Genomic DNA, 144,179 nt, shown 5'->3' on the forward strand with positions numbered 1-144,179 from the left:
ATGACTTTTAAAACCCGTGAAACAAAGACCGTGAAAGAGAGAGAAATTCTTACATAATTCGTTCAGGGGCTGTGATGCCACCTGGATTGACCATATCTAGACCCACAGATGATTGAGACATAAGCGTTGACACTCTTGCGGCTGAGAAGTTTGGTGAGGTTGGGTGAGCTAACGCATACCCTTTAAAGTAATACGCCGTGGTACCCATCCCATGGGTCCCAAATCTCCAGGTTCAAGGGCATCTTCCTACATCGAAAACATGCATGAGAAACCCAGAAGATGGTACACCGTGTGATCGGGAAAGGTTTCTAAAACGCACCTCATTTCTCATCTCCTTGTGCTCCGGTTCGCCATTCCAGCCCCTTTACTAGCAATCTCCCTCCTTGGAGAATCAGCACCTTTAACCTCCTGTTCCGTACACGTTGCAATTTGTCCTGAGGATGAACGGGAAGAGGGGGAACCAATGAGAGACTAGCTCTAGGTGTTGGGACAGGCACAGGTCACTCTATTTTCCCATCAGGAAGAAGAATTAACCACAGGCTCAGCCTGCCGCCCAGAGCCAGAATAGGGCCTGAAGCAATCCTGCGCTTTTGCGGCCAGCTCCCAAGAAAGCGAGTTGAAAAATGGAGCTCAGGGGCACTGCAATTCACAAACCTGCAGAGGTAGAAATGATAACTCTCGTCCACAAATATATTGAGGGAAGGCAACGAAGAGGATTTGAAAGCAAGGCAGAATTGCAGGAAACAGATATCAGGAGGTAGATTCGAATCGCCTTTAAAGCACAGGAAAAGCGGCAAAACCTCGACAATGATGCCCTTGGCCAAAAGGGCGTATGCGTTTTTTCCTGAATATATTCAGGAAAAAACGCATACGCCCTTTTGAGTCAACCAAGCAACCTGGAAAGGCAAATCAGCGCTACAAAGAAGTCTCGCTTCCCATCGGTCAAAAGGGCCCTGCTGAATAAAGTGTCAAAACCAGAAATGCAGGACAGGCCATGGAGAAATGGGAGCCTTGCTACGCTGATGGGCGGGATGTAAATTGCCAACAGCCACTCTGGAGAAGTGTACGGTGTGTCCTGAAACATCTAAAAAACTCAGCTGGGCTTCCCTGGTGGCGCAGTGGTTGAGAGTCTGCCTGCCAATGCAGGGGACACGGGTTCGAGCCCTGGTCTGGGAAGATCCCACATGCCGCGGAGCAACTGGGCCCGTGAGCCACAACTACTGAGCCTGCGCGTCTGGAGCCCGTGCTCCGCAACGGGAGAGGCCGCGATAGTGAGAGGCCCGCGCACCGCGATGAAGAATGGCACCCGCTTGCCGCAACTGGAGAAAGCCCTCGCACAGAAACGAAGACCCAACACAGCTAAAAATAAATAAATAAATAAAAAACTCAGCTTAGAGAGCATAGGGCACTTCTACTCATGGGCGTATAAATTGGGAAAACTAAAAATCAGCAAGGCACAGGCACCCCAAAGTTTAGGGCTGCTCTGTTGACAAGAACCTCCACTTCGTTACACCTTAAATATTCCAGGAAAGAGAAGAATGGATAAAGAAGTTGTGGTCCTTATATACAATGGAATATCACTCAGCCATGAAATCAACGTCATAAGGCTAGTAGCAGCATGATGAGTGGATTTAGGTACGTCGATTCTAAGTGAAATAAGTCACACAGAAATAGACACTTATCATAAGATATCACTTATAGAGGGAACGTAAAAACCGCTACCCTTGAACTGAATTACAAAATAGAACAGAGTCACACGTTTAGAAAACACACTATGGCTGCTTAACGGGAAATGTGAGGTGGGGTGATGCATAAAACAAGGGTTTCAAATTAGCTCAGATACCGTTCCATAAACCCAATATGTAATAGACAAGACCTACTCCTTGCTCAGTGAACTGGACTCAACACCCCCTATTCACCGCCCAAGAATATATCTGACTAGTAAGAATCTTAAAACCTATGTATTGATATCTCTCTGTAAGTGAGTCAAGTGAGTGTAAAGTGGCATAAACACAGTAGTGAAAAGCAGCTAAACCCCATTATACAAATCTATTACTTTTAAAAACCCGTGAAACAAAGACAGTGAAAGAGAGAGAAATTCTTACAATATTCATTCACGGGCTGTGATGCCACCTGGATTAACCATATCTAGACCCACAGATGATTGAGACATAAGGGTGGACACTCTTTAGGCTAAGAGGTTTGGGGAGGTTGGGTGAGCTAAGGCAGACCCTTTAAAGTAATACGGCGTGGTACCCATCCCATGGGTCCCAAATCTCCAGGTTCAAGGGCATCTTCCTACATCGAAAACATGCATGAGAAACCCAGAAGATGGTACACCGTGTGATCGGGAAAGGTTTCTAAAACGCACCTCATTTCTCATCTCCTTGTACTCCGGTTCGCCATTCCAGCCGCTTTACTAGCAATCTCCCTCCTTGGAGAATCAGCACCTTTAACCTCCTGTTCCGTACAGGTTGCAATTTGTCCTGAGGATGAACGGGAAGAGGGGGAACCAATGAGAGACTAGCTCTAGGTGTTGGGACAGGCACAGGTCACTCTATTTTCCCATCAGGAAGAAGAATTAACCACAGGCTCAGCCTGCCGCCCAGAGCCAGAATAGGGCCTGAAGCAATCCTGCGCTTTTGCGGCCAGCTCCCAAGAAAGCGAGTTGAAAAATGGAGCTCAGGGGCACTGCAATTCATAAACCTGCAGAGTAAGAAATGATAACTCTCGTCCACAAATATATTGAGGGAAGGCAACGAAGAGGATTTGAAAGCAAGGCAGAATTGCAGGAAACAGATTTCAGGAGGTAGATTCGAATCGCCTTTAAAGCACAGGAGAAGCGGCAAAACCTCGACAATCATGCCCTTGGCCAAAAAGGGCGTATGCGTTTTTTCCTGAATATATTCAAGAAAAAACGCATACGCTCTTTTTGGCCAACCAAGCAACCTGGAAAGGCAAATCAGCGCTACAAAGAAGCCTCGCTTCCCATGGGACAAAAGGGCCATGCTGAATAAAGTGTCAAAACCAGAACTGCAGGACAGGCCATGGAGAAATGGGAGACTTGCTACGCTGATGGGCGGGCTGTAAATTGCCAACAGCCACTCTGGAGAAGTGTACGGTGTGTCCTGAAACATCTAAAAAACTCAGCTTAGAGAGCATAGGGCACTTCCACTCATGGGCGTATATATTGGGAAAACTAAAACTCAGCAAGACACAGGCACCCCAAAGTTTAGGGCTGCTCTGTTGACAAGAACCTCCACTTCGTTACACCTGAAATATCCCAGGAAAGAGAAGAATGGATAAAGAATTTGTGGTTCTTATGTACAATGGAATATCACTCAGCCATGAAATCAACGTCATAAGGCTAGTAGCAGCATGATGAGTGGATTTAGGTACGACGATTCTAAGTGAAATAAGTCACACAGAAAAAGACACTTATCATAAGATATCACTTATAGAGGGAATGTAAAAACCGCTACCCTTGAACTGAATTACAAAACAGAACAGAGTCGCACGTTTAGAAAACACACTATGGCTGCTTAACGGGAAAGGTGAGGTGGGGTGATGCATAAAGCAAGGGTTTCAAATTAGCTCAGATACCGTTCCATAAACCCAATATGTAATAGACAAGACCTAATCCTTGCTCAATGAACTGGACTCAACACCCCCTATTCACCGCCCAAGAATATATCTGACTAGTAAGAATCTTAAAACCTATGTATTGATATCTCTCTGTAGTGAGTCTAGTGGGTGTAAAGCGGCATAAACACAGCAGTGAAAAGCAGCTAAACCCCATTATAAAAATCAATTACTTTTAAAAATCCGTGAAACAAAGACAGTGAAAGAGAGAGAAATGCTTACAAAATTCGTTCAGGGGCTGTGATGCCACCTGGATTGACCATATCTAGACCCACAGCTGATTGAGACATAAGGGTGGACACTCTTGGGGCTAAGAGGTTTGGGGAGGTTGGGTGAGCTAACGCAGACCCTTTAAAGTAATACGGCGTGGTACCCATCCCATGGGTCCCAAATCTCCAGGTTCAAGGGCATCTTCCTACATCGAAAACATGCATGAGAAACCCAGAAGATGGTACACCGTGTGATCGGGAAAGGTTTCTAAAACGCACCTCATTTCTCATCTCCTTGTACTCCGGTTCGCCATTCCAGCCGCTTTACTAGCAATCTCCCTCCTTGGAGAATCAGCACCTTTAACCTCCTGTTCCGTACACGTTGCAATTTGTCCTTAGGATGAACGGGAAGAGGGGGAGCCAATGAGAGACTAGCTCTAGGTGTTGGGACAGGCACAGGTCACTCTATTTTCCCATCAGGAAGAAGAATTAACCACAGGCTCAGCCTGCCGCCCAGAGCCAGAATAGGGCCTGAAGCAATCCTGCGCTTTTGCGGCCAGCTCCCAAGAAAGCGAGTTGAAAAATGGAGCTCAGGGGCACTGCAATTCATAAACCTGCAGAGTAAGAAATGATAACTCTCGTCCACAAATATATTGAGGGAAGGCAACGAAGAGGATTTGAAAGAAAGGCAGAATTGCAGGAAAAAGATTTCAGGAGGTAGATTCGAATCGCCTTTAAAGCACAGGAGAAGCGGCAAAACCTCGACAATCATGCCCTTGGCCAAAAAGGGCGTATGCGTTTTTTCCTGAATATATTCAGGAAAAAACGCATACGCTCTTTTTGGCCAACCAAGCAACCTGGAAAGGCAAATCAGCGCTACAAAGAAGCCTCGCTTCCCATGGGACAAAAGGGCCATGCTGAATAAAGTGTCAAAACCAGAACTGCAGGACAGGCCATGGAGAAATGGGAGACTTGCTACGCTGATGGGCGGGCTGTAAATTGCCAACAGCCACTCTGGAGAAGTGTACGGTGTGTCCTGAAACATCTAAAAAACTCAGCTTAGAGAGCATAGGGCACTTCCACTCATGGGCGTATACATTGGGAAAACTAAAACTCAGCAAGAAACAGGCACCCCAAAGTTTAGGGCTGCTCTGTTGACAAGAACCTCCACTTCGTTACACCTGAAATATCCCAGGAAAGAGAAGAATGGATAAAGAATTTGTGGTTCTTATGTACAATGGAATATCACTCAGCCATGAAATCAACGTCATAAGGCTAGTAGCAGCATGATGAGTGGATTTAGGTACGACGATTCTAAGTGAAATAAGTCACACAGAAAAAGACACTTATCATAAGATATCACTTATAGAAGGAATGTAAAAACCGCTACCCTTGAACTGAATTACAAAACAGAACAGAGTCGCACGTTTAGAAAACACACTATGGCTGCTTAACGGGAAAGGTGAGGTGGGGTGATGCATAAAGCAAGGGTTTCAAATTAGCTCAGATACCGTTCCATAAACCCAATATGTAATAGACAAGACCTACTCCTTGCTCAATGAACTGGACTCAACACCCCCTATTCACCGCCCAAGAATATATCTGACTAGTAAGAATCTTAAAACCTATGTATTGATATCTCTCTGTAGTGAGTCTAGTGGGTGTAAAGCGGCATAAACACAGCAGTGAAAAGCAGCTAAACCCCATTATAAAAATCAATTACTTTTAAAAATCCGTGAAACAAAGACAGTGAAAGAGAGAGAAATGCTTACAAAATTCGTTCAGGGGCTGTGATGCCACCTGGATTGACCATATCTAGACCCACAGCTGATTGAGACATAAGGGTGGACACTCTTGGGGCTAAGAGGTTTGGGGAGGTTGGGTGAGCTAACGCAGACCCTTTAAAGTAATACGGCGTGGTACCCATCCCATGGGTCCCAAATCTCCAGGTTCAAGGGCATCTTCCTACATCGAAAACATGCATGAGAAACCCAGAAGATGGTACACCGTGTGATCGGGAAAGGTTTCTAAAACGCACCTCATTCCTCATCTCCTTGTACTCCGGTTCGCCATTCCAGCCGCTTTACTAGCAATCTCCCTCCTTGGAGAATCAGCACCTTTAACCTCCTGTTCCGTACACGTTGCAATTTGTCCTGAGGATGAACGGGAAGAGGGGGAGCCAATGAGAGACTAGCTCTAGGTGTTGGGACAGGCACAGGTCACTCTATTTTCCCATCAGGAAGAAGAATTAACCACAGGCTCAGCCTGCCGCCCAGAGCCAGAATAGGGCCTGAAGCAATCCTGCGCTTTTGCGGCCAGCTCCCAAGAAAGCGAGTTGAAAAATGGAGCTCAGGGGCACTGCAATTCATAAACCTGCAGAGTAAGAAATGATAACTCTCGTCCACAAATATATTGAGGGAAGGCAACGAAGAGGATTTGAAAGCAAGGCAGAATTGCAGGAAACAGATTTCAGGAGGTAGATTCGAATCGCCTTTAAAGCACAGGAGAAGCGGCAAAACCTCGACAATCATGCCCTTGGCCAAAAAGGGCGTATGCGTTTTTTCCTGAATATATTCAGGAAAAAACGCATACGCCCTTTTTGGCCAACCAAGCAACCTGGAAAGGCAAATCAGCGCTACAAAGAGGCCTCGCTTCCCATCGGTCAAAAGGGCCATGCTGAATAAAGTGTCAAAACCAGAAATGCAGGACAGGCCATGGAGAAATGGGAGACTTGCTACACTGATGGGCGGGATGTAAATTGCCAACAGCCACTCTGGAGAAGTGTACGGTGTGTCCTGAAACATCTAAAAAACTCAGCTTAGAGAGCATAGGGCACTTCCACTCATGGGCGTATAAATTGGGAAAATTAAAAATCAGCAAGACACAGGCACCCCAAAGTTTAGGGCTGCTCTGTTGACAAGAACCTCCACTTCGTTACACCTTAAATATCCCAGGAAAGAGAAGAATGGATAAAGAAGTCATGGTCCTTATGTACAATGGAATATCACTCAGCCATGAAATCAAAGTCATAAGGCTAGTAGCAGCATGATGAGTGGATTTAGGTACGACGATTCTAAGTGAAATAAGTCACACAGAAAAAGACACTTATCATAAGATATCACTTATAGAGGGAATGTAAAAACCGCTACCCTTGAACTGAATTACAAAACAGAACAGAGTCACACGTTTAGAAAACACACTATGGCTGCTTAACGGGAAAGGTGAGGTGGGGTGATGCATAAAACAAGGGTTTCAAATTAGCTCAGATACCGTTCCATAAACCCAATATGTAATAGACAAGACCTACTCCTTGCTCAGTGAACTGGACACAACACCCCCTATTCACCGCCCAAGAGTATATCTGACTAGTAAGAATCTTAAAACCTATGTATTGATATCTCTCTGTAAGTGAGTCAAGTGGGTGTAAAGCGGCATAAACACAGGAGTGAAAAGCAGCTAAATCCCATTATAAAAATCAATTACTTTTAAAACCCGTGAAACAAAGACAGTGAAAGAGACAGAAATTCTTACATAATTCGTTCAGGGGCTGTGATGCCACCTGGATTGACCATATCTAGACGCACAGATGATTGAGACATAAGCGTTGACACTCTTGCGGCTGAGAAGTTTGGTGAGGTTGGGTGAGCTAACGCAGACCCTTTAAAGTAATACGCCTTGGTACCCATCCCATGGGTCCCAAATCTCCAGGTTCAAGGGCATCTTCCTCCATCGAAAACATGCATGAGAAACCCAGAAGATGGTACACCATGTGATCGGGAAAGGTTTCTAAAACGCACCTCATTTCTCATCTCCTTGTGCTCCGGTTCGCCATTCCAGCCGCTTTACTAGCAATCTCCCTCCTTGGAGAATCAGCACCTTTAACCTCCTGTTCCGTACACGTTGCAATTTGTCCTGAGGATGAACGGGAAGAGGGGGAACCAATGAGAGACTAGCTCTAGGTGTTGGGACAGGCACAGGTCACTCTATTTTCCCATCAGGAAGAAGAATTAACCACAGGCTCAGCCTGCCGCCCGGAGCCAGAATAGGGCCTGAAGCAATCCTGCGCTTTTGCGGCCAGCTCCCAAGAAAGCGAGTTGAAAAATGGAGCTCAGGGGCACTGCAATTCACAAACCTGCAGAGGTAGAAATGATAACTCTCGTCCACAAATATATTGAGGGAAGGCAACGAAGAGGATTTGAAAGCAAGGCAGAATTGCAGGAAACAGATATCAGGAGGTAGATTCGAATCGCCTTTAAAGCACAGGAAAAGCGGCAAAACCTCGACAATGATGCCCTTGGCCAAAAGGGCGTATGCGTTTTTTCCTGAATATATTCAGGAAAAAACGCATACGCCCTTTTGAGTCAACCAAGCAACCTGGAAAGGCAAATCAGCGCTACAAAGAAGTCTCGCTTCCCATCGGTCAAAAGGGCCCTGCTGAATAAAGTGTCAAAACCAGAAATGCAGGACAGGCCATGGAGAAATGGGAGCCTTGCTACGCTGATGGGCGGGATGTAAATTGCCAACAGCCACTCTGGAGAAGTGTACGGTGTGTCCTGAAACATCTAAAAAACTCAGCTTAGAGAGCATAGGGCACTTCTACTCATGGGCGTATAAATTGGGAAAACTAAAAATCAGCAAGACACAGGCACCCCAAAGTTTAGGGCTGCTCTGTTGACAAGAACCTCCACTTCGTTACACCTTAAATATTCCAGGAAAGAGAAGAATGGATAAAGAAGTTGTGGTCCTTATATACAATGGAATATCACTCAGCCATGAAATCAACGTCATAAGGCTAGTAGCAGCATGATGAGTGGATTTAGGTACGACGATTCTAAGTGAAATAAGTCACACAGAAATAGACACTTATCATAAGATATCACTTATAGAGGGAACGTAAAAACCGCTACCCTTGAACTGAATTACAAAATAGAACAGAGTCACACGTTTAGAAAACACACTATGGCTGCTTAACGGGAAAGGTGAGGTGGGGTGATGCATAAAACAAGGGTTTCAAATTAGCTCAGATACTGTTCCATAAAACCAATATGTAATAGACAAGACCTACTCCTTGCTCAGTGAACTGGACTCAACACCCCCTATTCACCGCCCAAGAATATATCTGACTAGTAAGAATCTTAAAACCTATGTATTGATATCTCTCTGTAAGTGAGTCAAGTGGGTGTAAAGCGGCATAAACACAGTAGTGAAAAGCAGCTAAAGCCCATTATACAAAACTATTACTTTTAAAAACCCGTGAAACAAAGACAGTGAAAGAGACAGAAATTCTTACAATATTCATTCACGGGCTGTGATGCCACCTGGATTGACCATATCTAGACCCACAGCTGATTGAGACATAAGGGTGGACACTCTTGGGGCTAAGAGGTTTGGGGAGGTTGGGTGAGCTAACGCAGACCCTTTAAAGTACTACGGCGTGGTACCCATCCCATGGGTCCCAAATCTCCAGGTTCAAGGGCATCTTCCTCCATCGAAAACATGCATGAGAAACCCAGAAGATGGTACACCGTGTGATCGGGAAAGGTTTCTAAAACGCACCTCATTTCTCATCTCCTTGTACTCCGGTTCGCCATTCCAGCCGCTTTACTAGCAATCTCCCTCCTTGGAGAATCAGCACCTTTAGCCTCCTGTTCCGTACACGTTGCAATTTGTCCTGAGGATGAACGGGAAGAGGGGGAGCCAATGAGAGACTAGCTCTAGGTGTTGGGACAGGCACAGGTCACTCTATTTTCCCATCAGGAAGAAGAATTAACCACAGGCTCAGCCTGCCGCCCAGAGCCAGAATAGGGCCTGAAGCAATCCTGCGCTTTTGCGGCCAGCTCCCAAGAAAGCGAGTTGAAAAATGGAGCTCAGGGGCACTGCAATTCATAAACCTGCAGAGTAAGAAATGATAACTCTCGTCCACAAATATATTGAGGGAAGGCAACGAAGAGGATTTGAAAGCAAGGCAGAATTGCAGGAAACAGATTTCAGGAGGTAGATTCGAATCGCCTTTAAAGCACAGGAGAAGCGGCAAAACCTCGACAATCATGCCCTTGGCCAAAAAGGGCGTATGCGTTTTTTCCTGAATATATTCAGGAAAAAACGCATACGCCCTTTTTGGCCAACCAAGCAACCTGGAAAGGCAAATCAGCGCTACAAAGAAGCCTCGCTTCCCATGGGACAAAAGGGCCATGCTGAATAAAGTGTCAAAACCAGAACTGCAGGACAGGCCATGGAGAAATGGGAGACTTGCTACGCTGATGGGCGGGCTGTAAATTGCCAACAGCCACTCTGGAGAAGTGTACGGTGTGTCCTGAAACATCTAAAAAACTCAGCTTAGAGAGCATAGGGCACTTCCACTCATGGGCGTATACATTGGGAAAACTAAAACTCAGCAAGACACAGGCACCCCAAAGTTTAGGGCTGCTCTGTTGACAAGAACCTCCACTTCGTTACACCTGAAATATCCCAGGAAAGAGAAGAATGGATAAAGAATTTGTGGTTCTTATGTACAATGGAATATCACTCAGCCATGAAATCAACGTCATAAGGCTAGTAGCAGCATGATGAGTGGATTTAGGTACGACGATTCTAAGTGAAATAAGTCACACAGAAAAAGACACTTATCATAAGATATCACTTATAGAGGGAATGTAAAAACCGCTACCCTTGAACTGAATTACAAAACAGAACAGAGTCGCACGTTTAGAAAACACACTATGGCTGCTTAACGGGAAAGGTGAGGTGGGGTGATGCATAAAGCAAGGGTTTCAAATTAGCTCAGATACCGTTCCATAAACCCAATATGTAATAGACAAGACCTACTCCTTGCTCAATGAACTGGACTCAACACCCCCTATTCACCGCCCAAGAATATATCTGACTAGTAAGAATCTTAAAACCTATGTATTGATATCTCTCTGTAGTGAGTCTAGTGGGTGTAAAGCGGCATAAACACAGCAGTGAAAAGCAGCTAAACCCCATTATAAAAATCAATTACTTTTAAAAATCCGTGAAACAAAGACAGTGAAAGAGAGAGAAATGCTTACAAAATTCGTTCAGGGGCTGCGATGCCACCTGGATTGACCATATCTAGACCCACAGCTGATTGAGACATAAGGGTGGACACTCTTGGGGCTAAGAGGTTTGGGGAGGTTGGGTGAGCTAACGCAGACCCTTTAAAGTAATACGGCGTGGTACCCATCCCATGGGTCCCAAATCTCCAGGTTCAAGGGCATCTTCCTACATCGAAAACATGCATGAGAAACCCAGAAGATGGTACACCGTGTGATCGGGAAAGGTTTCTAAAACGCACCTCATTTCTCATCTCCTTGTACTCCGGTTCGCCATTCCAGCCGCTTTACTAGCAATCTCCCTCCTTGGAGAATCAGCACCTTTAACCTCCTGTTCCGTACACGTTGCAATTTGTCCTGAGGATGAACGGGAAGAGGGGGAGCCAATGAGAGACTAGCTCTAGGTGTTGGGACAGGCACAGGTCACTCTATTTTCCCATCAGGAAGAAGAATTAACCACAGGCTCAGCCTGCCGCCCAGAGCCAGAATAGGGCCTGAAGCAATCCTGCGCTTTTGCGGCCAGCTCCCAAGAAAGCGAGTTGAAAAATGGAGCTCAGGGGCACTGCAATTCATAAACCTGCAGAGTAAGAAATGATAACTCTCGTCCACAAATATATTGAGGGAAGGCAACGAAGAGGATTTGAAAGCAAGGCAGAATTGCAGGAAACAGATTTCAGGAGGTAGATTCGAATCGCCTTTAAAGCACAGGAGAAGCAGCAAAACCTCGACAATCATGCCCTTGGCCAAAAAGGGCGTATGCGTTTTTTCCTGAATATATTCAGGAAAAAACGCATACGCCCTTTTTGGCCAACCAAGCAACCTGGAAAGGCAAATCAGCGCTACAAAGAAGCCTCGCTTCCCATGGGACAAAAGGGCCTTGCTGAATAAAGTGTCAAAACCAGAACTGCAGGACAGGCCATGGAGAAATGGGAGCCTTGCTACGCTGATGGGCGGGCTGTAAATTGCCAACAGCCACTCTGGAGAAGTGTACGGTGTGTCCTGAAACATCTAAAAAACTCAGCTTAGAGAGCATAAGGCACTTCCACTCATGGGCGTATACATTGGGAAAACTAAAACTCAGCAAGACACAGGCACCCCAAAGTTTAGGGCTGCTCTGTTGACAAGAACCTCCACTTCGTTACACCTGAAATATCCCAGGAAAGAGAAGAATGGATAAAGAAGTTGTGGTTCTTATGTACAATGGAATATCACTCAGCCATGAAATCAACGTCATAAGGCTAGTAGCAGCATGATGAGTGGATTTAGGTACGCCGATTCTAAGTGAAATAAGTCACAAAGAAAAAGACACTTATCATAAGATATCACTTATAGAGGGAATGTAAAAACCGCTACCCTTGAACTGAATTACAAAACAGAACAGAGTCGCACGTTTAGAAAACACACTATGGCTGCTTAACGGGAAAGGTGAGGTGGGGTGATGCATAAAGCAAGGGTTTCAAATTAGCTCAGATACCGTTCCATAAACCCAATATGTAATAGACAAGACCTACTCCTTGCTCAATGAACTGGACTCAACACCCCCTATTCACCGCCCAAGAATATATCTGACTAGTAAGAATCTTAAAACCTATGTATTGATATCTCTCTGTAGTGAGTCTAGTGGGTGTAAAGCGGCATAAACACAGCAGTGAAAAGCAGCTAAACCCCATTATAAAAATCAATTACTTTTAAAAATCCGTGAAACAAAGACAGTGAAAGAGAGAGAAATGCTTACAAAATTCGTTCAGGGGCTGTGATGCCACCTGGATTGACCATATCTAGACCCACAGCTGATTGAGACATAAGGGTGGACACTCTTGGGGCTAAGAGGTTTGGGGAGGTTGGGTGAGCTAACGCAGACCCTTTAAAGTAATACGGCGTGGTACCCATCCCATGGGTCCCAAATGTCCAGGTTCAAGGGCGTCTTCCTACATAGAAAACATGCCTGAGATACCGAAAAGATGGTACACCGTGTGATCGGGAAAGGTTTCTAAAACGCACCTCATTTCTCATCTCCTTGTGCTCCTGTTCGCCATTCCAGCCGCTTTACTAGCAATCTCCCTCCTTGGCGAATCAGCACCTTTAACCTCCTGTTCCGTACAGGTTGCAGTTTGTCCTGAAGATGAACGGGAAGAGGGGCAACCAATGAGAGACTATCTCTAGGTGTTGGGACAGGCACAGGTCACTCTATCTTCCCATCAGGAAGAAGAATTAACCACAGGCCCAGCCTGCCGCCCGGAGCCAGAATAGGGCCTGAAGCAATCCTGCGCTTTTGCGGCCAGCTCCCAAGAAAGCGAGTTGAAAAATGGAGCTCAGGGGCACTGCAATTAACAAAACTGCAGAGGTAGAAATGATAACTCTCTTCCACAAATATATTGAGGGAAGGCAACGAAGAGGATTTGAAAGCAAGGCAGAATTGCAGAAAACAGGTTTCAGGAGGTAGATTCGAATCGAGTTTAAAGAACAGGAAAAGCGGCAAAAGCTCGACAATGATGCCCTTGGCCAAAAAGGGCGTATGCGTTTTTTCCTGAATATATTCAGAAAAAAACGCATACGCCCTTTTTGGCCAACCAAGCAACCTGGAAAGGCAAATCAGCGCTACAAAGAAGCCTCGCTTCCCATCGGTCAAAAGGGCCATGCTGAATAAAGTGTCAAAACCAGAAATGCAGGACAGGCCATGGAGAAATGGGAGACTTGCTACGCTGATGGGCGGGATGTAAATTGCCAACAGCCACTCTGGAGAAGTGTACGGTGTGTCCTGAAACATCTAAAAAACTCAGCTTAGAGAGCATAGGGCACTTCCACTCATGGGCGTATAAATTGGGAAAATTAAAAATCAGCAAGACACAGGCACCCCAAAGTTTAGGGCTGCTCTGTTGACAAGAACCTCCACTTCGTTACACCTGAAATATCCCAGGAAAGAGAAGAATGGATAAAGAAGTCGTGGTCCTTATGTACAATGGAATATCACTCAGCCATGAAATCAAAGTGATAAGGCTAGTAGCAGCATGATGAGTGGATTTAGGTACGACGATTCTAAGTGAAATAAGTCACACAGAAAAAGACACTTATCATAAGATATCACTTATAGAGGGAATGTAAAAACCGCTACCCTTGAACTGAATTACAAAACAGAACAGAGTCACACGTTTAGAAAACACACTATGGCTGCTTAACGGGAAAGGTGAGGTGGGGTGATGCATAAAACAAGGGTTTCAAATTAGCTCAGATACCGTTCCATAAACCCAATATGTAATAGACAAGACCTACTCCTTGCTCAGTGAACTGGACACAACACCCCCTATTCACTGCCCAAGAGTATATCTGACTAGTAAGAATCTTAAAACCTATGTATTGATATCTCTCTGTAAGTGAGTCAAGTGGGTGTAAAGCGGCATAAACACAGGAGTGAAAAGCAGCTAAATCCCATTATAAAAATCAATTACTTTTAAAACCCGTGAAACAAAGACAGTGAAAGAGACAGAAATTCTTACATAATTCGTTCAGGGGCTGTGATGCCACCTGGATTGACCATATCTAGACCCACAGATGATTGAGACATAAGGGTGGACACTCTTGTGGCTGAGAAGTTTGGTGAGGTTGGGTGAGCTAACGCAGACCCTTTAAAGTAATACGCCGTGGTACCCATCCCATGGGTCCCAAATCTCCAGGTTCAAGGGCATCTTCCTCCATCGAAAACATGCATGAGAAACCCAGAAGATGGTACACCGTGTGATCGGGAAAGGTTTCTAAAACGCACCTCATTTCTCATCTCCTTGTACTCCGGTTCGCCATTCCAGCCGCTTTACTAGCAATCTCCCTCCTTGGAGAATCAGCACCTTTAACCTCCTGTTCCGTACACGTTGCAATTTGTCCTGAGGATGAACGGGAAGAGGGGGAGCCAATGAGAGACTAGCTCTAGGTGTTGGGACAGGCACAGGTCACTCTATTTTCCCATCAGGAAGAAGAATTAACCACAGGCTCAGCCTGCCGCCCAGAGCCAGAATAGGGCCTGAAGCAATCCTGCGCTTTTGCGGCCAGCTCCCAAGAAAGCGAGTTGAAAAATGGAGCTCAGGGGCACTGCAATTCATAAACCTGCAGAGTAAGAAATGATAACTCTCGTCCACAAATATATTGAGGGAAGGCAACGAAGAGGATTTGAAAGCAAGGCAGAATTGCAGGAAACAGATTTCAGGAGGTAGATTCGAATCGCCTTTAAAGCACAGGAGAAGCGGCAAAACCTCGACAATCATGCCCTTGGCCAAAAAGGGCGTATGCGTTTTTTCCTGAATATATTCAGGAAAAAACGCATACGCCCTTTTTGGCCAACCAAGCAACCTGGAAAGGCAAATCAGCGCTACAAAGAAGCCTCGCTTCCCATGGGACAAAAGGGCCATGCTGAATAAAGTGTCAAAACCAGAACTGCAGGACAGGCCATGGAGAAATGGGAGACTTGCTACGCTGATGGGCGGGCTGTAAATTGCCAACAGCCACTCTGGAGAAGTGTACGGTGTGTCCTGAAACATCTAAAAAACTCAGCTTAGAGAGCATAGGGCACTTCCACTCATGGGCGTATACATTGGGAAAACTAAAACTCAGCAAGACACAGGCACCCCAAAGTTTAGGGCTGCTCTGTTGACAAGAACCTCCACTTCGTTACACCTGAAATATCCCAGGAAAGAGAAGAATGGATAAAGAATTTGTGGTTCTTATGTACAATGGAATATCACTCAGCCATGAAATCAACGTCATAAGGCTAGTAGCAGCATGATGAGTGGATTTAGGTACGACGATTCTAAGTGAAATAAGTCACACAGAAAAAGACACTTATCATAAGATATCACTTATAGAGGGAATGTAAAAACCGCTACCCTTGAACTGAATTACAAAACAGAACAGAGTCGCACGTTTAGAAAACACACTATGGCTGCTTAACGGGAAAGGTGAGGTGGGGTGATGCATAAAGCAAGGGTTTCAAATTAGCTCAGATACCGTTCCATAAACCCAATATGTAATAGACAAGACCTACTCCTTGCTCAATGAACTGGACTCAACACCCCCTATTCACCGCCCAAGAATATATCTGACTAGTAAGAATCTTAAAACCTATGTATTGATATCTCTCTGTAGTGAGTCTAGTGGGTGTAAAGCGGCATAAACACAGCAGTGAAAAGCAGCTAAACCCCATTATAAAAATCAATTACTTTTAAAAATCCGTGAAACAAAGACAGTGAAAGAGAGAGAAATGCTTACAAAATTCGTTCAGGGGCTGCGATGCCACCTGGATTGACCATATCTAGACCCACAGCTGATTGAGACATAAGGGTGGACACTCTTGGGGCTAAGAGGTTTGGGGAGGTTGGGTGAGCTAACGCAGACCCTTTAAAGTAATACGGCGTGGTACCCATCCCATGGGTCCCAAATCTCCAGGTTCAAGGGCATCTTCCTACATCGAAAACATGCATGAGAAACCCAGAAGATGGTACACCGTGTGATCGGGAAAGGTTTCTAAAACGCACCTCATTTCTCATCTCCTTGTACTCCGGTTCGCCATTCCAGCCGCTTTACTAGCAATCTCCCTCCTTGGAGAATCAGCACCTTTAACCTCCTGTTCCGTACACGTTGCAATTTGTCCTGAGGATGAACGGGAAGAGGGGGAGCCAATGAGAGACTAGCTCTAGGTGTTGGGACAGGCACAGGTCACTCTATTTTCCCATCAGGAAGAAGAATTAACCACAGGCTCAGCCTGCCGCCCAGAGCCAGAATAGGGCCTGAAGCAATCCTGCGCTTTTGCGGCCAGCTCCCAAGAAAGCGAGTTGAAAAATGGAGCTCAGGGGCACTGCAATTCATAAACCTGCAGAGTAAGAAATGATAACTCTCGTCCACAAATATATTGAGGGAAGGCAACGAAGAGGATTTGAAAGCAAGGCAGAATTGCAGGAAACAGATTTCAGGAGGTAGATTCGAATCGCCTTTAAAGCACAGGAGAAGCGGCAAAACCTCGACAATCATGCCCTTGGCCAAAAAGGGCGTATGCGTTTTTTCCTGAATATATTCAGGAAAAAACGCATACGCCCTTTTTGGCCAACCAAGCAACCTGGAAAGGCAAATCAGCGCTACAAAGAAGCCTCGCTTACCATGGGACAAAAGGGCCTTGCTGAATAAAGTGTCAAAACCAGAACTGCAGGACAGGCCATGGAGAAATGGGAGCCTTGCTACGCTGATGGGCGGGCTGTAAATTGCCAACAGCCACTCTGGAGAAGTGTACGGTGTGTCCTGAAACATCTAAAAAACTCAGCTTAGAGAGCATAGGGCACTTCCACTCATGGGCGTATACATTGGGAAAACTAAAACTCAGCAAGACACAGGCACCCCAAAGTTTAGGGCTGCTCTGTTGACAAGAACCTCCACTTCGTTACACCTGAAATATCCCAGGAAAGAGAAGAATGGATAAAGAAGTTGTGGTTCTTATGTACAATGGAATATCACTCAGCCATGAAATCAACGTCATAAGGCTAGTAGCAGCATGATGAGTGGATTTAGGTACGCCGATTCTAAGTGAAATAAGTCACACAGAAAAAGACAGTTATCATAAGATATCACTTATAGAGGGAATGTAAAAACCGCTACCCTTGAACTGAATTACAAAACAGAACAGAGTCGCACGTTTAGAAAACACACTATGGCTGCTTAACGGGAAAGGTGAGGTGGGGTGATGCATAAAGCAAGGGTTTCAAATTAGCTCAGATACCGTTCCATAAACCCAATATGTAATAGACAAGACCTACTCCTTGCTCAATGAACTGGACTCAACACCCCCTATTCACCGCCCAAGAATATATCTGACTAGTAAGAATCTTAAAACCTATGTATTGATATCTCTCTGTAGTGAGTCTAGTGGGTGTAAAGCGGCATAAACACAGCAGTGAAAAGCAGCTAAACCCCATTATAAAAATCAATTACTTTTAAAAATCCGTGAAACAAAGACAGTGAAAGAGAGAGAAATGCTTACAAAATTCGTTCAGGGGCTGTGATGCCACCTGGATTGACCATATCTAGACCCACAGCTGATTGAGACATAAGGGTGGACACTCTTGGGGCTAAGAGGTTTGGGGAGGTTGGGTGAGCTAACGCAGACCCTTTAAAGTAATACGGCGTGGTACCCATCCCATGGGTCCCAAATCTCCAGGTTCAAGGGCATCTTCCTACATCGAAAACATGCATGAGAAACCCAGAAGATGGTACACCGTGTGATCGGGAAAGGTTTCTAAAACGCACCTCATTTCTCATCTCCTTGTGCTCCTGTTCGCCATTCCAGCCGCTTTACTAGCAATCTCCCTCCTTGGCGAATCAGCACCTTTAACCTCCTGTTCCGTACAGGTTGCAGTTTGTCCTGAAGATGAACGGGAAGAGGGGCAACCAATGAGAGACTATCTCTAGGTGTTGGGACAGGCACAGGTCACTCTATCTTCCCATCAGGAAGAAGAATTAACCACAGGCCCAGCCTGCCGCCCGGAGCCAGAATAGGGCCTGAAGCAATCCTGCGCTTTTGCGGCCAGCTCCCAAGAAAGCGAGTTGAAAAATGGAGCTCAGGGGCACTGCAATTAACAAAACTGCAGAGGTAGAAATGATAACTCTCTTCCACAAATATATTGAGGGAAGGCAACGAAGAGGATTTGAAAGCAAGGCAGAATTGCAGAAAACAGGTTTCAGGAGGTAGATTCGAATCGAGTTTAAAGAACAGGAAAAGCGGCAAAAGCTCGACAATGATGCCCTTGGCCAAAAAGGGCGTATGCGTTTTTTCCTGAATATATTCAGAAAAAAACGCATACGCCCTTTTTGGCCAACCAAGCAACCTGGAAAGGCAAATCAGCGCTACAAAGAAGCCTCGCTTCCCATCGGTCAAAAGGGCCATGCTGAATAAAGTGTCAAAACCAGAAATGCAGGACAGGCCATGGAGAAATGGGAGACTTGCTACGCTGATGGGCGGGATGTAAATTGCCAACAGCCACTCTGGAGAAGTGTACGGTGTGTCCTGAAACATCTAAAAAACTCAGCTTAGAGAGCATAGGGCACTTCCACTCATGGGCGTATAAATTGGGAAAATTAAAAATCAGCAAGACACAGGCACCCCAAAGTTTAGGGCTGCTCTGTTGACAAGAACCTCCACTTCGTTACACCTGAAATATCCCAGGAAAGAGAAGAATGGATAAAGAAGTCGTGGTCCTTATGTACAATGGAATATCACTCAGCCATGAAATCAAAGTGATAAGGCTAGTAGCAGCATGATGAGTGGATTTAGGTACGACGATTCTAAGTGAAATAAGTCACACAGAAAAAGACACTTATCATAAGATATCACTTATAGAGGGAATGTAAAAACCGCTACCCTTGAACTGAATTACAAAACAGAACAGAGTCACACGTTTAGAAAACACACTATGGCTGCTTAACGGGAAAGGTGAGGTGGGGTGATGCATAAAACAAGGGTTTCAAATTAGCTCAGATACCGTTCCATAAACCCAATATGTAATAGACAAGACCTACTCCTTGCTCAGTGAACTGGACACAACACCCCCTATTCACTGCCCAAGAGTATATCTGACTAGTAAGAATCTTAAAACCTATGTATTGATATCTCTCTGTAAGTGAGTCAAGTGGGTGTAAAGCGGCATAAACACAGGAGTGAAAAGCAGCTAAATCCCATTATAAAAATCAATTACTTTTAAAACCCGTGAAACAAAGACAGTGAAAGAGACAGAAATTCTTACATAATTCGTTCAGGGGCTGTGATGCCACCTGGATTGACCATATCTAGACCCACAGATGATTGAGACATAAGGGTGGACACTCTTGTGGCTGAGAAGTTTGGTGAGGTTGGGTGAGCTAACGCAGACCCTTTAAAGTAATACGCCGTGGTACCCATCCCATGGGTCCCAAATCTCCAGGTTCAAGGGCATCTTCCTACATCGAAAACATGCATGAGAAACCCAGAAGATGGTACACCGTGTGATCGGGAAAGGTTTCTAAAACGCACCTCATTTCTCATCTCCTTGTACTCCGGTTCGCCATTCCAGCCGCTTTACTAGCAATCTCCCTCCTTGGAGAATCAGCACCTTTAACCTCCTGTTCCGTACACGTTGCAATTTGTCCTGAGGATGAACGGGAAGAGGGGGAGCCAATGAGAGACTAGCTCTAGGTGTTGGGACAGGCACAGGTCACTCTATTTTCCCATCAGGAAGAAGAATTAACCACAGGCTCAGCCTGCCGCCCAGAGCCAGAATAGGGCCTGAAGCAATCCTGCGCTTTTGCGGCCAGCTCCCAAGAAAGCGAGTTGAAAAATGGAGCTCAGGGGCACTGCAATTCATAAACCTGCAGAGTAAGAAATGATAACTCTCGTCCACAAATATATTGAGGGAAGGCAACGAAGAGGATTTGAAAGCAAGGCAGAATTGCAGGAAACAGATTTCAGGAGGTAGATTCGAATCGCCTTTAAAGCACAGGAGAAGCGGCAAAACCTCGACAATCATGCCCTTGGCCAAAAAGGGCGTATGCGTTTTTTCCTGAATATATTCAGGAAAAAACGCATACGCCCTTTTTGGCCAACCAAGCAACCTGGAAAGGCAAATCAGCGCTACAAAGAAGCCTCGCTTCCCATGGGACAAAAGGGCCATGCTGAATAAAGTGTCAAAACCAGAACTGCAGGACAGGCCATGGAGAAATGGGAGACTTGCTACGCTGATGGGCGGGCTGTAAATTGCCAACAGCCACTCTGGAGAAGTGTACGGTGTGTCCTGAAACATCTAAAAAACTCAGCTTAGAGAGCATAGGGCACTTCCACTCATGGGCGTATACATTGGGAAAACTAAAACTCAGCAAGACACAGGCACCCCAAAGTTTAGGGCTGCTCTGTTGACAAGAACCTCCACTTCGTTACACCTGAAATATCCCAGGAAAGAGAAGAATGGATAAAGAATTTGTGGTTCTTATGTACAATGGAATATCACTCAGCCATGAAATCAACGTCATAAGGCTAGTAGCAGCATGATGAGTGGATTTAGGTACGACGATTCTAAGTGAAATAAGTCACACAGAAAAAGACACTTATCATAAGATATCACTTATAGAGGGAATGTAAAAACCGCTACCCTTGAACTGAATTACAAAACAGAACAGAGTCGCACGTTTAGAAAACACACTATGGCTGCTTAACGGGAAAGGTGAGGTGGGGTGATGCATAAAGCAAGGGTTTCAAATTAGCTCAGATACCGTTCCATAAACCCAATATGTAATAGACAAGACCTACTCCTTGCTCAATGAACTGGACTCAACACCCCCTATTCACCGCCCAAGAATATATCTGACTAGTAAGAATCTTAAAACCTATGTATTGATATCTCTCTGTAGTGAGTCTAGTGGGTGTAAAGCGGCATAAACACAGCAGTGAAAAGCAGCTAAACCCCATTATAAAAATCAATTACTTTTAAAAATCCGTGAAACAAAGACAGTGAAAGAGAGAGAAATGCTTACAAAATTCGTTCAGGGGCTGCGATGCCACCTGGATTGACCATATCTAGACCCACAGCTGATTGAGACATAAGGGTGGACACTCTTGGGGCTAAGAGGTTTGGGGAGGTTGGGTGAGCTAACGCAGACCCTTTAAAGTAATACGGCGTGGTACCCATCCCATGGGTCCCAAATCTCCAGGTTCAAGGGCATCTTCCTACATCGAAAACATGCATGAGAAACCCAGAAGATGGTACACCGTGTGATCGGGAAAGGTTTCTAAAACGCACCTCATTTCTCATCTCCTTGTACTCCGGTTCGCCATTCCAGCCGCTTTACTAGCAATCTCCCTCCTTGGAGAATCAGCACCTTTAACCTCCTGTTCCGTACACGTTGCAATTTGTCCTGAGGATGAACGGGAAGAGGGGGAGCCAATGAGAGACTAGCTCTAGGTGTTGGGACAGGCACAGGTCACTCTATTTTCCCATCAGGAAGAAGAATTAACCACAGGCTCAGCCTGCCGCCCAGAGCCAGAATAGGGCCTGAAGCAATCCTGCGCTTTTGCGGCCAGCTCCCAAGAAAGCGAGTTGAAAAATGGAGCTCAGGGGCACTGCAATTCATAAACCTGCAGAGTAAGAAATGATAACTCTCGTCCACAAATATATTGAGGGAAGGCAACGAAGAGGATTTGAAAGCAAGGCAGAATTGCAGGAAACAGATTTCAGGAGGTAGATTCGAATCGCCTTTAAAGCACAGGAGAAGCGGCAAAACCTCGACAATCATGCCCTTGGCCAAAAAGGGCGTATGCGTTTTTTCCTGAATATATTCAGGAAAAAACGCATACGCCCTTTTTGGCCAACCAAGCAACCTGGAAAGGCAAATCAGCGCTACAAAGAAGCCTCGCTTACCATGGGACAAAAGGGCCTTGCTGAATAAAGTGTCAAAACCAGAACTGCAGGACAGGCCATGGAGAAATGGGAGCCTTGCTACGCTGATGGGCGGGCTGTAAATTGCCAACAGCCACTCTGGAGAAGTGTACGGTGTGTCCTGAAACATCTAAAAAACTCAGCTTAGAGAGCATAGGGCACTTCCACTCATGGGCGTATACATTGGGAAAACTAAAACTCAGCAAGACACAGGCACCCCAAAGTTTAGGGCTGCTCTGTTGACAAGAACCTCCACTTCGTTACACCTGAAATATCCCAGGAAAGAGAAGAATGGATAAAGAAGTTGTGGTTCTTATGTACAATGGAATATCACTCAGCCATGAAATCAACGTCATAAGGCTAGTAGCAGCATGATGAGTGGATTTAGGTACGCCGATTCTAAGTGAAATAAGTCACACAGAAAAAGACAGTTATCATAAGATATCACTTATAGAGGGAATGTAAAAACCGCTACCCTTGAACTGAATTACAAAACAGAACAGAGTCGCACGTTTAGAAAACACACTATGGCTGCTTAACGGGAAAGGTGAGGTGGGGTGATGCATAAAGCAAGGGTTTCAAATTAGCTCAGATACCGTTCCATAAACCCAATATGTAATAGACAAGACCTACTCCTTGCTCAATGAACTGGACTCAACACCCCCTATTCACCGCCCAAGAATATATCTGACTAGTAAGAATCTTAAAACCTATGTATTGATATCTCTCTGTAGTGAGTCTAGTGGGTGTAAAGCGGCATAAACACAGCAGTGAAAAGCAGCTAAACCCCATTATAAAAATCAATTACTTTTAAAAATCCGTGAAACAAAGACAGTGAAAGAGAGAGAAATGCTTACAAAATTCGTTCAGGGGCTGTGATGCCACCTGGATTGACCATATCTAGACCCACAGCTGATTGAGACATAAGGGTGGACACTCTTGGGGCTAAGAGGTTTGGGGAGGTTGGGTGAGCTAACGCAGACCCTTTAAAGTAATACGGCGTGGTACCCATCCCATGGGTCCCAAATCTCCAGGTTCAAGGGCATCTTCCTACATCGAAAACATGCATGAGAAACCCAGAAGATGGTACACCGTGTGATCGGGAAAGGTTTCTAAAACGCACCTCATTTCTCATCTCCTTGTACTCCGGTTCGCCATTCCAGCCGCTTTACTAGCAATCTCCCTCCTTGGAGAATCAGCACCTTTAACCTCCTGTTCCGTACACGTTGCAATTTGTCCTGAGGATGAACGGGAAGAGGGGGAGCCAATGAGAGACTAGCTCTAGGTGTTGGGACAGGCACAGGTCACTCTATTTTCCCATCAGGAAGAAGAATTAACCACAGGCTCAGCCTGCCGCCCAGAGCCAGAATAGGGCCTGAAGCAATCCTGCGCTTTTGCGGCCAGCTCCCAAGAAAGCGAGTTGAAAAATGGAGCTCAGGGGCACTGCAATTCATAAACCTGCAGAGTAAGAAATGATAACTCTCGTCCACAAATATATTGAGGGAAGGCAACGAAGAGGATTTGAAAGCAAGGCAGAATTGCAGGAAACAGATTTCAGGAGGTAGATTCGAATCGCCTTTAAAGCACAGGAGAAGCGGCAAAACCTCGACAATCATGCCCTTGGCCAAAAAGGGCGTATGCGTTTTTTCCTGAATATATTCAGGAAAAAACGCATACGCCCTTTTTGGCCAACCAAGCAACCTGGAAAGGCAAATCAGCGCTACAAAGAAGCCTCGCTTCCCATGGGACAAAAGGGCCTTGCTGAATAAAGTGTCAAAACCAGAACTGCAGGACAGGCCATGGAGAAATGGGAGCCTTGCTACGCTGATGGGCGGGCTGTAAATTGCCAACAGCCACTCTGGAGAAGTGTACGGTGTGTCCTGAAACATCTAAAAAACTCAGCTTAGAGAGCATAGGGCACTTCCACTCATGGGCGTATACATTGGGAAAACTAAAACTCAGCAAGACACAGGCACCCCAAAGTTTAGGGCTGCTCTGTTGACAAGAACCTCCACTTAGTTACACCTGAAATATCCCAGGAAAGAGAAGAATGGATAAAGAAGTTGTGGTTCTTATGTACAATGGAATATCACTCAGCCATGAAATCAACGTCATAAGGCTAGTAGCAGCATGATGAGTGGATTTAGGTACGCCGATTCTAAGTGAAATAAGTCACACAGAAAAAGACAGTTATCATAAGATATCACTTATAGAGGGAATGTAAAAACCGCTACCCTTGAACTGAATTACAAAACAGAACAGAGTCGCACGTTTAGAAAACACACTATGGCTGCTTAACGGGAAAGGTGAGGTGGGGTGATGCATAAAGCAAGGGTTTCAAATTAGCTCAGATACCGTTCCATAAACCCAATATGTAATAGACAAGACCTACTCCTTGCTCAATGAACTGGACTCAACACCCCCTATTCACCGCCCAAGAATATATCTGACTAGTAAGAATCTTAAAACCTATGTATTGATATCTCTCTGTAGTGAGTCTAGTGGGTGTAAAGCGGCATAAACACAGCAGGGAAAGCAGCTAAACCCCATTATAAAAATCAATTACTTTTAAAAATCCGTGAAACAAAGACAGTGAAAGAGAGAGAAATGCTTACAAAATTCGTTCAGGGGCTGTGATGCCACCTGGATTGACCATATCTAGACCCACAGCTGATTGAGACATAAGGGTGGACACTCTTGGGGTTAAGAGGTTTGGGGAGGTTGGGTGAGCTAACGCAGACCCTTTAAAGTAATACGGCGTGGTACCCATCCCATGGGTCCCAAATGTCCAGGTTCAAGGGCGTCTTCCTACATAGAAAACATGCATGAGATACCGAAAAGATGGTACACCGTGTGATCGGGAAAGGTTTCTAAAACGCACCTCATTTCTCATCTCCTTGTGCTCCTGTTCGCCATTCCAGCCGCTTTACTAGCAATCTCCCTCCTTGGCGAATCAGCACCTTTAACCTCCTGTTCCGTACAGGTTGCAGTTTGTCCTGAAGATGAACGGGAAGAGGGGCAACCAATGAGAGACTATCTCTAGGTGTTGGGACAGGCACAGGTCACTCTATCTTCCCATCAGGAAGAAGAATTAACCACAGGCCCAGCCTGCCGCCCGGAGCCAGAATAGGGCCTGAAGCAATCCTGCGCTTTTGCGGCCAGCTCCCAAGAAAGCGAGTTGAAAAATGGAGCTCAGGGGCACTGCAATTAACAAACCTGCAGAGGTAGAAATGATAACTCTCGTCCACAAATATATTGAGGGAAGGCAACGAAGAGGATTTGAAAGCAAGGCAGAATTGCAGAAAACAGGTTTCAGGAGGTAGATTCGAATCGAGTTTAAAGAACAGGAAAAGCGGCAAAAGCTCGACAATGATGCCCTTGGCCAAAAAGGGCGTATGCGTTTTTTCCTGAATATATTCAGAAAAAAACGCATACGCCCTTTTTGGCCAACCAAGCAACCTGGAAAGGCAAATCAGCGCTACAAAGAAGCCTCGCTTCCCATCGGTCAAAAGGGCCATGCTGAATAAAGTGTCAAAACCAGAACTGCAGGACAGGCCATGGAGAAATGGGAGCCTTGCTACGCTGATGGGCGGGCTGTAAATTGCCAACAGCCACTCTGGAGAAGTGTACGGTGTGTCCTGAAACATCTAAAAAACTCAGCTTAGAGAGCATAGGGCACTTCCACTCATGGGCGTATACATTGGGAAAACTAAAACTCAGCAAGACACAGGCACCCCAAAGTTTAGGGCTGCTCTGTTGACAAGAACCTCCACTTCGTTACACCTGAAATATCCCAGGAAAGAGAAGAATGGATAAAGAAGTTGTGGTTCTTATGTACAATGGAATATCACTCAGCCATGAAATCAACGTCATAAGGCTAGTAGCAGCATGATGAGTGGATTTAGGTACGCCGATTCTAAGTGAAATAAGTCACAAAGAAAAAGACACTTATCATAAGATATCACTTATAGAGGGAATGTAAAAACCGCTACCCTTGAACTGAATTACAAAACAGAACAGAGTCGCACGTTTAGAAAACACACTATGGCTGCTTAACGGGAAAGGTGAGGTGGGGTGATGCATAAAGCAAGGGTTTCAAATTAGCTCAGATACCGTTCCATAAACCCAATATGTAATAGACAAGACCTACTCCTTGCTCAATGAACTGGACTCAACACCCCCTATTCACCGCCCAAGAATATATCTGACTAGTAAGAATCTTAAAACCTATGTATTGATATCTCTCTGTAGTGAGTCTAGTGGGTGTAAAGCGGCATAAACACAGCAGTGAAAAGCAGCTAAACCCCATTATAAAAATCAATTACTTTTAAAAATCCGTGAAACAAAGACAGTGAAAGAGAGAGAAATGCTTACAAAATTCGTTCAGGGGCTGTGATGCCACCTGGATTGACCATATCTAGACCCACAGCTGATTGAGACATAAGGGTGGACACTCTTGGGGCTAAGAGGTTTGGGGAGGTTGGGTGAGCTAACGCAGACCCTTTAAAGTAATACGGCGTGGTACCCATCCCATGGGTCCCAAATGTCCAGGTTCAAGGGCGTCTTCCTACATAGAAAACATGCCTGAGATACCGAAAAGATGGTACACCGTGTGATCGGGAAAGGTTTCTAAAACGCACCTCATTTCTCATCTCCTTGTGCTCCTGTTCGCCATTCCAGCCGCTTTACTAGCAATCTCCCTCCTTGGCGAATCAGCACCTTTAACCTCCTGTTCCGTACAGGTTGCAGTTTGTCCTGAAGATGAACGGGAAGAGGGGCAACCAATGAGAGACTATCTCTAGGTGTTGGGACAGGCACAGGTCACTCTATCTTCCCATCAGGAAGAAGAATTAACCACAGGCCCAGCCTGCCGCCCGGAGCCAGAATAGGGCCTGAAGCAATCCTGCGCTTTTGCGGCCAGCTCCCAAGAAAGCGAGTTGAAAAATGGAGCTCAGGGGCACTGCAATTAACAAAACTGCAGAGGTAGAAATGATAACTCTCTTCCACAAATATATTGAGGGAAGGCAACGAAGAGGATTTGAAAGCAAGGCAGAATTGCAGAAAACAGGTTTCAGGAGGTAGATTCGAATCGAGTTTAAAGAACAGGAAAAGCGGCAAAAGCTCGACAATGATGCCCTTGGCCAAAAAGGGCGTATGCGTTTTTTCCTGAATATATTCAGAAAAAAACGCATACGCCCTTTTTGGCCAACCAAGCAACCTGGAAAGGCAAATCAGCGCTACAAAGAAGCCTCGCTTCCCATCGGTCAAAAGGGCCATGCTGAATAAAGTGTCAAAACCAGAAATGCAGGACAGGCCATGGAGAAATGGGAGACTTGCTACGCTGATGGGCGGGATGTAAATTGCCAACAGCCACTCTGGAGAAGTGTACGGTGTGTCCTGAAACATCTAAAAAACTCAGCTTAGAGAGCATAGGGCACTTCCACTCATGGGCGTATAAATTGGGAAAATTAAAAATCAGCAAGACACAGGCACCCCAAAGTTTAGGGCTGCTCTGTTGACAAGAACCTCCACTTCGTTACACCTGAAATATCCCAGGAAAGAGAAGAATGGATAAAGAAGTCGTGGTCCTTATGTACAATGGAATATCACTCAGCCATGAAATCAAAGTGATAAGGCTAGTAGCAGCATGATGAGTGGATTTAGGTACGACGATTCTAAGTGAAATAAGTCACACAGAAAAAGACACTTATCATAAGATATCACTTATAGAGGGAATGTAAAAACCGCTACCCTTGAACTGAATTACAAAACAGAACAGAGTCACACGTTTAGAAAACACACTATGGCTGCTTAACGGGAAAGGTGAGGTGGGGTGATGCATAAAACAAGGGTTTCAAATTAGCTCAGATACCGTTCCATAAACCCAATATGTAATAGACAAGACCTACTCCTTGCTCAGTGAACTGGACACAACACCCCCTATTCACTGCCCAAGAGTATATCTGACTAGTAAGAATCTTAAAACCTATGTATTGATATCTCTCTGTAAGTGAGTCAAGTGGGTGTAAAGCGGCATAAACACAGGAGTGAAAAGCAGCTAAATCCCATTATAAAAATCAATTACTTTTAAAACCCGTGAAACAAAGACAGTGAAAGAGACAGAAATTCTTACATAATTCGTTCAGGGGCTGTGATGCCACCTGGATTGACCATATCTAGACCCACAGATGATTGAGACATAAGCGTGGACACTCTTGCGGCTGAGAAGTTTGGTGAGGTTGGGTGAGCTAATGCAGACCCTTTAAAGTAATACGCCGTGGTACCCATCCCATGGGTCCCAAATCTCCAGGTTCAAGGGCATCTTCCTCCATCGAAAACATGCATGAGAAACCCAGAAGATGGTACACCGTGTGATCGGGAAAGGTTTCTAAAACGCACCTCATTTCTCATCTCCTTGTACTCCGGTTCGCCATTCCAGCCGCTTTACTAGCAATCTCCCTCCTTGGAGAATCAGCACCTTTAACCTCCTGTTCCGTACACGTTGCAATTTGTCCTGAGGATGAACGGGAAGAGGGGGAGCCAATGAGAGACTAGCTCTAGGTGTTGGGACAGGCACAGGTCACTCTATTTTCCCATCAGGAAGAAGAATTAACCACAGGCTCAGCCTGCCGCCCAGAGCCAGAATAGGGCCTGAAGCAATCCTGCGCTTTTGCGGCCAGCTCCCAAGAAAGCGAGTTGAAAAATGGAGCTCAGGGGCACTGCAATTCATAAACCTGCAGAGTAAGAAATGATAACTCTCGTCCACAAATATATTGAGGGAAGGCAACGAAGAGGATTTGAAAGCAAGGCAGAATTGCAGGAAACAGATTTCAGGAGGTAGATTCGAATCGCCTTTAAAGCACAGGAGAAGCGGCAAAACCTCGACAATCATGCCCTTGGCCAAAAAGGGCGTATGCGTTTTTTCCTGAATATATTCAGGAAAAAACGCATACGCCCTTTTTGGCCAAGCAAGCAACCTGGAAAGGCAAATCAGCGCTACAAAGAAGCCTCGCTTCCCATGGGACAAAAGGGCCATGCTGAATAAAGTGTCAAAACCAGAACTGCAGGACAGGCCATGGAGAAATGGGAGACTTGCTACGCTGATGGGCGGGCTGTAAATTGCCAACAGCCACTCTGGAGAAGTGTACGGTGTGTCCTGAAACATCTAAAAAACTCAGCTTAGAGAGCATAGGGCACTTCCACTCATGGGCGTATATATTGGGAAAACTAAAACTCAGCAAGACACAGGCACCCCAAAGTTTAGGGCTGCTCTGTTGACAAGAACCTCCACTTCGTTACACCTGAAATATCCCAGGAAAGAGAAGAATGGATAAAGAATTTGTGGTTCTTATGTACAATGGAATATCACTCAGCCATGAAATCAACGTCATAAGGCTAGTAGCAGCATGATGAGTGGATTTAGGTACGACGATTCTAAGTGAAATAAGTCACACAGAAAAAGACACTTATCATAAGATATCACTTATAGAGGGAATGTAAAAACCGCTACCCTTGAACTGAATTACAAAACAGAACAGAGTCGCACGTTTAGAAAACACACTATGGCTGCTTAACGGGAAAGGTGAGGTGGGGTGATGCATAAAGCAAGGGTTTCAAATTAGCTCAGATACCGTTCCATAAACCCAATATGTAATAGACAAGACCTACTCCTTGCTCAATGAACTGGACTCAACACCCCCTATTCACCGCCCAAGAATATATCTGACTAGTAAGAATCTTAAAACCTATGTATTGATATCTCTCTGTAGTGAGTCTAGTGGGTGTAAAGCGGCATAAACACAGCAGTGAAAAGCAGCTAAACCCCATTATAAAAATCAATTACTTTTAAAAATCCGTGAAACAAAGACAGTGAAAGAGAGAGAAATGCTTACAAAATTCGTTCAGGGGCTGCGATGCCACCTGGATTGACCATATCTAGACCCACAGCTGATTGAGACATAAGGGTGGACACTCTTGGGGCTAAGAGGTTTGGGGAGGTTGGGTGAGCTAACGCAGACCCTTTAAAGTAATACGGCGTGGTACCCATCCCATGGGTCCCAAATCTCCAGGTTCAAGGGCATCTTCCTACATCGAAAACATGCATGAGAAACCCAGAAGATGGTACACCGTGTGATCGGGAAAGGTTTCTAAAACGCACCTCATTTCTCATCTCCTTGTACTCCGGTTCGCCATTCCAGCCGCTTTACTAGCAATCTCCCTCCTTGGAGAATCAGCACCTTTAACCTCCTGTTCCGTACACGTTGCAATTTGTCCTGAGGATGAACGGGAAGAGGGGGAGCCAATGAGAGACTAGCTCTAGGTGTTGGGACAGGCACAGGTCACTCTATTTTCCCATCAGGAAGAAGAATTAACCACAGGCTCAGCCTGCCGCCCAGAGCCAGAATAGGGCCTGAAGCAATCCTGCGCTTTTGCGGCCAGCTCCCAAGAAAGCGAGTTGAAAAATGGAGCTCAGGGGCACTGCAATTCATAAACCTGCAGAGTAAGAAATGATAACTCTCGTCCACAAATATATTGAGGGAAGGCAACGAAGAGGATTTGAAAGCAAGGCAGAATTGCAGGAAACAGATTTCAGGAGGTAGATTCGAATCGCCTTTAAAGCACAGGAGAAGCGGCAAAACCTCGACAATCATGCCCTTGGCCAAAAAGGGCGTATGCGTTTTTTCCTGAATATATTCAGGAAAAAACGCATACGCCCTTTTTGGCCAACCAAGCAACCTGGAAAGGCAAATCAGCGCTACAAAGAAGCCTCGCTTCCCATGGGACAAAAGGGCCTTGCTGAATAAAGTGTCAAAACCAGAACTGCAGGACAGGCCATGGAGAAATGGGAGCCTTGCTACGCTGATGGGCGGGCTGTAAATTGCCAACAGCCACTCTGGAGAAGTGTACGGTGTGTCCTGAAACATCTAAAAAACTCAGCTTAGAGAGCATAGGGCACTTCCACTCATGGGCGTATACATTGGGAAAACTAAAACTCAGCAAGACACAGGCACCCCAAAGTTTAGGGCTGCTCTGTTGACAAGAACCTCCACTTCGTTACACCTGAAATATCCCAGGAAAGAGAAGAATGGATAAAGAAGTTGTGGTTCTTATGTACAATGGAATATCACTCAGCCATGAAATCAACGTCATAAGGCTAGTAGCAGCATGATGAGTGGATTTAGGTACGACGATTCTAAGTGAAATAAGTCACACAGAAAAAGACACTTATCATAAGATATCACTTATAGAGGGAATGTAAAAACCGCTACCCTTGAACTGAATTACAAAACAGAACAGAGTCGCACGTTTAGAAAACACACTATGGCTGCTTAACGGGAAAGGTGAGGTGGGGTGATGCATAAAGCAAGGGTTTCAAATTAGCTCAGATACCGTTCCATAAACCCAATATGTAATAGACAAGACCTACTCCTTGCTCAATGAACTGGACTCAACACCCCCTATTCACCGCCCAAGAATATATCTGACTAGTAAGAATCTTAAAACCTATGTATTGATATCTCTCTGTAGTGAGTCTAGTGGGTGTAAAGCGGCATAAACACAGCAGTGAAAAGCAGCTAAACCCCATTATAAAAATCAATTACTTTTAAAAATCCGTGAAACAAAGACAGTGAAAGAGAGAGAAATGCTTACAAAATTCGTTCAGGGGCTGTGATGCCACCTGGATTGACCATATCTAGACCCACAGCTGATTGAGACATAAGGGTGGACACTCTTGGGGCTAAGAGGTTTGGGGAGGTTGGGTGAGCTAACGCAGACCCTTTAAAGTAATACGGCGTGGTACCCATCCCATGGGTCCCAAATCTCCAGGTTCAAGGGCATCTTCCTACATCGAAAACATGCATGAGAAACCCAGAAGATGGTACACCGTGTGATCGGGAAAGGTTTCTAAAACGCACCTCATTTCTCATCTCCTTGTACTCCGGTTCGCCATTCCAGCCGCTTTACTAGCAATCTCCCTCCTTGGAGAATCAGCACCTTTAACCTCCTGTTCCGTACACGTTGCAATTTGTCCTGAGGATGAACGGGAAGAGGGGGAGCCAATGAGAGACTAGCTCTAGGTGTTGGGACAGGCACAGGTCACTCTATTTTCCCATCAGGAAGAAGAATTAACCACAGGCTCAGCCTGCCGCCCAGAGCCAGAATAGGGCCTGAAGCAATCCTGCGCTTTTGCGGCCAGCTCCCAAGAAAGCGAGTTGAAAAATGGAGCTCAGGGGCACTGCAATTCATAAACCTGCAGAGTAAGAAATGATAACTCTCGTCCACAAATATATTGAGGGAAGGCAACGAAGAGGATTTGAAAGCAAGGCAGAATTGCAGGAAACAGATTTCAGGAGGTAGATTCGAATCGCCTTTAAAGCACAGGAGAAGCGGCAAAACCTCGACAATCATGCCCTTGGCCAAAAAGGGCGTATGCGTTTTTTCCTGAATATATTCAGGAAAAAACGCATACGCCCTTTTTGGCCAACCAAGCAACCTGGAAAGGCAAATCAGCGCTACAAAGAAGCCTCGCTTCCCATGGGACAAAAGGGCCTTGCTGAATAAAGTGTCAAAACCAGAACTGCAGGACAGGCCATGGAGAAATGGGAGCCTTGCTACGCTGATGGGCGGGCTGTAAATTGCCAACAGCCACTCTGGAGAAGTGTACGGTGTGTCCTGAAACATCTAAAAAACTCAGCTTAGAGAGCATAGGGCACTTCCACTCATGGGCGTATACATTGGGAAAACTAAAACTCAGCAAGACACAGGCACCCCAAAGTTTAGGGCTGCTCTGTTGACAAGAACCTCCACTTCGTTACACCTGAAATATCCCAGGAAAGAGAAGAATGGATAAAGAAGTTGTGGTTCTTATGTACAATGGAATATCACTCAGCCATGAAATCAACGTCATAAGGCTAGTAGCAGCATGATGAGTGGATTTAGGTACGCCGATTCTAAGTGAAATAAGTCACAAAGAAAAAGACACTTATCATAAGATATCACTTATAGAGGGAATGTAAAAACCGCTACCCTTGAACTGAATTACAAAACAGAACAGAGTCGCACGTTTAGAAAACACACTATGGCTGCTTAACGGGAAAGGTGAGGTGGGGTGATGCATAAAGCAAGGGTTTCAAATTAGCTCAGATACCGTTCCATAAACCCAATATGTAATAGACAAGACCTACTCCTTGCTCAATGAACTGGACTCAACACCCCCTATTCACCGCCCAAGAATATATCTGACTAGTAAGAATCTTAAAACCTATGTATTGATATCTCTCTGTAGTGAGTCTAGTGGGTGTAAAGCGGCATAAACACAGCAGTGAAAAGCAGCTAAACCCCATTATAAAAATCAATTACTTTTAAAAATCCGTGAAACAAAGACAGTGAAAGAGAGAGAAATGCTTACAAAATTCGTTCAGGGGCTGTGATGCCACCTGGATTGACCATATCTAGACCCACAGCTGATTGAGACATAAGGGTGGACACTCTTGGGGCTAAGAGGTTTGGGGAGGTTGGGTGAGCTAACGCAGACCCTTTAAAGTAATACGGCGTGGTACCCATCCCATGGGTCCCAAATGTCCAGGTTCAAGGGCGTCTTCCTACATAGAAAACATGCCTGAGATACCGAAAAGATGGTACACCGTGTGATCGGGAAAGGTTTCTAAAACGCACCTCATTTCTCATCTCCTTGTGCTCCTGTTCGCCATTCCAGCCGCTTTACTAGCAATCTCCCTCCTTGGCGAATCAGCACCTTTAACCTCCTGTTCCGTACAGGTTGCAGTTTGTCCTGAAGATGAACGGGAAGAGGGGCAACCAATGAGAGACTATCTCTAGGTGTTGGGACAGGCACAGGTCACTCTATCTTCCCATCAGGAAGAAGAATTAACCACAGGCCCAGCCTGCCGCCCGGAGCCAGAATAGGGCCTGAAGCAATCCTGCGCTTTTGCGGCCAGCTCCCAAGAAAGCGAGTTGAAAAATGGAGCTCAGGGGCACTGCAATTAACAAAACTGCAGAGGTAGAAATGATAACTCTCTTCCACAAATATATTGAGGGAAGGCAACGAAGAGGATTTGAAAGCAAGGCAGAATTGCAGAAAACAGGTTTCAGGAGGTAGATTCGAATCGAGTTTAAAGAACAGGAAAAGCGGCAAAAGCTCGACAATGATGCCCTTGGCCAAAAAGGGCGTATGCGTTTTTTCCTGAATATATTCAGAAAAAAACGCATACGCCCTTTTTGGCCAACCAAGCAACCTGGAAAGGCAAATCAGCGCTACAAAGAAGCCTCGCTTCCCATCGGTCAAAAGGGCCATGCTGAATAAAGTGTCAAAACCAGAAATGCAGGACAGGCCATGGAGAAATGGGAGACTTGCTACGCTGATGGGCGGGATGTAAATTGCCAACAGCCACTCTGGAGAAGTGTACGGTGTGTCCTGAAACATCTAAAAAACTCAGCTTAGAGAGCATAGGGCACTTCCACTCATGGGCGTATAAATTGGGAAAATTAAAAATCAGCAAGACACAGGCACCCCAAAGTTTAGGGCTGCTCTGTTGACAAGAACCTCCACTTCGTTACACCTGAAATATCCCAGGAAAGAGAAGAATGGATAAAGAAGTCGTGGTCCTTATGTACAATGGAATATCACTCAGCCATGAAATCAAAGTCATAAGGCTAGTAGCAGCATGATGAGTGGATTTAGGTACGACGATTCTAAGTGAAATAAGTCACACAGAAAAAGACACTTATCATAAGATATCACTTATAGAGGGAATGTAAAAACCGCTACCCTTGAACTGAATTACAAAACAGAACAGAGTCACACGTTTAGAAAACACACTATGGCTGCTTAACGGGAAAGGTGAGGTGGGGTGATGCATAAAACAAGGGTTTCAAATTAGCTCAGATACCGTTCTATAAACCCAATATGTAATAGACAAGACCTACTCCTTGCTCAGTGAACTGGACACAACACCCCCTATTCACTGCCCAAGAGTATATCTGACTAGTAAGAATCTTAAAACCTATGTATTGATATCTCTCTGTAAGTGAGTCAAGTGGGTGTAAAGCGGCATAAACACAGGAGTGAAAAGCAGCTAAATCCCATTATAAAAATCAATTACTTTTAAAACCTGTGAAACAAAGACAGTGAAAGAGACAGAAATTCTTACATAATTCGTTCAGGGGCTGTGATGCCACCTGGATTGACCATATCTAGACCCACAGATGATTGAGACATAAGCGTTGACACTCTTGCGGCTGAGAAGTTTGGTGAGGTTGGGTGAGCTAACGCAGACCCTTTAAAGTAATACGCCGTGGTACCCATCCCATGGGTCCCAAATCTCCAGGTTCAAGGGCATCTTCCTCCATCGAAAACATGCATGAGAAACCCAGAAGATGGTACACCGTGTGATCGGGAAAGGTTTCTAAAACGCACCTCATTTCTCATCTCCTTGTACTCCGGTTCGCCATTCCAGCCGCTTTACTAGCAATCTCCCTCCTTGGAGAATCAGCACCTTTAACCTCCTGTTCCGTACACGTTGCAATTTGTCCTGAGGATGAACGGGAAGAGGGGGAGCCAATGAGAGACTAGCTCTAGGTGTTGGGACAGGCACAGGTCACTCTATTTTCCCATCAGGAAGAAGAATTAACCACAGGCTCAGCCTGCCGCCCAGAGCCAGAATAGGGCCTGAAGCAATCCTGCGCTTTTGCGGCCAGCTCCCAAGAAAGCGAGTTGAAAAATGGAGCTCAGGGGCACTGCAATTCATAAACCTGCAGAGTAAGAAATGATAACTCTCGTCCACAAATATATTGAGGGAAGGCAACGAAGAGGATTTGAAAGCAAGGCAGAATTGCAGGAAACAGATTTCAGGAGGTAGATTCGAATCGCCTTTAAAGCACAGGAGAAGCGGCAAAACCTCGACAATCATGCCCTTGGCCAAAAAGGGCGTATGCGTTTTTTCCTGAATATATTCAGGAAAAAACGCATACGCCCTTTTTGGCCAACCAAGCAACCTGGAAAGGCAAATCAGCGCTACAAAGAAGCCTCGCTTCCCATGGGACAAAAGGGCCATGCTGAATAAAGTGTCAAAACCAGAACTGCAGGACAGGCCATGGAGAAATGGGAGACTTGCTACGCTGATGGGCGGGCTGTAAATTGCCAACAGCCACTCTGGAGAAGTGTACGGTGTGTCCTGAAACATCTAAAAAACTCAGCTTAGAGAGCATAGGGCACTTCCACTCATGGGCGTATACATTGGGAAAACTAAAACTCAGCAAGACACAGGCACCCCAAAGTTTAGGGCTGCTCTGTTGACAAGAACCTCCACTTCGTTACACCTGAAATATCCCAGGAAAGAGAAGAATGGATAAAGAATTTGTGGTTCTTATGTACAATGGAATATCACTCAGCCATGAAATCAACGTCATAAGGCTAGTAGCAGCATGATGAGTGGATTTAGGTACGACGATTCTAAGTGAAATAAGTCACACAGAAAAAGACACTTATCATAAGATATCACTTATAGAGGGAATGTAAAAACCGCTACCCTTGAACTGAATTACAAAACAGAACAGAGTCGCACGTTTAGAAAACACACTATGGCTGCTTAACGGGAAAGGTGAGGTGGGGTGATGCATAAAGCAAGGGTTTCAAATTAGCTCAGATACCGTTCCATAAACCCAATATGTAATAGACAAGACCTACTCCTTGCTCAATGAACTGGACTCAACACCCCCTATTCACCGCCCAAGAATATATCTGACTAGTAAGAATCTTAAAACCTATGTATTGATATCTCTCTGTAGTGAGTCTAGTGGGTGTAAAGCGGCATAAACACAGCAGTGAAAAGCAGCTAAACCCCATTATAAAAATCAATTACTTTTAAAAATCCGTGAAACAAAGACAGTGAAAGAGAGAGAAATGCTTACAAAATTCGTTCAGGGGCTGTGATGCCACCTGGATTGACCATATCTAGACCCACAGCTGATTGAGACATAAGGGTGGACACTCTTGGGGCTAAGAGGTTTGGGGAGGTTGGGTGAGCTAACGCAGACCCTTTAAAGTAATACGGCGTGGTACCCATCCCATGGGTCCCAAATCTCCAGGTTCAAGGGCATCTTCCTACATCGAAAACATGCATGAGAAACCCAGAAGATGGTACACCGTGTGATCGGGAAAGGTTTCTAAAACGCACCTCATTTCTCATCTCCTTGTACTCCGGTTCGCCATTCCAGCCGCTTTACTAGCAATCTCCCTCCTTGGAGAATCAGCACCTTTAACCTCCTGTTCCGTACACGTTGCAATTTGTCCTGAGGATGAACGGGAAGAGGGGGAGCCAATGAGAGACTAGCTCTAGGTGTTGGGACAGGCACAGGTCACTCTATTTTCCCATCAGGAAGAAGAATTAACCACAGGCTCAGCCTGCCGCCCAGAGCCAGAATAGGGCCTGAAGCAATCCTGCGCTTTTGCGGCCAGCTCCCAAGAAAGCGAGTTGAAAAATGGAGCTCAGGGGCACTGCAATTCATAAACCTGCAGAGTAAGAAATGATAACTCTCGTCCACAAATATATTGAGGGAAGGCAACGAAGAGGATTTGAAAGCAAGGCAGAATTGCAGGAAACAGATTTCAGGAGGTAGATTCGAATCGCCTTTAAAGCACAGGAGAAGCGGCAAAACCTCGACAATCATGCCCTTGGCCAAAAAGGGCGTATGCGTTTTGTCCTGAATATATTCAGGAAAAAACGCATACGCCCTTTTTGGCCAACCAAGCAACCAGGAAAGGCAAATCAGCGCTACAAAGAAGCCTCGCTTCCCATGGGACAAAAGGGCCTTGCTGAATAAAGTGTCAAAACCAGAACTGCAGGACAGGCCATGGAGAAATGGGAGCCTTGCTACGCTGATGGGCGGGCTGTAAATTGCCAACAGCCACTCTGGAGAAGTGTACGGTGTGTCCTGAAACATCTAAAAAACTCAGCTTAGAGAGCATAGGGCACTTCCACTCATGGGCGTATACATTGGGAAAACTAAAACTCAGCAAGACACAGGCACCCCAAAGTTTAGGGCTGCTCTGTTGACAAGAACCTCCACTTAGTTACACCTGAAATATCCCAGGAAAGAGAAGAATGGATAAAGAAGTTGTGGTTCTTATGTACAATGGAATATCACTCAGCCATGAAATCAACGTCATAAGGCTAGTAGCAGCATGATGAGTGGATTTAGGTACGCCGATTCTAAGTGAAATAAGTCACACAGAAAAAGACAGTTATCATAAGATATCACTTATAGAGGGAATGTAAAAACCGCTACCCTTGAACTGAATTACAAAACAGAACAGAGTCGCACGTTTAGAAAACACACTATGGCTGCTTAACGGGAAAGGTGAGGTGGGGTGATGCATAAAGCAAGGGTTTCAAATTAGCTCAGATACCGTTCCATAAACCCAATATGTAATAGACAAGACCTACTCCTTGCTCAATGAACTGGACTCAACACCCCCTATTCACCGCCCAAGAATATATCTGACTAGTAAGAATCTTAAAACCTATGTATTGATATCTCTCTGTAGTGAGTCTAGTGGGTGTAAAGCGGCATAAACACAGCAGTGAAAAGCAGCTAAACCCCATTATAAAAATCAATTACTTTTAAAAATCCGTGAAACAAAGACAGTGAAAGAGAGAGAAATGCTTACAAAATTCGTTCAGGGGCTGTGATGCCACCTGGATTGACCATATCTAGACCCACAGCTGATTGAGACATAAGGGTGGACACTCTTGGGGCTAAGAGGTTTGGGGAGGTTGGGTGAGCTAACGCAGACCCTTTAAAGTAATACGGCGTGGTACCCATCCCATGGGTCCCAAATCTCCAGGTTCAAGGGCATCTTCCTACATCGAAAACATGCATGAGAAACCCAGAAGATGGTACACCGTGTGATCGGGAAAGGTTTCTAAAACGCACCTCATTTCTCATCTCCTTGTACTCCGGTTCGCCATTCCAGCCGCTTTACTAGCAATCTCCCTCCTTGGAGAATCAGCACCTTTAACCTCCTGTTCCGTACACGTTGCAATTTGTCCTGAGGATGAACGGGAAGAGGGGGAGCCAATGAGAGACTAGCTCTAGGTGTTGGGACAGGCACAGGTCACTCTATTTTCCCATCAGGAAGAAGAATTAACCACAGGCTCAGCCTGCCGCCCAGAGCCAGAATAGGGCCTGAAGCAATCCTGCGCTTTTGCGGCCAGCTCCCAAGAAAGCGAGTTGAAAAATGGAGCTCAGGGGCACTGCAATTCATAAACCTGCAGAGTAAGAAATGATAACTCTCGTCCACAAATATATTGAGGGAAGGCAACGAAGAGGATTTGAAAGCAAGGCAGAATTGCAGGAAACAGATTTCAGGAGGTAGATTCGAATCGCCTTTAAAGCACAGGAGAAGCGGCAAAACCTCGACAATCATGCCCTTGGCCAAAAAGGGCGTATGCGTTTTGTCCTGAATATATTCAGGAAAAAACGCATACGCCCTTTTTGGCCAACCAAGCAACCAGGAAAGGCAAATCAGCGCTACAAAGAAGCCTCGCTTCCCATGGGACAAAAGGGCCTTGCTGAATAAAGTGTCAAAACCAGAACTGCAGGACAGGCCATGGAGAAATGGGAGCCTTGCTACGCTGATGGGCGGGCTGTAAATTGCCAACAGCCACTCTGGAGAAGTGTACGGTGTGTCCTGAAACATCTAAAAAACTCAGCTTAGAGAGCATAGGGCACTTCCACTCATGGGCGTATACATTGGGAAAACTAAAACTCAGCAAGACACAGGCACCCCAAAGTTTAGGGCTGCTCTGTTGACAAGAACCTCCACTTAGTTACACCTGAAATATCCCAGGAAAGAGAAGAATGGATAAAGAAGTTGTGGTTCTTATGTACAATGGAATATCACTCAGCCATGAAATCAACGTCATAAGGCTAGTAGCAGCATGATGAGTGGATTTAGGTACGCCGATTCTAAGTGAAATAAGTCACACAGAAAAAGACAGTTATCATAAGATATCACTTATAGAGGGAATGTAAAAACCGCTACCCTTGAACTGAATTACAAAACAGAACAGAGTCGCACGTTTAGAAAACACACTATGGCTGCTTAACGGGAAAGGTGAGGTGGGGTGATGCATAAAGCAAGGGTTTCAAATTAGCTCAGATACCGTTCCATAAACCCAATATGTAATAGACAAGACCTACTCCTTGCTCAATGAACTGGACTCAACACCCCCTATTCACCGCCCAAGAATATATCTGACTAGTAAGAATCTTAAAACCTATGTATTGATATCTCTCTGTAGTGAGTCTAGTGGGTGTAAAGCGGCATAAACACAGCAGGGAAAGCAGCTAAACCCCATTATAAAAATCAATTACTTTTAAAAATCCGTGAAACAAAGACAGTGAAAGAGAGAGAAATGCTTACAAAATTCGTTCAGGGGCTGTGATGCCACCTGGATTGACCATATCTAGACCCACAGCTGATTGAGACATAAGGGTGGACACTCTTGGGGTTAAGAGGTTTGGGGAGGTTGGGTGAGCTAACGCAGACCCTTTAAAGTAATACGGCGTGGTACCCATCCCATGGGTCCCAAATGTCCAGGTTCAAGGGCGTCTTCCTACATAGAAAACATGCATGAGATACCGAAAAGATGGTACACCGTGTGATCGGGAAAGGTTTCTAAAACGCACCTCATTTCTCATCTCCTTGTGCTCCTGTTCGCCATTCCAGCCGCTTTACTAGCAATCTCCCTCCTTGGCGAATCAGCACCTTTAACCTCCTGTTCCGTACAGGTTGCAGTTTGTCCTGAAGATGAACGGGAAGAGGGGCAACCAATGAGAGACTATCTCTAGGTGTTGGGACAGGCACAGGTCACTCTATCTTCCCATCAGGAAGAAGAATTAACCACAGGCCCAGCCTGCCGCCCGGAGCCAGAATAGGGCCTGAAGCAATCCTGCGCTTTTGCGGCCAGCTCCCAAGAAAGCGAGTTGAAAAATGGAGCTCAGGGGCACTGCAATTAACAAACCTGCAGAGGTAGAAATGATAACTCTCGTCCACAAATATATTGAGGGAAGGCAACGAAGAGGATTTGAAAGCAAGGCAGAATTGCAGAAAACAGGTTTCAGGAGGTAGATTCGAATCGAGTTTAAAGAACAGGAAAAGCGGCAAAAGCTCGACAATGATGCCCTTGGCCAAAAAGGGCGTATGCGTTTTTTCCTGAATATATTCAGAAAAAAACGCATACGCCCTTTTTGGCCAACCAAGCAACCTGGAAAGGCAAATCAGCGCTACAAAGAAGCCTCGCTTCCCATCGGTCAAAAGGGCCATGCTGAATAAAGTGTCAAAACCAGAAATGCAGGACAGGCCATGGAGAAATGGGAGACTTGCTACGCTGATGGGCGGGATGTAAATTGCCAACAGCCACTCTGGAGAAGTGTACGGTGTGTCCTGAAACATCTAAAAAACTCAGCTTAGAGAGCATAGGGCACTTCCACTCATGGTCGTATAAATTGGGAAAACTAAAAATCAGCAAGACACAGGCACCCCAAAGTTTAGGGCTGCTCTGTTGACAAGAACCTCCACTTCGTTACACCTGAAATATCCCAGGAAAGAGAAGAAGGGATAAAGAAGTTGTGGTCCTTATGTACAATGGAATATCACTCAGCCATGAAATCAACGTCATAAGGCTAGTAGCAGCATGATGAGTGGATTTAGGTACGACGATTCTAAGTGAAATAAGTCACACAGAAAAAGACACTTATCATAAGATATCACTTATAGAGGAATGTAAAAACCGCTACCCTTGAACTGAATTACAAAACAGAACAGAGTCACACGTTTAGAAAACACACTATGGCTGCTTAACGGGAAAGGTGAGGTGGGGTGATGCATAAAGCAAGGGTTTCAAATTAGCTCAGATACCGTTCCATAAACCCAATATGTAATAGACAAGACCTACTCCTTGCTCAATGAACTGGACTCAACACCCCCTATTCACCGCCCAAGAATATATCTGACTAGTAAGAATCTTAAAACCTATGTATTGATATCTCTCTGTAGTGAGTCTAGTGGGTGTAAAGCGGCATAAACACAGCAGTGAAAAGCAGCTAAACCCCATTATAAAAATCAATTACTTTTAAAAATCCGTGAAACAAAGACAGTGAAAGAGAGAGAAATGCTTACAAAATTCGTTCAGGGGCTGTGATGCCACCTGGATTGACCATATCTAGACCCACAGCTGATTGAGACATAAGGGTGGACACTCTTGGGGCTAAGAGGTTTGGGGAGGTTGGGTGAGCTAACGCAGACCCTTTAAAGTAATACGGCGTGGTACCCATCCCATGGGTCCCAAATGTCCAGGTTCAAGGGCATCTTCCTACATAGAAAACATGCATGAGATACCGAAAAGATGGTACACCGTGTGATCGGGAAAGGTTTCTAAAACGCACCTCATTTCTCATCTCCTTGTGCTCCTGTTCGCCATTCCAGCCGCTTTACTAGCAATCTCCCTCCTTGGCGAATCAGCACCTTTAACCTCCTGTTCCGTACAGGTTGCAGTTTGTCCTGAAGATGAACGGGAAGAGGGGGAACCAATGAGAGACTAGCTCTAGGTGTTGGGACAGGCACAGGTCACTCTATCTTCCCATCAGGAAGAAGAATTAACCACAGGCCCAGCCTGCCGCCCGGAGCCAGAATAGGGCCTGAAGCAATCCTGCGCTTTTGCGGCCAGCTCCCAAGAAAGCGAGTTGAAAAATGGAGCTCAGGGGCACTGCAATTCACAAACCTGCAGAGTTAGAAATGATAACTCTCGTCCACGAATATATTGAGGGAAGGCAACGAAGAGGATTTGAAAGCAAGGCAGAATTGCAGGAAACAGATTTCAGGAGGTAGATTCGAATCGCCTTTAAAGCACAGGAGAAGCGGCAAATCCTCGACAACATGCCCTTGGCCAAAGAGGGCGTATACGTTTTTTCCTGAATATATTCAGGAAAAAACGCATACGCCCTCTTTGGCCAACCAAGCAACCTGGAAAGGCAAATCAGTGCTACAAAGAAGCCTCGCTTCCCATCGTTCAAAAGGGTCATGCTGAATAAAGTGTCAAAACCAGAAATGCAGGACAGGCCATGGAGAAATGGGAGCCTTGCCACGCTGATGGGCGGGCGGTAAATTGCCAACAGCCACTCCGGAGAAGTGTACGGTGTGTCCTGAAACATCTAAAAAACTCAGCTTAGAGAGCATAGGGCACTTCCACTCATGGGCGTATAAATTGAGAAAACTAAAAATCAGCAAGACACAGGCACCCCAAAACTTAGGGCTGCTCTGTTGACAAGAACCTCCACTTCGTTACACCTGAAATATCCCAGGAAAGAGAAGAATGGATAAAGAAGTTGTGGTTCTTATGTACAATGGAATATCACTCAGCCATGAAATCAACGTCATAAGGGTAGTAGCAGCATGATGAGTGGATTTAGGTACGACGATTCTAAGTGAAATAAGTCACACAGAAAAAGACACTTATCATAAGATATCACTTATAGAGGGAATGTAAAAACCGCTACCCTTGAACTGAATTACAAAACAGAACAGAGTCACACGTTTAGAAAACACACTATGGCTGCTTAACGGGAAAGGTGAGGTGGGGTGATGCATAAAACAAGGGTTTCAAATTAGCTCAGATACCGTTCCATAAACCCACTATGTAATAGACAAGACCTACTCCTTGCTCAGTGAACTGGACTCAACACCCCCTATTCACTGCCAAATAATATATCTGACTAGTAAGAATCTTAAAACCTATGAATTGATATCTCTCTGTAAGTGAGTCAAGTGTGTGTAAAGTGGCATAAACACAGGAGTGAAAAGCAGCTAAACCCCATTATAAAAATCAATTACTTTTAAAAACCCGTGAAACAAAGACAGTGAAAGAGAGAGAAGTTCTTACAAAATTCGTTCAGGGTCTGTGATGCCACCTGGATTGACCAAATCTAGACCCACAGCTGATTGAGACATTAGGGTGGACACTCTTGGGGCTGAGAGGTTTGGTGAGGTTGGGTGAGCAAACGCAGACCCTTTAAAGTAATACGGCGAGGTACCCATCCCATGGGTCCCAAATCTCCAGGTTCAAGGGCATCTTCCTACATCGAAAACATGCATAAGAAACCCAGAAGATGGTACATCGTGTGATGGGGAAAGGTTTCTAATACACACCTCATTTTTCATCTCCTTGTACTCCGGTTCGCCATTCCAGCCGCTTTACTAGCAATCTCCCTCCTTGGAGAATCAGCACCTTTAACCTCCTGTTCCGTACACGTTGCAATTTGTCCTGAGGATGAACGGGAAGAGGGGGAGCCAATGAGAGACTAGCTCTAGGTGTTGGGACAGGCACAGGTCACTCTATTTTCCCATCAGGAAGAAGAATTAACCACAGGCTCAGCCTGCCGCCCGGAGCCAGAATAGGGCCTGAAGCAATCCTGCGCTTTTGCGGCCAGCTCCCAAGAAAGCCAGTTGAAAAATGGAGCTCAGGGGCACTGCAATTCACAAACCTGCAGAGTAAGAAATGATAACTCTCGTCCACAAATATATTGAGGGAAGGCAACGAAGAGGATTTGAAAGAAAGGCAGAATTGCAGGAAAAAGATTTCAGGAGGTAGATTCGAATCGCCTTTAAAGCACAGGAGAAGCGGCAAAACCTCGACAATCATGCCCTTGGCCAAAAAGGGCGTATGCGTTTTTTCCTGAATATATTCAGGAAAAAACGCATACGCCCTTTTTGGCCAACCAAGCAACCTGGAAAGGCAAATCAGCGCTACAAAGAAGCCTCGCTTCCCATGGGACAAAAGGGCCATGCTGAATAAAGTGTCAAAACCAGAAATGCAGGACAGGCCATGGAGAAATGGGAGCCTTGCTACGCTGATGGGCGGGCTGTAAATTGCCAACAGCCACTCTGGAGAAGTGTACGGTGTGTCCTGAAACATCTAAAAAACTCAGCTTAGAGAGCATAGGGCACTTCCACTCATGGGCGTATACATTGGGAAAACTAAAACTCAGCAAGACACAGGCACCCCAAAGTTTAGGGCTGCTCTGTTGACAAGAACTTCCACTTCGTTACACCTTAAATATCCCAGGAAAGAGAAGAATGGATAAAGAATTTGTGGTTCTTATGTACAATGGAATATCACTCAGCCATGAAATCAACGTCATAAGGCTAGTAGCAGCATGATGAGTGGATTTAGGTACGACGATTCTAAGTGAAATAAGTCACACAGAAAAAGACACTTCTCATAAGATATCACTTATAGAGGGAATGTAAAAACCGCTACCCTTGAACTGAATTACAAAACAGAACAGAGTCACACGTTTAGAAAACACACTATGGCTGCTTAACGGGAAAGGTGAGCTGGGGTGATGCATAAAGCAAGGGTTTCAAATTAGCTCAGATACCGTTCCATAAACCCAATATGTAATAGACAAGACCTACTCCTTGCTCAATGAACTGGACTCAACACCCCCTATTCACCGCCCAAGAATATATCTGACTAGTAAGAATCTTAAAACCTATGTATTGATATCTCTCTGTAGTGAGTCTAGTGGGTGTAAAGCGGCATAAACACAGCAGTGAAAAGCAGCTAAACCCCATTATAAAAATCAATTACTTTTAAAAATCCGTGAAACAAAGACAGTGAAAGAGAGAGAAATGCTTACAAAATTCGTTCAGGGGCTGTGATGCCACCTGGATTGACCATATCTAGACCCACAGCTGATTGAGACATAAGGGTGGACACTCTTGGGGCTAAGAGGTTTGGGGAGGTTGGGTGAGCTAACGCAGACCCTTTAAAGTAATACGGCGTGGTACCCATCCCATGGGTCCCAAATGTCCAGGTTCAAGGGCATCTTCCTACATAGAAAACATGCATGAGATACCGAAAAGATGGTACACCGTGTGATCGGGAAAGGTTTCTAAAATGCACCTCATTTCTCATCTCCTTGTGCTCCTGTTCGCCATTCCAGCCGCTTTACTAGCAATCTCCCTCCTTGGCGAATCAGCACCTTTAACCTCCTGTTCCGTACAGGTTGCAGTTTGTCCTGAAGATGAACGGGAAAAGGGGGAACCAATGAGAGACTAGCTCTAGGTGTTGGGACAGGCACAGGTCACTCTATCTTCCCATCAGGAAGAAGAATTAACCACAGGCCCAGCCTGCCGCCCGGAGCCAGAATAGGGCCTGAAGCAATCCTGCGCTTTTGCGGCCAGCTCCCAAGAAAGCGAGTTGAAAAATGGAGCTCAGGGGCACTGCAATTCACAAACCTGCAGAGTTAGAAATGATAACTCTCGTCCACGAATATATTGAGGGAAGGCAACGAAGAGGATTTGAAAGCAAGGCAGAATTGCAGGAAACAGATTTCAGGAGGTAGATTCGAATCGCCTTTAAAGCACAGGAGAAGCGGCAAATCCTCGACAACATGCCCTTGGCCAAAGAGGGCGTATACGTTTTTTCCTGAATATATTCAGGAAAAAACGCATACGCCCTCTTTGGCCAACCAAGCAACCTGGAAAGGCAAATCAGTGCTACAAAGAAGCCTCGCTTCCCATCGTTCAAAAGGGTCATGCTGAATAAAGTGTCAAAACCAGAAATGCAGGACAGGCCATGGAGAAATGGGAGCCTTGCCACGCTGATGGGCGGGCGGTAAATTGCCAACAGCCACTCCGGAGAAGTGTACGGTGTGTCCTGAAACATCTAAAAAACTCAGCTTAGAGAGCATAGGGCACTTCCACTCATGGGCGTATAAATTGAGAAAACTAAAAATCAGCAAGACACAGGCACCCCAAAACTTAGGGCTGCTCTGTTGACAAGAACCTCCACTTCGTTACACCTTAAATATCCCAGGAAAGAGAAGAATGGATAAAGAAGTTGTGGTTCTTATGTACAATGGAATATCACTCAGCCATGAAATCAACGTCATAAGGGTAGTAGCAGCATGATGAGTGGATTTAGGTACGACGATTCTAAGTGAAATAAGTCACACAGAAAAAGACACTTCTCATAAGATATCACTTATAGAGGGAATGTAAAAACCGCTACCCTTGAACTGAATTACAAAACAGAACAGAGTCACACGTTTAGAAAACACACTATGGCTGCTTAACGGGAAAGGTGAGGTGGGGTGATGCATAAAACAAGGGTTTCAAATTAGCTCAGATACCGTTCCATAAACCCACTATGTAATAGACAAGACCTACTCCTTGCTCAGTGAACTGGACTCAACACCCCCTATTCACTGCCAAATAATATATCTGACTAGTAAGAATCTTAAAAAGCTATGAATTGATATCTCTCTGTAAGTGAGTCAAGTGTGTGTAAAGTGGCATAAACACAGGAGTGAAAAGCAGCTAAACCCCATTATAAAAATCAATTACTTTTAAAAACCCGTGAAACAAAGACAGTGAAAGAGAGAGAAGTTCTTACAAAATTCGTTCAGGGTCTGTGATGCCACCTGGATTGACCAAATCTAGACCCACAGCTGATTGAGACATTAGGGTGGACACTCTTGGGGCTGAGAGGTTTGGTGAGGTTGGGTGAGCAAACGCAGACCCTTTAAAGTAATACGGCGAGGTACCCATCCCATGGGTCCCAAATCTCCAGGTTCAAGGGCATCTTCCTACATCGAAAACATGCATAAGAAACCCAGAAGATGGTACATCGTGTGATGGGGAAAGGTTTCTAAAACACACCTCATTTTTCATCTCCTTGTACTCCGGTTCGCCATTCCAGCCGCTTTACTAGCAATCTCCCTCCTTGGAGAATCAGCACCTTTAACCTCCTGTTCCGTACACGTTGCAATTTGTCCTGAGGATGAACGGGAAGAGGGGGAGCCAATGAGAGACTAGCTCTAGGTGTTGGGACAGGCACAGGTCACTCTATTTTCCCATCAGGAAGAAGAATTAACCACAGGCTCAGCCTGCCGCCCGGAGCCAGAATAGGGCCTGAAGCAATCCTGCGCTTTTGCGGCCAGCTCCCAAGAAAGCCAGTTGAAAAATGGAGCTCAGGGGCACTGCAATTCACAAACCTGCAGAGTAAGAAATGATAACTCTCGTCCACAAATATATTGAGGGAAGGCAACGAAGAGGATTTGAAAGAAAGGCAGAATTGCAGGAAAAAGATTTCAGGAGGTAGATTCGAATCGCCTTTAAAGCACAGGAGAAGCGGCAAAACCTCGACAATGATGCCCTTGGCCAAAAAGGGCGTATGCGTTTTTTCCTGAATATATTCAGGAAAAAACGCATACGCCCTTTTTGGCCAACCAAGCAACCTGGAAAGGCAAATCAGCGCTACAAAGAAGCCTCGCTTCCCATGGGACAAAAGGGCCATGCTGAATAAAGTGTCAAAACCAGAAATGCAGGACAGGCCATGGAGAAATGGGAGCCTTGCTACGCTGATGGGCGGGATGTAAATTGCCAACAGCCACTCTGGAGAAGTGTACGGTGTGTCCTGAAACATCTAAAAAACTCAGCTTAGAGAGCATAGGGCACTTCCACTCATGGGCGTATACATTGGGAAAACTAAAACTCAGCAAGACACAGGCACCCCAAAGTTTAGGGCTGCTCTGTTGACAAGAACTTCCACTTCGTTACACCTTAAATATCCCAGGAAAGAGAAGAATGGATAAAGAATTTGTGGTTCTTATGTACAATGGAATATCACTCAGCCATGAAATCAACGTCATAAGGCTAGTAGCAGCATGATGAGTGGATTTAGGTACGACGATTCTAAGTGAAATAAGTCACACAGAAAAAGACACTTCTCATAAGATATCACTTATAGAGGGAATGTAAAAACCGCTACCCTTGAACTGAATTACAAAACAGAACAGAGTCACACGTTTAGAAAACACACTATGGCTGCTTAACGGGAAAGGTGAGCTGGGGTGATGCATAAAGCAAGGGTTTCAAATTAGCTCAGATACCGTTCCATAAACCCAATATGTAATAGACAAGACCTACTCCTTGCTCAATGAACTGGACTCAACACCCCCTATTCACCGCCCAAGAATATATCTGACTAGTAAGAATCTTAAAACCTATGTATTGATATCTCTCTGTAGTGAGTCTAGTGGGTGTAAAGCGGCATAAACACAGCAGTGAAAAGCAGCTAAACCCCATTATAAAAATCAATTACTTTTAAAAATCCGTGAAACAAAGACAGTGAAAGAGAGAGAAATGCTTACAAAATTCGTTCAGGGGCTGTGATGCCACCTGGATTGACCATATCTAGACCCACAGCTGATTGAGACATAAGGGTGGACACTCTTGGGGCTAAGAGGTTTGGGGAGGTTGGGTGAGCTAACGCAGACCCTTTAAAGTAATACGGCGTGGTACCCATCCCATGGGTCCCAAATGTCCAGGTTCAAGGGCATCTTCCTACATAGAAAACATGCATGAGATACCGAAAAGATGGTACACCGTGTGATCGGGAAAGGTTTCTAAAATGCACCTCATTTCTCATCTCCTTGTGCTCCTGTTCGCCATTCCAGCCGCTTTACTAGCAATCTCCCTCCTTGGCGAATCAGCACCTTTAACCTCCTGTTCCGTACAGGTTGCAGTTTGTCCTGAAGATGAACGGGAAAAGGGGGAACCAATGAGAGACTAGCTCTAGGTGTTGGGACAGGCACAGGTCACTCTATCTTCCCATCAGGAAGAAGAATTAACCACAGGCCCAGCCTGCCGCCCGGAGCCAGAATAGGGCCTGAAGCAATCCTGCGCTTTTGCGGCCAGCTCCCAAGAAAGCGAGTTGAAAAATGGAGCTCAGGGGCACTGCAATTCACAAACCTGCAGAGTTAGAAATGATAACTCTCGTCCACGAATATATTGAGGGAAGGCAACGAAGAGGATTTGAAAGCAAGGCAGAATTGCAGGAAACAGATTTCAGGAGGTAGATTCGAATCGCCTTTAAAGCACAGGAGAAGCGGCAAATCCTCGACAACATGCCCTTGGCCAAAGAGGGCGTATACGTTTTTTCCTGAATATATTCAGGAAAAAACGCATACGCCCTCTTTGGCCAACCAAGCAACCTGGAAAGGCAAATCAGTGCTACAAAGAAGCCTCGCTTCCCATCGTTCAAAAGGGTCATGCTGAATAAAGTGTCAAAACCAGAAATGCAGGACAGGCCATGGAGAAATGGGAGCCTTGCCACGCTGATGGGCGGGCGGTAAATTGCCAACAGCCACTCCGGAGAAGTGTACGGTGTGTCCTGAAACATCTAAAAAACTCAGCTTAGAGAGCATAGGGCACTTCCACTCATGGGCGTATAAATTGAGAAAACTAAAAATCAGCAAGACACAGGCACCCCAAAACTTAGGGCTGCTCTGTTGACAAGAACCTCCACTTCGTTACACCTTAAATATCCCAGGAAAGAGAAGAATGGATAAAGAAGTTGTGGTTCTTATGTACAATGGAATATCACTCAGCCATGAAATCAACGTCATAAGGGTAGTAGCAGCATGATGAGTGGATTTAGGTACGACGATTCTAAGTGAAATAAGTCACACAGAAAAAGACACTTCTCATAAGATATCACTTATAGAGGGAATGTAAAAACCGCTACCCTTGAACTGAATTACAAAACAGAACAGAGTCACACGTTTAGAAAACACACTATGGCTGCTTAACGGGAAAGGTGAGGTGGGGTGATGCATAAAACAAGGGTTTCAAATTAGCTCAGATACCGTTCCATAAACCCACTATGTAATAGACAAGACCTACTCCTTGCTCAGTGAACTGGACTCAACACCCCCTATTCACTGCCAAATAATATATCTGACTAGTAAGAATCTTAAAAAGCTATGAATTGATATCTCTCTGTAAGTGAGTCAAGTGTGTGTAAAGTGGCATAAACACAGGAGTGAAAAGCAGCTAAACCCCATTATAAAAATCAATTACTTTTAAAAACCCGTGAAACAAAGACAGTGAAAGAGAGAGAAGTTCTTACAAAATTCGTTCAGGGTCTGTGATGCCACCTGGATTGACCAAATCTAGACCCACAGCTGATTGAGACATTAGGGTGGACACTCTTGGGGCTGAGAGGTTTGGTGAGGTTGGGTGAGCAAACGCAGACCCTTTAAAGTAATACGGCGAGGTACCCATCCCATGGGTCCCAAATCTCCAGGTTCAAGGGCATCTTCCTACATCGAAAACATGCATAAGAAACCCAGAAGATGGTACATCGTGTGATGGGGAAAGGTTTCTAAAACACACCTCATTTTTCATCTCCTTGTACTCCGGTTCGCCATTCCAGCCGCTTTACTAGCAATCTCCCTCCTTGGAGAATCAGCACCTTTAACCTCCTGTTCCGTACACGTTGCAATTTGTCCTGAGGATGAACGGGAAGAGGGGGAGCCAATGAGAGACTAGCTCTAGGTGTTGGGACAGGCACAGGTCACTCTATTTTCCCATCAGGAAGAAGAATTAACCACAGGCTCAGCCTGCCGCCCGGAGCCAGAATAGGGCCTGAAGCAATCCTGCGCTTTTGCGGCCAGCTCCCAAGAAAGCCAGTTGAAAAATGGAGCTCAGGGGCACTGCAATTCACAAACCTGCAGAGTAAGAAATGATAACTCTCGTCCACAAATATATTGAGGGAAGGCAACGAAGAGGATTTGAAAGAAAGGCAGAATTGCAGGAAAAAGATTTCAGGAGGTAGATTCGAATCGCCTTTAAAGCACAGGAGAAGCGGCAAAACCTCGACAATGATGCCCTTGGCCAAAAAGGGCGTATGCGTTTTTTCCTGAATATATTCAGGAAAAAACGCATACGCCCTTTTTGGCCAACCAAGCAACCTGGAAAGGCAAATCAGCGCTACAAAGAAGCCTCGCTTCCCATGGGACAAAAGGGCCATGCTGAATAAAGTGTCAAAACCAGAAATGCAGGACAGGCCATGGAGAAATGGGAGCCTTGCTACGCTGATGGGCGGGATGTAAATTGCCAACAGCCACTCTGGAGAAGTGTACGGTGTGTCCTGAAACATCTAAAAAACTCAGCTTAGAGAGCATAGGGCACTTCCACTCATGGGCGTATACATTGGGAAAACTAAAACTCAGCAAGACACAGGCACCCCAAAGTTTAGGGCTGCTCTGTTGACAAGAACTTCCACTTCGTTACACCTTAAATATCCCAGGAAAGAGAAGAATGGATAAAGAATTTGTGGTTCTTATGTACAATGGAATATCACTCAGCCATGAAATCAACGTCATAAGGCTAGTAGCAGCATGATGAGTGGATTTAGGTACGACGATTCTAAGTGAAATAAGTCACACAGAAAAAGACACTTCTCATAAGATATCACTTATAGAGGGAATGTAAAAACCGCTACCCTTGAACTGAATTACAAAACAGAACAGAGTCACACGTTTAGAAAACACACTATGGCTGCTTAACGGGAAAGGTGAGGTGGGGTGATGCATAAAGCAAGGGTTTCAAATTAGCTCAGATACCGTTCCATAAACCCAATATGTAATAGACAAGACCTACTCCTTGCTCAATGAACTGGACTCAACACCCCCTATTCACCGCCCAAGAATATATCTGACTAGTAAGAATCTTAAAACCTATGTATTGATATCTCTCTGTAGTGAGTCTAGTGGGTGTAAAGCGGCATAAACACAGCAGTGAAAAGCAGCTAAACCCCATTATAAAAATCAATTACTTTTAAAAATCCGTGAAACAAAGACAGTGAAAGAGAGAGAAATGCTTACAAAATTCGTTCAGGGGCTGTGATGCCACCTGGATTGACCATATCTAGACCCACAGCTGATTGAGACATAAGGGTGGACACTCTTGGGGCTAAGAGGTTTGGGGAGGTTGGGTGAGCTAACGCAGACCCTTTAAAGTAATACGGCGTGGTACCCATCCCATGGGTCCCAAATGTCCAGGTTCAAGGGCATCTTCCTACATAGAAAACATGCATGAGATACCGAAAAGATGGTACACCGTGTGATCGGGAAAGGTTTCTAAAACGCACCTCATTTCTCATCTCCTTGTGCTCCTGTTCGCCATTCCAGCCGCTTTACTAGCAATCTCCCTCCTTGGCGAATCAGCACCTTTAACCTCCTGTTCCGTACAGGTTGCAGTTTGTCCTGAAGATGAACGGGAAAAGGGGGAACCAATGAGAGACTAGCTCTAGGTGTTGGGACAGGCAGAGTTCACTCTATTTTCCCATCAGGAAGAAGAATTAACCACAGGCTCAGCCTGCCGCCCAGAGCCAGAATAGGGCCTGAAGCAATCCTGTGCTTTTGCGGCCAGCTCCCAAGAAAGCCAGTTGAAAAATGGAGCTCAGGGGCACTGCAATTCACAAACCTGCAGAGTAAGAAATGATAACTCTCGTCCACAAATATATTGAGGGAAGGCAACGAAGAGGATTTGAAAGCAAGGCAGAATTGCAGGAAACAGATTTCAGGAGGTAGATTCGAATCGCCTTTAAAGCACAGGAGAAGCGGCAAAACCTCGACAATCATGCCCTTGGCCAAAAAGGGCGTATGCGTTTTTTCCTGAATATATTCAGGAAAAAACGCATACGCCCTTTTTGGCCAACCAAGCAACCTGGAAAGGCAAATCAGCGCTACAAAGAAGCCTCGCTTCCCATGGGACAAAAGGGCCATGCTAAATAAAGTGTCAAAACCAGAAATGCAGGACAGGCCATGGAGAAATGGGAGCCTTGCTACGCTGATGGGCGGGATGTAAATTGCCAACAGCCACTCTGGAGAAGTGTACGGTGTGTCCTGAAACATCTAAAAAACTCAGCTTAGAGAGCATAGGGCACTTCCACTCATGGTCGTATAAATTGGGAAAACTAAAAATCAGCAAGACACAGGCACCCCAAAGTTTAGGGCTGCTCTGTTGACAAGAACCTCCACTTCGTTACACCTGAAATATCCCAGGAAAGAGAAGAATGGATAAAGAAGTTGTGGTCCTTATGTACAATGGAATATCACTCAGCCATGAAATCAACGTCATAAGGCTAGTAGCAGCATGATGAGTGGATTTAGGTACGACGATTCTAAGTGAAATAAGTCACACAGAAAAAGACACTTATCATAAGATATCACTTATAGAGGAATCTAAAAACCGCTACCCTTGAACTGAATTACAAAACAGAACAGAGTCGCACGTTTAGAAAACACACTATGGCTGCTTAACGGGAAAGGTGAGGTGGGGTGATGCATAAAGCAAGGGTTTCAAATTAGCTCAGATACCGTTCCATAAACCCAATATGTAATAGACAAGACCTACTCCTTGCTCAATGAACTGGACTCAACACCCCCTATTCACCGCCCAAGAATATATCTGACTAGTAAGAATCTTAAAACCTATGTATTGATATCTCTCTGTAGTGAGTCTAGTGGGTGTAAAGCGGCATAAACACAGCAGGGAAAGCAGCTAAACCCCATTATAAAAATCAATTACTTTTAAAAATCCGTGAAACAAAGACAGTGAAAGAGAGAGAAATGCTTACAAAATTCGTTCAGGGGCTGTGATGCCACCTGGATTGACCATATCTAGACCCACAGCTGATTGAGACATAAGGGTGGACACTCTTGGGGTTAAGAGGTTTGGGGAGGTTGGGTGAGCTAACGCAGACCCTTTAAAGTAATACGGCGTGGTACCCATCCCATGGGTCCCAAATGTCCAGGTTCAAGGGCGTCTTCCTACATAGAAAACATGCATGAGATACCGAAAAGATGGTACACCGTGTGATCGGGAAAGGTTTCTAAAACGCACCTCATTTCTCATCTCCTTGTGCTCCTGTTCGCCATTCCAGCCGCTTTACTAGCAATCTCCCTCCTTGGCGAATCAGCACCTTTAACCTCCTGTTCCGTACAGGTTGCAGTTTGTCCTGAAGATGAACGGGAAGAGGGGCAACCAATGAGAGACTATCTCTAGGTGTTGGGACAGGCACAGGTCACTCTATCTTCCCATCAGGAAGAAGAATTAACCACAGGCCCAGCCTGCCGCCCGGAGCCAGAATAGGGCCTGAAGCAATCCTGCGCTTTTGCGGCCAGCTCCCAAGAAAGCGAGTTGAAAAATGGAGCTCAGGGGCACTGCAATTAACAAACCTGCAGAGGTAGAAATGATAACTCTCGTCCACAAATATATTGAGGGAAGGCAACGAAGAGGATTTGAAAGCAAGGCAGAATTGCAGAAAACAGGTTTCAGGAGGTAGATTCGAATCGAGTTTAAAGAACAGGAAAAGCGGCAAAAGCTCGACAATGATGCCCTTGGCCAAAAAGGGCGTATGCGTGTTTTCCTGAATATATTCAGAAAAAAACGCATACGCCCTTTTTGGCCAACCAAGCAACCTGGAAAGGCAAATCAGCGCTACAAAGAAGCCTCGCTTCCCATCGTTCAAAAGGGCCATGCTGAATAAAGTGTCAAAACCAGAAATGCAGGACAGGCCATGGAGAAATGGGAGACTTGCTACGCTGATGGGCGGGATGTAAATTGCCAACAGCCACTCTGGAGAAGTGTACGGTGTGTCCTGAAACATCTAAAAAACTCAGCTTAGAGAGCATAGGGCACTTCCACTCATGGTCGTATAAATTGGGAAAACTAAAAATCAGCAAGACACAGGCACCCCAAAGTTTAGGGCTGCTCTGTTGACAAGAACCTCCACTTCGTTACACCTGAAATATCCCAGGAAAGAGAAGAATGGATAAAGAAGTTGTGGTCCTTATGTACAATGGAATATCACTCAGCCATGAAATCAACGTCATAAGGCTAGTAGCAGCATGATGAGTGGATTTAGGTACGACGATTCTAAGTGAAATAAGTCACACAGAAAAAGACACTTATCATAAGATATCACTTATAGAGGAATGTAAAAACCGCTACCCTTGAACTGAATTACAAAACAGAACAGAGTCACACGTTTAGAAAACACACTATGGCTGCTTAACGGGAAAGGTGAGGTGGGGTGATGCATAAAGCAAGGGTTTCAAATTAGCTCAGATACCGTTCCATAAACCCAATATGTAATAGACAAGACCTACTCCTTGCTCAATGAACTGGACTCAACACCCCCTATTCACCGCCCAAGAATATATCTGACTAGTAAGAATCTTAAAACCTATGTATTGATATCTCTCTGTAGTGAGTCTAGTGGGTGTAAAGCGGCATAAACACAGCAGTGAAAAGCAGCTAAACCCCATTATAAAAATCAATTACTTTTAAAAATCCGTGAAACAAAGACAGTGAAAGAGAGAGAAATGCTTACAAAATTCGTTCAGGGGCTGTGATGCCACCTGGATTGACCATATCTAGACCCACAGCTGATTGAGACATAAGGGTGGACACTCTTGGGGCTAAGAGGTTTGGGGAGGTTGGGTGAGCTAACGCAGACCCTTTAAAGTAATACGGCGTGGTACCCATCCCATGGGTCCCAAATCTCCAGGTTCAAGGGCATCTTCCTACATCGAAAACATGCATAAGAAACCCAGAAGATGGTACATCGTGTGATGGGGAAAGGTTTCTAAAACACACCTCATTTTTCATCTCCTTGTACTCCGGTTCGCCATTCCAGCCGCTTTACTAGCAATCTCCCTCCTTGGAGAATCAGCACCTTTAACCTCCTGTTCCGTACACGTTGCAATTTGTCCTGAGGATGAACGGGAAGAGGGGGAGCCAATGAGAGACTAGCTCTAGGTGTTGGGACAGGCACAGGTCACTCTATTTTCCCATCAGGAAGAAGAATTAACCACAGGCTCAGCCTGCCGCCCGGAGCCAGAATAGGGCCTGAAGCAATCCTGCGCTTTTGCGGCCAGCTCCCAAGAAAGCCAGTTGAAAAATGGAGCTCAGGGGCACTGCAATTCACAAACCTGCAGAGTAAGAAATGATAACTCTCGTCCACAAATATATTGAGGGAAGGCAACGAAGAGGATTTGAAAGAAAGGCAGAATTGCAGGAAAAAGATTTCAGGAGGTAGATTCGAATCGCCTTTAAAGCACAGGAGAAGCGGCAAAACCTCGACAATCATGCCCTTGGCCAAAAAGGGCGTATGCGTTTTTTCCTGAATATATTCAGGAAAAAACGCATACGCCCTTTTTGGCCAACCAAGCAACCTGGAAAGGCAAATCAGCGCTACAAAGAAGCCTCGCTTCCCATGGGACAAAAGGGCCATGCTGAATAAAGTGTCAAAACCAGAAATGCAGGACAGGCCATGGAGAAATGGGAGCCTTGCTACGCTGATGGGCGGGATGTAAATTGCCAACAGCCACTCTGGAGAAGTGTACGGTGTGTCCTGAAACATCTAAAAAACTCAGCTTAGAGAGCATAGGGCACTTCCACTCATGGGCGTATACATTGGGAAAACTAAAACTCACCAAGACACAGGCACCCCAAAGTTTAGGGCTGCTCTGTTAACAAGAACTTCCACTTCGTTACACCTTAAATATCCCAGGAAAGAGAAGAATGGATAAAGAATTTGTGGTTCTTATGTACAATGGAATATCACTCAGCCATGAAATCAACGTCATAAGGCTAGTAGCAGCATGATGAGTGGATTTAGGTACGACGATTCTAAGTGAAATAAGTCACACAGAAAAAGACACTTCTCATAAGATATCACTTATAGAGGGAATGTAAAAACCGCTACCCTTGAACTGAATTACAAAACAGAACAGAGTCACACGTTTAGAAAACACACTATGGCTGCTTAACGGGAAAGGTGAGGTGGGGTGATGCATAAAGCAAGGGTTTCAAATTAGCTCAGATACCGTTCCATAAACCCAATATGTAATAGACAAGACCTACTCCTTGCTCAATGAACTGGACTCAACACCCCCTATTCACCGCCCAAGAATATATCTGACTAGTAAGAATCTTAAAACCTATGTATTGATATCTCTCTGTAGTGAGTCTAGTGGGTGTAAAGCGGCATAAACACAGCAGTGAAAAGCAGCTAAACCCCATTATAAAAATCAATTACTTTTAAAAATCCGTGAAACAAAGACAGTGAAAGAGAGAGAAATGCTTACAAAATTCGTTCAGGGGCTGTGATGCCACCTGGATTGACCATATCTAGACCCACAGCTGATTGAGACATAAGGGTGGACACTCTTGGGGCTAAGAGGTTTGGGGAGGTTGGGTGAGCTAACGCAGACCCTTTAAAGTAATACGGCGTGGTACCCATCCCATGGGTCCCAAATGTCCAGGTTCAAGGGCATCTTCCTACATAGAAAACATGCATGAGATACCGAAAAGATGGTACACCGTGTGATCGGGAAAGGTTTCTAAAACGCACCTCATTTCTCATCTCCTTGTGCTCCTGTTCGCCATTCCAGCCGCTTTACTAGCAATCTCCCTCCTTGGCGAATCAGCACCTTTAACCTCCTGTTCCGTACAGGTTGCAGTTTGTCCTGAAGATGAACGGGAAAAGGGGGAACCAATGAGAGACTAGCTCTAGGTGTTGGGACAGGCACAGGTCACTCTATTTTCCCATCAGGAAGAAGAATTAACCACAGGCTCAGCCTGCCGCCCAGAGCCAGAATAGGGCCTGAAGCAATCCTGTGCTTTTGCGGCCAGCTCCCAAGAAAGCCAGTTGAAAAATGGAGCTCAGGGGCACTGCAATTCACAAACCTGCAGAGTAAGAAATGATAACTCTCGTCCACAAATATATTGAGGGAAGGCAACGAAGAGGATTTGAAAGCAAGGCAGAATTGCAGGAAACAGATTTCAGGAGGTAGATTCGAATCGCCTTTAAAGCACAGGAGAAGCGGCAAATCCTCGACAATCATGCCCTTGGCCAAAGAGGCCGTATGCGTTTTTTCCTGAATATATTCAGGAAAATACGCATACGCCCTCTTTGGCCAACCAAGCAACCTGGAAAGGGAAATCAGTGCTACAAAGAAGCCTCGCTTCCCATCGTTCAAAAGGGCCATGCTGAATAAAGTGTCAAAACCAGAAATGCAGGACAGGCCATGGAGAAATGGGAGCCTTGCCACGCTGATGGGCGGGCGGTAAATTGCCAACAGCCACTCTGGAGAAGTGTACGGTGTGTCCTGAAACATCTAAAAAACTCAGCTTAGAGAGCATAGGGCACTTCCACTCATGGGCGTATAAATTGAGAAAACTAAAAATCAGCAAGACACAGGCACCCCAAAACTTAGGGCTGCTCTGTTGACAAGAACCTCCACTTCGTTACACCTTAAATATCCCAGGAAAGAGAAGAATGGCTAAAGAAGTTGTGGTTCTTATGTACAATGGAATATCACTCAGCCATGAAATCAACGTCATAAGGCTAGTAGCAGCATGATGAGTGGATTTAGGTACGACGATTCTAAGTGAAATAAGTCACACAGAAAAAGACACTTATCATAAGATATCACTTATAGAGGGAATGTAAAAACCGCTACCCTTGAACTGAATTACAAAACAGAACAGAGTCACACGTTTAGAAAACACACTATGGCTGCTTAACGGGAAAGGTGAGGTGGGGTGATGCATAAAACAAGGGTTTCAAATTAGCTCAGATACCGTTCCATAAACCCACTATGTAATAGACAAGACCTACTCCTTGCTCAGTGAACTGGACTCAACACCCCCTATTCACTGCCAAATAATATATCTGACTAGTAAGAATCTTAAAACCTATGAATTGATATCTCTCTGTAAGTGAGTCAAGTGTGTGTAAAGTGGCATAAACACAGGAGTGAAAAGCAGCTAAACCCCATTATAAAAATCAATTACTTTTAAAAATCCGTGAAACAAAGACAGTGAAAGAGAGAGAAGTTCTTACAAAATTCGTTCAGGGTCTGTGATGCCACCTGGATTGACCAAATCTAGACCCACAGCTGATTGAGACATTAGGGTGGACACTCTTGGGGCTGAGAGGTTTGGTGAGGTTGGGTGAGCAAACGCAGACCCTTTAAAGTAATACGGCGAGGTACCCATCCCATGGGTCCCAAATCTCCAGGTTCAAGGGCATCTTCCTACATCGAAAACATGCATAAGAAACCCAGAAGATGGTACATCGTGTGATGGGGAAAGGTTTCTAAAACACACCTCATTTTTCATCTCCTTGTACTCCGGTTCGCCATTCCAGCCGCTTTACTAGCAATCTCCCTCCTTGGAGAATCAGCACCTTTAACCTCCTGTTCCGTACACGTTGCAATTTGTCCTGAGGATGAACGGGAAGAGGGGGAGCCAATGAGAGACTAGCTCTAGGTGTTGGGACAGGCACAGGTCACTCTATTTTCCCATCAGGAAGAAGAATTAACCACAGGCTCAGCCTGCCGCCCGGAGCCAGAATAGGGCCTGAAGCAATCCTGCGCTTTTGCGGCCAGCTCCCAAGAAAGCGAGTTGAAAAATGGAGCTCAGGGGCACTGCAATTCACAAACCTGCAGAGTAAGAAATGATAACTTTCGTCCACAAATATATTGAGGGAAGGCAACGAAGAGGATTTGAAAGAAAGGCAGAATTGCAGGAAACAGATTTCAGGAGGTAGATTCGAATCGCCTTTAAAGCACAGGAGAAGCGGCAAAACCTCGACAATCATGCCCTTGGCCAAAAAGGGCGTATGCGTTTTTTCCTGAATATATTCAGGAAAAAACGCATACGCCCTTTTTGGCCAAAAAAGCAACCTGGAAAGGCAAATCAGCGCTACAAAGAAGCCTCGCTTCCCATCGGTCAAAAGGGCCATGCTGAATAAAGTGTCAAAACCAGAAATGCAGGACAGGCCATGGAGAAATGGGAGCCTTGCTACGCTGATGGGCGGAATGTAAATTGCCAACAGCCACTCTGGAGAAGTGTACGGTGTGTCCTGAAACATCTAAAAAACTCAGGTTAGAGAGCATAGGGCACTTCAACTCATGGGCGTATAAATTGGGAAAACTAAAAATCAGCAAGACACAGGCACCCCAAAGTTTAGGGCTGCTCTGTTGACAAGAACCTCCACTTCGTTACACCTGAAATATCCCAGGAAAGAGAAGAATGGATAAAGAAGTTGTGGTCCTTATGTACAATGGAATATCACTCAGCCATGAAATCAACGTCATAAGGCTAGTAGCAGAATGATGAGTGGATTTAGGTACGACGATTCTAAGTGAAATAAGTCACACAGAAAAAGACTCTTATCATAAGATATCACTTATAGAGGAATGTAAAAACCGCTACCCTTGAACTGAATTACAAAACAGAACAGAGTCACACGTTTAGAAAACACACTATGGCTGCTTAACGGGAAAGGTGAGGTGGGGTGATGCATAAAGCAAGGGTTTCAAATTAGCTCAGATACCGTTCCATAAACCCAATATGTAATAGACAAGACCTACTCCTTGCTCAATGAACTGGACTCAACACCCCCTATTCACCGCCCAAGAATATATCTGACTAGTAAGAATCTTAAAACCTATGTATTGATATCTCTCTGTAGTGAGTCTAGTGGGTGTAAAGCGGCATAAACACAGCAGTGAAAAACAGCTAAACCCCATTATAAAAATCAATTACTTTTAAAAATCCGTGAAACAAAGACAGTGAAAGAGAGAGAAATGCTTACAAAATTCGTTCAGGGGCTGTGATGCCACCTGGATTGACCATATCTAGACCCACAGCTGATTGAGACATAAGGGTGGACACTCTTGGGGCTAAGAAGTTTGGGGAGGTTGGGTGAGCTAACGGAGACCCTTTAAAGTAATACGGCGTGGTACCCATCCCATGGGTCCCAAATGTCCAGGTTCAAGGGCATCCTCCTACATCGAAAACATGCATGAGATACCGAAAAGATGGTACACCGTGTGATCGGGAAAGGTTTCTAAAACGCACCTCATTTCTCATCTCCTTGTACTCCTGTTCGCCATTCCAGCCGCTTTACTAGCAATCTCCCTCCTTGGCGAATCAGCACCTTTAACCTCCTGTTCCGTACAGGTTGCAGTTTGTCCTGAAGATGAACGGGAAAAGGGGGAACCAATGAGAGACTAGCTCTAGGTGTTGGGACAGGCACAGGTCACTCTATCTTCCCATCAGGAAGAAGAATTAACCACAGGCCCAGCCTGCCGCCCGGAGCCAGAATAGGGCCTGAAGCAATCCTGCGCTTTTGCGGCCAGCTCCCAAGAAAGCGAGTTGAAAAATGGAGCTCAGGGGCACTGCAATTCACAAACCTGCAGAGTTAGAAATGATAACTCTCGTCCACGAATATATTGAGGGAAGGCAACGAAGAGGATTTGAAAGCAAGGCAGAATTGCAGGAAATAGATTTCAGGAGGTAGATTCGAATCGCCTTTAAAGCACAGGAGAAGCGGCAAATCCTCGACAATCATGCCCTTGGCCAAAGAGGGCGTATACGTTTTTTCCTGAATATATTCAGGAAAAAACGCATACGCCCTCTTTGGCCAACCAAGCAACCAGGAAAGGCAAATCAGTGCTACAAAGAAGCCTCGCTTCCCATCGTTCAAAAGGGCCATGCTGAATAAAGTGTCAAAACCAGAAATGCAGGACAGGCCATGGAGAAATGGGAGCCTTGCTACGCTGATGGGCGGGCTGTAAATTGCCAACAGCCACTCTGGAGAAGTGTACGGTGTGTCCTGAAACATCTAAAAAACTCAGCTTAGAGAGCATAGGGCACTTCTACTCATGGGCGTATAAATTGAGAAAACTAAAAATCAGCAAGGCACAGGCACCCCAAAGTTTAGGGCTGCTCTGTTGACAAGAACCTCCACTTCGTTACACCTTAAATATCCCAGGAAAGAGAAGAATGGATAAAGAAGTTGTGGTTCTTATGTACAATGGAATATCACTCAGCCATGAAATCAACGTCATAAGGCTAGTAGCAGCATGATGAGTGGATTTAGGTACGACGATTCTAAGTGAAATAAGTCACACAGAAAAAGACAGTTATCATAAGATATCACTTATAGAGGGAATGTAAAAACCGCTACCCTTGAACTGAATTACAAAACAGAACAGAGTCACACGTTTAGAAAACACACTATGGCTGCTTAACGGGAAAGGTGAGGTGGGGTGATGCATAAAACAAGGGTTTCAAATTAGCTCAGATACCGTTCCATAAACCCAATATGTAATAGACAAGACCTACTCCTTGCTCAGTGAACTGGACTCAACACCCCCTATTCACCGTCCAAGAATATATTTGACTAGTAAGAATCTTAAAACCTATGTATTGCTATCTCTCTGTAAGTGAGTCAAGTGTGTGTAAAGCGGCATAAACACAGGAGTGAAAAGCAGCTAAACCCCATTATAAAAATCAATTACTTTTAAAAACCCGTGAAACAAAGACAGTGCAAGAGAGAGAAATTCTTAAAAAATTCATTCAGGGGCAGTGATGCCACCTGGATTGACCATATCTAGACCCACAGCTGATTGAGACATAAGGGTGGACACTATTGGGGCTGAGAGGTTTGGGGAGGTTGGATGAGCTAGCGCAGACCATTTAAAGTAATACGGCGTGGTACCCATCCCATGGGTCCCAAATCTCCAGGTTCAAGGGCATCTTCCTACATCGAAAACATGCTTAAGAAACCCAGAAGATGGTACACCGTGTGATCGGGAAAGGTTTCTAAAACACACCTCATTTCTCATCTCCTTGTACTCCAGTTCGCCATTCCAGCCGCTTTACTAGCAATCTCCCTCCTTGGAGAATCAGCACCTTTAACCTCCTGTTCCGTACAGGTTGCAATTTTTCCTGAGGATGAACGGGAAGAGGGGGAGCCAATGAGAGACTAGCTCTAGGTGTTGGGACAGGCAGAGTTCACTCTATTTTCCCATCAGGAAGAAGAATTAACCACAGGCTCAGCTTGCCGCCCGGAGCCAGAATAGGGCCTGAAGCAATCCTGCGCTTTTGCGGCCAGCTCCCAAGAAAGCGAGTTGAAAAATGGAGCTCAGGGGCACTGCAATTCACAAACCTGCAGAGTTAGAAATGATAACTCTCGTCCACAAATAGATTGAGGGAAGGCAACGAAGAGGATTTGAAATCAAGGCAGAATTGCAGGAAACAGATTTCAGGAGGTAGATTCGAGTCGCCTTTAAAGCACAGGAGAAGCGGCAAAACCTCGACAATGATGCCCTTGGCCCAAAAGGGCGTATGCGTTTTTTCCTGAATATATTCAGGAAAAAACGCATACGCCCTTTTTGGCCAACCAAGCAATCTGGAAAGGCAAATCAGCGCTACAAAGAAGTCTCGCTTTCCATCGGTCAAAAGGGCCATGCTGAATAAAGTGTCAAAACCAGAAATGCAGGACAGGCCATGGAGAAACGGGAGCCTTGCTACGCTGATGGGCGGAATGTAAATTGCCAACAGCCACTCTGGAGAAGTGTACGGTGTGTCCTGAAACATCTAAAAAACTCAGGTTAGAGAGCATAGGGCACTTCAACTCATGGGCGTATAAATTGGGAAAACTAAAAATCAGCAAGACACAGGCACCCCAAAGTTTAGGGCTGCTCTGTTGACAAGAACCTCCACTTCGTTACACCTGAAATATCCCAGGAAAGAGAAGAATGGATAAAGAAGTTGTGGTCCTTATGTACAATGGAATATCACTCAGCCATGAAATCAACGTCATAAGGCTAGTAGCAGAATGATGAGTGGATTTAGGTACGACGATTCTAAGTGAAATAAGTCACACAGAAAAAGACTCTTATCATAAGATATCACTTATAGAGGAATGTAAAAACCGCTACCCTTGAACTGAATTACAAAACAGAACAGAGTCACACGTTTAGAAAACACACTATGGCTGCTTAACGGGAAAGGTGAGGTGGGGTGATGCATAAAGCAAGGGTTTCAAATTAGCTCAGATACCGTTCCATAAACCCAATATGTAATAGACAAGACCTACTCCTTGCTCAATGAACTGGACTCAACACCCCCTATTCACCGCCCAAGAATATATCTGACTAGTAAGAATCTTAAAACCTATGTATTGATATCTCTCTGTAGTGAGTCTAGTGGGTGTAAAGCGGCATAAACACAGCAGTGAAAAACAGCTAAACCCCATTATAAAAATCAATTACTTTTAAAAATCCGTGAAACAAAGACAGTGAAAGAGAGAGAAATGCTTACAAAATTCGTTCAGGGGCTGTGATGCCACCTGGATTGACCATATCTAGACCCACAGCTGATTGAGACATAAGGGTGGACACTCTTGGGGCTAAGAAGTTTGGGGAGGTTGGGTGAGCTAACGGAGACCCTTTAAAGTAATACGGCGTGGTACCCATCCCATGGGTCCCAAATGTCCAGGTTCAAGGGCATCTTCCTACATCGAAAACATGCATGAGATACCGAAAAGATGGTACACCGTGTGATCGGGAAAGGTTTCTAAAACGCACCTCATTTCTCATCTCCTTGTACTCCTGTTCGCCATTCCAGCCGCTTTACTAGCAATCTCCCTCCTTGGCGAATCAGCACCTTTAACCTCCTGTTCCGTACAGGTTGCAGTTTGTCCTGAAGATGAACGGGAAAAGGGGGAACCAATGAGAGACTAGCTCTAGGTGTTGGGACAGGCACAGGTCACTCTATCTTCCCATCAGGAAGAAGAATTAACCACAGGCCCAGCCTGCCGCCCGGAGCCAGAATAGGGCCTGAAGCAATCCTGCGCTTTTGCGGCCAGCTCCCAAGAAAGCGAGTTGAAAAATGGAGCTCAGGGGCACTGCAATTCACAAACCTGCAGAGTTAGAAATGATAACTCTCGTCCACGAATATATTGAGGGAAGGCAACGAAGAGGATTTGAAAGCAAGGCAGAATTGCAGGAAATAGATTTCAGGAGGTAGATTCGAATCGCCTTTAAAGCACAGGAGAAGCGGCAAATCCTCGACAATCATGCCCTTGGCCAAAGAGGGCGTATACGTTTTTTCCTGAATATATTCAGGAAAAAACGCATACGCCCTCTTTGGCCAACCAAGCAACCAGGAAAGGCAAATCAGTGCTACAAAGAAGCCTCGCTTCCCATCGTTCAAAAGGGCCATGCTGAATAAAGTGTCAAAACCAGAAATGCAGGACAGGCCATGGAGAAATGGGAGCCTTGCTACGCTGATGGGCGGGCTGTAAATTGCCAACAGCCACTCTGGAGAAGTGTACGGTGTGTCCTGAAACATCTAAAAAACTCAGCTTAGAGAGCATAGGGCACTTCTACTCATGGGCGTATAAATTGAGAAAACTAAAAATCAGCAAGGCACAGGCACCCCAAAGTTTAGGGCTGCTCTGTTGACAAGAACCTCCACTTCGTTACACCTTAAATATCCCAGGAAAGAGAAGAATGGATAAAGAAGTTGTGGTTCTTATGTACAATGGAATATCACTCAGCCATGAAATCAACGTCATAAGGCTAGTAGCAGCATGATGAGTGGATTTAGGTACGACGATTCTAAGTGAAATAAGTCACACAGAAAAAGACAGTTATCATAAGATATCACTTATAGAGGGAATGTAAAAACCGCTACCCTTGAACTGAATTACAAAACAGAACAGAGTCACACGTTTAGAAAACACACTATGGCTGCTTAACGGGAAAGGTGAGGTGGGGTGATGCATAAAACAAGGGTTTCAAATTAGCTCAGATACCGTTCCATAAACCCAATATGTAATAGACAAGACCTACTCCTTGCTCAGTGAACTGGACTCAACACCCCCTATTCACCGTCCAAGAATATATTTGACTAGTAAGAATCTTAAAACCTATGTATTGCTATCTCTCTGTAAGTGAGTCAAGTGTGTGTAAAGCGGCATAAACACAGGAGTGAAAAGCAGCTAAACCCCATTATAAAAATCAATTACTTTTAAAAACCCGTGAAACAAAGACAGTGCAAGAGAGAGAAATTCTTAAAAAATTCATTCAGGGGCAGTGATGCCACCTGGATTGACCATATCTAGACCCACAGCTGATTGAGACATAAGGGTGGACACTATTGGGGCTGAGAGGTTTGGGGAGGTTGGATGAGCTAGCGCAGACCATTTAAAGTAATACGGCGTGGTACCCATCCCATGGGTCCCAAATCTCCAGGTTCAAGGGCATCTTCCTACATCGAAAACATGCTTAAGAAACCCAGAAGATGGTACACCGTGTGATCGGGAAAGGTTTCTAAAACACACCTCATTTCTCATCTCCTTGTACTCCAGTTCGCCATTCCAGCCGCTTTACTAGCAATCTCCCTCCTTGGAGAATCAGCACCTTTAACCTCCTGTTCCGTACAGGTTGCAATTTTTCCTGAGGATGAACGGGAAGAGGGGGAGCCAATGAGAGACTAGCTCTAGGTGTTGGGACAGGCAGAGTTCACTCTATTTTCCCATCAGGAAGAAGAATTAACCACAGGCTCAGCTTGCCGCCCGGAGCCAGAATAGGGCCTGAAGCAATCCTGCGCTTTTGCGGCCAGCTCCCAAGAAAGCGAGTTGAAAAATGGAGCTCAGGGGCACTGCAATTCACAAACCTGCAGAGTTAGAAATGATAACTCTCGTCCACAAATAGATTGAGGGAAGGCAACGAAGAGGATTTGAAATCAAGGCAGAATTGCAGGAAACAGATTTCAGGAGGTAGATTCGAGTCGCCTTTAAAGCACAGGAGAAGCGGCAAAACCTCGACAATGATGCCCTTGGCCCAAAAGGGCGTATGCGTTTTTTCCTGAATATATTCAGGAAAAAACGCATACGCCCTTTTTGGCCAACCAAGCAATCTGGAAAGGCAAATCAGCGCTACAAAGAAGTCTCGCTTTCCATCGGTCAAAAGGGCCATGCTGAATAAAGTGTCAAAACCAGAAATGCAGGACAGGCCATGGAGAAACGGGAGCCTTGCTACGCTGATGGGCGGCATGTAAATTGCCAACAGCCACTCTGGAGAAGTGTACGGTGTGTCCTGAAACATCTAAAAAACTCAGCTTAGAGCGCATAGGGCACTTCCACTCATGGGCGTATAAATTGGGAAAACTAAAAATCAGCAAGACAAAGGCACCCCAACGTTTAGGGCTGCTCTGTTGACAAGAACCTCCACTTCGTTACACCTTAAATATCCCAGGAAAGAGAAGAATGGATAAAGAATTTGTGGTCCTTATGTACAATGGAATATCACTCAGCCGTGAAATCAACGTTATAAGGCTAGGAGCAGCATGATGAGTGCATTTAGGTACGACGATTCTAAGTGAAATAAGTGAAAGAGAAAAAGACACTTATCATACGATATCACTTATAGAGGGAATGTAAAAACCGCTACCCTTGAACTGAATTACAAAACAGAACAGAGTCGCACGTTTAGAAAACACACTATGGCTGCTTAACGGGAAAGGTGAGGTGGGGTGATGCATAAAACAAGGGTTTCAAATTAGCTCAGATACCGTTCCATAAACCCAATATGTAATAGACAAGACCTACTCCTTGCTCAGTGAACTGGACTCAACACCCCCTATTCACCGCACAAGAGTATATCTGACTAGTAAGAATCTTAAAACCTATGTATTGATATCTCTCTGTAAGTGAGTCAAGTGGGTGTAAAGCGGCATAAACACAGCAGTGCAAAGCAGCTAAACCCTGTTATAAAAATCAATTGCTTTTAAAAACCCGTGAAACAAAGACAGTGAAAGAGAGAGAAATTCTTACAAAATTCGTTCAGGGGCTGCGATGCCACCTGGATTGACCATATCTAGACCCACAGCTGATTGAGACATAAGGGTGGACACTCTTGGGGCTGAGAGGTTTGGTGAGGTTGGGTGAGCTAACGCAGACCCTTTAAAATAATACGGCGTGGTACCCATCCCATGGGTCCCAAATCTCCAGGTTCAAGGGCATCGTCCTACGTCGAAAACATGCACGAGAAACCCAGAAGATGGTACACCGTGTGACCGGGAAAGGTTTCTAAAACGCACCTCATTTCTCATCTCCTTGTGCTCCGGTTCGCCATTCCAGCCGCTTTACTAGCAATCTCCCTCCTTGGAGAATCAGCACCTTTAACCTCCTGTTCCGTACACGTTGCAATTTGTCCTGAGGATGAACGGGAAGAGGGGGAACCAATGAGAGACTAGCTCTAGGTGTTGGGACAGGCAGAGGTCACTCTATTTTCCCATCAGGAAGCAGAATTAACCACAGGCTCAGCCTGCCGCCCGGAGCCAGAATAGGGCCTGAAGCAATCCTGCGCTTTTGCGGCCAGCTCCCAAGAAAGCGAGTTGAAAAATGGAGCTCAGGGGCACTGCAATTCACAAACCTGCAGAGTTAGAAATGATAACTCTCGTCCACAAATATATGGAGGGAAGGCAACGAAGAGGATTTGAAAGCAAGGCAGAATTGCAGGAAACCGATTTCAGGAGGTAGATTCGAATCGCCTTTAAAGCACAGGAAAAGCGGCAAAACCTCGACAATGATGCCCTTGGCCAAAAAGGGCGTATGCGTTTTTTCCTGAATATATTCAGGAAAAAACGCATACGCCCTTTTTGGCCAACCAAGCAACCTGGAAAGGCAAATCAGCGCTACAAAGAAGTCTCGCTTCCCATCGGTCAAAAGGGCCATGCTGAATAAAGTGTCAAAACCAGAAATGCAGGACAGGCCATGGAGAAATGGGAGCCTTGCTACGCTGATGGGCGGGCTGTAAATTGCCAACAGCTACTCTGGAGAAGTGTACGGTGTGTCCTGAAACATCTAAAAAACTCAGCTTAGAGAGCATAGGGCACTTCCACTCATGGGCGTATAAATTGGGAAAACTAAAAATCAGCAAGACACAGGCACCCCAAAGTTTAGGGCTGCTCTGTTGACAAGAACCTCCACTTCGTTACACCTTAAACATCCCAGGAAAGAGAAGAATGGATAAAGAAGTTGTGGTCCTTATGTACAATGGAATATCACTCAGCCATGAAATCAACGTCATAAGGCTAGGAGCAGCATGATGAGTGGATTTAGGTACGACGATTCTAAGTGAAATAAGTCACACAGAAAAAGACACTTATCATAAGATATCACTTACAGAGGGAATGTAAAAACCGCTACCCTTGAACTGAATTACAAAACAGAACAGAGTCGCACGTTTAGAAAACACACTATGGCTGCTTAACGGGAAAGGTGAGGTGGGGTGATGCATAAAACAAGGGTTTCAAATTAGCTCAGATACCGTTCCATAAACCCAATATGTAATAGACCAGACCTACTCCTTGCTCAGTGAACTGGACTCAACGCCCCCTATTCACCGCCCAAGAATATATCTGACTAGTAAGAATCTTAAAACCTATGTATTGATATCTCTCTGTAAGTGAGTCAAGTGGGTGTAAAGCGGCATAAACACAGCAGTGCAAAGCAGCTAAACCCTATTATAAAAATCAATTACTTTTAAAAACCCGTGAAACAAAGACAGTGAAAGAGAGAGAAATTCTTACAAAATTCGTTCAGGGGCTGCGATGCCACCTGGATTGACCATATCTAGACCCACAGCTGATTGAGACATAAGGGAGGACACTCTTGGGGCTGAGAGGTTTGGTGAGGTTGGGTGAGCTAACGCAGACCCTGTAAAGTAATACGGCGTGGTACCCATCCCATGGGTCCCAAATCTCCAGGTTCAAGGGCATCGTCCTACGTCGAAAACATGCACGAGAAACCCAGAAGATGGTACACCGTGTGACCGGGAAAGGTTTCTAAAACGCACCTCATTTCTCATCTCCTTGTGCTCCGGTTCGCCATTCCAGCTGCTTTACTAGCAATCTCCCTCCTTGGAGAATCAGCACCTTTAACCTCCTGTTCCGAACACGTTGCAATTTGTCCTGAGGATGAACGGGAAGAGGGGGAACCAATGAGAGACTAGCTCTAGGTGTTGGGACAGGCAGAGGTCACTCTATTTTCCCATCAGGAAGCAGAATTAACCACAGGCTCAGCCTGCCGCCCGGAGCCAGAATAGGGCCTGAAGCAATCCTGCGCTTTTGCGGCCAGCTCCCAAGAAAGCGAGTTGAAAAATGGAGCTCAGGGGCACTGCAATTCACAGACCTGCAGAGTTAGAAATGATAACTCTCGTCCACAAATATATGGAGGGAAGGCTACGAAGAGGATTTGAAAGCAAGGCAGAATTGCAGGAAACCGATTTCAGGAGGTAGATTCGAATCGCCTTTAAAGCACAGGAAAAGCGGCAAAACCTCGACAATGATGCCCTTGGCCAAAAAGGGCGTATGCGTTTTTTCCTGAATATATTCAGGAAAAAACGCATACGCCCTTTTTGGCCAACCAAGCAACCTGGAAAGGCAAATCAGCGCTACAAAGAAGTCTCGCTTCCCATCGGTCAAAAGGGCCATGCTGAATAAAGTGTCAAAACCAGAAATGCAGGACAGGCCATGGAGAAATGGGAGCCTTGCTACGCTGATGGGCGGGCTGTAAATTGCCAACAGCCACTCTGGAGAAGTGTACGGTGTGTCCTGAAACATCTAAAAAACTCAGCTTAGAGAGCATAGGGCACTTCCACTCATGGGCGTATAAATTGGGAAAACTAAAAATCAGCAAGACACAGGCACCCCAAAGTTTAGGGCTGCTCTGTTGACAAGAACCTCCACTTCGTTACACCTTAAACATCCCAGGAAAGAGAAGAATGGATAAAGAAGTTGTGGTCCTTATGTACAATGGAATATCACTCAGCCATGAAATCAACGTCATAAGGCTAGGAGCAGCATGATGAGTGGATTTAGGTACGACGATTCTAAGTGAAATAAGTCACACAGAAAAAGACACTTATCATAAGATATCACTTACAGAGGGAATGTAAAAACCGCTACCCTTGAACTGAATTACAAAACAGAACAGAGTCGCACGTTTAGAAAACACACTATGGCTGCTTAACGGGAAAGGTGAGGTGGGGTGATGCATAAAACAAGGGTTTCAAATTAGCTCAGATACCGTTCCATAAACCCAATATGTAATAGACCAGACCTACTCCTTGCTCAGTGAACTGGACTCAACGCCCCCTATTCACCGCCCAAGAATATATCTGACTAGTAAGAATCTTAAAACCTATGTATTGATATCTCTCTGTAAGTGAGTCAAGTGGGTGTAAAGCGGCATAAACACAGCAGTGCAAAGCAGCTAAACCCTATTATAAAAATCAATTACTTTTAAAAACCCGTGAAACAAAGACAGTGAAAGAGAGAGAAATTCTTACAAAATTCGTTCAGGGGCTGCGATGCCACCTGGATTGACCATATCTAGACCCACAGCTGATTGAGACATAAGGGTGGACACTCTTGGGGCTGAGAGGTTTGGTGAGGTTGGGTGAGCTAACGCAGACCCTTTAAAGTAATACGGCGTGGTACCCATCCCATGGGTCCCAAATCTCCAGGTTCAAGGGCATCTTCCTACGTCGAAAACATGCACGAGCAACCCAGAAGATGGTACACCGTGTGACCGGGAAAGGTTTCTAAAACGCACCTCATTTCTCATCTCCTTGTGCTCCGGTTCGCCATTCCAGCCGCTTTACTAGCAATCTCCCTCCTTGGAGAATCAGCACCTTTAACCTCCTGTTCCGTACACGTTGCAATTTGTCCTGAGGATGAACGGGAAGAGGGGGAACCAATGAGAGACTAGCTCTAGGTGTTGGGACAGGCAGAGGTCACTCTATTTTCCCATCAGGAAGCAGAATTAACCACAGGCTCAGCCTGCCGCCCGGAGCCAGAATAGGGCCTGAAGCAATCCTGCGCTTTTGCGGCCAGCTCCCAAGAAAGCGAGTTGAAAAATGGAGCTCAGGGGCACTGCAATTCACAAACCTGCAGAGTTAGAAATGATAACTCTCGTCCACAAATATATGGAGGGAAGGCAACGAAGAGGATTTGAAAGCAAGGCAGAATTGCAGGAAACCGATTTCAGGAGGTAGATTCGAATCGCCTTTAAAGCACAGGAAAAGCGGCAAAACCTCGACAATGATGCCCTTGGCCAAAAAGGGCGTATGCGTTTTTTCCTGAATATATTCAGGAAAAAACGCATACGCCCTTTTTGGCCAACCAAGCAACCTGGAAAGGCAAATCAGCGCTACAAAGAAGTCTCGCTTCCCATCGGTCAAAAGGGCCATGCTGAATAAAGTGTCAAAACCAGAAATGCAGGACAGGCCATGGAGAAATGGGAGCCTTGCTACGCTGATGGGCGGGCTGTAAATTGCCAACAGCCACTCTGGAGAAGTGTACGGTGTGTCCTGAAACATCTAAAAAACTCAGCTTAGAGAGCATAGGGCACTTCCACTCATGGGCGTATAAATTGGGAAAACTAAAAATCAGCAAGACACAGGCACCCCAAAGTTTAGGGCTGCTCTGTTGACAAGAACCTCCACTTCGTTACACCTGAAACATCCCAGGAAAGAGAAGAATGGATAAAGAAGTTGTGGTCCTTATGTACAATGGAATATCACTCAGCCATGAAATCAACGTCATAAGGCTAGGAGCAGCATGATGAGTGGATTTAGGTACGACGATTCTAAGTGAAATAAGTCACACAGAAAAAGACACTTATCATAAGATATCACTTACAGAGGGAATGTAAAAACCGCTACCCTTGAACTGAATTACAAAACAGAACAGAGTCGCACGTTTAGAAAACACACTATGGCTGCTTAACGGGAAAGGTGAGGTGGGGTGATGCATAAAACAAGGGTTTCAAATTAGCTCAGATACCGTTCCATAAACCCAATATGTAATAGACAAGACCTACTCCTTGCTCAGTGAACTGGACTCAACGCCCCCTATTCACCGCCCAAGAATATATCTGACTAGTAAGAATCTTAAAACCTATGTATTGATATCTCTCTGTAAGTGAGTCAAGTGGGTGTAAAGCGGCATAAACACAGCAGTGCAAAGCAGCTAAACCCTGTTATAAAAATCAATTACTTTTAAAAACCCGTGAAACAAAGACAGTGAAAGAGAGAGAAATTCTTACAAAATTCGTTCAGGGGCTGCGATGCCACCTGGATTGACCATATCTAGACCCACAGCTGATTGAGACATAAGGGTGGACACTCTTGGGGCTGAGAGGTTTGGTGAGGTTGGGTGAGCTAACGCAGACCCTTTAAAGTAATACGGCGTGGTACCCATCCCATGGGTCCCAAATCTCCAGGTTCAAGGGCATCTTCCTACGTCGAAAACATGCACGAGAAACCCAGAAGATGGTACACCGTGTGACCGGGAAAGGTTTCTAAAACGCACGTCATTTCTCATCTCCTTGTGCTCCGGTTCGCCATTCCAGCCGCTTTACTAGCAATCTCCCTCCTTGGAGAATCAGCACCTTTAACCTCCTGTTCCGTACACGTTGCAATTTGTCCTGAGGATGAACGGGAAGAGGGGGAACCAATGAGAGACTAGCTCTAGGTGTTGGGACAGGCAGAGGTCACTCTATTTTCCCATCAGGAAGCAGAATTAACCACAGGCTCAGCCTGCCGCCCGGAGCCAGAATAGGGCCTGAAGCAATCCTGCGCTTTTGCGGCCAGCTCCCAAGAAAGCGAGTTGAAAAATGGAGCTCAGGGGCACTGCAATTCACAAACCTGCAGAGTTAGAAATGATAACTCTCGTCCACAAATATATGGAGGGAAGGCTACGAAGAGGATTTGAAAGCAAGGCAGAATTGCAGGAAACCGATTTCAGGAGGTAGATTCGAATCGCCTTTAAAGCACAGGAAAAGCGGCAAAACCTCGACAATGATGCCCTTGGCCAAAAAGGGCGTATGCGTTTTTTCCTGAATATATTCAGGAAAAAACGCATACGCCCTTTTTGGCCAACCAAGCAACCTGGAAAGGCAAATCAGCGCTACAAAGAAGTCTCGCTTCCCATCGGTCAAAAGGGCCATGCTGAATAAAGTGTCAAAACCAGAAATGCAGGACAGGCCATGGAGAAATGGGAGCCTTGCTACGCTGATGGGCGGGCTGTAAATTGCCAACAGCCACTCTGGAGAAGTGTACGGTGTGTCCTGAAACATCTAAAAAACTCAGCTTAGAGAGCATAGGGCACTTCCACTCATGGGCGTATAAATTGGGAAAACTAAAAATCAGCAAGACACAGGCACCCCAAAGTTTAGGGCTGCTCTGTTGACAAGAACCTCCACTTCGTTACACCTTAAACATCCCAGGAAAGAGAAGAATGGATAAAGAAGTTGTGGTCCTTATGTACAATGGAATATCACTCAGCCATGAAATCAACGTCATAAGGCTAGGAGCAGCATGATGAGTGGATTTAGGTACGACGATTCTAAGTGAAATAAGTCACACAGAAAAAGACACTTATCATAAGATATCACTTACAGAGGGAATGTAAAAACCGCTACCCTTGAACTGAATTACAAAACAGAACAGAGTCGCACGTTTAGAAAACACACTATGGCTGCTTAACGGGAAAGGTGAGGTGGGGTGATGCATAAAACAAGGGTTTCAAATTAGCTCAGATACCGTTCCATAAACCCAATATGTAATAGACAAGACCTACTCCTTGCTCAGTGAACTGGACTCAACGCCCCCTATTCACCGCCCAAGAATATATCTGACTAGTAAGAATCTTAAAACCTATGTATTGATATCTCTCTGTAAGTGAGTCAAGTGGGTGTAAAGCGGCATAAACACAGCAGTGCAAAGCAGCTAAACCCTGTTATAAAAATCAATTACTTTTAAAAACCCGTGAAACAAAGACAGTGAAAGAGAGAGAAATTCTTACAAAATTCGTTCAGGGGCTGCGATGCCACCTGGATTGACCATATCTAGACCCACAGCTGATTGAGACATAAGGGTGGACACTCTTGGGGCTGAGAGGTTTGGTGAGGTTGGGTGAGCTAACGCAGACCCTTTAAAGTAATACGGCGTGGTACCCATCCCATGGGTCCCAAATCTCCAGGTTCAAGGGCATCTTCCTACGTCGAAAACATGCACGAGAAACCCAGAAGATGGTACACCGTGTGACCGGGAAAGGTTTCTAAAACGCACGTCATTTCTCATCTCCTTGTGCTCCGGTTCGCCATTCCAGCCGCTTTACTAGCAATCTCCCTCCTTGGAGAATCAGCACCTTTAACCTCCTGTTCCGTACACGTTGCAATTTGTCCTGAGGATGAACGGGAAGAGGGGGAACCAATGAGAGACTAGCTCTAGGTGTTGGGACAGGCAGAGGTCACTCTATTTTCCCATCAGGAAGCAGAATTAACCACAGGCTCAGCCTGCCGCCCGGAGCCAGAATAGGGCCTGAAGCAATCCTGCGCTTTTGCGGCCAGCTCCCAAGAAAGCGAGTTGAAAAATGGAGCTCAGGGGCACTGCAATTCACAAACCTGCAGAGTTAGAAATGATAACTCTCGTCCACAAATATATGGAGGGAAGGCTACGAAGAGGATTTGAAAGCAAGGCAGAATTGCAGGAAACCGATTTCAGGAGGTAGATTCGAATCGCCTTTAAAGCACAGGAAAAGCGGCAAAACCTCGACAATGATGCCCTTGGCCAAAAAGGGCGTATGCGTTTTTTCCTGAATATATTCAGGAAAAAACGCATACGCCCTTTTTGGCCAACCAAGCAACCTGGAAAGGCAAATCAGCGCTACAAAGAAGTCTCGCTTCCCATCGGTCAAAAGGGCCATGCTGAATAAAGTGTCAAAACCAGAAATGCAGGACAGGCCATGGAGAAATGGGAGCCTTGCTACGCTGATGGGCGGGCTGTAAATTGCCAACAGCCACTCTGGAGAAGTGTACGGTGTGTCCTGAAACATCTAAAAAACTCAGCTTAGAGAGCATAGGGCACTTCCACTCATGGGCGTATAAATTGGGAAAACTAAAAATCAGCAAGACACAGGCACCCCAAAGTTTAGGGCTGCTCTGTTGACAAGAACCTCCACTTCGTTACACCTGAAACATCCCAGGAAAGAGAAGAATGGATAAAGAAGTTGTGGTCCTTATGTACAATGGAATATCACTCAGCCATGAAATCAACGTCATAAGGCTAGGAGCAGCATGATGAGTGGATTTAGGTACGACGATTCTAAGTGAAATAAGTCACACAGAAAAAGACACTTATCATAAGATATCACTTACAGAGGGAATGTAAAAACCGCTACCCTTGAACTGAATTACAAAACAGAACAGAGTCGCACGTTTAGAAAACACACTATGGCTGCTTAACGGGAAAGGTGAGGTGGGGTGATGCATAAAACAAGGGTTTCAAATTAGCTCAGATACCGTTCCATAAACCCAATATGTAATAGACCAGACCTACTCCTTGCTCAGTGAACTGGACTCAACGCCCCCTATTCACCGCCCAAGAATATATCTGACTAGTAAGAATCTTAAAACCTATGTATTGATATCTCTCTGTAAGTGAGTCAAGTGGGTGTAAAGCGGCATAAACACAGCAGTGCAAAGCAGCTAAACCCTATTATAAAAATCAATTACTTTTAAAAACCCGTGAAACAAAGACAGTGAAAGAGAGAGAAATTCTTACAAAATTCGTTCAGGGGCTGCGATGCCACCTGGATTGACCATATCTAGACCCACAGCTGATTGAGACATAAGGGAGGACACTCTTGGGGCTGAGAGGTTTGGTGAGGTTGGGTGAGCTAACGCAGACCCTGTAAAGTAATACGGCGTGGTACCCATCCCATGGGTCCCAAATCTCCAGGTTCAAGGGCATCGTCCTACGTCGAAAACATGCACGAGAAACCCAGAAGATGGTACACCGTGTGACCGGGAAAGGTTTCTAAAACGCACCTCATTTCTCATCTCCTTGTGCTCCGGTTCGCCATTCCAGCCGCTTTACTAGCAATCTCCCTCCTTGGAGAATCAGCACCTTTAACCTCCTGTTCCGAACACGTTGCAATTTGTCCTGAGGATGAACGGGAAGAGGGGGAACCAATGAGAGACTAGCTCTAGGTGTTGGGACAGGCAGAGGTCACTCTATTTTCCCATCAGGAAGCAGAATTAACCACAGGCTCAGCCTGCCGCCCGGAGCCAGAATAGGGCCTGAAGCAATCCTGCGCTTTTGCGGCCAGCTCCCAAGAAAGCGAGTTGAAAAATGGAGCTCAGGGGCACTGCAATTCACAAACCTGCAGAGTTAGAAATGATAACTCTCGTCCACAAATATATGGAGGGAAGGCAACGAAGAGGATTTGAAAGCAAGGCAGAATTGCAGGAAACCGATTTCAGGAGGTAGATTCGAATCGCCTTTAAAGCACAGGAAAAGCGGCAAAACCTCGACAATGATGCCCTTGGCCAAAAAGGGCGTATGCGTTTTTTCCTGAATATATTCAGGAAAAAACGCATACGCCCTTTTTGGCCAACCAAGCAACCTGGAAAGGCAAATCAGCGCTACAAAGAAGTCTCGCTTCCCATCGGTCAAAAGGGCCATGCTGAATAAAGTGTCAAAACCAGAAATGCAGGACAGGCCATGGAGAAATGGGAGCCTTGCTACGCTGATGGGTGGGCTGTAAATTGCCAACAGCCACTCTGGAGAAGTGTACGGTGTGTCCTGAAACATCTAAAAAACTCAGCTTAGAGAGCATAGGGCACTTCCACTCATGGGCGTATAAATTGGGAAAACTAAAAATCAGCAAGACACAGGCACCCCAAAGTTTAGGGCTGCTCTGTTGACAAGAACCTCCACTTCGTTACACCTTAAACATCCCAGGAAAGAGAAGAATGGATAAAGAAGTTGTGGTCCTTATGTACAATGGAATATCACTCAGCCATGAAATCAACGTCATAAGGCTAGGAGCAGCATGATGAGTGGATTTAGGTACGACGATTCTAAGTGAAATAAGTCACACAGAAAAAGACACTTATCATAAGATATCACTTACAGAGGGAATGTAAAAACCGCTACCCTTGAACTGAATTACAAAACAGAACAGAGTCGCACGTTTAGAAAACACACTATGGCTGCTTAACGGGAAAGGTGAGGTGGGGTGATGCATAAAACAAGGGTTTCAAATTAGCTCAGATACCGTTCCATAAACCCAATATGTAATAGACCAGACCTACTCCTTGCTCAGTGAACTGGACTCAACGCCCCCTATTCACCGCCCAAGAATATATCTGACTAGTAAGAATCTTAAAACCTATGTATTGATATCTCTCTGTAAGTGAGTCAAGTGGGTGTAAAGCGGCATAAACACAGCAGTGCAAAGCAGCTAAACCCTATTATAAAAATCAATTACTTTTAAAAACCCGTGAAACAAAGACAGTGAAAGAGAGAGAAATTCTTACAAAATTCGTTCAGGGGCTGCGATGCCACCTGGATTGACCATATCTAGACCCACAGCTGATTGAGACATAAGGGAGGACACTCTTGGGGCTGAGAGGTTTGGTGAGGTTGGGTGAGCTAAAGCAGACCCTGTAAAGTAATACGGCGTGGTACCCATCCCATGGGTCCCAAATCTCCAGGTTCAAGGGCATCGTCCTACGTCGAAAACATGCACGAGAAACCCAGAAGATGGTACACCGTGTGACCGGGAAAGGTTTCTAAAACGCACCTCATTTCTCATCTCCTTGTGCTCCGGTTCGCCATTCCAGCCGCTTTACTAGCAATCTCCCTCCTTGGAGAATCAGCACCTTTAACCTCCTGTTCCGAACACGTTGCAATTTGTCCTGAGGATGAACGGGAAGAGGGGGAACCAATGAGAGACTAGCTCTAGGTATTGGGACAGGCACAGGTCACTCTATTTTCCCATCAGGAAGCAGAATTAACCACAGGCTCAGCCTGCCGCCCGGAGCCAGAATAGGGCCTGAAGCAATCCTGCGCTTTTGCGGCCAGCTCCCAAGAAAGCGAGTTGAAAAATGGAGCTCAGGGGCACTGCAATTCACAAACCTGCAGAGTTAGAAATGATAACTCTCGTCCACAAATATATGGAGGGAAGGCAACGAAGAGGATTTGAAAGTAAGGCAGAATTGCAGGAAACCGATTTCAGGAGGTAGATTCGAATCGCCTTTAAAGCACAGGAAAAGCGGCAAAACCTCGACAATGATGCCCTTGGCCAAAAAGGGCGTATGCGTTTTTTCCTGAATATATTCAGGAAAAAACGCATACGCCCTTTTTGGCCAACCAAGCAACCTGGAAAGGCAAATCAGCGCTACAAAGAAGTCTCGCTTCCCATCGGTCAAAAGGGCCATGCTGAATAAAGTGTCAAAACCAGAAATGCAGGACAGCCCATGGAGAAATGGGAGCCTTGCTACGCTGATGGGTGGGCTGTAAATTGCCAACAGCCACTCTGGAGAAGTGTACGGTGTGTCCTGAAACATCTAAAAAACTCAGCTTAGAGAGCATAGGGCACTTCCACTCATGGGCGTATAAATTGGGAAAACTAAAAATCAGCAAGACACAGGCACCCCAAAGTTTAGGGCTGCTCTGTTGACAAGAACCTCCACTTCGTTACACCTGAAACATCCCAGGAAAGAGAAGAATGGATAAAGAAGTTGTGGTCCTTATGTACAATGGAATATCACTCAGCCATGAAATCAACGTCCTAAGGCTAGGAGCAGCATGATGAGTGGATTTAGGTACGACGATTCTAAGTGAAATAAGTCACACAGAAAAAGACACTTATCATAAGATATCACTTACAGAGGGAATGTAAAAACCGCTACCCTTGAACTGAATTACAAAACAGAACAGAGTCGCACGTTTAGAAAACACACTATGGCTGCTTAACGGGAAAGGTGAGGTGGGGTGATGCATAAAACAAGGGTTTCAAATTAGCTCAGATACCGTTCCATAAACCCAATATGTAATAGACCAGACCTACTCCTTGCTCAGTGAACTGGACTCAACGCCCCCTATTCACCGCCCAAGAATATATCTGACTAGTAAGAATCTTAAAACCTATGTATTGATATCTCTCTGTAAGTGAGTCAAGTGGGTGTAAAGCGGCATAAACACAGCAGTGCAAAGCAGCTAAACCCTGTTATAAAAATCAATTACTTTTAAAAACCCGTGAAACAAAGACAGTGAAAGAGAGAGAAATTCTTACAAAATTCGTTCAGGGGCTGCGATGCCACCTGGATTGACCATATCTAGACCCACAGCTGATTGAGACATAAGGGTGGACACTCTTGGGGCTGAGAGGTTTGGTGAGGTTGGGTGAGCTAACGCAGACCCTTTAAAGTAATACGGCGTGGTACCCATCCCATGGGTCCCAAATCTCCAGGTTCAAGGGCATCGTCCTACGTCGAAAACATGCACGAGAAACCCAGAAGATGGTACACCGTGTGACCGGGAAAGGTTTCTAAAACGCACCTCATTTCTCATCTCCTTGGGCTCCGGTTCGCCATTCCAGCCGCTTTACTAGCAATCTCCCTCCTGGGAGAATCAGCACCTTTAACCTCCTGTTCCGTACACGTTGCAATTTGTCCTGAGGATGAACGGGAAGAGGGGGAACCAATGAGAGACTAGCTCTAGGTGTTGGGACAGGCACAGGTCACTCTATTTTCCCATCAGGAAGCAGAATTAACCACAGGCTCAGCCTGCCGCCCGGAGCCAGAATAGGGCCTGAAGCAATCCTGCGCTTTTGCGGCCAGCTCCCAAGAAAGCGAGTTGAAAAATGGAGCTCAGGGGCACTGCAATTCACAAACCTGCAGAGTTAGAAATGATAACTCTCGTCCACAAATATATGGAGGGAAGGCTACGAAGAGGATTTGAAAGCAAGGCAGAATTGCAGGAAACCGATTTCAGGAGGTAGATTCGAATCGCCTTTAAAGCACAGGAAAAGCGGCAAAACCTCGACAATGATGCCCTTGGCCAAAAAGGGCGTATGCGTTTTTTCCTGAATATATTCAGGAAAAAACGCATACGCCCTTTTTGGCCAACCAAGCAACCTGGAAAGGCAAATCAGCGCTACAAAGAAGTCTCGCTTCCCATCGGTCAAAAGGGCCATGCTGAATAAAGTGTCAAAACCAGAAATGCAGGACAGCCCATGGAGAAATGGGAGCCTTGCTACGCTGATGGGCGGGCTGTAAATTGCCAACAGCCACTCTGGAGAAGTGTACGGTGTGTCCTGAAACATCTAAAAAACTCAGCTTAGAGAGCATAGGGCACTTCCACTCATGGGCGTATAAATTGGGAAAACTAAAAATCAGCAAGACACAGGCACCCCAAAGTTTAGGGCTGCTCTGTTGACAAGAACCTCCACTTCGTTACACCTGAAACATCCCAGGAAAGAGAAGAATGGATAAAGAAGTTGTGGTCCTTATGTACAATGGAATATCACTCAGCCATGAAATCAACGTCATAAGGCTAGGAGCAGCATGATGAGTGGATTTAGGTACGACGATTCTAAGTGAAATAAGTCACACAGAAAAAGACACTTATCATAAGATATCACTTACAGAGGGAATGTAAAAACCGCTACCCTTGAACTGAATTACAAAACAGAACAGAGTCGCACGTTTAGAAAACACACTATGGCTGCTTAACGGGAAAGGTGAGGTGGGGTGATGCATAAAACAAGGGTTTCAAATTAGCTCAGATACCGTTCCATAAACCCAATATGTAATAGACCAGACCTACTCCTTGCTCAGTGAACTGGACTCAACGCCCCCTATTCACCGCCCAAGAATATATCTGACTAGTAAGAATCTTAAAACCTATGTATTGATATCTCTCTGTAAGTGAGTCAAGTGGGTGTAAAGCGGCATAAACACAGCAGTGCAAAGCAGCTAAACCCTATTATAAAAATCAATTACTTTTAAAAACCCGTGAAACAAAGACAGTGAAAGAGAGAGAAATTCTTACAAAATTCGTTCAGGGGCTGCGATGCCACCTGGATTGACCATATCTAGACCCACAGCTGATTGAGACATAAGGGAGGACACTCTTGGGGCTGAGAGGTTTGGTGAGGTTGGGTGAGCTAAAGCAGACCCTGTAAAGTAATACGGCGTGGTACCCATCCCATGGGTCCCAAATCTCCAGGTTCAAGGGCATCATCCTACGTCGAAAACATGCACGAGAAACCCAGAAGATGGTACACCGTGTGACCGGGAAAGGTTTCTAAAACGCACCTCATTTCTCATCTCCTTGTGCTCTGGTTTGCCATTCCAGCCGCTTTACTAGCAATCTCCCTCCTTGGAGAATCAGCACCTTTAACCTCCTGTTCCGAACACGTTGCAATTTGTCCTGAGGATGAACGGGAAGAGGGGGAACCAATGAGAGACTAGCTCTAGGTATTGGGACAGGCACAGGTCACTCTATTTTCCCATCAGGAAGCAGAATTAACCACAGGCTCAGCCTGCCGCCCGGAGCCAGAATAGGGCCTGAAGCAATCCTGCGCTTTTGCGGCCAGCTCCCAAGAAAGCGAGTTGAAAAATGGAGCTCAGGGGCACTGCAATTCACAAACCTGCAGAGGTAGAAATGATAACTCTCGTCCACAAATATATGGAGGGAAGGCAACGAAGAGGATTTGAAAGTAAGGCAGAATTGCAGGAAACCGATTTCAGGAGGTAGATTCGAATCGCCTTTAAAGCACAGGAAAAGCGGCAAAACCTCGACAATGATGCCCTTGGCCAAAAAGGGCGTATGCGTTTTTTCCTGAATATATTCAGGAAAAAACGCATACGCCCTTTTTGGCCAACCAAGCAACCTGGAAAGGCAAATCAGCGCTACAAAGAAGTCTCGCTTCCCATCGGTCAAAAGGGCCATGCTGAATAAAGTGTCAAAACCAGAAATGCAGGACAGGCCATGGAGAAATGGGAGCCTTGCTACGCTGATGGGCGGGCTGTAAATTGCCAACAGCCACTCTGGAGAAGTGTACGGTGTGTCCTGAAACATCTAAAAAACTCAGCTTAGAGAGCATAGGGCACTTCCACTCATGGGCGTATAAATTGGGAAAACTAAAAATCAGCAAGACACAGGCACCCCAAATTTTAGGGCTGCTCTGTTGACAAGAACCTCCACTTCGTTACACCTTAAACATCCCAGGAAAGAGAAGAATGGATAAAGAAGTTGTGGTCCTTATGTACAATGGAATATCACTCAGCCATGAAATCAACGTCATAAGGCTAGGAGCAGCATGATGAGTGGATTTAGGTACGACGATTCTAAGTGAAATAAGTCACACAGAAAAAGACACTTATCATAAGATATCACTTACAGAGGGAATGTAAAAACCGCTACCCTTGAACTGAATTACAAAACAGAACAGAGTCGCACGTTTAGAAAACACACTATGGCTGCTTAACGGGAAAGGTGAGGTGGGGTGATGCATAAAACAAGGGTTTCAAATTAGCTCAGATACCGTTCCATAAACCCAATATGTAATAGACCAGACCTACTCCTTGCTCAGTGAACTGGACTCAACGCCCCCTATTCACCGCCCAAGAATATATCTGACTAGTAAGAATCTTAAAACCTATGTATTGATATCTCTCTGTAAGTGAGTCAAGTGGGTGTAAAGCGGCATAAACACAGCAGAGCAAAGCAGCTAAACCCTATTATAAAAATCAATTACTTTTAAAAACCCGTGAAACAAAGACAGTGAAAGAGAGAGAAATTCTTACAAAATTCGTTCAGGGGCTGCGATGCCACCTGGATTGACCATATCTAGACCCACAGCTGATTGAGACATAAGGGTGGACACTCTTGGGGCTGAGAGGTTTGGTGAGGTTGGGTGAGCTAACGCAGACCCTTTAAAGTAATACGGCGTGGTACCCATCCCATGGGTCCCAAATCTCCAGGTTCAAGGGCATCTTCCTACGTCGAAAACATGCACGAGAAACCCAGAAGATGGTACACCGTGTGACCGGGAAAGGTTTCTAAAACGCACCTCATTTCTCATCTCCTTGTGCTCCGGTTCGCCATTCCAGCCGCTTTACTAGCAATCTCCCTCCTTGGAGAATCAGCACCTTTAACCTCCTGTTCCGTACACGTTGCAATTTGTCCTGAGGATGAACGGGAAGAGGGGGAACCAATGAGAGACTAGCTCTAGGTGTTGGGACAGGCAGAGGTCACTCTATTTTCCCATCAGGAAGCAGAATTAACCACAGGCTCAGCCTGCCGCCCGGAGCCAGAATAGGGCCTGAAGCAATCCTGCGCTTTTGCGGCCAGCTCCCAAGAAAGCGAGTTGAAAAATGGAGCTCAGGGGCACTGCAATTCACAAACCTGCAGAGTTAGAAATGATAACTCTCGTCCACAAATATATGGAGGGAAGGCAACGAAGAGGATTTGAAAGCAAGGCAGAATTGCAGGAAACCGATTTCAGGAGGTAGATTCGAATCGCCTTTAAAGCACAGGAAAAGCGGCAAAACCTCGACAATGATGCCCTTGGCCAAAAAGGGCGTATGCGTTTTTTCCTGAATATATTCAGGAAAAAACGCATACGCCCTTTTTGGCCAACCAAGCAACCTGGAAAGGCAAATCAGCGCTACAAAGAAGTCTCGCTTCCCATCGGTCAAAAGGGCCATGCTGAATAAAGTGTCAAAACCAGAAATGCAGGACAGGCCATGGAGAAATGGGAGCCTTGCTACGCTGATGGGTGGGCTGTAAATTGCCAACAGCCACTCTGGAGAAGTGTACGGTGTGTCCTGAAACATCTAAAAAACTCAGCTTAGAGAGCATAGGGCACTTCCACTCATGGGCGTATAAATTGGGAAAACTAAAAATCAGCAAGACACAGGCACCCCAAAGTTTAGGGCTGCTCTGTTGACAAGAACCTCCACTTCATTACACCTGAAACATCCCAGGAAAGAGAAGAATGGATAAAGAAGTTGTGGTCCTTATGTACAATGGAATATCACTCAGCCATGAAATCAACGTCATAAGGCTAGGAGCAGCATGATGAGTGGATTTAGGTACGACGATTCTAAGTGAAATAAGTCACACAGAAAAAGACACTTATCATAAGATATCACTTACAGAGGGAATGTAAAAACCGCTACCCTTGAACTGAATTACAAAACAGAACAGAGTCGCACGTTTAGAAAACACACTATGGCTGCTTAACGGGAAAGGTGAGGTGGGGTGATGCATAAAACAAGGGTTTCAAATTAGCTCAGATACCGTTCCATAAACCCAATATGTAATAGACCAGACCTACTCCTTGCTCAGTGAACTGGACTCAACGCCCCCTATTCACCGCCCAAGAATATATCTGACTAGTAAGAATCTTAAAACCTATGTATTGATATCTCTCTGTAAGTGAGTCAAGTGGGTGTAAAGCGGCATAAACACAGCAGTGCAAAGCAGCTAAACCCTGTTATAAAAATCAATTACTTTTAAAAACCCGTGAAACAAAGACAGTGAAAGAGAGAGAAATTCTTACAAAATTCGTTCAGGGGCTGCGATGCCACCTGGATTGACCATATCTAGACCCACAGCTGATTGAGACATAAGGGTGGACACTCTTGGGGCTGAGAGGTTTGGTGAGGTTGGGTGAGCTAACACAGACCCTTTAAAGTAATACGGCGTGGTACCCATCCCATGGGTCCCAAATCTCCAGGTTCAAGGGCATCGTCCTACGTCGAAAACATGCACGAGAAACCCAGAAGATGGTACACCGTGTGACCGGGAAAGGTTTCTAAAACGCACCTCATTTCTCATCTCCTTGTGCTCCGGTTCGCCATTCCAGCCGCTTTACTAGCAATCTCCCTCCTTGGAGAATCAGCACCTTTAACCTCCTGTTCCGTACACGTTGCAATTTGTCCTGAGGATGAACGGGAAGAGGGGGAACCAATGAGAGACTAGCTCTAGGTGTTGGGACAGGCAGAGGTCACTCTATTTTCCCATCAGGAAGCAGAATTAACCACAGGCTCAGCCTGCCGCCCGGAGCCAGAATAGGGCCTGAAGCAATCCTGCGCTTTTGCGGCCAGCTCCCAAGAAAGCGAGTTGAAAAATGGAGCTCAGGGGCACTGCAATTCACAAACCTGCAGAGTTAGAAATGATAACTCTCGTCCACAAATATATGGAGGGAAGGCAACGAAGAGGATTTGAAAGCAAGGCAGAATTGCAGGAAACCGATTTCAGGAGGTAGATTCGAATCGCCTTTAAATCACAGGAAAAGCGGCAAAACCTCGACAATGATGCCCTTGGCCAAAAAGGGCGTATGCGTTTTTTCCTGAATATATTCAGGAAAAAACGCATACGCCCTTTTTGGCCAACCAAGCAACCTGGAAAGGCAAATCAGCGCTACAAAGAAGTCTCGCTTCCCATCGGTCAAAAGGGCCATGCTGAATAAAGTGTCAAAACCAGAAATGCAGGACAGGCCATGGAGAAATGGGAGCCTTGCTACGCTGATGGGTGGGCTGTAAATTGCCAACAGCCACTCTGGAGAAGTGTACGGTGTGTCCTGAAACATCTAAAAAACTCAGCTTAGAGAGCATAGGGCACTTCTACTCATGGGCGTATAAATTGGGAAAACTAAAAATCAGCAAGACACAGGCACCCCAAAGTTTAGGGCTGCTCTGTTGACAAGAACCTCCACTTCGTTACACCTGAAACATCCCAGGAAAGAGAAGAATGGATAAAGAAGTTGTGGTCCTTATGTACAATGGAATATCACTCAGCCATGAAATCAACGTCATAAGGCTAGGAGCAGCATGATGAGTGGATTTAGGTACGACGATTCTAAGTGAAATAAGTCACACAGAAAAAGACACTTATCATAAGATATCACTTACAGAGGGAATGTAAAAACCGCTACCCTTGAACTGAATTACAAAACAGAACAGAGTCGCACGTTTAGAAAACACACTATGGCTGCTTAACGGGAAAGGTGAGGTGGGGTGATGCATAAAACAAGGGTTTCAAATTAGCTCAGATACCGTTCCATAAACCCAATATGTAATAGACCAGACCTACTCCTTGCTCAGTGAACTGGACTCAACGCCCCCTATTCACCGCCCAAGAATATATCTGACTAGTAAGAATCTTAAAACCTATGTATTGATATCTCTCTGTAAGTGAGTCAAGTGGGTGTAAAGCGGCATAAACACAGCAGTGCAAAGCAGCTAAACCCTGTTATAAAAATCAATTACTTTTAAAAACCCGTGAAACAAAGACAGTGAAAGAGAGAGAAATTCTTACAAAATTCGTTCAGGGGCTGCGATGCCACCTGGATTGACCATATCTAGACCCACAGCTGATTGAGACATAAGGGTGGACACTCTTGGGGCTGAGAGGTTTGGTGAGGTTGGGTGAGCTAACACAGACCCTTTAAAGTAATACGGCGTGGTACCCATCCCATGGGTCCCAAATCTCCAGGTTCAAGGGCATCGTCCTACGTCGAAAACATGCACGAGAAACCCAGAAGATGGTACACCGTGTGACCGGGAAAGGTTTCTAAAACGCACCTCATTTCTCATCTCCTTGTGCTCCGGTTCGCCATTCCAGCCGCTTTACTAGCAATCTCCCTCCTTGGAGAATCAGCACCTTTAACCTCCTGTTCCGTACACGTTGCAATTTGTCCTGAGGATGAACGGGAAGAGGGGGAACCAATGAGAGACTAGCTCTAGGTGTTGGGACAGGCAGAGGTCACTCTATTTTCCCATCAGGAAGCAGAATTAACCACAGGCTCAGCCTGCCGCCCGGAGCCAGAATAGGGCCTGAAGCAATCCTGCGCTTTTGCGGCCAGCTCCCAAGAAAGCCAGTTGAAAAATGGAGCTCAGGGGCACTGCAATTCACAAACCTGCAGAGTTAGAAATGATAACTCTCGTCCACAAATATATGGAGGGAAGGCTACGAAGAGGATTTGAAAGCAAGGCAGAATTGCAGGAAACCGATTTCAGGAGGTAGATTCGAATCGCCTTTAAAGCACAGGAAAAGCGGCAAAACCTCGACAATGATGCCCTTGGCCAAAAAGGGCGTATGCGTTTTTTCCTGAATATATTCAGGAAAAAACGCATACGCCCTTTTTGGCCAACCAAGCAACCTGGAAAGGCAAATCAGCGCTACAAAGAAGTCTCGCTTCCCATCGGTCAAAAGGGCCATGCTGAATAAAGTGTCAAAACCAGAAATGCAGGACAGGCCATGGAGAAATGGGAGCCTTGCTACGCTGATGGGCGGGCTGTAAATTGCCAACAGCCACTCTGGAGAAGTGTACGGTGTGTCCTGAAACATCTAAAAAACTCAGCTTAGAGAGCATAGGGCACTTCCACTCATGGGCGTATAAATTGGGAAAACTAAAAATCAGCAAGACACAGGCACCCCAAAGTTTAGGGCTGCTCTGTTGACAAGAACCTCCACTTCGTTACACCTTAAACATCCCAGGAAAGAGAAGAATGGATAAAGAAGTTGTGGTCCTTATGTACAATGGAATATCACTCAGCCATGAAATCAACGTCATAAGGCTAGGAGCAGCATGATGAGTGGATTTAGGTACGACGATTCTAAGTGAAATAAGTCACACAGAAAAAGACACTTATCATAAGATATCACTTACAGAGGGAATGTAAAAACCGCTACCCTTGAACTGAATTACAAAACAGAACAGAGTCGCACGTTTAGAAAACACACTATGGCTGCTTAACGGGAAAGGTGAGGTGGGGTGATGCATAAAACAAGGGTTTCAAATTAGCTCAGATACCGTTCCATAAACCCAATATGTAATAGACCAGACCTACTCCTTGCTCAGTGAACTGGACTCAACGCCCCCTATTCACCGCCCAAGAATATATCTGACTAGTAAGAATCTTAAAACCTATGTATTGATATCTCTCTGTAAGTGAGTTAAGTGGGTGTAAAGCGGCATAAACACAGCAGAGCAAAGCAGCTAAACCCTATTATAAAAATCAATTACTTTTAAAAACCCGTGAAACAAAGACAGTGAAAGAGAGAGAAATTCTTACAAAATTCGTTCAGGGGCTGCGATGCCACCTGGATTGACCATATCTAGACCCACAGCTGATTGAGACATAAGGGTGGACACTCTTGGGGCTGAGAGGTTTGGTGAGGTTGGGTGAGCTAACGCAGACCCTTTAAAGTAAAACGGTGTGGTACCCATCCCATGGGTCCCAAATCTCCAGGTTCAAGGGCATCTTCCTACGTCGAAAACATGCACGAGAAACCCAGAAGATGGTACACCGTGTGACCGGGAAAGGTTTCTAAAACGCACCTCATTTCTCATCTCCTTGTGCTCCGGTTCGCCATTCCAGCCGCTTTACTAGCAATCTCCCTCCTTGGAGAATCAGCACCTTTAACCTCCTGTTCCGTACACGTTGCAATTTGTCCTGAGGATGAACGGGAAGAGGGGGAACCAATGAGAGACTAGCTCTAGGTGTTGGGACAGGCAGAGGTCACTCTATTTTCCCATCAGGAAGCAGAATTAACCACAGGCTCAGCCTGCCGCCCGGAGCCAGAATAGGGCCTGAAGCAATCCTGCGCTTTTGCGGCCAGCTCCCAAGAAAGCGAGTTGAAAAATGGAGCTCAGGGGCACTGCAATTCACAAACCTGCAGAGTTAGAAATGATAACTCTCGTCCACAAATATATGGAGGGAAGGCAACGAAGAGGATTTGAAAGCAAGGCAGAATTGCAGGAAACCGATTTCAGGAGGTAGATTCGAATCGCCTTTAAAGCACAGGAAAAGCGGCAAAACCTCGACAATGATGCCCTTGGCCAAATAGAGCGTATGCGTTTTTTCCTGAATATATTCAGGAAAAAAGACATACGCCCTATTTGGCCAACCAAGCAACCTGGAAAGGCAAATCAGTGCTACAAAGAAGTCTCGCTTCCCATCGGTCAAAAGGGCCATGCTGAATAAAGTGTCAAAACCAGAAATGCAGGACAGGCCATGGAGAAATGGGAGCCTTGCTACGCTGATGGGCGGGCTGTAAATTGCCAACAGCTACTCTGGAGAAGTGTACGGTGTGTCCTGAAACATCTAAAAAACTCAGCTTAGAGAGCATAGGGCACTTCCACTCATGGGCGTATAAATTGGGAAAACTAAAAATCAGCAAGACACAGGCACCCCAAAGTTTAGGGCTGCTCTGTTGACAAGAACCTCCACTTCGTTACACCTTAAACATCCCAGGAAAGAGAAGAATGGATAAAGAAGTTGTGGTCCTTATGTACAATGGAATATCACTCAGCCATGAAATCAACGTCATAAGGCTAGGAGCAGCATGATGAGTGGATTTAGGTACGACGATTCTAAGTGAAATAAGTCACACAGAAAAAGACACTTATCATAAGATATCACTTACAGAGGGAATGTAAAAACCGCTACCCTTGAACTGAATTACAAAACAGAACAGAGTCGCACGTTTAGAAAACACACTATGGCTGCTTAACGGGAAAGGTGAGGTGGGGTGATGCATAAAACAAGGGTTTCAAATTAGCTCAGATACCGTTCCATAAACCCAATATGTAATAGACCAGACCTACTCCTTGCTCAGTGAACTGGACTCAACGCCCCCTATTCACCGCCCAAGAATATATCTGACTAGTAAGAATCTTAAAACCTATGTATTGATATCTCTCTGTAAGTGAGTCAAGTGGGTGTAAAGCGGCATAAACACAGCAGTGCAAAGCAGCTAAACCCTATTATAAAAATCAATTACTTTTAAAAACCCGTGAAACAAAGACAGTGAAAGAGAGAGAAATTCTTACAAAATTCGTTCAGGGGCTGCGATGCCACCTGGATTGACCATATCTAGACCCACAGCTGATTGAGACATAAGGGAGGACACTCTTGGGGCTGAGAGGTTTGGTGAGGTTGGGTGAGCTAACGCAGACCCTGTAAAGTAATACGGCGTGGTACCCATCCCATGGGTCCCAAATCTCCAGGTTCAAGGGCATCGTCCTACGTCGAAAACATGCACGAGAAACCCAGAAGATGGTACACCGTGTGACCGGGAAAGGTTTCTAAAACGCACCTCATTTCTCATCTCCTTGTGCTCCGGTTCGCCATTCCAGCTGCTTTACTAGCAATCTCCCTCCTTGGAGAATCAGCACCTTTAACCCCCTGTTCCGAACACGTTGCAATTTGTCCTGAGGATGAACGGGAAGAGGGGGAACCAATGAGAGACTAGCTCTAGGTGTTGGGACAGGCACAGGTCACTCTATTTTCCCATCAGGAAGCAGAATTAACCACAGGCTCAGCCTGCCGCCCGGAGCCAGAATAGGGCCTGAAGCAATCCTGCGCTTTTGCGGCCAGCTCCCAAGAAAGCGAGTTGAAAAATGGAGCTCAGGGGCACTGCAATTCACAAACCTGCAGAGTTAGAAATGATAACTCTCGTCCACAAATATATGGAGGGAAGGCAACGAAGAGGATTTGAAAGCAAGGCAGAATTGCAGGAAACCGATTTCAGGAGGTAGATTCGAATCGCCTTTAAAGCACAGGAAAAGCGGCAAAACCTCGACAATGATGCCCTTGGCCAAAAAGGGCGTATGCGTTTTTTCCTGAATATATTCAGGAAAAAACGCATACGCCCTTTTTGGCCAACCAAGCAACCTGGAAAGGCAAATCAGCGCTACAAAGAAGTCTCGCTTCCCATCGGTCAAAAGGGCCATGCTGAATAAAGTGTCAAAACCAGAAATGCAGGACAGCCCATGGAGAAATGGGAGCCTTGCTACGCTGATGGGCGGGCTGTAAATTGCCAACAGCCACTCTGGAGAAGTGTACGGTGTGTCCTGAAACATCTAAAAAACTCAGCTTAGAGAGCATAGGGCACTTCCACTCATGGGCGTATAAATTGGGAAAACTAAAAATCAGCAAGACACAGGCACCCCAAAGTTTAGGGCTGCTCTGTTGACAAGAACCTCCACTTCGTTACACCTTAAACATCCCAGGAAAGAGAAGAATGGATAAAGAAGTTGTGGTCCTTATGTACAATGGAATATCACTCAGCCATGAAATCAACGTCATAAGGCTAGGAGCAGCATGATGAGTGGATTTAGGTACGACGATTCTAAGTGAAATAAGTCACACAGAAAAAGACACTTATCATAAGATATCACTTACACAGGGAATGTAAAAACCGCTACCCTTGAACTGAATTACAAAACAGAACAGAGTCGCACGTTTAGAAAACACACTATGGCTGCTTAACGGGAAAGGTGAGGTGGGGTGATGCATAAAACAAGGGTTTCAAATTAGCTCAGATACCGTTCCATAAACCCAATATGTAATAGACAAGACCTACTCCTTGCTCAGTGAACTGGACTCAACGCCCCCTATTCACCGCCCAAGAATATATCTGACTAGTAAGAATCTTAAAACCTATGTATTGATATCTCTCTGTAAGTGAGTCAAGTGGGTGTAAAGCGGCATAAACACAGCAGTGCAAAGCAGCTAAACCCTGTTATAAAAATCAATTACTTTTAAAAACCCGTGAAACAAAGACAGTGAAAGAGAGAGAAATTCTTACAAAATTCGTTCAGGGGCTGCGATGCCACCTGGATTGACCATATCTAGACCCACAGCTGATTGAGACATAAGGGTGGACACTCTTGGGGCTGAGAGGTTTGGTGAGGTTGGGTGAGCTAACGCAGACCCTTTAAAGTAATACGGCGTGGTACCCATCCCATGGGTCCCAAATCTCCAGGTTCAAGGGCATCTTCCTACGTCGAAAACATGCACGAGAAACCCAGAAGATGGTACACCGTGTGACCGGGAAAGGTTTCTAAAACGCACGTCATTTCTCATCTCCTTGTGCTCCGGTTCGCCATTCCAGCCGCTTTACTAGCAATCTCCCTCCTTGGAGAATCAGCACCTTTAACCTCCTGTTCCGTACACGTTGCAATTTGTCCTGAGGATGAACGGGAAGAGGGGGAACCAATGAGAGACTAGCTCTAGGTATTGGGACAGGCACAGGTCACTCTATTTTCCCATCAGGAAGCAGAATTAACCACAGGCTCAGCCTGCCGCCCGGAGCCAGAATAGGGCCTGAAGCAATCCTGCGCTTTTGCGGCCAGCTCCCAAGAAAGCGAGTTGAAAAATGGAGCTCAGGGGCACTGCAATTCACAAACCTGCAGAGTTAGAAATGATAACTCTCGTCCACAAATATATGGAGGGAAGGCAACGAAGAGGATTTGAAAGTAAGGCAGAATTGCAGGAAACCGATTTCAGGAGGTAGATTCGAATCGCCTTTAAAGCACAGGAAAAGCGGCAAAACCTCGACAATGATGCCCTTGGCCAAAAAGGGCGTATGCGTTTTTTCCTGAATATATTCAGGAAAAAACGCATACGCCCTTTTTGGCCAACCAAGCAACCTGGAAAGGCAAATCAGCGCTACAAAGAAGTCTCGCTTCCCATCGGTCAAAAGGGCCATGCTGAATAAAGTGTCAAAACCAGAAATGCAGGACAGGCCATGGAGAAATGGGAGCCTTGCTACGCTGATGGGCGGGCTGTAAATTGCCAACAGCCACTCTGGAGAAGTGTACGGTGTGTCCTGAAACATCTAAAAAACTCAGCTTAGAGAGCATAGGGCACTTCCACTCATGGGCGTATAAATTGGGAAAACTAAAAATCAGCAAGACACAGGCACCCCAAAGTTTAGGGCTGCTCTGTTGACAAGAACCTCCACTTCGTTACACCTGAAACATCCCAGGAAAGAGAAGAATGGATAAAGAAGTTGTGGTCCTTATGTACAATGGAATATCACTCAGCCATGAAATCAACGTCATAAGGCTAGGAGCAGCATGATGAGTGGATTTAGGTACGACGATTCTAAGTGAAATAAGTCACACAGAAAAAGACACTTATCATAAGATATCACTTACAGAGGGAATGTAAAAACCGCTACCCTTGAACTGAATTACAAAACAGAACAGAGTCGCACGTTTAGAAAACACACTATGGCTGCTTAACGGGAAAGGTGAGGTGGGGTGATGCATAAAACAAGGGTTTCAAATTAGCTCAGATACCGTTCCATAAACCCAATATGTAATAGACCAGACCTACTCCTTGCTCAGTGAACTGGACTCAACGCCCCCTATTCACCGCCCAAGAATATATCTGACTAGTAAGAATCTTAAAACCTATGTATTGATATCTCTCTGTAAGTGAGTCAAGTGGGTGTAAAGCGGCATAAACACAGCAGTGCAAAGCAGCTAAACCCTATTATAAAAATCAATTACTTTTAAAAACCCGTGAAACAAAGACAGTGAAAGAGAGAGAAATTCTTACAAAATTCGTTCAGGGGCTGCGATGCCACCTGGATTGACCATATCTAGACCCACAGCTGATTGAGACATAAGGGAGGACACTCTTGGGGCTGAGAGGTTTGGTGAGGTTGGGTGAGCTAACGCAGACCCTGTAAAGTAATACGGCGTGGTACCCATCCCATGGGTCCCAAATCTCCAGGTTCAAGGGCATCGTCCTACGTCGAAAACATGCACGAGAAACCCAGAAGATGGTACACCGTGTGACCGGGAAAGGTTTCTAAAACGCACCTCATTTCTCATCTCCTTGTGCTCCGGTTCGCCATTCCAGCCGCTTTACTAGCAATCTCCCTCCTTGGAGAATCAGCACCTTTAACCTCCTGTTCCGAACACGTTGCAATTTGTCCTGAGGATGAACGGGAAGAGGGGGAACCAATGAGAGACTAGCTCTAGGTGTTGGGACAGGCACAGGTCACTCTATTTTCCCATCAGGAAGCAGAATTAACCACAGGCTCAGCCTGCCGCCCGGAGCCAGAATAGGGCCTGAAGCAATCCTGCGCTTTTGCGGCCAGCTCCCAAGAAAGCGAGTTGAAAAATGGAGCTCAGGGGCACTGCAATTCACAAACCTGCAGAGTTAGAAATGATAACTCTCGTCCACAAATATATGGAGGGAAGGCAACGAAGAGGATTTGAAAGCAAGGCAGAATTGCAGGAAACCGATTTCAGGAGGTAGATTCGAATCGCCTTTAAAGCACAGGAAAAGCGGCAAAACCTCGACAATGATGCCCTTGGCCAAAAAGGGCGTATGCGTTTTTTCCTGAATATATTCAGGAAAAAACGCATACGCCCTTTTTGGCCAACCAAGCAACCTGGAAAGGCAAATCAGCGCTACAAAGAAGTCTCGCTTCCCATCGGTCAAAAGGGCCATGCTGAATAAAGTGTCAAAACCAGAAATGCAGGACAGGCCATGGAGAAATGGGAGCCTTGCTACGCTGATGGGCGGGCTGTAAATTGCCAACAGCCACTCTGGAGAAGTGTACGGTGTGTCCTGAAACATCTAAAAAACTCAGCTTAGAGAGCATAGGGCACTTCCACTCATGGGCGTATAAATTGGGAAAACTAAAAATCAGCAAGACACAGGCACCCCAAAGTTTAGGGCTGCTCTGTTGACAAGAACCTCCACTTCGTTACACCTGAAACATCCCAGGAAAGAGAAGAATGGATAAAGAAGTTGTGGTCCTTATGTACAATGGAATATCACTCAGCCATGAAATCAACGTCATAAGGCTAGGAGCAGCATGATGAGTGGATTTAGGTACGACGATTCTAAGTGAAATAAGTCACACAGAAAAAGACACTTATCATAAGATATCACTTACAGAGGGAATGTAAAAACCGCTACCCTTGAACTGAATTACAAAACAGAACAGAGTCGCACGTTTAGAAAACACACTATGGCTGCTTAACGGGAAAGGTGAGGTGGGGTGATGCATAAAACAAGGGTTTCAAATTAGCTCAGATACCGTTCCATAAACCCAATATGTAATAGACCAGACCTACTCCTTGCTCAGTGAACTGGACTCAACGCCCCCTATTCACCGCCCAAGAATATATCTGACTAGTAAGAATCTTAAAACCTATGTATTGATATCTCTCTGTAAGTGAGTCAAGTGGGTGTAAAGCGGCATAAACACAGCAGTGCAAAGCAGCTAAACCCTATTATAAAAATCAATTACTTTTAAAAACCCGTGAAACAAAGACAGTGAAAGAGAGAGAAATTCTTACAAAATCCGTTCAGGGGCTGCGATGCCACCTGGATTGACCATATCTAGACCCACAGCTGATTGAGACATAAGGGAGGACACTCTTGGGGCTGAGAGGTTTGGTGAGGTTGGGTGAGCTAACGCAGACCCTGTAAAGTAATACGGTGTGGTACCCATCCCATGGGTCCCAAATCTCCAGGTTCAAGGGCATCGTCCTACGTCGAAAACATGCACGAGAAACCCAGAAGATGGTACACCGTGTGACCGGGAAAGGTTTCTAAAACGCACCTCATTTCTCATCTCCTTGTGCTCCGGTTCGCCATTCCAGCCGCTTTACTAGCAATCTCCCTCCTTGGAGAATCAGCACCTTTAACCTCCTGTTCCGAACACGTTGCAATTTGTCCTGAGGATGAACGGGAAGAGGGGGAACCAATGAGAGACTAGCTCTAGGTGTTGGGACAGGCAGAGGTCACTCTATTTTCCCATCAGGAAGCAGAATTAACCACAGGCTCAGCCTGCCGCCCGGAGCCAGAATAGGGCCTGAAGCAATCCTGCGCTTTTGCGGCCAGCTCCCAAGAAAGCGAGTTGAAAAATGGAGCTCAGGGGCACTGCAATTCACAAACCTGCAGAGTTAGAAATGATAACTCTCGTCCACAAATATATGGAGGGAAGGCTACGAAGAGGATTTGAAAGCAAGGCAGAATTGCAGGAAACCGATTTCAGGAGGTAGATTCGAATCGCCTTTAAAGCACAGGAAAAGCGGCAAAACCTCGACAATGATGCCCTTGGCCAAAAAGGGCGTATGCGTTTTTTCCTGAATATATTCAGGAAAAAACGCATACGCCCTTTTTGGCCAAGCAAGCAACCTGGAAAGGCAAATCAGCGCTACAAAGAAGTCTCGCTTCCCATCGGTCAAAAGGGCCATGCTGAATAAAGTGTCAAAACCAGAAATGCAGGACAGGCCATGGAGAAATGGGAGCCTTGCTACGCTGATGGGCGGGCTGTAAATTGCCAACAGCCACTCTGGAGAAGTGTACGGTGTGTCCTGAAACATCTAAAAAACTCAGCTTAGAGAGCATAGGGCACTTCCACTCATGGGCGTATAAATTGGGAAAACTAAAAATCAGCAAGACACAGGCACCCCAAAGTTTAGGGCTGCTCTGTTGACAAGAACCTCCACTTCGTTACACCTTAAACATCCCAGGAAAGAGAAGAATGGATAAAGAAGTTGTGGTCCTTATGTACAATGGAATATCACTCAGCCATGAAATCAACGTCATAAGGCTAGGAGCAGCATGATGAGTGGATTTAGGTACGACGATTCTAAGTGAAATAAGTCACACAGAAAAAGACACTTATCATAAGATATCACTTACAGAGGGAATGTAAAAACCGCTACCCTTGAACTGAATTACAAAACAGAACAGAGTCGCACGTTTAGAAAACACACTATGGCTGCTTAACGGGAAAGGTGAGGTGGGGTGATGCATAAAACAAGGGTTTCAAATTAGCTCAGATACCGTTCCATAAACCCAATATGTAATAGACCAGACCTACTCCTTGCTCAGTGAACTGGACTCAACGCCCCCTATTCACCGCCCAAGAATATATCTGACTAGTAAGAATCTTAAAACCTATGTATTGATATCTCTCTGTAAGTGAGTTAAGTGGGTGTAAAGCGGCATAAACACAGCAGAGCAAAGCAGCTAAACCCTATTATAAAAATCAATTACTTTTAAAAACCCGTGAAACAAAGACAGTGAAAGAGAGAGAAATTCTTACAAAATTCGTTCAGGGGCTGCGATGCCACCTGGATTGACCATATCTAGACCCACAGCTGATTGAGACATAAGGGTGGACACTCTTGGGGCTGAGAGGTTTGGTGAGGTTGGGTGAGCTAACGCAGACCCTTTAAAGTAATACGGTGTGGTACCCATCCCATGGGTCCCAAATCTCCAGGTTCAAGGGCATCTTCCTACGTCGAAAACATGCACGAGAAACCCAGAAGATGGTACACCGTGTGACCGGGAAAGGTTTCTAAAACGCACCTCATTTCTCATCTCCTTGTGCTCCGGTTCGCCATTCCAGCCGCTTTACTAGCAATCTCCCTCCTTGGAGAATCAGCACCTTTAACCTCCTGTTCCGTACACGTTGCAATTTGTCCTGAGGATGAACGGGAAGAGGGGGAACCAATGAGAGACTAGCTCTAGGTGTTGGGACAGGCAGAGGTCACTCTATTTTCCCATCAGGAAGCAGAATTAACCACAGGCTCAGCCTGCCGCCCGGAGCCAGAATAGGGCCTGAAGCAATCCTGCGCTTTTGCGGCCAGCTCCCAAGAAAGCGAGTTGAAAAATGGAGCTCAGGGGCACTGCAATTCACAAACCTGCAGAGTTAGAAATGATAACTCTCGTCCACAAATATATGGAGGGAAGGCAACGAAGAGGATTTGAAAGCAAGGCAGAATTGCAGGAAACCGATTTCAGGAGGTAGATTCGAATCGCCTTTAAAGCACAGGAAAAGCGGCAAAACCTCGACAATGATGCCCTTGGCCAAAAAGGGCGTATGCGTTTTTTCCTGAATATATTCAGGAAAAAACGCATACGCCCTTTTTGGCCAACCAAGCAACCTGGAAAGGCAAATCAGCGCTACAAAGAAGTCTCGCTTCCCATCGGTCAAAAGGGCCATGCTGAATAAAGTGTCAAAACCAGAAATGCAGGACAGGCCATGGAGAAATGGGAGCCTTGCTACGCTGATGGGTGGGCTGTAAATTGCCAACAGCCACTCTGGAGAAGTGTACGGTGTGTCCTGAAACATCTAAAAAACTCAGCTTAGAGAGCATAGGGCACTTCCACTCATGGGCGTATAAATTGGGAAAACTAAAAATCAGCAAGACACAGGCACCCCAAAGTTTAGGGCTGCTCTGTTGACAAGAACCTCCACTTCGTTACACCTTAAACATCCCAGGAAAGAGAAGAATGGATAAAGAAGTTGTGGTCCTTATGTACAATGGAATATCACTCAGCCATGAAATCAACGTCATAAGGCTAGGAGCAGCATGATGAGTGGATTTAGGTACGACGATTCTAAGTGAAATAAGTCACACAGAAAAAGACACTTATCATAAGATATCACTTACAGAGGGAATGTAAAAACCGCTACCCTTGAACTGAATTACAAAACAGAACAGAGTCGCACGTTTAGAAAACACACTATGGCTGCTTAACGGGAAAGGTGAGGTGGGGTGATGCATAAAACAAGGGTTTCAAATTAGCTCAGATACCGTTCCATAAACCCAATATGTAATAGACCAGACCTACTCCTTGCTCAGTGAACTGGACTCAACGCCCCCTATTCACCGCCCAAGAATATATCTGACTAGTAAGAATCTTAAAACCTATGTATTGATATCTCTCTGTAAGTGAGTCAAGTGGGTGTAAAGCGGCATAAACACAGCAGTGCAAAGCAGCTAAACCCTGTTATAAAAATCAATTACTTTTAAAAACCCGTGAAACAAAGACAGTGAAAGAGAGAGAAATTCTTACAAAATTCGTTCAGGGGCTGCGATGCCACCTGGATTGACCATATCTAGACCCACAGCTGATTGAGACATAAGGGTGGACACTCTTGGGGCTGAGAGGTTTGGTGAGGTTGGGTGAGCTAACGCAGATCCTTTAAAGTAATACGGCGTGGTACCCATCCCATGGGTCCCAAATCTCCAGGTTCAAGGGCATCGTCCTACGTCGAAAACATGCACGAGAAACCCAGAAGATGGTACACCGTGTGACCGGGAAAGGTTTCTAAAACGCACCTCATTTCTCATCTCCTTGTGCTCCGGTTCGCCATTCCAGCCGCTTTACTAGCAATCTCCCTCCTTGGAGAATCAGCACCTTTAACCTCCTGTTCCGTACACGTTGCAATTTGTCCTGAGGATGAACGGGAAGAGGGGGAACCAATGAGAGACTAGCTCTAGGTGTTGGGACAGGCAGAGGTCACTCTATTTTCCCATCAGGAAGCAGAATTAACCACAGGCTCAGCCTGCCGCCCGGAGCCAGAATAGGGCCTGAAGCAATCCTGCGCTTTTGCGGCCAGCTCCCAAGAAAGCCAGTTGAAAAATGGAGCTCAGGGGCACTGCAATTCACAAACCTGCAGAGTTAGAAATGATAACTCTCGTCCACAAATATATGGAGGGAAGGCTACGAAGAGGATTTGAAAGCAAGGCAGAATTGCAGGAAACCGATTTCAGGAGGTAGATTCGAATCGCCTTTAAAGCACAGGAAAAGCGGCAAAACCTCCACAATGATGCCCTTGGCCAAAAAGGGCGTATGCGTTTTTTCCTGAATATATTCAGGAAAAAACGCATACGCCCTTTTTGGCCAACCAAGCAACCTGGAAAGGCAAATCAGCGCTACAAAGAAGTCTCGCTTCCCATCGGTCAAAAGGGCCATGCTGAATAAAGTGTCAAAACCAGAAATGCAGGACAGGCCATGGAGAAATGGGAGCCTTGCTACGCTGATGGGCGGGCTGTAAATTGCCAACAGCCACTCTGGAGAAGTGTACGGTGTGTCCTGAAACATCTAAAAAACTCAGCTTAGAGAGCATAGGGCACTTCCACTCATGGGCGTATAAATTGGGAAAACTAAAAATCAGCAAGACACAGGCACCCCAAAGTTTAGGGCTGCTCTGTTGACAAGAACCTCCACTTCGTTACACCTGAAACATCCCAGGAAAGAGAAGAATGGATAAAGAAGTTGTGGTCCTTATGTACAATGGAATATCACTCAGCCATGAAATCAACGTCATAAGGCTAGGAGCAGCATGATGAGTGGATTTAGGTACGACGATTCTAAGTGAAATAAGTCACACAGAAAAAGACACTTATCATAAGATATCACTTACAGAGGGAATGTAAAAACCGCTACCCTTGAACTGAATTACAAAACAGAACAGAGTCGCACGTTTAGAAAACACACTATGGCTGCTTAACGGGAAAGGTGAGGTGGGGTGATGCATAAAACAAGGGTTTCAAATTAGCTCAGATACCGTTCCATAAACCCAATATGTAATAGACCAGACCTACTCCTTGCTCAGTGAACTGGACTCAACGCCCCCTATTCACCGCCCAAGAATATATCTGACTAGTAAGAATCTTAAAACCTATGTATTGATATCTCTCTGTAAGTGAGTCAAGTGGGTGTAAAGCGGCATAAACACAGCAGTGCAAAGCAGCTAAACCCTATTATAAAAATCAATTACTTTTAAAATCCCGTGAAACAAAGACAGTGAAAGAGAGAGAAATTCTTACAAAATTCGTTCAGGGGCTGCGATGCCACCTGGATTGACCATATCTAGACCCACAGCTGATTGAGACATAAGGGAGGACACTCTTGGGGCTGAGAGGTTTGGTGAGGTTGGGTGAGCTAACGCAGACCCTGTAAAGTAATACGGCGTGGTACCCATCCCATGGGTCCCAAATCTCCAGGTTCAAGGGCATCGTCCTACGTCGAAAACATGCACGAGAAACCCAGAAGATGGTACACCGTGTGACCGGGAAAGGTTTCTAAAACGCACCTCATTTCTCATCTCCTTGTGCTCCGGTTCGCCATTCCAGCCGCTTTACTAGCAATCTCCCTCCTTGGAGAATCAGCACCTTTAACCTCCTGTTCCGAACACGTTGCAATTTGTCCTGAGGATGAACGGGAAGAGGGGGAACCAATGAGAGACTAGCTCTAGGTGTTGGGACAGGCAGAGGTCACTCTATTTTCCCATCAGGAAGCAGAATTAACCACAGGCTCAGCCTGCCGCCCGGAGCCAGAATAGGGCCTGAAGCAATCCTGCACTTTTGAGGCCAGCTCCCAAGAAAGCGAGTTGAAAAATGGAGCTCAGGGGCACTGCAATTCACAAACCTGCAGAGTTAGAAATGATAACTCTCGTCCACAAATATATGGAGGGAAGGCAACGAAGAGGATTTGAAAGCAAGGCATAATTGCAGGAAACCGATTTCAGGAGGTAGATTCGAATCGCCTTTAAAGCACAGGAAAAGCGGCAAAACCTCGACAATGATGCCCTTGGCCAAAAAGGGCGTATGCGTTTTTTCCTGAATATATTCAGGAAAAAACGCATACGCCCTTTTTGGCCAACCAAGCAACCTGGAAAGGCAAATCAGCGCTACAAAGAAGTCTCGCTTCCCATCGGTCAAAAGGGCCATGCTGAATAAAGTGTCAAAACCAGAAATGCAGGACAGGCCATGGAGAAATGGGAGCCTTGCTACGCTGATGGGCGGGCTGTAAATTGCCAACAGCCACTCTGGAGAAGTGTACGGTGTGTCCTGAAACATCTAAAAAACTCAGCTTAGAGAGCATAGGGCACTTCCACTCATGGGCGTATAAATTGGGAAAACTAAAAATCAGCAAGACACAGGCACCCCAAAGTTTAGGGCTGCTCTGTTGACAAGAACCTCCACTTCGTTACACCTTAAACATCCCAGGAAAGAGAAGAATGGATAAAGAAGTTGTGGTCCTTATGTACAATGGAATATCACTCAGCCATGAAATCAACGTCATAAGGCTAGGAGCAGCATGATGAGTGGATTTAGGTACGACGATTCTAAGTGAAATAAGTCACACAGAAAAAGACACTTATCATAAGATATCACTTACAGAGGGAATGTAAAAACCGCTACCCTTGAACTGAATTACAAAACAGAACAGAGTCGCACGTTTAGAAAACACACTATGGCTGCTTAACGGGAAAGGTGAGGTGGGGTGATGCATAAAACAAGGGTTTCAAATTAGCTCAGATACCGTTCCATAAACCCAATATGTAATAGACCAGACCTACTCCTTGCTCAGTGAACTGGACTCAACGCCCCCTATTCACCGCCCAAGAATATATCTGACTAGTAAGAATCTTAAAACCTATGTATTGATATCTCTCTGTAAGTGAGTCAAGTGGGTGTAAAGCGGCATAAACACAGCAGTGCAAAGCAGCTAAACCCTATTATAAAAATCAATTACTTTTAAAAACCCGTGAAACAAAGACAGTGAAAGAGAGATAAATTCTTACAAAATTCGTTCAGGGGCTGCGATGCCACCTGGATTGACCATATCTAGACCCACAGCTGATTGAGACATAAGGGAGGACACTCTTGGGGCTGAGAGGTTTGGTGAGGTTGGGTGAGCTAACGCAGACCCTGTAAAGTAATACGGCGTGGTATCCATCCCATGGGTCCCAAATCTCCAGGTTCAAGGGCATCGTCCTACGTCGAAAACATGCACGAGAAACCCAGAAGATGGTACACCGTGTGACCGGGAAAGGTTTCTAAAACGCACCTCATTTCTCATCTCCTTGTGCTCCGGTTCGCCATTCCAGCCGCTTTACTAGCAATCTCCCTCCTTGGAGAATCAGCACCTTTAACCTCCTGTTCCGTACACGTTGCAATTTGTCCTGAGGATGAACGGGAAGAGGGGGAACCAATGAGAGACTAGCTCTAGGTGTTGGGACAGGCAGAGGTCACTCTATTTTCCCATCAGGAAGCAGAATTAACCACAGGCTCAGCCTGCCGCCCGGAGCCAGAATAGGGCCTGAAGCAATCCTGCGCTTTTGCGGCCAGCTCCCAAGAAAGCGAGTTGAAAAATGGAGCTCAGGGGCACTGCAATTCACAAACCTGCAGAGTTAGAAATGATAACTCTCGTCCACAAATATATGGAGGGAAGGCAACGAAGAGGATTTGAAAGCAAGGCAGAATTGCAGGAAACCGATTTCAGGAGGTAGATTCGAATCGCCTTTAAAGCACAGGAAAAGCGGCAAAACCTCGACAATGATGCCCTTGGCCAAAAAGGGCGTATGCGTTTTTTCCTGAATATATTCAGGAAAAAACGCATACGCCCTTTTTGGCCAACCAAGCAACCTGGAAAGGCAAATCAGCGCTACAAAGAAGTCTCGCTTCCCATCGGTCTAAAGGGCCATGCTGAATAAAGTGTCAAAACCAGAAATGCAGGACAGGCCATGGAGAAATGGGAGCCTTGCTACGCTGATGGGCGGGCTGTAAATTGCCAACAGCCACTCTGGAGAAGTGTACGGTGTGTCCTGAAACATCTAAAAAACTCAGCTTAGAGAGCATAGGGCACTTCCACTCATGGGCGTATAAATTGGGAAAACTAAAAATCAGCAAGACACAGGCACCCCAAAGTTTAGGGCTGCTCTGTTGACAAGAACCTCCACTTCGTTACACCTGAAACATCCCAGGAAAGAGAAGAATGGATAAAGAAGTTGTGGTCCTTATGTACAATGGAATATCACTCAGCCATGAAATCAACGTCATAAGGCTAGGAGCAGCATGATGAGTGGATTTAGGTACGACGATTCTAAGTGAAATAAGTCACACAGAAAAAGACACTTATCATAAGATATCACTTACAGAGGGAATGTAAAAACCGCTACCCTTGAACTGAATTACAAAACAGAACAGAGTCGCACGTTTAGAAAACACACTATGGCTGCTTAACGGGAAAGGTGAGGTGGGGTGATGCATAAAACAAGGGTTTCAAATTAGCTCAGATACCGTTCCATAAACCCAATATGTAATAGACCAGACCTACTCCTTGCTCAGTGAACTGGACTCAACGCCCCCTATTCACCGCCCAAGAATATATCTGACTAGTAAGAATCTTAAAACCTATGTATTGATATCTCTCTGTAAGTGAGTCAAGTGGGTGTAAAGCGGCATAAACACAGCAGTGCAAAGCAGCTAAACCCTTTTATAAAAATCAATTACTTTTAAAATCCCGTGAAACAAAGACAGTGAAAGAGAGATAAATTCTTACAAAATTCGTTCAGGGGCTGCGATGCCACCTGGATTGACCATATCTAGACCCACAGCTGATTGAGACATAAGGGAGGACACTCTTGGGGCTGAGAGGTTTGGTGAGGTTGGGTGAGCTAACGCAGACCCTGTAAAGTAATACGGCGTGGTATCCATCCCATGGGTCCCAAATCTCCAGGTTCAAGGGCATCGTCCTACGTCGAAAACATGCACGAGAAACCCAGAAGATGGTACACCGTGTGACCGGGAAAGGTTTCTAAAACGCACCTCATTTCTCATCTCCTTGTGCTCCGGTTCGCCATTCCAGCCGCTTTACTAGCAATCTCCCTCCTTGGAGAATCAGCACCTTTAACCTCCTGTTCCGTACACGTTGCAATTTGTCCTGAGGATGAACGGGAAGAGGGGGAACCAATGAGAGACTAGCTCTAGGTGTTGGGACAGGCAGAGGTCACTCTATTTTCCCATCAGGAAGCAGAATTAACCACAGGCTCAGCCTGCCGCCCGGAGCCAGAATAGGGCCTGAAGCAATCCTGCGCTTTTGCGGCCAGCTCCCAAGAAAGCGAGTTGAAAAATGGAGCTCAGGGGCACTGCAATTCACAAACCTGCAGAGTTAGAAATGATAACTCTCGTCCACAAATATATGGAGGGAAGGCAACGAAGAGGATTTGAAAGCAAGGCAGAATTGCAGGAAACCGATTTCAGGAGGTAGATTCGAATCGCCTTTAAAGCACAGGAAAAGCGGCAAAACCTCGACAATGATGCCCTTGGCCAAAAAGGGCGTATGCGTTTTTTCCTGAATATATTCAGGAAAAAACGCATACGCCCTTTTTGGCCAACCAAGCAACCTGGAAAGGCAAATCAGCGCTACAAAGAAGTCTCGCTTCCCATCGGTCTAAAGGGCCATGCTGAATAAAGTGTCAAAACCAGAAATGCAGGACAGGCCATGGAGAAATGGGAGCCTTGCTACGCTGATGGGCGGGCTGTAAATTGCCAACAGCCACTCTGGAGAAGTGTACGGTGTGTCCTGAAACATCTAAAAAACTCAGCTTAGAGAGCATAGGGCACTTCCACTCATGGGCGTATAAATTGGGAAAACTAAAAATCAGCAAGACACAGGCACCCCAAAGTTTAGGGCTGCTCTGTTGACAAGAACCTCCACTTCGTTACACCTGAAACATCCCAGGAAAGAGAAGAATGGATAAAGAAGTTGTGGTCCTTATGTACAATGGAATATCACTCAGCCATGAAATCAACGTCATAAGGCTAGGAGCAGCATGATGAGTGGATTTAGGTACGACGATTCTAAGTGAAATAAGTCACACAGAAAAAGACACTTATCATAAGATATCACTTACAGAGGGAATGTAAAAACCGCTACCCTTGAACTGAATTACAAAACAGAACAGAGTCGCACGTTTAGAAAACACACTATGGCTGCTTAACGGGAAAGGTGAGGTGGGGTGATGCATAAAACAAGGGTTTCAAATTAGCTCAGATACCGTTCCATAAACCCAATATGTAATAGACCAGACCTACTCCTTGCTCAGTGAACTGGACTCAACGCCCCCTATTCACCGCCCAAGAATATATCTGACTAGTAAGAATCTTAAAACCTATGTATTGATATCTCTCTGTAAGTGAGTCAAGTGGGTGTAAAGCGGCATAAACACAGCAGTGCAAAGCAGCTAAACCCTATTATAAAAATCAATTACTTTTAAAATCCCGTGAAACAAAGACAGTGAAAGAGAGAGAAATTCTTACAAAATTCGTTCAGGGGCTGCGATGCCACCTGGATTGACCATATCTAGACCCACAGCTGATTGAGACATAAGGGTGGACACTCTTGGGGCTGAGAGGTTTGGTGAGGTTGGGTGAGCTAACGCAGACCCTGTAAAGTAATACGGCGTGGTACCCATCCCATGGGTCCCAAATCTCCAGGTTCAAGGGCATCGTCCTACGTCGAAAACATGCACGAGAAACCCAGAAGATGGTACACCGTGTGACCGGGAAAGGTTTCTAAAACGCACCTCATTTCTCATCTCCTTGTGCTCCGGTTCGCCATTCCAGCCGCTTTACTAGCAATCTCCCTCCTTGGAGAATCAGCACCTTTAACCTCCTGTTCCGAACACGTTGCAATTTGTCCTGAGGATGAACGGGAAGAGGGGGAACCAATGAGAGACTAGCTCTAGGTGTTGGGACAGGCAGAGGTCACTCTATTTTCCCATCAGGAAGCAGAATTAACCACAGGCTCAGCCTGCCGCCCGGAGCCAGAATAGGGCCTGAAGCAATCCTGCACTTTTGCGGCCAGCTCCCAAGAAAGCGAGTTGAAAAATGGAGCTCAGGGGCACTGCAATTCACAAACCTGCAGAGTTAGAAATGATAACTCTCGTCCACAAATATATGGAGGGAAGGCAACGAAGAGGATTTGAAAGCAAGGCAGAATTGCAGGAAACCGATTTCAGGAGGTAGATTCGAATCGCCTTTAAAGCACAGGAAAAGCGGCAAAACCTCCACAATGATGCCCTTGGCCAAAAAGGGCGTATGCGTTTTTTCCTGAATATATTCAGGAAAAAACGCATACGCCCTTTTTGGCCAACCAAGCAACCTGGAAAGGCAAATCAGCGCTACAAAGAAGTCTCGCTTCCCATCGGTCAAAAGGGCCATGCTGAATAAAGTGTCAAAACCAGAAATGCAGGACAGGCCATGGAGAAATGGGAGCCTTGCTACGCTGATGGGCGGGCTGTAAATTGCCAACAGCCACTCTGGAGAAGTGTACGGTGTGTCCTGAAACATCTAAAAAACTCAGCTTAGAGAGCATAGGGCACTTCCACTCATGGGCGTATAAATTGGGAAAACTAAAAATCAGCAAGACACAGGCACCCCAAAGTTTAGGGCTGCTCTGTTGACAATAACCTCCACTTCGTTACACCTGAAACTTCCCAGGAAAGAGAAGAATGGATAAAGAAGTTGTGGTCCTTATGTACAATGGAATATCACTCAGCCATGAAATCAACGTCATAAGGCTAGGAGCAGCATGATGAGTGGATTTAGGTACGACGATTCTAAGTGAAATAAGTCACACAGAAAAAGACACTTATCATAAGATATCACTTACAGAGGGAATGTAAAAACCGCTACCCTTGAACTGAATTACAAAACAGAACAGAGTCGCACGTTTAGAAAACACACTATGGCTGCTTAACGGGAAAGGTGAGGTGGGGTGATGCATAAAACAAGGGTTTCAAATTAGCTCAGATACCGTTCCATAAACCCAATATGTAATAGACCAGACCTACTCCTTGCTCAGTGAACTGGACTCAACGCCCCCTATTCACCGCCCAAGAATATATCTGACTAGTAAGAATCTTAAAACCTATGTATTGATATCTCTCTGTAAGTGAGTCAAGTGGGTGTAAAGCGGCATAAACACAGCAGTGCAAAGCAGCTAAACCCTATTATAAAAATCAATTACTTTTAAAAACCCGTGAAACAAAGACAGTGAAAGAGAGAGAAATTCTTACAAAATTCATTCAGGGGCTGCGATGCCACCTGGATTGACCATATCTAGACCCACAGCTGATTGAGACATAAGGGTGGACACTCTTGGGGCTGAGAGGTTTGGTGAGGTTGGGTGAGCTAACGCAGACCCTTTAAAGTAATATGGCGTGGTACCCATCCCATGGGTCCCAAATCTTCAGGTTCAAGGGCATCGTCCTACGTCGAAAACATGCACGAGAAACCCAGAAGATGGTACACCGTGTGACCGGGAAAGGTTTCTAAAACGCACCTCATTTCTCATCTCCTTGTGCTCCGGTTCGCCATTCCAGCCGCTTTACTAGCAATCTCCCTCCTTGGAGAATCAGCACCTTTAACCTCCTGTTCCGTACACGTTGCAATTTGTCCTGAGGATGAACGGGAAGAGGGGGAACCAATGAGAGACTAGCTCTAGGTGTTGGGACAGGCAGAGGTCACTCTATTTTCCCATCAGGAAGCAGAATTAACCACAGGCTCAGCCTGCCGCCCGGAGCCAGAATAGGGCCTGAAGCAATCCTGCGCTTTTGCGGCCAGCTCCCAAGAAAGCGAGTTGAAAAATGGAGCTCAGGGGCACTGCAATTCACAAACCTGCAGAGTTAGAAATGATAACTCTCGTCCACAAATATATGGAGGGAAGGCTACGAAGAGGATTTGAAAGCAAGGCAGAATTGCAGGAAACCGATTTCAGGAGGTAGATTCGAATCGCCTTTAAAGCACAGGAAAAGCGGCAAAACCTCGACAATGATGCCCTTGGCCAAAAAGGGCGTATGCGTTTTTTCCTGAATATATTCAGGAAAAAACGCATACGCCCTTTTTGGCCAACCAAGCAACCTGGAAAGGCAAATCAGCGCTACAAAGAAGTCTCGCTTCCCATCGGTCAAAAGGGCCATGCTGAATAAAGTGTCAAAACCAGAAATGCAGGACAGGCCATGGAGAAATGGGAGCCTTGCTACGCTGATGGGCGGGCTGTAAATTGCCAACAGCCACTCTGGAGAAGTGTACGGTGTGTCCTGAAACATCTAAAAAACTCAGCTTAGAGAGCATAGGGCACTTCCACTCATGGGCGTATAAATTGGGAAAACTAAAAATCAGCAAGACACAGGCACCCCAAAGTTTAGGGCTGCTCTGTTGACAAGAACCTCCACTTCGTTACACCTGAAACATCCCAGGAAAGAGAAGAATGGATAAAGAAGTTGTGGTCCTTATGTACAATGGAATATCACTCAGCCATGAAATCAACGTCATAAGGCTAGGAGCAGCATGATGAGTGGATTTAGGTACGACGATTCTAAGTGAAATAAGTCACACAGAAAAAGACACTTATCATAAGATATCACTTACAGAGGGAATGTAAAAACCGCTACCCTTGAACTGAATTACAAAACAGAACAGAGTCGCACGTTTAGAAAACACACTATGGCTGCTTAACGGGAAAGGTGAGGTGGGGTGATGCATAAAACAAGGGTTTCAAATTAGCTCAGATACCGTTCCATAAACCCAATATGTAATAGACAAGACCTACTCCTTGCTCAGTGAACTGGACTCAACGCCCCCTATTCACCGCCCAAGAATATATCTGACTAGTAAGAATCTTAAAACCTATGTATTGATATCTCTCTGTAAGTGAGTCAAGTGGGTGTAAAGCGGCATAAACACAGCAGTGCAAAGCAGCTAAACCCTATTATAAAAATCAATTACTTTTAAAAACCCGTGAAACAAAGACAGTGAAAGAGAGAGAAATTCTTACAAAATTCGTTCAGGGGCTGCGATGCCACCTGGATTGACCATATCTAGACCCACAGCTGATTGAGACATAAGGGAGGACACTCTTGGGGCTGAGAGGTTTGGTGAGGTTGGGTGAGCTAACGCAGACCCTGTAAAGTAATACGGCGTGGTACCCATCCCATGGGTCCCAAATCTCCAGGTTCAAGGGCATCGTCCTACGTCGAAAACATGCATGAGAAACCCAGAAGATGGTACACCGTGTGACCGGGAAAGGTTTCTAAAACGCACCTCATTTCTCATCTCCTTGTGCTCCGGTTCGCCATTCCAGCCGCTTTACTAGCAATCTCCCTCCTGGGAGAATCAGGACCTTTAACCTCCTGTTCCGTACACGTTGCAATTTGTCCTGAGGATGAACGGGAAGAGGGGGAACCAATGAGAGACTAGCTCTAGGTGTTGGGACAGGCACAAGTCACTCTATTTTCCCATCAGGTAGCAGAATTAACCACAGGCTCAGCCTGCCGCCCGGAGCCAGAATAGGGCCTGAAGCAATCCTGCGCTTTTGCGGCCAGCTCCCAAGAAAGCGAGTTGAAAAATGGAGCTCAGGGGCACTGCAATTCACAAACCTGCAGAGTTAGAAATGATAACTCTCGTCCACAAATATATGGAGGGAAGGCAACGAAGAGGATTTGAAAGCAAGGCAGAATTGCAGGAAACAGATTTCAGGAGGTAGATTCGAATCGCCTTTAAAGCACAGGAAAAGCGGCAAAACCTCGACAATGATGCCCTTGGCCAAAAAGGGCGTATGCGTTTTTTCCTGAATATATTCAGGAAAAAACGCATACGCCCTTTTTGGCCAACCAAGCAACCTGGAAAGGCAAATCAGCGCTACAAAGAAGTCTCGCTTCCCATCGGTCAAAAGGGCCATGCTGAATAAAGTGTCAAAACCAGAAATGCAGGACAGGCCATGGAGAAATGGGAGCCTTGCTACGCTGATGGGCGGGCTGTAAATTGCCAACAGCCACTCTGGAGAAGTGTACGGTGTGTCCTGAAACATCTAAAAAACTCAGCTTAGAGAGCATAGGGCACTTCCACTCATGGGCGTATAAATTGGGAAAACTAAAAATCAGCAAGACACAGGCACCCCAAAGTTTAGGGCTGCTCTGTTGACAAGAACCTCCACTTCGTTACACCTGAAACATCCCAGGAAAGAGAAGAAGTTGTGGTCCTTATGTACAATGGAATATCACTCAGCCATGAAATCAACGTCATAAGGCTAGGAGCAGCATGATGAGTGGATTTAGGTACGACGATTCTAAGTGAAATAAGTCACACAGAAAAAGACACTTATCATAAGATATCACTTACAGAGGGAATGTAAAAACCGCTACCCTTGAACTGAATTACAAAACAGAACAGAGTCACACGTTTAGAAAACACATTATGGCTGCTTAACGGGAAAGGTGAGGTGGGGTGATGCATAAAACAAGGGTTTCAAATTAGCTCAGATACCGTTCCATAAACCCAATATGTAATAGACAAGACCTACTCCTTGCTCAGTGAACTGGACTCAACGCCCCCTATTCACCGCCCAAGAATATATCTGACTAGTAAGAATCTTAAAACCTATGTATTGATATCTCTCTGTAAGTGAGTCAAGTGGGTGTAAAGCGGCATAAACACAGCAGTGCAAAGCAGCTAAACCCCATTATAAAAATCAATTACTTTTAAAAACCCGTCAAACAAAGACAGTGAAAGAGAGATAAATTCTTACAAAATTCGTTCAGGGGCTGCGATGCCACCTGGATTGACCATATCTAGACCCACAGCTGACTGAGACATAAGGGTGGACACTCTTGGGGCTGAGAGGTTTGGTGAGGTTGGGTGAGCTAACGCAGACCCTGTAAAGTAATACGGCGTGGTACCCATCCCATGGGTCCCAAATCTCCAGGTTCAAGGGCATCTTCCTACATCGAAAACATGCATGAGAAACCCAGAAGATGGTACACCGTGTGACCGGGAAAGGTTTCTAAAACGCACGTCATTTCTCATCTCCTTGTGCTCCGGTTCGCCATTCCAGCCGCTTTACTAGCAATCTCCCTCCTTGGAGAATCAGCACCTTTAACCTCCTGTTCCGTACACGTTGCAATTTGTCCTGAGGATGAACGGGAAGAGGGGGAACCAATGAGAGACTAGCTCTAGGTGTTGGGACAGGCACAGGTCACTCTATTTTCCCATCAGGAAGCAGAATTAACCACAGGCTCAGCCTGCCGCCCGGAGCCAGAATAGGGCCTGAAGCAATCCTGCGCTTTTGCGGCCAGCTCCCAAGAAAGCGAGTTGAAAAATGGAGCTCAGGGGCACTGCAATTCACAAACCTGCAGAGTTAGAAATGATAACTCTCGTCCACAAATATATGGAGGGAAGGCTACGAAGAGGATTTGAAAGCAAGGCAGAATTGCAGGAAACCGATTTCAGGAGGTAGATTCGAATCGCATTTAAAGCACAGGAAAAGCGGCAAAACCTCGACAATGATGCCCTTGGCCAAAAAGGGCGTATGCGTTTTTTCCTGAATATATTCAGGAAAAAACGCATACGCCCTTTTTGGCCAACCAAGCAACCTGGAAAGGCAAATCAGCGCTACAAAGAAGTCTCGCTTCCCATCGGTCAAAAGGGCCATGCTGAATAAAGTGTCAAAACCAGAAATGCAGGACAGGCCATGGAGAAATGGGAGCCTTGCTACGCTGATGGGCGGGCTGTAAATTGCCAACAGCCACTCTGGAGAAGTGTACGGTGTGTCCTGAAACATCTAAAAAACTCAGCTTAGAGAGCATAGGGCACTTCCACTCATGGGCGTATAAATTGGGAAAACTAAAAATCAGCAAGACACAGGCACCCCAAAGTTTAGGGCTGCTCTGTTGACAAGAACCTCCACTTCGTTACACCTTAAACATCCCAGGAAAGAGAAGAATGGATAAAGAAGTTGTGGTCCTTATGTACAATGGAATATCACTCAGCCATGAAATCAACGTCATAAGGCTAGGAGCAGCATGATGAGTGGATTTAGGTACGACGATTCTAAGTGAAATAAGTCACACAGAAAAAGACACTTATCATAAGATATCACTTACAGAGAGAATGTAAAAACCGCTACCCTTGAACTGAATTACAAAACAGAACAGAGTCGCACGTTTAGAAAACACACTATGGCTGCTTAACGGGAAAGGTGAGGTGGGGTGATGCATAAAACAAGGGTTTCAAATTAGCTCAGATACCGTTCCATAAACCCAATATGTAATAGACCAGACCTACTCCTTGCTCAGTGAACTGGACTCAACGCCCCCTATTCACCGCCCAAGAATATATCTGACTAGTAAGAATCTTAAAACCTATGTATTGATATCTATCTGTAAGTGAGTCAAGTGGGTGAAAAGCGGCATAAACACAGCAGTGCAAAGCAGCTAAACCCTATTATAAAAATCAATTACTTTTAAAAACCCGTGAAACAAAGACAGTGAAAGAGAGAGAAATTCTTACAAAATTCGTTCAAGGGCTGCGATGCCACCTGGATTGACCATATCTAGACCCACAGCTGATTGAGACATAAGGGTGGACACTCTTGGGGCTGAGAGGTTTGGTGAGGTTGGGTGAGCTAACGCAGACCCTGTAAAGTAATACAGCGTGGTACCCATCCCATGGGTCCCAAATCTCCAGGTTCAAGGGCATCTTCCTACGTCGAAAACATGCACGAGCAACCCAGAAGATGGTACACCGTGTGACCGGGAAAGGTTTCTAAAACGCACCTCATTTCTCATCTCCTTGTGCTCCGGTTCGCCATTCCAGCCGCTTTACTAGCAATCTCCCTCCTTGGAGAATCAGCACCTTTAACCTCCTGTTCCGTACACGTTGCAATTTGTCCTGAGGATGAACGGGAAGAGGGGGAACCAATGAGAGACTAGCTCTAGGTTTTGGGACAGGCACAAGTCACTCTATTTTCCCATCAGGAAGAAGAATTAACCACAGGCTCAGCCTGCCGCCCGGAGCCAGAATAGGGCCTGAAGCAATCCTGCGCTTTTGCAGCCAGCTCCCAAGAAAACGAGTTAAAAAATGGAGCTCAGGGGCACTGCAATTCACAAAACTGCAGAGGTAGAAATGATAACTCTCGTCCACAAATATATGGAAGGAAGGCAACGATGAGGATTTGAAAGCAAGGCAGAATTGCAGGAAACAGATTTCAGGAGGTAGATTCGAATCGCCTTTAGAGCACAGGAAAAGCGGCAAAACCTCGACAATGATGCCCTTGGCCAAAAAGGGCGTATGCGTTTTTTCCTGAATATATTCAGGAAAAAACGCATACGCCCTTTTTGGCCAACCAAGCAACCTGGAAAGGCAAATCAGCGCTACAAAGAAGTCTCACTTCCCATCGGTCAAAAGGGCCATGCTGAATAAAGTGTCAAAACCAGAAATGCAGGACAGGCCATGGAGAAATGGGAGCCTTGCTACGCTGATGGGCGGGCTGTAAATTGCCAACAGCCACTCTGGAGAAGTGTACGGTGTGTCCTGAAACATCTAAAAAACTCAGCTTAGAGAGCATAGGGCACTTCCACTCATGGGCGTATAAATTGGGAAAACTAAAAATCAGCAAGACACAGGCACCCCAAAGTTTAGGGCTGCTCTGTTGACAAGAACCTCCACTTCGTTACACCTTAAACATCCCAGGAAAGAGAAGAATGGATAAAGAAGTTGTGGTCCTTATGTACAATGGAATATCACTCAGCCATGAAATCAACGTCATAAGGCTAGGAGCAGCATGATGAGTGGATTTAGGTACGACGATTCTAAGTGAAATAAGTCACACAGAAAAAGACACTTATCATAAGATATCACTTACAGAGAGAATGTAAAAACCGCTACCCTTGAACTGAATTACAAAACAGAACAGAGTCGCACGTTTAGAAAACACACTATGGCTGCTTAACGGGAAAGGTGAGGTGGGGTGATGCATAAAACAAGGGTTTCAAATTAGCTCAGATACCGTTCCATAAACCCAATATGTAATAGACAAGACCTACTCCTTGCTCAGTGAACTGGACTCAACGCCCCCTATTCACCGCCCAAGAATATATCTGACTAGTAAGAATCTTAAAACCTATGTATTGATATCTCTCTGTAAGTGAGTCAAGTGGGTGTAAAGCGGCATAAACACAGCAGTGCAAAGCAGCTAAACCCCATTATAAAAATCAATTACTTTTAAAAACCCGTCAAACAAAGACAGTGAAAGAGAGATAAATTCTTACAAAATTCGTTCAGGGGCTGCGATGCCACCTGGATTGACCATATCTAGACCCACAGCTGACTGAGACATAAGGGTGGACACTCTTGGGGCTGAGAGGTTTGGTGAGGTTGGGTGAGCTAACGCAGACCCTGTAAAGTAATACGGCGTGGTACCCATCCCATGGGTCCCAAATCTCCAGGTTCAAGGGCATCTTCCTACATCGAAAACATGCATGAGAAACCCAGAAGATGGTACACCGTGTGACCGGGAAAGGTTTCTAAAACGCACCTCATTTCTCATCTCCTTGTGCTCCGGTTCGCCATTCCAGCCGCTTTACTAGCAATCTCCCTCCTTGGAGAATCAGCACCTTTAACCTCCTGTTCCGTACACGTTGCAATTTGTCCTGAGGATGAACGGGAAGAGGGGGAACCAATGAGAGACTAGCTCTAGGTGTTGGGACAGGCAGAGGTCACTCTATTTTCCCATCAGGAAGCAGAATTAACCACAGGCTCAGCCTGCCGCCCGGAGCCAGAATAGGGCCTGAAGCAATCCTGCGCTTTTGCGGCCAGCTCCCAAGAAAGCGAGTTGAAAAATGGAGCTCAGGGGCACTGCAATTCACAAACCTGCAGAGTTAGAAATGATAACTCTCGTCCACAAATATATGGAGGGAAGGCAACGAAGAGGATTTGAAAGCAAGGCAGAATTGCAGGAAACCGATTTCAGGAGGTAGATTCGAATCGCCTTAAAAGCACAGGAAAAGCGGCAAAACCTCGACAATGATGCCCTTGGCCAAAAAGGGCGTATGCGTTTTTTCCTGAATATATTCAGGAAAAAACGCATACGCCCTTTTTGGCCAACCAAGCAACCTGGAAAGGCAAATCAGCGCTACAAAGAAGTCTCGCTTCCCATCGGTCAAAAGGGCCATGCTGAATAAAGTGTCAAAACCAGAAATGCAGGACAGGCCATGGAGAAATGGGAGCCTTGCTACGCTGATGGGCGGGCTGTAAATTGCCAACAGCCACTCTGGAGAAGTGTACGGTGTGTCCTGAAACATCTAAAAAACTCAGCTTAGAGAGCATAGGGCACTTCCACTCATGGGCGTATAAATTGGGAAAACTAAAAATCAGCAAGACACAGGCACCCCAAAGTTTAGGGCTGCTCTGTTGACAAGAACCTCCACTTCGTTACACCTTAAACATCCCAGGAAAGAGAAGAATGGATAAAGAAGTTGTGGTCCTTATGTACAATGGAATATCACTCAGCCATGAAATCAACGTCATAAGGCTAGGAGCAGCATGATGAGTGGATTTAGGTACGACGATTCTAAGTGAAATAAGTCACACAGAAAAAGACACTTATCATAAGATATCACTTACAGAGGGAATGTAAAAACCGCTACCCTTGAACTGAATTACAAAACAGAACAGAGTCGCACGTTTAGAAAACACACTATGGCTGCTTAACGGGAAAGGTGAGGTGGGGTGATGCATAAAACAAGGGTTTCAAATTAGCTCAGATACCGTTCCATAAACCCAATATGTAATAGACAAGACCTACTCCTTGCTCAGTGAACTGGACTCAACGCCCCCTATTCACCGCCCAAGAATATATCTGACTAGTAAGAATCTTAAAACCTATGTATTGATATCTCTCTGTAAGTGAGTCAAGTGGGTGTAAAGCGGCATAAACACAGCAGTGCAAAGCAGCTAAACCCTATTATAAAAATCAATTACTTTTAAAAACCCGTGAAACAAAGACAGTGAAAGAGAGAGAAATTCTTACAAAATTCGTTCAGGGGCTGCGATGCCACCTGGATTGACCATATCTAGACCCACAGCTGATTGAGACATAAGGGTGGACACTCTTGGGGCTGAGAGGTTTGGTGAGGTTGGGTGAGCTAACGCAGACCCTTTAAAGTAATACGGCGTGGTACCCATCCCATGGGTCCCAAATCTCCAGGTTCAAGGGCATCTTCCTACGTCGAAAACATGCACGAGAAACCCAGAAGATGGTACACCGTGTGACCGGGAAAGGTTTCTAAAACGCACCTCATTTCTCATCTCCTTGTGCTCCGGTTCGCCATTCCAGCCGCTTTACTAGCAATCTCCCTCCTTGGAGAATCAGCACCTTTAACCTCCTGTTCCGTACACGTTGCAATTTGTCCTGAGGATGAACGGGAAGAGGGGGAACCAATGAGAGACTAGCTCTAGGTGTTGGGACAGGCAGAGGTCACTCTATTTTCCCATCAGGAAGCAGAATTAACCACAGGCTCAGCCTGCCGCCCGGAGCCAGAATAGGGCCTGAAGCAATCCTGCGCTTTTGCGGCCAGCTCCCAAGAAAGCGAGTTGAAAAATGGAGCTCAGGGGCACTGCAATTCACAAACCTGCAGAGTTAGAAATGATAACTCTCGTCCACAAATATATGGAGGGAAGGCTACGAAGAGGATTTGAAAGCAAGGCAGAATTGCAGGAAACCGATTTCAGGAGGTAGATTCGAATCGCCTTTAAAGCACAGGAAAAGCGGCAAAACCTCGACAATGATGCCCTTGGCCAAAAAGGGCGTATGCGTTTTTTCCTGAATATATTCAGGAAAAAACGCATACGCCCTTTTTGGCCAACCAAGCAACCTGGAAAGGCAAATCAGCGCTACAAAGAAGTCTCGCTTCCCATCGGTCAAAAGGGCCATGCTGAATAAAGTGTCAAAACCAGAAATGCAGGACAGGCCATGGAGAAATGGGAGCCTTGCTACGCTGATGGGCGGGCTGTAAATTGCCAACAGCCACTCTGGAGAAGTGTACGGTGTGTCCTGAAACATCTAAAAAACTCAGCTTAGAGAGCATAGGGCACTTCCACTCATGGGCGTATAAATTGGGAAAACTAAAAATCAGCAAGACACAGGCACCCCAAAGTTTAGGGCTGCTCTGTTGACAAGAACCTCCACTTCGTTACACCTTAAACATCCCAGGAAAGAGAAGAATGGATAAAGAAGTTGTGGTCCTTATGTACAATGGAATATCACTCAGCCATGAAATCAACGTCATAAGGCTAGGAGCAGCATGATGAGTGGATTTAGGTACGACGATTCTAAGTGAAATAAGTCACACAGAAAAAGACACTTATCATAAGATATCACTTACAGAGAGAATGTAAAAACCGCTACCCTTGAACTGAATTACAAAACAGAACAGAGTCGCACGTTTAGAAAACACACTATGGCTGCTTAACGGGAAAGGTGAGGTGGGGTGATGCATAAAACAAGGGTTTCAAATTAGCTCAGATACCGTTCCATAAACCCAATATGTAATAGACAAGACCTACTCCTTGCTCAGTGAACTGGACTCAACGCCCCCTATTCACCGCCCAAGAATATATCTGACTAGTAAGAATCTTAAAACCTATGTATTGATATCTCTCTGTAAGTGAGTCAAGTGGGTGTAAAGCGGCATAAACACAGCAGTGCAAAGCAGCTAAACCCCATTATAAAAATCAATTACTTTTAAAAACCCGTCAAACAAAGACAGTGAAAGAGAGATAAATTCTTACAAAATTCGTTCAGGGGCTGCGATGCCACCTGGATTGACCATATCTAGACCCACAGCTGACTGAGACATAAGGGTGGACACTCTTGGGGCTGAGAGGTTTGGTGAGGTTGGGTGAGCTAACGCAGACCCTGTAAAGTAATACGGCGTGGTACCCATCCCATGGGTCCCAAATCTCCAGGTTCAAGGGCATCTTCCTACATCGAAAACATGCATGAGAAACCCAGAAGATGGTACACCGTGTGACCGGGAAAGGTTTCTAAAACGCACCTCATTTCTCATCTCCTTGTGCTCCGGTTCGCCATTCCAGCCGCTTTACTAGCAATCTCCCTCCTTGGAGAATCAGCACCTTTAACCTCCTGTTCCGTACACGTTGCAATTTGTCCTGAGGATGAACGGGAAGAGGGGGAACCAATGAGAGACTAGCTCTAGGTGTTGGGACAGGCACAGGTCACTCTATTTTCCCATCAGGAAGCAGAATTAACCACAGGCTCAGCCTGCTGCCCGGAGCCAGAATAGGGCCTGAAGCAATCCTGCGCTTTTGCGGCCAGCTCCCAAGAAAGCGAGTTGAAAAATGGAGCTCAGGGGCACTGCAATTCACAAACCTGCAGAGTTAGAAATGATAACTCTCGTCCACAAATATATGGAGGGAAGGCAACGAAGAGGATTTGAAAGCAAGGCAGAATTGCAGGAAACCGATTTCAGGAGGTAGATTCGAATCGCCTTTAAAGCACAGGAAAAGCGGCAAAACCTCGACAATGATGCCCTTGGCCAAAAAGGGCGTATGCGTTTTTTCCTGAATATATTCAGGAAAAAACGCATACGCCCTTTTTGGCCAACCAAGCAACCTGGAAAGGCAAATCAGCGCTACAAAGAAGTCTCGCTTCCCATCGGTCAAAAGGGCCATGCTGAATAAAGTGTCAAAACCAGAAATGCAGGACAGGCCATGGAGAAATGGGAGCCTTGCTACGCTGATGGGCGGGCTGTAAATTGCCAACAGCCACTCTGGAGAAGTGTACGGTGTGTCCTGAAACATCTAAAAAACTCAGCTTAGAGAGCATAGGGCACTTCCACTCATGGGCGTATAAATTGGGAAAACTAAAAATCAGCAAGACACAGGCACCCCAAAGTTTAGGGCTGCTCTGTTGACAAGAACCTCCACTTCGTTACACCTGAAACATCCCAGGAAAGAGAAGAATGGATAAAGAAGTTGTGGTCCTTATGTACAATGGAATATCACTCAGCCATGAAATCAACGTCATAAGGCTAGGAGCAGCATGATGAGTGGATTTAGGTACGACGATTCTAAGTGAAATAAGTCACACAGAAAAAGACACTTATCATAAGATATCACTTACAGAGGGAATGTAAAAACCGCTACCCTTGAACTGAATTACAAAACAGAACAGAGTCGCACGTTTAGAAAACACACTATGGCTGCTTAACGGGAAAGGTGAGGTGGGGTGATGCATAAAACAAGGGTTTCAAATTAGCTCAGATACCGTTCCATAAACCCAATATGTAATAGACCAGACCTACTCCTTGCTCAGTGAACTGGACTCAACGCCCCCTATTCACCGCCCAAGAATATATCTGACTAGTAAGAATCTTAAAACCTATGTATTGATATCTCTCTGTAAGTGAGTCAAGTGGGTGTAAAGCGGCATAAACACAGCAGAGCAAAGCAGCTAAACCCTATTATAAAAATCAATTACTTTTAAAAACCCGTGAAACAAAGACAGTGAAAGAGAGAGAAATTCTTACAAAATTCGTTCAGGGGCTGCGATGCCACCTGGATTGACCATATCTAGACCCACAGCTGATTGAGACATAAGGGTGGACACTCTTGGGGCTGAGAGGTTTGGTGAGGTTGGGTGAGCTAACGCAGACCCTTTAAAGTAATACGGCGTGGTACCCATCCCATGGGTCCCAAATCTCCAGGTTCAAGGGCATCTTCCTACGTCGAAAACATGCACGAGAAACCCAGAAGATGGTACACCGTGTGACCGGGAAAGGTTTCTAAAACGCACCTCATTTCTCATCTCCTTGTGCTCCGGTTCGCCATTCCAGCCGCTTTACTAGCAATCTCCCTCCTTGGAGAATCAGCACCTTTAACCTCCTGTTCCGTACACGTTGCAATTTGTCCTGAGGATGAACGGGAAGAGGGGGAACCAATGAGAGACTAGCTCTAGGTGTTGGGACAGGCAGAGGTCACTCTATTTTCCCATCAGGAAGCAGAATTAACCACAGGCTCAGCCTGCCGCCCGGAGCCAGAATAGGGCCTGAAGCAATCCTGCGCTTTTGCGGCCAGCTCCCAAGAAAGCGAGTTGAAAAATGGAGCTCAGGGGCACTGCAATTCACAAACCTGCAGAGTTAGAAATGATAACTCTCGTCCACAAATATATGGAGGGAAGGCAACGAAGAGGATTTGAAAGCAAGGCAGAATTGCAGGAAACCGATTTCAGGAGGTAGATTCGAATCGCCTTTAAAGCACAGGAAAAGCGGCAAAACCTCCACAATGATGCCCTTGGCCAAAAAGGGCGTATGCGTTTTTTCCTGAATATATTCAGGAAAAAACGCATACGCCCTTTTTGGCCAACCAAGCAACCTGGAAAGGCAAATCAGCGCTACAAAGAAGTCTCGCTTCCCATCGGTCAAAAGGGCCATGCTGAATAAAGTGTCAAAACCAGAAATGCAGGACAGGCCATGGAGAAATGGGAGCCTTGCTACGCTGATGGGTGGGCTGTAAATTGCCAACAGCCACTCTGGAGAAGTGTACGGTGTGTCCTGAAACATCTAAAAAACTCAGCTTAGAGAGCATAGGGCACTTCCACTCATGGGCGTATAAATTGGGAAAACTAAAAATCAGCAAGACACAGGCACCCCAAAGTTTAGGGCTGCTCTGTTGACAAGAACCTCCACTTCGTTACACCTGAAACATCCCAGGAAAGAGAAGAATGGATAAAGAACTTGTGGTCCTTATGTACAATGGAATATCACTCAGCCATGAAATCAACGTCATAAGGCTAGGAGCAGCATGATGAGTGGATTTAGGTACGACGATTCTAAGTGAAATAAGTCACACAGAAAAAGACACTTATCATAAGATATCACTTACAGAGGGAATGTAAAAACCGCTACCCTTGAACTGAATTACAAAACAGAACAGAGTCGCACGTTTAGAAAACACACTATGGCTGCTTAACGGGAAAGGTGAGGTGGGGTGATGCATAAAACAAGGGTTTCAAATTAGCTCAGATACCGTTCCATAAACCCAATATGTAATAGACCAGACCTACTCCTTGCTCAGTGAACTGGACTCAACGCCCCCTATTCACCGCCCAAGAATATATCTGACTAGTAAGAATCTTAAAACCTATGTATTGATATCTCTCTGTAAGTGAGTCAAGTGGGTGTAAAGCGGCATAAACACAGCAGTGCAAAGCAGCTAAACCCTATTATAAAAATCAATTACTTTTAAAATCCCGTGAAACAAAGACAGTGAAAGAGAGAGAAATTCTTACAAAATTCGTTCAGGGGCTGCGATGCCACCTGGATTGACCATATCTAGACCCACAGCTGATTGAGACATAAGGGAGGACACTCTTGGGGCTGAGAGGTTTGGTGAGGTTGGGTGAGCTAACGCAGACCCTGTAAAGTAATACGGCGTGGTACCCATCCCATGGGTCCCAAATCTCCAGGTTCAAGGGCATCGTCCTACGTCGAAAACATGCACGAGAAACCCAGAAGATGGTACACCGTGTGACCGGGAAAGGTTTCTAAAACGCACCTCATTTCTCATCTCCTTGTGCTCCGGTTCGCCATTCCAGCCGCTTTACTAGCAATCTCCCTCCTTGGAGAATCAGCACCTTTAACCTCCTGTTCCGAACACGTTGCAATTTGTCCTGAGGATGAACGGGAAGAGGGGGAACCAATGAGAGACTAGCTCTAGGTGTTGGGACAGGCAGAGGTCACTCTATTTTCCCATCAGGAAGCAGAATTAACCACAGGCTCAGCCTGCCGCCCGGAGCCAGAATAGGGCCTGAAGCAATCCTGCACTTTTGAGGCCAGCTCCCAAGAAAGCGAGTTGAAAAATGGAGCTCAGGGGCACTGCAATTCACAAACCTGCAGAGTTAGAAATGATAACTCTCGTCCACAAATATATGGAGGGAAGGCAACGAAGAGGATTTGAAAGCAAGGCAGAATTGCAGGAAACCGATTTCAGGAGGTAGATTCGAATCGCCTTTAAAGCACAGGAAAAGCGGCAAAACCTCGACAATGATGCCCTTGGCCAAAAAGGGCGTATGCGTTTTTTCCTGAATATATTCAGGAAAAAACGCATACGCCCTTTTTGGCCAACCAAGCAACCTGGAAAGGCAAATCAGCGCTACAAAGAAGTCTCGCTTCCCATCGGTCAAAAGGGCCATGCTGAATAAAGTGTCAAAACCAGAAATGCAGGACAGGCCATGGAGAAATGGGAGCCTTGCTACGCTGATGGGCGGGCTGTAAATTGCCAACAGCCACTCTGGAGAAGTGTACGGTGTGTCCTGAAACATCTAAAAAACTCAGCTTAGAGAGCATAGGGCACTTCCACTCATGGGCGTATAAATTGGGAAAACTAAAAATCAGCAAGACACAGGCACCCCAAAGTTTAGGGCTGCTCTGTTGACAAGAACCTCCACTTCGTTACACCTGAAACATCCCAGGAAAGAGAAGAATGGATAAAGAAGTTGTGGTCCTTATGTACAATGGAATATCACTCAGCCATGAAATCAACGTCATAAGGCTAGGAGCAGCATGATGAGTGGATTTAGGTACGACGATTCTAAGTGAAATAAGTCACACAGAAAAAGACACTTATCATAAGATATCACTTACAGAGGGAATGTAAAAACCGCTACCCTTGAACTGAATTACAAAACAGAACAGAGTCGCACGTTTAGAAAACACACTATGGCTGCTTAACGGGAAAGGTGAGGTGGGGTGATGCATAAAACAAGGGTTTCAAATTAGCTCAGATACCGTTCCATAAACCCAATATGTAATAGACAAGACCTACTCCTTGCTCAGTGAACTGGACTCAACGCCCCCTATTCACCGCCCAAGAATATATCTGACTAGTAAGAATCTTAAAACCTATGTATTGATATCTCTCTGTAAGTGAGTCAAGTGGGTGTAAAGCGGCATAAACACAGCAGTGCAAAGCAGCTAAACCCTATTATAAAAATCAATTACTTTTAAAAACCCGTGAAACAAAGACAGTGAAAGAGAGAGAAATTCTTACAAAATTCGTTCAGGGGCTGCGATGCCACCTGGATTGACCATATCTAGACCCACAGCTGATTGAGACATAAGGGAGGACACTCTTGGGGCTGAGAGGTTTGGTGAGGTTGGGTGAGCTAACGCAGACCCTGTAAAGTAATACGGCGTGGTACCCATCCCATGGGTCCCAAATCTCCAGGTTCAAGGGCATCGTCCTACGTCGAAAACATGCATGAGAAACCCAGAAGATGGTACACCGTGTGACCGGGAAAGGTTTCTAAAACGCACCTCATTTCTCATCTCCTTGTGCTCCGGTTCGCCATTCCAGCCGCTTTACTAGCAATCTCCCTCCTGGGAGAATCAGGACCTTTAACCTCCTGTTCCGTACACGTTGCAATTTGTCCTGAGGATGAACGGGAAGAGGGGGAACCAATGAGAGACTAGCTCTAGGTGTTGGGACAGGCACAAGTCACTCTATTTTCCCATCAGGTAGCAGAATTAACCACAGGCTCAGCCTGCCGCCCGGAGCCAGAATAGGGCCTGAAGCAATCCTGCGCTTTTGCGGCCAGCTCCCAAGAAAGCGAGTTGAAAAATGGAGCTCAGGGGCACTGCAATTCACAAACCTGCAGAGTTAGAAATGATAACTCTCGTCCACAAATATATGGAGGGAAGGCAACGAAGAGGATTTGAAAGCAAGGCAGAATTGCAGGAAACAGATTTCAGGAGGTAGATTCGAATCGCCTTTAAAGCACAGGAAAAGCGGCAAAACCTCGACAATGATGCCCTTGGCCAAAAAGGGCGTATGCGTTTTTTCCTGAATATATTCAGGAAAAAACGCATACGCCCTTTTTGGCCAACCAAGCAACCTGGAAAGGCAAATCAGCGCTACAAAGAAGTCTCGCTTCCCATCGGTCAAAAGGGCCATGCTGAATAAAGTGTCAAAACCAGAAATGCAGGACAGGCCATGGAGAAATGGGAGCCTTGCTACGCTGATGGGCGGGCTGTAAATTGCCAACAGCCACTCTGGAGAAGTGTACGGTGTGTCCTGAAACATCTAAAAAACTCAGCTTAGAGAGCATAGGGCACTTCCACTCATGGGCGTATAAATTGGGAAAACTAAAAATCAGCAAGACACAGGCACCCCAAAGTTTAGGGCTGCTCTGTTGACAAGAACCTCCACTTCGTTACACCTGAAACATCCCAGGAAAGAGAAGAAGTTGTGGTCCTTATGTACAATGGAATATCACTCAGCCATGAAATCAACGTCATAAGGCTAGGAGCAGCATGATGAGTGGATTTAGGTACGACGATTCTAAGTGAAATAAGTCACACAGAAAAAGACACTTATCATAAGATATCACTTACAGAGGGAATGTAAAAACCGCTACCCTTGAACTGAATTACAAAACAGAACAGAGTCACACGTTTAGAAAACACATTATGGCTGCTTAACGGGAAAGGTGAGGTGGGGTGATGCATAAAACAAGGGTTTCAAATTAGCTCAGATACCGTTCCATAAACCCAATATGTAATAGACAAGACCTACTCCTTGCTCAGTGAACTGGACTCAACGCCCCCTATTCACCGCCCAAGAATATATCTGACTAGTAAGAATCTTAAAACCTATGTATTGATATCTCTCTGTAAGTGAGTCAAGTGGGTGTAAAGCGGCATAAACACAGCAGTGCAAAGCAGCTAAACCCCATTATAAAAATCAATTACTTTTAAAAACCCGTCAAACAAAGACAGTGAAAGAGAGATAAATTCTTACAAAATTCGTTCAGGGGCTGCGATGCCACCTGGATTGACCATATCTAGACCCACAGCTGACTGAGACATAAGGGTGGACACTCTTGGGGCTGAGAGGTTTGGTGAGGTTGGGTGAGCTAACGCAGACCCTGTAAAGTAATACGGCGTGGTACCCATCCCATGGGTCCCAAATCTCCAGGTTCAAGGGCATCTTCCTACATCGAAAACATGCATGAGAAACCCAGAAGATGGTACACCGTGTGACCGGGAAAGGTTTCTAAAACGCACGTCATTTCTCATCTCCTTGTGCTCCGGTTCGCCATTCCAGCCGCTTTACTAGCAATCTCCCTCCTTGGAGAATCAGCACCTTTAACCTCCTGTTCCGTACACGTTGCAATTTGTCCTGAGGATGAACGGGAAGAGGGGGAACCAATGAGAGACTAGCTCTAGGTGTTGGGACAGGCACAGGTCACTCTATTTTCCCATCAGGAAGCAGAATTAACCACAGGCTCAGCCTGCCGCCCGGAGCCAGAATAGGGCCTGAAGCAATCCTGCGCTTTTGCGGCCAGCTCCCAAGAAAGCGAGTTGAAAAATGGAGCTCAGGGGCACTGCAATTCACAAACCTGCAGAGTTAGAAATGATAACTCTCGTCCACAAATATATGGAGGGAAGGCTACGAAGAGGATTTGAAAGCAAGGCAGAATTGCAGGAAACCGATTTCAGGAGGTAGATTCGAATCGCATTTAAAGCACAGGAAAAGCGGCAAAACCTCGACAATGATGCCCTTGGCCAAAAAGGGCGTATGCGTTTTTTCCTGAATATATTCAGGAAAAAACGCATACGCCCTTTTTGGCCAACCAAGCAACCTGGAAAGGCAAATCAGCGCTACAAAGAAGTCTCGCTTCCCATCGGTCAAAAGGGCCATGCTGAATAAAGTGTCAAAACCAGAAATGCAGGACAGGCCATGGAGAAATGGGAGCCTTGCTACGCTGATGGGCGGGCTGTAAATTGCCAACAGCCACTCTGGAGAAGTGTACGGTGTGTCCTGAAACATCTAAAAAACTCAGCTTAGAGAGCATAGGGCACTTCCACTCATGGGCGTATAAATTGGGAAAACTAAAAATCAGCAAGACACAGGCACCCCAAAGTTTAGGGCTGCTCTGTTGACAAGAACCTCCACTTCGTTACACCTTAAACATCCCAGGAAAGAGAAGAATGGATAAAGAAGTTGTGGTCCTTATGTACAATGGAATATCACTCAGCCATGAAATCAACGTCATAAGGCTAGGAGCAGCATGATGAGTGGATTTAGGTACGACGATTCTAAGTGAAATAAGTCACACAGAAAAAGACACTTATCATAAGATATCACTTACAGAGAGAATGTAAAAACCGCTACCCTTGAACTGAATTACAAAACAGAACAGAGTCGCACGTTTAGAAAACACACTATGGCTGCTTAACGGGAAAGGTGAGGTGGGGTGATGCATAAAACAAGGGTTTCAAATTAGCTCAGATACCGTTCCATAAACCCAATATGTAATAGACCAGACCTACTCCTTGCTCAGTGAACTGGACTCAACGCCCCCTATTCACCGCCCAAGAATATATCTGACTAGTAAGAATCTTAAAACCTATGTATTGATATCTATCTGTAAGTGAGTCAAGTGGGTGAAAAGCGGCATAAACACAGCAGTGCAAAGCAGCTAAACCCTATTATAAAAATCAATTACTTTTAAAAACCCGTGAAACAAAGACAGTGAAAGAGAGAGAAATTCTTACAAAATTCGTTCAAGGGCTGCGATGCCACCTGGATTGACCATATCTAGACCCACAGCTGATTGAGACATAAGGGTGGACACTCTTGGGGCTGAGAGGTTTGGTGAGGTTGGGTGAGCTAACGCAGACCCTGTAAAGTAATACAGCGTGGTACCCATCCCATGGGTCCCAAATCTCCAGGTTCAAGGGCATCTTCCTACGTCGAAAACATGCACGAGCAACCCAGAAGATGGTACACCGTGTGACCGGGAAAGGTTTCTAAAACGCACCTCATTTCTCATCTCCTTGTGCTCCGGTTCGCCATTCCAGCCGCTTTACTAGCAATCTCCCTCCTTGGAGAATCAGCACCTTTAACCTCCTGTTCCGTACACGTTGCAATTTGTCCTGAGGATGAACGGGAAGAGGGGGAACCAATGAGAGACTAGCTCTAGGTTTTGGGACAGGCACAAGTCACTCTATTTTCCCATCAGGAAGAAGAATTAACCACAGGCTCAGCCTGCCGCCCGGAGCCAGAATAGGGCCTGAAGCAATCCTGCGCTTTTGCAGCCAGCTCCCAAGAAAACGAGTTAAAAAATGGAGCTCAGGGGCACTGCAATTCACAAAACTGCAGAGGTAGAAATGATAACTCTCGTCCACAAATATATGGAAGGAAGGCAACGATGAGGATTTGAAAGCAAGGCAGAATTGCAGGAAACAGATTTCAGGAGGTAGATTCGAATCGCCTTTAGAGCACAGGAAAAGCGGCAAAACCTCGACAATGATGCCCTTGGCCAAAAAGGGCGTATGCGTTTTTTCCTGAATATATTCAGGAAAAAACGCATACGCCCTTTTTGGCCAACCAAGCAACCTGGAAAGGCAAATCAGCGCTACAAAGAAGTCTCACTTCCCATCGGTCAAAAGGGCCATGCTGAATAAAGTGTCAAAACCAGAAATGCAGGACAGGCCATGGAGAAATGGGAGCCTTGCTACGCTGATGGGCGGGCTGTAAATTGCCAACAGCCACTCTGGAGAAGTGTACGGTGTGTCCTGAAACATCTAAAAAACTCAGCTTAGAGAGCATAGGGCACTTCCACTCATGGGCGTATAAATTGGGAAAACTAAAAATCAGCAAGACACAGGCACCCCAAAGTTTAGGGCTGCTCTGTTGACAAGAACCTCCACTTCGTTACACCTTAAACATCCCAGGAAAGAGAAGAATGGATAAAGAAGTTGTGGTCCTTATGTACAATGGAATATCACTCAGCCATGAAATCAACGTCATAAGGCTAGGAGCAGCATGATGAGTGGATTTAGGTACGACGATTCTAAGTGAAATAAGTCACACAGAAAAAGACACTTATCATAAGATATCACTTACAGAGAGAATGTAAAAACCGCTACCCTTGAACTGAATTACAAAACAGAACAGAGTCGCACGTTTAGAAAACACACTATGGCTGCTTAACGGGAAAGGTGAGGTGGGGTGATGCATAAAACAAGGGTTTCAAATTAGCTCAGATACCGTTCCATAAACCCAATATGTAATAGACAAGACCTACTCCTTGCTCAGTGAACTGGACTCAACGCCCCCTATTCACCGCCCAAGAATATATCTGACTAGTAAGAATCTTAAAACCTATGTATTGATATCTCTCTGTAAGTGAGTCAAGTGGGTGTAAAGCGGCATAAACACAGCAGTGCAAAGCAGCTAAACCCCATTATAAAAATCAATTACTTTTAAAAACCCGTCAAACAAAGACAGTGAAAGAGAGATAAATTCTTACAAAATTCGTTCAGGGGCTGCGATGCCACCTGGATTGACCATATCTAGACCCACAGCTGACTGAGACATAAGGGTGGACACTCTTGGGGCTGAGAGGTTTGGTGAGGTTGGGTGAGCTAACGCAGACCCTGTAAAGTAATACGGCGTGGTACCCATCCCATGGGTCCCAAATCTCCAGGTTCAAGGGCATCTTCCTACATCGAAAACATGCATGAGAAACCCAGAAGATGGTACACCGTGTGACCGGGAAAGGTTTCTAAAACGCACCTCATTTCTCATCTCCTTGTGCTCCGGTTCGCCATTCCAGCCGCTTTACTAGCAATCTCCCTCCTTGGAGAATCAGCACCTTTAACCTCCTGTTCCGTACACGTTGCAATTTGTCCTGAGGATGAACGGGAAGAGGGGGAACCAATGAGAGACTAGCTCTAGGTGTTGGGACAGGCAGAGGTCACTCTATTTTCCCATCAGGAAGCAGAATTAACCACAGGCTCAGCCTGCCGCCCGGAGCCAGAATAGGGCCTGAAGCAATCCTGCGCTTTTGCGGCCAGCTCCCAAGAAAGCGAGTTGAAAAATGGAGCTCAGGGGCACTGCAATTCACAAACCTGCAGAGTTAGAAATGATAACTCTCGTCCACAAATATATGGAGGGAAGGCAACGAAGAGGATTTGAAAGCAAGGCAGAATTGCAGGAAACCGATTTCAGGAGGTAGATTCGAATCGCCTTAAAAGCACAGGAAAAGCGGCAAAACCTCGACAATGATGCCCTTGGCCAAAAAGGGCGTATGCGTTTTTTCCTGAATATATTCAGGAAAAAACGCATACGCCCTTTTTGGCCAACCAAGCAACCTGGAAAGGCAAATCAGCGCTACAAAGAAGTCTCGCTTCCCATCGGTCAAAAGGGCCATGCTGAATAAAGTGTCAAAACCAGAAATGCAGGACAGGCCATGGAGAAATGGGAGCCTTGCTACGCTGATGGGCGGGCTGTAAATTGCCAACAGCCACTCTGGAGAAGTGTACGGTGTGTCCTGAAACATCTAAAAAACTCAGCTTAGAGAGCATAGGGCACTTCCACTCATGGGCGTATAAATTGGGAAAACTAAAAATCAGCAAGACACAGGCACCCCAAAGTTTAGGGCTGCTCTGTTGACAAGAACCTCCACTTCGTTACACCTTAAACATCCCAGGAAAGAGAAGAATGGATAAAGAAGTTGTGGTCCTTATGTACAATGGAATATCACTCAGCCATGAAATCAACGTCATAAGGCTAGGAGCAGCATGATGAGTGGATTTAGGTACGACGATTCTAAGTGAAATAAGTCACACAGAAAAAGACACTTATCATAAGATATCACTTACAGAGGGAATGTAAAAACCGCTACCCTTGAACTGAATTACAAAACAGAACAGAGTCGCACGTTTAGAAAACACACTATGGCTGCTTAACGGGAAAGGTGAGGTGGGGTGATGCATAAAACAAGGGTTTCAAATTAGCTCAGATACCGTTCCATAAACCCAATATGTAATAGACAAGACCTACTCCTTGCTCAGTGAACTGGACTCAACGCCCCCTATTCACCGCCCAAGAATATATCTGACTAGTAAGAATCTTAAAACCTATGTATTGATATCTCTCTGTAAGTGAGTCAAGTGGGTGTAAAGCGGCATAAACACAGCAGTGCAAAGCAGCTAAACCCTATTATAAAAATCAATTACTTTTAAAAACCCGTGAAACAAAGACAGTGAAAGAGAGAGAAATTCTTACAAAATTCGTTCAGGGGCTGCGATGCCACCTGGATTGACCATATCTAGACCCACAGCTGATTGAGACATAAGGGTGGACACTCTTGGGGCTGAGAGGTTTGGTGAGGTTGGGTGAGCTAACGCAGACCCTTTAAAGTAATACGGCGTGGTACCCATCCCATGGGTCCCAAATCTCCAGGTTCAAGGGCATCTTCCTACGTCGAAAACATGCACGAGAAACCCAGAAGATGGTACACCGTGTGACCGGGAAAGGTTTCTAAAACGCACCTCATTTCTCATCTCCTTGTGCTCCGGTTCGCCATTCCAGCCGCTTTACTAGCAATCTCCCTCCTTGGAGAATCAGCACCTTTAACCTCCTGTTCCGTACACGTTGCAATTTGTCCTGAGGATGAACGGGAAGAGGGGGAACCAATGAGAGACTAGCTCTAGGTGTTGGGACAGGCAGAGGTCACTCTATTTTCCCATCAGGAAGCAGAATTAACCACAGGCTCAGCCTGCCGCCCGGAGCCAGAATAGGGCCTGAAGCAATCCTGCGCTTTTGCGGCCAGCTCCCAAGAAAGCGAGTTGAAAAATGGAGCTCAGGGGCACTGCAATTCACAAACCTGCAGAGTTAGAAATGATAACTCTCGTCCACAAATATATGGAGGGAAGGCTACGAAGAGGATTTGAAAGCAAGGCAGAATTGCAGGAAACCGATTTCAGGAGGTAGATTCGAATCGCCTTTAAAGCACAGGAAAAGCGGCAAAACCTCGACAATGATGCCCTTGGCCAAAAAGGGCGTATGCGTTTTTTCCTGAATATATTCAGGAAAAAACGCATACGCCCTTTTTGGCCAACCAAGCAACCTGGAAAGGCAAATCAGCGCTACAAAGAAGTCTCGCTTCCCATCGGTCAAAAGGGCCATGCTGAATAAAGTGTCAAAACCAGAAATGCAGGACAGGCCATGGAGAAATGGGAGCCTTGCTACGCTGATGGGCGGGCTGTAAATTGCCAACAGCCACTCTGGAGAAGTGTACGGTGTGTCCTGAAACATCTAAAAAACTCAGCTTAGAGAGCATAGGGCACTTCCACTCATGGGCGTATAAATTGGGAAAACTAAAAATCAGCAAGACACAGGCACCCCAAAGTTTAGGGCTGCTCTGTTGACAAGAACCTCCACTTCGTTACACCTTAAACATCCCAGGAAAGAGAAGAATGGATAAAGAAGTTGTGGTCCTTATGTACAATGGAATATCACTCAGCCATGAAATCAACGTCATAAGGCTAGGAGCAGCATGATGAGTGGATTTAGGTACGACGATTCTAAGTGAAATAAGTCACACAGAAAAAGACACTTATCATAAGATATCACTTACAGAGAGAATGTAAAAACCGCTACCCTTGAACTGAATTACAAAACAGAACAGAGTCGCACGTTTAGAAAACACACTATGGCTGCTTAACGGGAAAGGTGAGGTGGGGTGATGCATAAAACAAGGGTTTCAAATTAGCTCAGATACCGTTCCATAAACCCAATATGTAATAGACAAGACCTACTCCTTGCTCAGTGAACTGGACTCAACGCCCCCTATTCACCGCCCAAGAATATATCTGACTAGTAAGAATCTTAAAACCTATGTATTGATATCTCTCTGTAAGTGAGTCAAGTGGGTGTAAAGCGGCATAAACACAGCAGTGCAAAGCAGCTAAACCCCATTATAAAAATCAATTACTTTTAAAAACCCGTCAAACAAAGACAGTGAAAGAGAGATAAATTCTTACAAAATTCGTTCAGGGGCTGCGATGCCACCTGGATTGACCATATCTAGACCCACAGCTGACTGAGACATAAGGGTGGACACTCTTGGGGCTGAGAGGTTTGGTGAGGTTGGGTGAGCTAACGCAGACCCTGTAAAGTAATACGGCGTGGTACCCATCCCATGGGTCCCAAATCTCCAGGTTCAAGGGCATCTTCCTACATCGAAAACATGCATGAGAAACCCAGAAGATGGTACACCGTGTGACCGGGAAAGGTTTCTAAAACGCACCTCATTTCTCATCTCCTTGTGCTCCGGTTCGCCATTCCAGCCGCTTTACTAGCAATCTCCCTCCTTGGAGAATCAGCACCTTTAACCTCCTGTTCCGTACACGTTGCAATTTGTCCTGAGGATGAACGGGAAGAGGGGGAACCAATGAGAGACTAGCTCTAGGTGTTGGGACAGGCACAGGTCACTCTATTTTCCCATCAGGAAGCAGAATTAACCACAGGCTCAGCCTGCTGCCCGGAGCCAGAATAGGGCCTGAAGCAATCCTGCGCTTTTGCGGCCAGCTCCCAAGAAAGCGAGTTGAAAAATGGAGCTCAGGGGCACTGCAATTCACAAACCTGCAGAGTTAGAAATGATAACTCTCGTCCACAAATATATGGAGGGAAGGCAACGAAGAGGATTTGAAAGCAAGGCAGAATTGCAGGAAACCGATTTCAGGAGGTAGATTCGAATCGCCTTTAAAGCACAGGAAAAGCGGCAAAACCTCGACAATGATGCCCTTGGCCAAAAAGGGCGTATGCGTTTTTTCCTGAATATATTCAGGAAAAAACGCATACGCCCTTTTTGGCCAACCAAGCAACCTGGAAAGGCAAATCAGCGCTACAAAGAAGTCTCGCTTCCCATCGGTCAAAAGGGCCATGCTGAATAAAGTGTCAAAACCAGAAATGCAGGACAGGCCATGGAGAAATGGGAGCCTTGCTACGCTGATGGGCGGGCTGTAAATTGCCAACAGCCACTCTGGAGAAGTGTACGGTGTGTCCTGAAACATCTAAAAAACTCAGCTTAGAGAGCATAGGGCACTTCCACTCATGGGCGTATAAATTGGGAAAACTAAAAATCAGCAAGACACAGGCACCCCAAAGTTTAGGGCTGCTCTGTTGACAAGAACCTCCACTTCGTTACACCTGAAACATCCCAGGAAAGAGAAGAATGGATAAAGAAGTTGTGGTCCTTATGTACAATGGAATATCACTCAGCCATGAAATCAACGTCATAAGGCTAGGAGCAGCATGATGAGTGGATTTAGGTACGACGATTCTAAGTGAAATAAGTCACACAGAAAAAGACACTTATCATAAGATATCACTTACAGAGGGAATGTAAAAACCGCTACCCTTGAACTGAATTACAAAACAGAACAGAGTCGCACGTTTAGAAAACACACTATGGCTGCTTAACGGGAAAGGTGAGGTGGGGTGATGCATAAAACAAGGGTTTCAAATTAGCTCAGATACCGTTCCATAAACCCAATATGTAATAGACCAGACCTACTCCTTGCTCAGTGAACTGGACTCAACGCCCCCTATTCACCGCCCAAGAATATATCTGACTAGTAAGAATCTTAAAACCTATGTATTGATATCTCTCTGTAAGTGAGTCAAGTGGGTGTAAAGCGGCATAAACACAGCAGAGCAAAGCAGCTAAACCCTATTATAAAAATCAATTACTTTTAAAAACCCGTGAAACAAAGACAGTGAAAGAGAGAGAAATTCTTACAAAATTCGTTCAGGGGCTGCGATGCCACCTGGATTGACCATATCTAGACCCACAGCTGATTGAGACATAAGGGTGGACACTCTTGGGGCTGAGAGGTTTGGTGAGGTTGGGTGAGCTAACGCAGACCCTTTAAAGTAATACGGCGTGGTACCCATCCCATGGGTCCCAAATCTCCAGGTTCAAGGGCATCTTCCTACGTCGAAAACATGCACGAGAAACCCAGAAGATGGTACACCGTGTGACCGGGAAAGGTTTCTAAAACGCACCTCATTTCTCATCTCCTTGTGCTCCGGTTCGCCATTCCAGCCGCTTTACTAGCAATCTCCCTCCTTGGAGAATCAGCACCTTTAACCTCCTGTTCCGTACACGTTGCAATTTGTCCTGAGGATGAACGGGAAGAGGGGGAACCAATGAGAGACTAGCTCTAGGTGTTGGGACAGGCAGAGGTCACTCTATTTTCCCATCAGGAAGCAGAATTAACCACAGGCTCAGCCTGCCGCCCGGAGCCAGAATAGGGCCTGAAGCAATCCTGCGCTTTTGCGGCCAGCTCCCAAGAAAGCGAGTTGAAAAATGGAGCTCAGGGGCACTGCAATTCACAAACCTGCAGAGTTAGAAATGATAACTCTCGTCCACAAATATATGGAGGGAAGGCAACGAAGAGGATTTGAAAGCAAGGCAGAATTGCAGGAAACCGATTTCAGGAGGTAGATTCGAATCGCCTTTAAAGCACAGGAAAAGCGGCAAAACCTCCACAATGATGCCCTTGGCCAAAAAGGGCGTATGCGTTTTTTCCTGAATATATTCAGGAAAAAACGCATACGCCCTTTTTGGCCAACCAAGCAACCTGGAAAGGCAAATCAGCGCTACAAAGAAGTCTCGCTTCCCATCGGTCAAAAGGGCCATGCTGAATAAAGTGTCAAAACCAGAAATGCAGGACAGGCCATGGAGAAATGGGAGCCTTGCTACGCTGATGGGTGGGCTGTAAATTGCCAACAGCCACTCTGGAGAAGTGTACGGTGTGTCCTGAAACATCTAAAAAACTCAGCTTAGAGAGCATAGGGCACTTCCACTCATGGGCGTATAAATTGGGAAAACTAAAAATCAGCAAGACACAGGCACCCCAAAGTTTAGGGCTGCTCTGTTGACAAGAACCTCCACTTCGTTACACCTGAAACATCCCAGGAAAGAGAAGAATGGATAAAGAACTTGTGGTCCTTATGTACAATGGAATATCACTCAGCCATGAAATCAACGTCATAAGGCTAGGAGCAGCATGATGAGTGGATTTAGGTACGACGATTCTAAGTGAAATAAGTCACACAGAAAAAGACACTTATCATAAGATATCACTTACAGAGGGAATGTAAAAACCGCTACCCTTGAACTGAATTACAAAACAGAACAGAGTCGCACGTTTAGAAAACACACTATGGCTGCTTAACGGGAAAGGTGAGGTGGGGTGATGCATAAAACAAGGGTTTCAAATTAGCTCAGATACCGTTCCATAAACCCAATATGTAATAGACCAGACCTACTCCTTGCTCAGTGAACTGGACTCAACGCCCCCTATTCACCGCCCAAGAATATATCTGACTAGTAAGAATCTTAAAACCTATGTATTGATATCTCTCTGTAAGTGAGTCAAGTGGGTGTAAAGCGGCATAAACACAGCAGTGCAAAGCAGCTAAACCCTATTATAAAAATCAATTACTTTTAAAATCCCGTGAAACAAAGACAGTGAAAGAGAGAGAAATTCTTACAAAATTCGTTCAGGGGCTGCGATGCCACCTGGATTGACCATATCTAGACCCACAGCTGATTGAGACATAAGGGAGGACACTCTTGGGGCTGAGAGGTTTGGTGAGGTTGGGTGAGCTAACGCAGACCCTGTAAAGTAATACGGCGTGGTACCCATCCCATGGGTCCCAAATCTCCAGGTTCAAGGGCATCGTCCTACGTCGAAAACATGCACGAGAAACCCAGAAGATGGTACACCGTGTGACCGGGAAAGGTTTCTAAAACGCACCTCATTTCTCATCTCCTTGTGCTCCGGTTCGCCATTCCAGCCGCTTTACTAGCAATCTCCCTCCTTGGAGAATCAGCACCTTTAACCTCCTGTTCCGAACACGTTGCAATTTGTCCTGAGGATGAACGGGAAGAGGGGGAACCAATGAGAGACTAGCTCTAGGTGTTGGGACAGGCAGAGGTCACTCTATTTTCCCATCAGGAAGCAGAATTAACCACAGGCTCAGCCTGCCGCCCGGAGCCAGAATAGGGCCTGAAGCAATCCTGCACTTTTGAGGCCAGCTCCCAAGAAAGCGAGTTGAAAAATGGAGCTCAGGGGCACTGCAATTCACAAACCTGCAGAGTTAGAAATGATAACTCTCGTCCACAAATATATGGAGGGAAGGCAACGAAGAGGATTTGAAAGCAAGGCAGAATTGCAGGAAACCGATTTCAGGAGGTAGATTCGAATCGCCTTTAAAGCACAGGAAAAGCGGCAAAACCTCGACAATGATGCCCTTGGCCAAAAAGGGCGTATGCGTTTTTTCCTGAATATATTCAGGAAAAAACGCATACGCCCTTTTTGGCCAACCAAGCAACCTGGAAAGGCAAATCAGCGCTACAAAGAAGTCTCGCTTCCCATCGGTCAAAAGGGCCATGCTGAATAAAGTGTCAAAACCAGAAATGCAGGACAGGCCATGGAGAAATGGGAGCCTTGCTACGCTGATGGGCGGGCTGTAAATTGCCAACAGCCACTCTGGAGAAGTGTACGGTGTGTCCTGAAACATCTAAAAAACTCAGCTTAGAGAGCATAGGGCACTTCCACTCATGGGCGTATAAATTGGGAAAACTAAAAATCAGCAAGACACAGGCACCCCAAAGTTTAGGGCTGCTCTGTTGACAAGAACCTCCACTTCGTTACACCTTAAACATCCCAGGAAAGAGAAGAATGGATAAAGAAGTTGTGGTCCTTATGTACAATGGAATATCACTCAGCCATGAAATCAACGTCATAAGGCTAGGAGCAGCATGATGAGTGGATTTAGGTACGACGATTCTAAGTGAAATAAGTCACACAGAAAAAGACACTTATCATAAGATATCACTTACAGAGGGAATGTAAAAACCGCTACCCTTGAACTGAATTACAAAACAGAACAGAGTCGCACGTTTAGAAAACACACTATGGCTGCTTAACGGGAAAGGTGAGGTGGGGTGATGCATAAAACAAGGGTTTCAAATTAGCTCAGATACCGTTCCATAAACCCAATATGTAATAGACCAGACCTACTCCTTGCTCAGTGAACTGGACTCAACGCCCCCTATTCACCGCCCAAGAATATATCTGACTAGTAAGAATCTTAAAACCTATGTATTGATATCTCTCTGTAAGTGAGTCAAGTGGGTGTAAAGCGGCATAAACACAGCAGTGCAAAGCAGCTAAACCCTATTATAAAAATCAATTACTTTTAAAATCCCGTGAAACAAAGACAGTGAAAGAGAGATAAATTCTTACAAAATTCGTTCAGGGGCTGCGATGCCACCTGGATTGACCATATCTAGACCCACAGCTGATTGAGACATAAGGGAGGACACTCTTGGGGCTGAGAGGTTTGGTGAGGTTGGGTGAGCTAACGCAGACCCTGTAAAGTAATACGGCGTGGTATCCATCCCATGGGTCCCAAATCTCCAGGTTCAAGGGCATCGCCCTACGTCGAAAACATGCACGAGAAACCCAGAAGATGGTACACCGTGTGACCGGGAAAGGTTTCTAAAACGCACCTCATTTCTCATCTCCTTGTGCTCCGGTTCGCCATTCCAGCCGCTTTACTAGCAATCTCCCTCCTGGGAGAATCAGCACCTTTAACCTCCTGTTCCGTACACGTTGCAATTTGTCCTGAGGATGAACGGGAAGAGGGGGAACCAATGAGAGACTAGCTCTAGGTGTTGGGACAGGCAGAGGTCACTCTATTTTCCCATCAGGAAGCAGAATTAACCACAGGCTCAGCCTGCCGCCCGGAGCCAGAATAGGGCCTGAAGCAATCCTGCGCTTTTGCGGCCAGCTCCCAAGAAAGCGAGTTGAAAAATGGAGCTCAGGGGCACTGCAATTCACAAACCTGCAGAGTTAGAAATGATAACTCTCGTCCACAAATATATGGAGGGAAGGCAACGAAGAGGATTTGAAAGCAAGGCAGAATTGCAGGAAACCGATTTCAGGAGGTAGATTCGAATCGCCTTTAAAGCACAGGAAAAGCGGCAAAACCTCGACAATGATGCCCTTGGCCAAAAAGGGCGTATGCGTTTTTTCCTGAATATATTCAGGAAAAAACGCATACGCCCTTTTTGGCCAACCAAGCAACCTGGAAAGGCAAATCAGCGCTACAAAGAAGTCTCGCTTCCCATCGGTCAAAAGGGCCATGCTGAATAAAGTGTCAAAACCAGAAATGCAGGACAGGCCATGGAGAAATGGGAGCCTTGCTACGCTGATGGGCGGGCTGTAAATTGCCAACAGCCACTCTGGAGAAGTGAACGGTGTGTCCTGAAACATCTAAAAAACTCAGCTTAGAGAGCATAGGGCACTTCCACTCATGGGCGTATAAATTGGGAAAACTAAAAATCAGCAAGACACAGGCACCCCAAAGTTTAGGGCTGCTCTGTTGACAAGAACCTCCACTTCGTTACACCTGAAACATCCCAGGAAAGAGAAGAATGGATAAAGAAGTTGTGGTCCTTATGTACAATGGAATATCACTCAGCCATGAAATCAACGTCATAAGGCTAGGAGCAGCATGATGAGTGGATTTAGGTACGACGATTCTAAGTGAAATAAGTCACACAGAAAAAGACACTTATCATAAGATATCACTTACAGAGGGAATGTAAAAACCGCTACCCTTGAACTGAATTACAAAACAGAACAGAGTCGCACGTTTAGAAAACACACTATGGCTGCTTAACGGGAAAGGTGAGGTGGGGTGATGCATAAAACAAGGGTTTCAAATTAGCTCAGATACCGTTCCATAAACCCAATATGTAATAGACCAGACCTACTCCTTGCTCAGTGAACTGGACTCAACGCCCCCTATTCACCGCCCAAGAATATATCTGACTAGTAAGAATCTTAAAACCTATGTATTGATATCTCTCTGTAAGTGAGTCAAGTGGGTGTAAAGCGGCATAAACACAGCAGTGCAAAGCAGCTAAACCCTATTATAAAAATCAATTACTTTTAAAATCCCGTGAAACAAAGACAGTGAAAGAGAGAGAAATTCTTACAAAATTCGTTCAGGGGCTGCGATGCCACCTGGATTGACCATATCTAGACCCACAGCTGATTGAGACATAAGGGTGGACACTCTTGGGGCTGAGAGGTTTGGTGAGGTTGGGTGAGCTAACGCAGACCCTGTAAAGTAATACGGCGTGGTACCCATCCCATGGGTCCCAAATCTCCAGGGTCAAGGGCATCTTCCTACGTCGAAAACACGCACGAGAAACCCAGAAGATGGTACACCGTGTGACCGGGAAAGGTTTCTAAAACGCACCTCATTTCTCATCTCCTTGTGCTCCGGTTCGCCATTCCAGCCGCTTTACTAGCAATCTCCCTCCTTGGAGAATCAGCACCTTTAACCTCCTGTTCCGAACACGTTGCAATTTGTCCTGAGGATGAACGGGAAGAGGGGGAACCAATGAGAGACTAGCTCTAGGTGTTGGGACAGGCAGAGGTCACTCTATTTTCCCATCAGGAAGCAGAATTAACCACAGGCTCAGCCTGCCGCCCGGAGCCAGAATAGGGCCTGAAGCAATCCTGCACTTTTGCGGCCAGCTCCCAAGAAAGCGAGTTGAAAAATGGAGCTCAGGGGCACTGCAATTCACAAACCTGCAGAGTTAGAAATGATAACTCTCGTCCACAAATATATGGAGGGAAGGCAACGAAGAGGATTTGAAAGCAAGGCAGAATTGCAGGAAACCGATTTCAGGAGGTAGATTCGAATCGCCTTTAAAGCACAGGAAAAGCGGCAAAACCTCGACAATGATGCCCTTGGCCAAAAAGGGCGTATGCGTTTTTTCCTGAATATATTCAGGAAAAAACGCATACGCCCTTTTTGGCCAACCAAGCAACCTGGAAAGGCAAATCAGCGCTACAAAGAAGTCTCGCTTCCCATCGGTCAAAAGGGCCATGCTGAATAAAGTGTCAAAACCAGAAATGCAGGACAGGCCATGGAGAAATGGGAGCCTTGCTACGCTGATGGGCGGGCTGTAAATTGCCAACAGCCACTCTGGAGAAGTGTACGGTGTGTCCTGAAACATCTAAAAAACTCAGCTTAGAGAGCATAGGGCACTTCCACTCATGGGCGTATAAATTGGGAAAACTAAAAATCAGCAAGACACAGGCACCCCAAAGTTTAGGGCTGCTCTGTTGACAATAACCTCCACTTCGTTACACCTGAAACTTCCCAGGAAAGAGAAGAATGGATAAAGAAGTTGTGGTCCTTATGTACAATGGAATATCACTCAGCCATGAAATCAACGTCATAAGGCTAGGAGCAGCATGATGAGTGGATTTAGGTACGACGATTCTAAGTGAAATAAGTCATACAGAAAAAGACACTTATCATAAGATATCACTTACAGAGGGAATGTAAAAACCGCTACCCTTGAACTGAATTACAAAACAGAACAGAGTCGCACGTTTAGAAAACACACTATGGCTGCTTAACGGGAAAGGTGAGGTGGGGTGATGCATAAAACAAGGGTTTCAAATTAGCTCAGATACCGTTCCATAAACCCAATATGTAATAGACCAGACCTACTCCTTGCTCAGTGAACTGGACTCAACGCCCCCTATTCACCGCCCAAGAATATATCTGACTAGTAAGAATCTTAAAACCTATGTATTGATATCTCTCTGTAAGTGAGTCAAGTGGGTGTAAAGCGGCATAAACACAGCAGTGCAAAGCAGCTAAACCCTATTATAAAAATCAATTACTTTTAAAAACCCGTGAAACAAAGACAGTGAAAGAGAGAGAAATTCTTACAAAATTCATTCAGGGGCTGCGATGCCACCTGGATTGACCATATCTAGACCCACAGCTGATTGAGACATAAGGGTGGACACTCTTGGGGCTGAGAGGTTTGGTGAGGTTGGGTGAGCTAACGCAGACCCTTTAAAGTAATATGGCGTGGTACCCATCCCATGGGTCCCAAATCTTCAGGTTCAAGGGCATCGTCCTACGTCGAAAACATGCACGAGAAACCCAGAAGATGGTACACCGTGTGACCGGGAAAGGTTTCTAAAACGCACCTCATTTCTCATCTCCTTGTGCTCCGGTTCGCCATTCCAGCCGCTTTACTAGCAATCTCCCTCCTTGGAGAATCAGCACCTTTAACCTCCTGTTCCGTACACGTTGCAATTTGTCCTGAGGATGAACGGGAAGAGGGGGAACCAATGAGAGACTAGCTCTAGGTGTTGGGACAGGCAGAGGTCACTCTATTTTCCCATCAGGAAGCAGAATTAACCACAGGCTCAGCCTGCCGCCCGGAGCCAGAATAGGGCCTGAAGCAATCCTGTGCTTTTGCGGCCAGCTCCCAAGAAAGCGAGTTGAAAAATGGAGCTCAGGGGCACTGCAATTCACAAACCTGCAGAGTTAGAAATGATAACTCTCGTCCACAAATATATGGAGGGAAGGCTACGAAGAGGATTTGAAAGCAAGGCAGAATTGCAGGAAACAGATTTCAGGAGGTAGATTCGAATCGCCTTTAAAGCACAGGAAAAGCGGCAAAACCTCGACAATGATGCCCTTGGCCAAAAAGGGCGTATGCGTTTTTTCCTGAATATATTCAGGAAAAAACGCATATGCCCTTTTTGGCCAACCAAGCAACCTGGAAAGGCAAATCAGCGCTACAAAGAAGTCTCGCTTCCCATTGGTCAAAAGGGCCATGCTGAATAAAGTGTCAAAACCAGAAATGCAGGACAGGCCATGGAGAAATGGGAGCCTTGCTACGCTGATGGGCGGGCTGTAAATTGCCAACAGCCACTCTGGAGAAGTGTACGGTGTGTCCTGAAACATCTAAAAAACTCAGCTTAGAGAGCATAGGGCACTTCCACTCATGAGCGTATAAATTGGGAAAACTAAAAATCAGCAAGACACAGGCACCCCAAAGTTTAGGGCTGCTCTGTTGACAAGAACCTCCACTTCGTTACACCTGAAACATCCCAGGAAAGAGAAGAATGGATAAAGAAGTTGTGGTCCTTATGTACAATGGAATATCACTCAGCCATGAAATCAACGTCATAAGGCTAGGAGCAGCATGATGAGTGGATTTAGGTACGACGATTCTAAGTGAAATAAGTCACACAGAAAAAGACACTTA

This window comes from Balaenoptera borealis, assembly GCF_965194805.1.
Source record: "Balaenoptera borealis genome assembly, chromosome: 10".
Classification (NCBI taxonomy): Eukaryota; Metazoa; Chordata; class Mammalia; order Artiodactyla; family Balaenopteridae; genus Balaenoptera; species Balaenoptera borealis.